At 34.0% G+C, this 144,179-nt stretch overlaps 3 protein-coding genes across 4 annotated transcripts; 1 reads left to right on the top strand and 2 right to left on the bottom strand.

The window, feature by feature from the left end:
- The first annotated feature begins 31,248 nt into the window (after nt 1-31,248).
- On the top strand, nt 31,249-31,870 carry LOC139854898 (uncharacterized). The gene is made up of 2 exons (XM_071844172.1): nt 31,249-31,260; nt 31,346-31,870. The coding sequence occupies exons 1-2, from the start codon at nt 31,249-31,251 to the stop codon at nt 31,868-31,870; spliced, it is 537 nt and encodes a 178-aa protein (XP_071700273.1).
- Nucleotides 31,871-34,505: 2,635 nt separating this feature from the next.
- Nucleotides 34,506-36,424, bottom strand: LOC139855399 (uncharacterized). Of its 2 annotated transcripts, none has more exons than XM_071844614.1 (2): nt 35,852-36,424; nt 34,506-35,473 (listed from the first exon to the last, which is right to left on the bottom strand). In XM_071844614.1, the coding sequence occupies exons 1-2, from the start codon at nt 35,961-35,963 to the stop codon at nt 34,644-34,646; spliced, it is 942 nt and encodes a 313-aa protein (XP_071700715.1). In that variant the 5' UTR covers nt 35,964-36,424; the 3' UTR covers nt 34,506-34,643. The 2 variants fall into 2 exon arrangements, with proteins under 2 accessions (XP_071700715.1, XP_071700716.1); XM_071844615.1 differs by having other exon boundaries at nt 34,506-35,461.
- An 11-nt stretch (nt 36,425-36,435) lies between these two features.
- Nucleotides 36,436-115,836, bottom strand: LOC139855400 (NAC domain-containing protein 2-like). Its single transcript, XM_071844616.1, has 4 exons — nt 115,713-115,836; nt 37,624-37,882; nt 37,243-37,526; nt 36,436-37,149 (listed from the first exon to the last, which is right to left on the bottom strand). The coding sequence occupies exons 2-4, from the start codon at nt 37,880-37,882 to the stop codon at nt 37,039-37,041; spliced, it is 654 nt and encodes a 217-aa protein (XP_071700717.1). The 5' UTR covers nt 115,713-115,836; the 3' UTR covers nt 36,436-37,038.
- Nucleotides 115,837-144,179: the final 28,343 nt, after the last annotated feature.

Below are 144,179 nucleotides of genomic sequence, written 5' to 3'. Positions count from 1 at the left end.
TTACGGTAAAAAAGTTACGATCAAAACAAGTTCAAAAACCGGGAAAAAATGTGCCAGGCACAAATTGCGGCTGCCAGGCGCAATTTGCGGCTGGCTGGGGGTCAAAAATCCGTTCAGGACCCAAATGGGCGCCTTTGGGCGGCCGTTTTTGCGGCCTGGGCGTAAATTACGGCCAGCAGGCGCAATTTGCAGCTAGGGACGGATTTTTGATGATTTTCTTGATATTTTGAGTTTTAAATCAAGGGTAATTCCGTCTTTTTGCGTATAGATCTGATTAGGACTCTAAATCTCAGCCACTTATCCATTTTTATTCATTTCTTTTCCATTTTCTTTCTCTATTTCCTCTCAAAACACAAAACCCATTTAGATTCAAGGTTAGATTTGAGAGTGAAGATTTGGGATTCGATCTTTGGAGCAAGAAGTAAAGTTTTTCCCCTCGTTCTTAGCTACGAGTGGATAGTGTTGGTAAGTCTTAACTCCATGTTTTGAGTTTTAGTTAATCTATGGCTAGGGTTTGGTCATTTGAGACTTGTAAGACCCATTTGGGGATTTAATGGGTGAATTTGGGTTAATTTGATGTAAGGAAACCCAAATGGTGTTAATCTAGGGTTTGGTCATGCAAATTGAGATTTGTAAGTGTTAATTGTGTTGTTTGTCACTTATACACTTGTGAAATGATGAAAGGGTGTTAATGGGTTAAGTTTGACCAAAACTTGTAAGTCTAAGTGTTGAAATGAGTCAAATGGGTGATTGTTGACCTAGTTGGGTGAGATGGGTATGAAATACCCATAAATTGTGTTAGTTGGTGTTAGTAGACTCTAATCACTAGCTTTTAGTAATTTATGATGAGTCATGGACATTAATGGGCGGTTTTGGTGGATGTGAGTCATTTAATGCTTTTAGGCCATTAAATGCTCAAGTGTTAGGTGTTAGTGGTTAATTCTACTAGATTGTATGTTAATTAAATGCATAATGTGATAGGTGCATTACATTGAAGGTTGCGAGCTTGATTCCTAGTTCACCAAAGGCGATAAGGTGAGTGGAATAATTATATGCGTGCATATATAATGTATTTATTTGTGTAGCATGAGTTGTGAAGTGTCGACGTGTTAAGACACCACATCTCACGTGGCAATTGAAGTGTCGACGTGTTAAGACACCACTCGGGCGTGAAGCATCGACGTGTTAAGATGCCACTCCAAGAGTTGTAATGGGTGAAGTGTCGACGTGTTAAGACACCGCCCGGGGTGAAGTATCGACGTGTTAAGATGCCATCCGTGGGGTTAGTGTACGACGTGTTAAGTACTCTAACGGTTGTTATGAACAACGATGGGAAATGCGAGTATCATCTCTTATATTATTGGTTAACCATAGTTGTGCGTTGTAATGTAGCATATTATATCGTTCGGGTTATATGCTTTTGTTATGCTAGCTTGTGTGTTCGAAGTTTTTGCATTATACTTGTGATAGTATGATTATTTATATTGCTAGCATGTATGAGGTAAATGCGTAAGTGATTGCAAGTAAGTAGGTTGTATATGTAATCGTATAATTGTTGCACTCACTAAGCATTAGCTTACCCCTCTCGTTGTTTATCTTTTTAGATGCAGGTGCGGAGAAAGGGAAAGGGGTTGTTGGGTACTAGTTCCCTTGTTGGATGCTTGATGAAGCTTTTTGGAAGTCGACCTAGAGTTTTGGGTAGTTTAGCCCCAAACCATGCTCGGGTGCTGTTTAGATTAAAACTATCATGTTAATGGGTCGAACTTACTTTTATTTGGTTAATGGCCTTCGTGCCACTTTGTAAACATTAAACTTGTCGTATTGTTTAAATGAAATATTTTGGAACGGTTCACGTTATGTAACCGTTGAATTTGGGCGTTAATGGTTTATTATTTTAAAAAAAAAAATTGTCGTGTAGAATGCGGGTTGGGTTGTTTCACTTTTTTGTAAAAGTGTCGGTCACTTAATATTGTCCCATATAACACAAAACAAACGTATCATATGTTTAATTACCAAATGGGTTTTGAGGTTTGTTTTGGTTTGATCGAAGCAGTCCGCACAGCAGCAAGGTATAGCATAACATGGTGGCATGGGGGTATTGTATGTTGGGTCACGAAAGAGCAGCAACAAAAACAATAATTTAGCAGCTGTAGATGGTGGTGTGATTGGTGATGGTAACGGTTTAAGATGAAGGTGATGGTCAACTTGTATTTAAAATAAAATGATGGTAAGTAGTAGCAGTGAGAAGGTGTAGGCGTTGGGAGGTTTATGTTTGCGATCACAACAAAAACAGGAGGTAAAACTCAAGGTGATAGTCGTGATTCTAAATGGGTTTCATGGTGAACGAAGTGGTGGTTCATGATGGAAGTGAGTTGGGGTGTTTGCTGGCGGTGATTCTTGGTAGGGTGACGGTTGTGATAACCAATTTGTATGGTGATAGCCGGTGGATAGTGGTGCTAGTTTAATGGGTTTGTTATGGTTCGATGGCGATTGTCCTCGACTAAAACAAATACAACAAAGGTGGCTCAATGGTAGTTTAATGATGTAAGTAGGGTGTTCATGATGTTGGTGGATTGAGGTGATGACGGATGATGGTTAAATGATGGTGGTGGTGATTGCTCTCGGTGTTAAGGGTTGTCGGATGTGGCTAAGAAGAAGGTTAGAGGTGAAGTGGTGTTCATCTAATCATAACTCGTGTATATAAATATATCTAAATTTGTTAAGTGGGGTTGTAAAGGGACAAACTTTAATCACACATAGTAACATAACCGATTCCTTCACACATTAGTCAAATATAAATAAAGAAAGAAAATGAAAGAGAATCAATTAGGCACAGTATATTTATATATAATTAAGATATAGATTAGCAAGGCAGTGGAGACATTAAGAATCAATCCAAGAAGTAACATACAAAACAATGGAAAGCAGATAAAGACTTGAAACTGAATCAATCAATTTGTGCAGTAATTATGATTATTATCTAGTGGTGATATTCGACATTTTAATCAATCAGATACAGGAGAGGAATTAAAACAGATAGCGAAATTAAAAAGACTTTGTAATCTTGTGTTTTTGCATTTTATGTTTATTAAATATTAATATTTAATAAATATATTAATTAATAATAATATTAATCATAATAATCATAATATCATTTATAAGATAATAATAATAATACAATTAATAATAATAAAACTACTAATATTAATAATGATAATATCAATAATTATATATATATATATATATATATATATATATATATATATATATATATATATATATATATATATATATATATATATATATATTTATTTATATATATTCATTTTAATAGTAACTTAATTATTTATCATTTTACATTCTTAATTCCAATTGATTAAAGTGTATTTGATTAATTCAAATTATTATATATACACTTTCATTTATATATATATATATATATATATATATATATATATATATATATATATATATATATATATATATATATATATATATATATATATATATATATACAAAATCATTTACACATAATTGTTCGTGAATCGTCGGGAGCAGTCGAAGGTTAATTAAATATATAAAAGTAGTTCAAAAATTTTGAGATTCAATATTACAGACTTTGCTTATCGTGTTGAAACTGTAATTAAGTTTAAATTTGATCGGAAATTTCTGGGTCGTCACATAATTTACAAAGATTTTTACATGTAAGTAGATTGAATCACTCATAAATATTGATGGAGAGTAAGAATGAACATCAAATAGTTTGAAAAACCTTAGATATTACCTTTATAATCAAATATATAGTTTCTCGTTCACATGTGCATATTTGTTTCTGAACATGTGAACAATGTTATATAATTAACAACTTAACGGTAATTTGTGGTAATGAACATATGTTTGTTAATGATATGAACACTTATTAACATTTACACGCAATTTGTTGCATTTAAATGCATAAAAACTATGAAATTAGAAAGTTCTCACAGTTCTCGCCTTTTTTGTGGTTCTCGTTTGAACCTGCCCCTATATATATATATAGGGCAGGATCAATGGGGAAGTAACCAATCGGGGGGAAGCAAAAAAAAAAAAATTTCTAGCTTTTTTTGGATTTTTTTTCAGGCATCAAGATCACAAAAAAATATGAACATTTAGAAAAGACACATCGTGATGAATGTTATTATTTAGGTGGGAAAACGATCCATAAAAATAACATTCAAGATAATATTGTTCGTGAAGAATGTTAACGTTTTTTTTTCTTCATGTTTTGTGAAGTAAAATTTTGCCCGATTTAGAGTTTAGGGTTTAGTGTTTTGGGTTTATTCCATAAACCCAAAACGCCAAACCCTAAACCCTAAACCCTAAACTCTAAACCGTTCGTGTTAAAAACTCAATCTAAATCCTAAATCTAAACCCTAAACCCTAAATTTCTAACCCCTAATATCTAAACCCTATAAACCCTAATATCTAAAACCTCAACATACGCTCGAAAAACACGATAATTGTTATATATTAGTTCTTCGAGCGTTTTTCCGCCAAAATAAAAATATTTATCACAAAGTATCTTTATTAAATGTTCATATTTTCATTCAATCTATAATGTTCGTGAACAAAATTTTTTCAAAAAACGAAAAAAAAAAAAAAAAAAGATTTTGCTTCCCACCGCTTCTCCCCGATTGGTTACTTCCCTCTTGATCCTACCACTATATATATATATATATATATATATATATATATATATATATATATATATATATATATAAAAGAAAAAGGTTTTTTTTGATTGTGGTTGAAAGTTATATATATATATATATATATATATATATATATATATATATATATATATATATATATATATATATATATATATATATATATATATATATATATATATATATTAATTTATTTATAGATACATACTACATACATGTACGTAATATGCATATGTATATTATTTAGATATAAATTATTGTTATTTTAAGATATTATTATGTTTAGATATAATTTTACGAACAAAACACAATAAATTGTATTCGAAACGGAGCTTCGATGCACTACCAACGAAGCATTTCTTTTTAGCAATAAATATGGAAGTGATTTAGATTTATAGTTTAAGTCCTTAAAATATTTATAAACACACAAATATAACTATTACAATATTAATTATACATGATGACTCTCTCAGTACCATTATTTTGCTGAAATGACTAACAACTTTTCTTAAATTAAAACTCACGGGTTTTACTTTTATTCAAAAAATTATTGTGTATAATAATTTTGAAATAATATAATTTATACTTTATTAATGTTATGTTCCATGACAATTTACAATGTACTCTAAATATTACGTAGTATATAATTTATATATTAAAAAGATATTAATGATGAGAAAAAAATTGTAGACATTAAGTTACTAACACCACTCAAAACCACATTTAAATTTGTCAACACCACGAGATCTTAAAGTCAAAAGAACCTTGAAATTCGTCAATACTACAGGCTCTTAAACTCAAAAGAATTTTTTTAAATTTATCAACACTACGTGATCTTAAACTCAAAAGACTTTTTAAAATTTGTCAACACTACATGCTCTTAAATAATTCTTATACTTTTCTTATCATTTTAGTGTGCTATTTACATACCAATATGAACTGCAAATTTCATTTTTTGCACAGTTTTTTACACACCCGTGCAACGCACGGGCTCAAAAACCTAGTGTATATATATATATATATATATATATATATATATATATATATATATATATATATATATATATATATATATATATATATATATATATATATATATATATAATAAACATATATAATAAATAATAAACAATAAGTTATAAACTTATCTAATAAATAATAATAAATATAACAGTATATATATATATTACCTAAAAAGCTATTTACAAGAGTGAATATTCAAATTTGATTGGCTGCTAATCTTAAATCTCTCACCTAATTCGGCATGACACTGTTCACTTTTCAGATTCACTCTTCCACGCGTACATCTACCTGGCTCAAAATTGCTTTCTGTGAGTTTTGCATGCCTTCCACGTGTTTGTGTATCCTCCATCTTCTGAATATGTATTCATCCATCAGGGACAGTAATTTTTTTTGGCAGAAAATATCTCAGCTGCTTCTATTGCTTTCTGATTTTCCGGAATCTTTCCATTTCTTTTACTTTCTTCCCCATCTCTTTCAGTTTCTTTTTCTATCTAATTTTGTTTCATCGCTGATCTAAGCTGCTACAAAATGGGTCGCGAAAATGATCATTAAATTCTTGCTCTCTCTAATATATGGTTTCATGTTTTGAATCGCCTTAAGATTAGGTAAAGTAATCGATTTTAATCATTCATCTTTTTTCTAGATTTCAGGTATGGAGATGAAGACGGTTAGCCGGTGATGAATTACGATGACCGATTTCAATCCGATCACGGTGGTAACAACAACAATGATCCACAGAAAGTAACATTCGAACTTTGAATACCATAAAAGCTACCGTATTTGTTCATCACCGTTTTATTTTCGAACTTATTCACTGTTTATATAGTTACATAGCTATTAAGTAACAATTATTTTTTTTAGTTCCTGAAAGAAGGTAGTAAGAAAGGGAGCAAAACAACCTAATAATTACTAACGTACTTTCTATTCTTATAGTTCTACGATTCAATAACTTCATTTATTGATCGTTTGTAAATTATTTACGTATTATTATTAGAGGAGTTAATTGTTGTTAGTTTCAGAATCATGCTTTTTTGACAAACATTAATTATCTCTGGCACACCAAGTGTTTGATGTAATACCTGAATGAAAAAAATAAATGCCAACAATTTTACAAAGACTTTCGTTAGTTGCTTTTTAAGATTGTATAAAGTTATCCATAAATCAACAGATGTGAAAGATGAATGTCATTTGTAAGTAACCTCCAAACTATAATCGTACATATTTTGTTAATTATCTGATTAAGTGCAGAATATATATTGTTTACATGTTTTGTTTACAGGGAATGAAGTGAGTTCTGCTGCTTCCAAATGAGTTGAAAAGTTGGAGGGTAAAATGTACTTGCAAAGTTTGTTTTGCTTTTGTATACTTTAATAAGTTTACTATTAACAACTTCAATTGCAATACAGAGGTTATAAGGTCGGATAACTGTTGGAGTATGGAGACATTTAAACAAAGTTGGAAATGTCGCCACAAAAGATGAGTTAAAGTGTTGCATGAATTTTGCAGATTTCGGGAAGCGTGAAACAGTTAAATGCGGCGCATCATGACATAGATGCGGCGCATTCATGCAGCAAAATTGTCCGAAGGTTTTGGATGCGGCGTTTCAAGCTGATATGGCGCATCAAAGGGCAGAGATGCGGCGCATCACTTCTAGATGCGGTGCATCTGGAGCTGGTACTTGAATCTGCAGTCGTGGAAGCAGGTGATGCGGCTCATCACTCATCAGATGCGGCGCATCTGGTGTCTGGCAGCAATTTGAAAAGTTGCAACCTTTACATCCGAGCATGCTTTGGCCTCCTTTCACTTTAGATGCAAAGTTGATCACTTTACACCTAAAATTTGGGTTGTGATCATGACAATACAAGGTAGAAAGCATGGCTAGTTGATTTATCTTTCATGATTGCTAGCACACTTGAAGATCAAGTTGAAGTTTCATGGTGTTCTTGTTTCTCCTATAAATGGAGCTCATTGTATCATATTGTAACACACCACATACAAATATTCAGTAAATAAACACTCTCTAGTTGGTCCGTGGACTAAAGCAATCATAACGATTGCATATAACCACGTTATATCTTGTGTCGTTCTTACATTTCTTGCATTTATATTCTTTCGTTCATTAAGTGGGTTAGTGATCTTGATAGTATCACTACTCGGCTAGTAGTCTTGTAGAATTACTAGCGTTGTTTGGGTCCTAATATCCTAACAACTGGTATCTAGAGCACAAGGTTTCGTTAAGGGAACGATGGCGGAAGATGGGAAGTTTAGAATCGACCGATTCGATGGGAGAGACTTTGGCTTTTGGAAGATGAAAATTGAAGATTACTTGTATCAAAAGAAGCTACACCAACCCTTGTTGGAGACCAAGCCCAAAAGCATGGACGATGCCGATTGGACGCTTTTGGATCGTCAAGCTTTGGGTGCTATTCGTCTTTCACTTGCTAAGAACGTTGCATACAACGTTGTGAATGAGAAGACGACGTTTGCTTGCTTGAAAGCACTCTCTAACATGTATGAGAAACCTACAGCTGCAAATAAGGTATTTCACATGCGTCAATTGTTCAATACTAAGATGAAGGAAGGTATGAGTGCAACGGATCATATCAATGAATTTAATAATATCGTTTCAAGGCTTGAATCGATAGAGATTAAGTTTGATGATGAACTAAAAGCACTTATCTTGCTTTCATCATTACCGGAAAGTTGGTCGGGTACGGTTACAGCGGTTAGTAGCTCTACGGGAACTACTAAGCTAGCGTTTGAAGCTATAAGGGATTTGATTCTTGGTGAAGATAGTCGTAGGAGAAACTCGGGAGAATCAACTTCCGGTTCTTTGTTAAGTACCGACAACTGGGGTAGGAAATTTGAACGCGGTGAGAAGAAGGGTAGGAAGAAGTCTAAGAAGAGGAATTCATCGAAAGATAGAAGTGAAGTTACTTGTTGGGGTTGCAATCAAAAAGGGAACTTTCAAAGGAATTGAAAAAATGGTTCCACGAAAGGTGTAAACTTGGCTGAAGGGGAAAGTGATGATGCACTTTTGTGTAGTGTTGAAAATTCTATGGAGTCTTGGATTTTGGATTCGGGAGCTTCGTTTCATGCTACTCATGTCAAAAGCATGATGAAGAATTTTCGTTCATATCAAGGCAAGGTGAGATTGGCAGACAACAAACAACTCAACATAGAGGGCATTGGAGATGTTGTTTTGAAGACTACTCTTGGTTCTAATTGGACTTTGAAGAACGTAAGGTACATTCCTAAATTGAAAAGAAAACTTATTTCGGTTGGTCAATTAGATGATGAAGGTAACGCAGTTACTTTTGAAAACCGCCAATGGAAGGTGGTTAAGGGTAGTTGTGTAGTGGCTCGTGGACATAAAAGGGGAACTCTTTATATGGTTGAAGTGTTAGATGAAGATACGGTGGTTGCTACGGTTAATGTTGAGTCCGAATCAACTCTATGGCACCGAAGACTCGGGCATATGAGTGAGAAGGGTATGAAGATGCTTGTTTCGAGTGGGAGAATTCCGGATTTGAAGAAGGTAGAACTTGGGTTTTTCGAACCATGTGTTTATGGGAAGCAAAAGAAGGTGACTTTTGGGAAATCAGGGAATACACCTAAGTTAGAGAAATTGGAGCTCGTTCATACGGATGTGTTTGATCCAACCAATGTACAATCACATGGAGGTTCTCACTATTATGTCACCTTCATTGATGACTCCACTCGAAAGGTATGGGTTTATTTTCTTAAAGCTAAATCCGATGTGTTTAATACTTTTGTGAAGTGGAAAGCTATGGTAGAAAATGAAACAAACTTGAAAGTCAAGTGCTTGAAGTCGGATAATGGAGGGGAATATGGTAGTCTTGAATTTAAAGACCATTGTGCAAAGCTCGGTATTAGAATGTTGAAAACGGTACCGGAAACACCGCAACACAATGGGGTCGCCGAACGTATGAATCGTACGTTAAATAAAAGGGCTAAGAGTATGAGACTACATGCCGGTTTGCCTAAGATGTTTTGGACGGATGCGGTTAATACGGCGGCTTATTTGATAAATAGGGGACCCTCAACACCGTTGGGTTTCCGAATTCTCGAGGAAGAATGGCAAGGTAAGAAGGTGAGTTATGGTCACCTTAGGATCTTTGTGTGTAATGCATATGTGAAGACCAAAGATGCGGATAAAGACAAGCTTGAAGCTAAGTCAAAGAAGTGTATTTTCATAGGCTACGGGTCGGATGAAATGGGTTATCGTTGTTGGGACAACGAAGCTAGAAAAGTAATTCGTTCGCGAGATGTTACTTTTGATGAAGATTCGGTCTATAGCAAACCGAAAACGGGGAGTCCTAAACCGAGTCAAGTTACTTTTGACGATGTTTCTATTGATGATCTTGCAGGTTCTAGTGGGAGTTTGAGAAACAATGAATTGCCGAATGACGGTGAGTCGTCGGAAAATGCTAATGATGGGGATGATTCGGAAAGTGGTGATGATTCCGAACATAGTGCGAGTTCTAGTGATGAGGAGGACACATATGAAACCGGTCCAACCATTTCGGTTACTCCTATACCAAGACGCTCGACTAGAGTGCCCAAACCTAATCCTAGGTATTCTCCATCAGCAAACTACTTGCTCTATACCGAGAATGGTGAACCCGAAAGTTACTTTGAGGCAAGAAAAACAAAAGAATCCATACAATGGGAGCTTGCCATGAAAGAAGAGATGGGATCACTTGAAAAGAACAATACTTGGTCACTAGTGAAGTTACCTCATGATAAAAGGGCATTGCAAAGCAAATGGGTGTATAGAATTAAGAATGAGTTAGATGGCAAGAGAAGGTACAAGGCTCGTTTGGTAGTCAAAGGCTTTCAACAAAAGGAAGGGGTTGACTACAAAGAGATATTTTCACCGGTAGTTAAAATGACTACTATCCGTTTGGTACTTTCTATGGTTGCATCTGAAGACTTACATCTTGAGCAACTAGATGTAAAAACTGCATTCTTACATGGTGATCTTGTTGAAGAGATCTACATGAGGCAACCCGAGGGCTTTGAGGTAAAGGGTAAAGAGAAGTGGGTTTGTAAGCTAAAGAAAAGTTTGTATGGATTGAAGCAAGCACCTCGGCAATGGTACTTGAAGTTTGACGAGTTTATGAAGAAGAATGGTTTCTTAAGATGTGAAGAGGATCACTGTTGCTACTTGAAGAAATTCAAGTCTTCTTACATAATCTTATTATTGTATGTTGATGACATGTTGCTTGCAGGTTCTAACATGTTCGAAATTAACAAGTTGAAGGGATTACTTTCCCGAGAATTCGAGATGAAAGATCTTAGTGGTGCTAAGCAAATACTTGGCATGAGTATTGTGCGTGATATTGTGAAGGGTACTCTATACTTGTCTCAATCTAAATATATTGAGAAAGTAGTAGAGAGGTTCAACATGGAAGATTCAAAGGCTCGTTCTATGCCTTTGGGAAGCACCTTAAAACTATCGAAAAGTCAATCACCAAAGACGGAAAGAGACAAGAAGGATATGGAAAAGGTTCCATATGCATCGACCGTGGGTAGTATTATGTATGCCATGGTTTGTACAAGACCCGATATTGCTCAAGCAGTGGGAGTTGTAAGTCGTTATATGTCTAATCCTGGGAAAGAGCATTGGGAAGCGGTCAAATGGTTGCTTCGTTATTTGAAAGGTACTTCTAATAAGGGATTGTGTTTCTCTAAAAACAATCTCATACTTAGAGGCTATGCGGATGCTAATTTGGGTGGATGTGATGATTCGGGGAAAAGCACTACGGGTTATGTTTTCACAATGGGGAAGACAGCGATTAGTTGGTTATCTCGATTGCAAAAGAGTGTTTATAACGACCCTGGAAATTCCAACGTTTATTTATTAATAATTACTATTATTAATACGTGTGATTTAAACGAATGTATATAATTACATTTACATGATTCCATGATTGCCCGTACTTGACTTTTAAGGGCCCGAAACGTCTTTGTGACACACGAAACTTCACGAATAATATTTTTAGAATATTATTTGCATTCATGATTATTTATTATTAATCATTTTAATTAACTAAGGTTTTTAGTTAATTACTTGGGCTTTAATTGGATTAACTAGTTATTACTTGGACTTGGGCCTTTAATTAAATAAACTTGGGCTAGTAAGCCCACCCTACACCTTATATGGACTTGTAAGCCCATGTTTTTAAGATAGTATTACATTAATAATAATCATGGTTAATTAGCTTAATTTAGAGACAAACCTTACAAGCATGCTACACCATTCTCCCATGTAATTTAACCCTATTACCCCTTTAAGCTTCCACCATCTTTCCAAGGCTTGAAAGCAAGTTTTGACCTCCCTAAATTGCTCCCAAAACCGTCCATTTCCAAGCAAGAAAGAGGAGTTCCATTTCCTTTATTTTTGTTACTTGTTACTTGCATTCTTTCACTTTTACTCACACATTCAAACACCACTTCAATTTTCTCTCATTCTCTCTAGAACTTAGTAAGTAATAAACTTTCTCTTCTCCATTTCTTGGTTCCAAAAACCGTAACCCACATGTATCATCATCATCTTGTTTCTTGCTTTGTTACTTGCTTGTTGTTTTTGTTGTAAAGATGAAGTTCTTTAGCTTGCATCTTCATGGATCTTGGTTACTTCTTTTGATAAAATACCAAGAACAAGAACTCAAACTCACTAGTTTGTAGTTCTACATTTAATTATTTTCAAGATCAAAGTTCATAAACTTTAAAATCTTTCTTTGTTTTCATGTTTGTAGACTTAAACACTAAGATTCAACTTTGTTTTTGAATCTTCCTAAGTATGATACAAACATGAACAAAATACTTATAGATCTAGTTACTTTCTTCATTTATGTTCACTTTAAATTCATGTTTTCAAGTTCACAAATTTTAAAATCTTCTTTATGTTTATATTGTAGACTTGAACTCTTAAGATCTAAACTTTGATTTGATCTTCTCAAGTAGGAAACAAATATAAACATAATACTTGTAGATCTATGTTATTACTTTCTTTTGTGCACTTTTGAATTCATGATTTATAATTATGGTCAAGTATTTACTAGTTAAAACTTGATTATTATTCTTGAAACTTTGTAAGTTCAAGACATAGAAGTGTAACTTGCTAGTTACAACTTCACATACTTGTGTTGATTTAACTTAAGTACTAGATCTATACTTTTGAAACAAGGATCTTCAAGATCTACTAAGAACTAAGCTCTACAACCTAAGATCTTGTGTACTTAAGTTTATTTTCAAGTTTGTAGCCTATTACTAGTTTTAAGGTTCATGTATGTGTTAGATCTAAGACTTTGATGAAACTTTGGTTCATCAAATTAATGTCTTAGACTTGCACTAGGGTTATGATGGTCAAGACTTGGTTAACATGATGTAGATACATCAATGAGTTGTACACTTGAAGCTATATGCATCAAGGATGAGAGCCATGATGAACATCAAGCACCAAGACCACCGGAACCCTTAAAAACTCACTGTTCTGTCCAAAACCTACTGACCTGATGATTCTGGAACAGACCAGTAGACCTGGGCTGTTCTAACCTTGATTTTTAGATAGAACTTTTCGAGTAGATAACTTTTCATATAAGACTCGTCTTAATCCGAGTTACGGTTTAGAGTCTACGGCCCTCCGAGCGTCACTATGTCCATTTACTTTTCTGTTTTCTGTGTACAGTTTCTGTTTTTCTGGTTTCTGTAACAGACCAGTACACCTGGGCTACTGTAACCTTGATTTTCAGATAGCTCAGTTCGTGTAGATAACTTTTCATATAGGACTCGTCTTAATCCGAATTACGGTTTAGGATTTATGGCCCTCCGATCGTCACTATGTCCTTTAACGTTGTGCAGAAATTTCTGACCTACTCGCACTTAGACCGTCGCCACGGTCAAACCAAGACGAGTTTGCTTCTGTAAATTTTATCACACTTAAGGGACTCATAGACGGAGCCATGGCCACTGGTCTCACCTTAATTCAATAAGGGTAGAGGCCGTGGTGACTGACTGAAGTCAGACTTTGTTGAAAACTACTTTCATAAACGAAACTTACTTTACGCCTTGTGTTTGATGATGAATGATGATGACCCTTAAGACCTTAAATACATACTTTTAAACCTATTAAGACGATTTACTGACTTAGTACTATTTGACTTAGGTTGAGGACTTCGGACCATTTACTTGCACACCTTTCCCGACTACTACTTTACCGCTACTACTATCATTGTGAGTTATAGCATTCCCTTTTTACTTTAACTTATTTTGGGAACTGAGAATGCATGCGGACTTTATGTTTTACATACTAGGCACGAGTACTTAAACTTTATATATGTGTGGGTTATATAACGGCATAAACATTCCCTTTAGCTCGGTAACGTTTAATCATTGGTTTTTGAACCGTGAACGCGAATCTTAGATATGGATCCATAGGGTTTGACATCCCCACTCGGGCTAGTAGCGCTAGCATTTAACGGGTGTTTAATACTTCGAGGTTATACGCACTTGCCAAGTGCACTTTAAGGGGGTACATTAAACGTTAAGTTAGTTACCGGGTGCCCACGGTTAAGCATATACTTTTACATACTTTTGAACGCTCGTTGTAGCACTGAAATCTCGTGGCCTACTTACATTACTGTTATACTTAAACTATAGCTCACCAACCTTTGTGTTGACCTTTTTAAGCGTGTATTTCTCAGGTGCTTGAAGTCGCTTCCGCTATCTTACTAGTCGTGCTGTAGAACCCGCTGTCTAGAGTTGTTATCGCATGACTACTTATCTTGCATTCAAACTTATTTACTTTTGAAACTATGTTATGTAATGACCATTGGGGTCACGTACACTTATGTAATGCTTCTACTTAGTGAAGTATACTTTTGAATTGTAAAACATTCGACGTATGTTATGACGTCACTTTTATTAATGAATGCAAACTCTGTTTTGAAAACGCATATAGTACTTAACCTTGTAATGATCCTGTTGATGATGGTCCGTACATGATGATTTAGTACGGGGCGTCACATTTGGTATCAGAGCATTGGTTGTAGGGAATTAGGTTGTATTAGTGAGTCTAAGACCGACCCGAGTAGGATTCACTAATAGGACTAATCTACAACTTGCTAGTTTACTTGTTTCCGCTGTGTTTACTGCATGCTGCTGCTTACTTTTACTGCTATATGCCGTATGCTACTATATGATATCACTACTGCATGATGCTACTTACTGTTATACATGATTTAAACTGTTGGCCTATTATTTGCGTGCTTACTGACAGGGAAAATTTACTTTTCCTTGTTCAGATGTCGGACGTTCCACCTGTTGACATTCCGGGCAGTACAGGCTCAGACCCGTTGTTCCACCTACTGCTGCACCTGCTGCTGCTGCTGCTGCTGCTGCTGCCGATATTCCGGCCCCGACACCCACTGGCGATCCCGGCGCTTCTACTTCTGGAGCTAGCTCTAGCGCACCTGCCCCAGCGTCTGCTTCCAGACCCCCGAGGCAACTGGCTCGCATTGGTGGTATGGAGATCCCCGCGGAGTTCGGGGAAGGTCCCTTCCGTAATCACTGGCGCACACCTTGCCGACGCACTCCCGACGGACGCCTAGCCGTGATTACGCCAGGCCGACACCGACAGATGTTGGCCGCTTTCGGACATTTCGGATTACCACCTCCGCCACCCGCGTCACCACCACATGATTCAGACGACTGGTCTTCCACCGATGCTCCTTCAGACGACACCTCATCTGACGACACCAGCGATGATGAGGATCCTGCCGATAGACCTATTCAGGCACCCTCCACCCCGCCGAAGAAGCGGTACCGTTTCGATGGCACCGTCATTCCAGGGGTGAATGGAGGTCGTGTTTTTACTGATGCTTTTGGACATCGACGTAGGGTTACTGCTCGTAAACGAGTTGTGCCATACCCTGCCGACCCACAGATACGTAAGGTTCCCCGTTACGTATTGACTATTCCTGGAACCGTACCACCTAGATTCAGATACGCACCACTTACATCTAGGGACGTACCGTCTACATCCGGAGCCGGACCATCTACATCAGCACCACCGGCACCACCCGCACCACCCGCCCCACCTGCACCGCCTGCCCCACCAGCTCCCTCTAATGAGGAACTGATGAGGGAGATTGAGACTCTCCGAGCTCGAGTCACTGAGCTCGAGGAGCAGTTGGCTCGAGGAGCAGTTCACCCGCCTTCACCGTAGGACCTTGTATTTAGATTTCATGATGTAATCTAGACATAGTTTCATGTATTTCATATGTATTGTACGAACTTATTCAGATGTATGAAACTTATTATTATTAACGAATGGAACTTTGCATTATTTAATTCTTGCACGATGTTCTATTTACATTGCTGTACGATGATTCTGTGGTATTTGTACCTAGATGCATTATTTAATAACACGTGATGTTTTGATTCCATGTTAGTCACTATATACTGTATTACTACTACTTGCATGCTGGATTTTGACTTGGGTCAAAATTTTTGTTTAGAATACCATGGCTAATGGAAGAACCACACCTACCGCCGCCCAGATTGAGGACATGATCAACGAACGGGTTGCTGCAGCCCTAGCAGAAAGAAACCTCGAAGCTCCACCGCCACCACCACCGGTTATTCCACCCGTTCGAAATGGGTGTACATACAAGGAATTCCAGAGCTGCAAACCGCATAACTTCAGCGGCACCGAGGGACCAGTTGGTCTCACCAGATGGTTCGAAAAGTTGGAATCGGTATTCAGGGTTAGCAATTGTTCGGAAGCTAACAAAATGAAATTTGCATCTTGCACGCTTTCTGATGGCGCGCTTACATGGTGGAATACCATGGCCCAAGCGCAAGGAATTGATGAGGCGTATGCTACGCCTTGGGAAGAATTTAAATGTGCTATGATCGAGGAATACTGTCCGAGAACCGAAATTCAGAAGATGGAAATCGAATTTATGCAGTTAAAGGCCGTAGGGAACGACCTTAACAGTTACAACCGTAGGTTTTTGGAGTTGGCTCTTATGTGTCCGACCATGGTCACCCCCGAATTTAAGCGCTTGGAAAAATACTTCTCGGGACTTCCTAAGTCCATCAAGGGTAATGTTACCTCATCCAAGCCACCAAGCGTTCCCGAAGCAATGCGCATGGCGCATACTCTCTTGAATCAAATCATCCTTGACGAGCCGGAGAAGGCTAAGTTTGAAACTGGTAGTGGCGAGAAGAGGAAATGGGACAACAACCACAACAACAACAGGGGTAAGAACTATGATCAAAACCCGGCGAAGCGACATGAAGGGTTCAGGCAAAACAACAACAACACCAACCCCAACAACAACAGCTCCAATCCGAACTACAAGGGAACTTTACCACAATGCAAGAGGTGTTATAAGCACCACACCGGGTATTGCAATGTTGTCTGTGAGAAATGCCAACGGACTGGGCATGTTGGTAAGGATTGTAAGGTTACTACTTTGAACGTGAAGCCAAACCACAACAACAATGGGCCTAGGAAATGTTATGAGTGTGGAAAGACGGGCCATTTCAGAAACGAGTGCCCAAACAAGCGTAAGGATGGCGGACCACCACGTGCTAGAGCCTTCAATGTTAATGCAAGGGACGCACGCGACAACCCCGACTTGGTGACAGGTATATTCAAAATCAACAATCTTTTAGCTTCTGTCCTATTTAATACTGGTGCCGATAGGAGCTATGTGTGTAGACATTTTTGTGATAAGTTAGATTGGTCGTTAGTTCCTTTAAAGGAAAGTATGCTTGTCGAGGTCGCCAATGGAAAACTTGAAAAGGTTGACCATATTAGTCGTGGAGCTATTATCAACATAGCTGGTGCAGATTTCGAAATTGATTTGATACCTATCAAACTGGGAAGTTTTGACGTGATCGCCGGTATGGATTGGTTGAGCAAGATAAAGGCCGATGTTATCTGTGGAGATAAAGCACTTCGCATACCACAAGGGGATGGCGAACCACTGGTTATCTATGGAGAGAGATGTACCTCGAAGTTGAACCTCATTAGTTGCGTGAAAGCGCAAAAGATTATGAAGAAGGGACGCTTTGCTGTCCTAGCACATGTGAAAGCGGTAGAAACTGAGGTGAAGAACGTGAACGGCGTTCGAATTGTGAACGAATTTTCTGATGTCTTCCCAGAGGAATTGCCTGGATTACCGCCGCAGAGAGCAGTAGAGTTTCAGATTGACTTAGTGCCAGGAGCTGCACCTGTAGCTCGCGCACCTTATAGACTCGCACCTTCCGAGATGCAAGAATTACAGAGTCAACTACAAGAGCTATTAGATCGAGGGTTTATCCAACCAAGCTTCTCGCCTTGGGGCGCACCTGTGTTGTTTGTAAAGAAGAAGGATGGATCCTTCCGTATGTGTATCGACTACCGTGAACTCAACAAATTGACTATCAAGAATCGGTATCCTCTTCCACGAATTGACGATCTTTTTGATCAACTACAAGGATCGAGCGTTTATTCAAAGATCGATTTGCGATCCGGATATCACCAGCTGAGGGTGAAGGAAAGTGACGTGATGAAAACTGCATTCAGGACCCGTTATGGTCATTATGAGTTCCTCGTGATGCCATTCGGTTTGACAAATGCACCTGCCGTGTTCATGGATCTCATGAATCGTGTCTGCAAGCCTTACTTGGATAAGTTTGTTATCGTCTTCATAGATAATATCCTCATCTACTCTAAGAGCGAAGAAGAACAAGAGCAACACCTTCGGCTAGTGCTTGAACTCTTAAGACAAGAGCAACTTTACGCCAAATTCTCCAAGTGCGAATTTTGGTTGAAGGAAGTACAGTTTTTGGGTCATGTTGTGAGCGACCAGGGTATTAAAGTTGATCCCGCCAAGATTGAAGCCATCAGCAAGTGGGAGACCCCCACTACTCCAACGCATATTCGCCAATTTCTAGGTCTCGCCGGTTATTATCGAAGGTTTATCGAAGGATTTTCTCTGATTGCGCGTCCTTTGACCGCACTGACTCACAAGGGCAAGAAGTTCATTTGGGAACCCGCACACGAATCAGCATTCCAAACTTTGAAGAAGAAGTTAACCTCCGCACCTATCCTATCACTTCCTGAAGGCAGTGACGACTTTGTTGTTTATTGCGATGCATCGAAGAGTGGTTTTGGTTGTGTACTGATGCAACGATCAAAGGTTATTGCCTATGCCTCCCGCCAACTGAAGATTCACGAGCGGAACTACACTACACATGATCTTGAACTTGGAGCCGTTGTCTTTGCACTCAAATTGTGGAGACATTATTTGTATGGAACTAAGAGCACTATCTTCACCGATCACAAGAGTCTCCAGCACATCTTCGATCAGAAGCAACTGAATATGAGACAGCGTCGATGGATCGAGACACTCAACGACTACGATTGTGAACTCCGTTATCACCCTGGCAAGGCCAATGTTGTAGCTGACGCTTTAAGCCGAAATGAGAGGATGGCACCTCTCCGTGTTAGGGCTCTGAACATCACCATCCATTCGAACCTCAACAACCAGATCAGAGTAGCCCAAGTCGAGGCTCTCAAGGAGGAGAACATATCTCACGAGCATTTGAACATACTTGTCTCTCGATTCGAGGTTAGAGAGTCTGGACTCCGATGTTATGCCGGAAGAATTTGGGTACCTTACTATGGAGATCTACGAAGCCTGATACTTGATGAAGCACACAAACTGAGATATTCGATTCACCCCGGTGCAGGTAAGATGTACCATGACCTTAAAGAACAGTATTGGTGGCCGAATCTTAAGAAGGACGTTGCGACTTATGTTGGTAAGTGTTTGACTTGCTCGAAGGTTAAAGCCGAGCATCAGAGACCTTCTGGGTTACTTCAACAGCCGGAAATCCCACAATGGAAGTGGGAAAGGATCACAATGGATTTCATTACTAAGCTGCCAAAGACGGTGGGCGGATGCGATACTATTTGGGTTATTGTTGACCGCCTCACCAAATCTGCACACTTCCTAGCGATGAAGGAAACTGATACAATGGAAAGACTTGCTCAGCTGTACATCAAAGAGGTTGTATCTCGTCATGGTGTACCTTTATCAATCATCTCCGATCGCGATCCCCGTTTTGCTTCCAGATTTTGGCGTTCTTTGCAAGAAGCCATGGGAACTCGTCTTGACATGAGTACTGCTTATCATCCTCAGACTGACGGGCAAAGTGAACGAACGATTCAGACCTTGGAGGACATGCTGCGTGCATGTGTCATTGATTTTGGAAAGGCCTGGGAAAGGCATTTGCCACTCGCCGAATTCTCGTACAATAACAGTTATCACTCAAGCATTAATGCTGCACCTTTTGAAGCATTGTATGGTCGTAAGTGCCGATCTCCTATTTGTTGGGCCGAAGTAGGCGAAAAGCAAATCACCGGACCCGAGGTAGTTCACGAAACCACGGAGAAGATTGCGCAGATCCAAGCTAGACTTAAGACTGCCCGTGATCGCCAAAAGAGCTATGCCGATCTTAAACGGAAAGACTTTGAATTTAATGTTGGTGATCGTGTAATGTTAAAGGTTGCACCTTGGAAAGGTGTGATCCGTTTTGGAAAACGTGGAAAGTTAAACCCGCGGTACATTGGTCCTTTTGAAATTTTGGAGCGTGTTGGACCCGTTGCTTATCGTCTTGATCTTCCAGAACAATTGAGTTCAGTTCATCCTACCTTCCACGTATCAAACTTGAAGAAGTGTCTTGCGCCACCTGAACTTATTATACCATTGGAGGAACTTACTATTGATGACAAACTCCACTTTGTGGAGGAACCTGTTGAGATTATGGATCGTGAGATCAAAACTTTGAAACGCAACAAGATTCCGATTGTACGAGTACGATGGAATGCCAAACGAGGACCTGAGTTTACTTGGGAACGAGAGGACCGCATGAGACAGAAGTATCCTCACCTTTTCCCACCTCCTCCATCACCTTCAGCTTCAGCTTAAAATTTCGGGACGAAATTTTCTTTAACAGGTGGGTAATATAACGACCCTGGAAATTCCAACGTTTATTTATTAATAATTACTATTATTAATACGTGTGATTTAAACGAATGTATATAATTACATTTACATGTTTCCATGATTGCCCGTACTTGACTTTTAAGGGCCCGAAACGTCTTTGTGACACACGAAACTTCATGAATAATATTTTTAGAATATTATTTGCATTCATGATTATTTATTATTAATCATTTTAATTAACTAAGGTTTTTAGTTAATTACTTGGGCTTTAATTGGATTAACTAGTTATTACTTGGACTTGGGCCTTTAATTAAATAAACTTGGGCTAGTAAGCCCACCCTACACCTTATATGGACTTGTAAGCCCATGTTTTTAAGATAGTATTACATTAATAATAATCATGGTTAATTAGCTTAATTTAGAGACAAACCTTACAAGCATGCTACACCATTCTCCCATGTAATTTAACCCTATTACCCCTTTAAGCTTCCACCATCTTTCCAAGGCTTGAAAGCAAGTTTTGACCTCCCTAAATTGCTCCCAAAACCGTCCATTTCCAAGCAAGAAAGAGGAGTTCCATTTCCTTTATTTTTGTTACTTGTTACTTGCATTCTTTCACTTTTACTCGCACATTCAAACACCACTTCAATTTTCTCTCATTCTCTCTAGAACTTAGTAAGTAATAAACTTTCTCTTCTCCATTTCTTGGTTCCAAAAACCGTAACCCACATGTATCATCATCATCTTGTTTCTTGCTTTGTTACTTGCTTGTTGTTTTTGTTGTAAAGATGAAGTTCTTTAGCTTGCATCTTCATGGATCTTGGTTACTTCTTTTGATAAAATACCAAGAACAAGAACTCAAACTCACTAGTTTGTAGTTCTACATTTAATTATTTTCAAGATCAAAGTTCATAAACTTTAAAATCTTTCTTTGTTTTCATGTTTGTAGACTTAAACACTAAGATTCAACTTTGTTTTTGAATCTTCCTAAGTATGATACAAACATGAACAAAATACTTATAGATCTAGTTACTTTCTTCATTTATGTTCACTTTAAATTCATGTTTTCAAGTTCACAAATTTTAAAATCTTCTTTATGTTTATATTGTAGACTTGAACTCTTAAGATCTAAACTTTGATTTGATCTTCTCAAGTAAGAAACAAATATAAACATAATACTTGTAGATCTATGTTATTACTTTCTTTTGTGCACTTTTGAATTCATGATTTATAATTATGGTCAAGTATTTACTAGTTAAAACTTGATTATTATTCTTGAAACTTTGTAAGTTCAAGACATAGAAGTGTAACTTGCTAGTTACAACTTCACATACTTGTGTTGATTTAACTTAAGTACTAGATCTATACTTTTGAAACAAGGATCTTCAAGATCTACTAAGAACTAAGCTCTACAACCTAAGATCTTGTGTACTTAAGTTTATTTTCAAGTTTGTAGCCTATTACTAGTTTTAAGGTTCATGTATGTGTACTTTGATGAAACTTTGGTTCATCAAATTAATGTCTTAGACTTGCACTAGGGTTATGATGGTCAAGACTTGGTTAACATGATGTAGATACATCAATGAGTTGTACACTTGAAGCTATATGCATCAAGGATGAGAGCCATGATGAACATCAAGCACCAAGACCACCGGAACCCTTAAAAACTCACTGTTCTGTCCAAAATCTACTGACCTGATGCTTCTGGAACAGACCAGTAGACCTGGGCTGTTCTAACCTTGATTTTTAGATAGAACTTTTCGAGTAGATAACTTTTCATATAAGACTCGTCTTAATCCGAGTTACGGTTTAGAGTCTACGGCCCTCCGAGCGTCACTATGTCCATTTACTTTTCTGTTTTCTGTGTACAGTTTCTGTTTTTCTGGTTTCTGTAACAGAACAGTACACCTGGGCTACTGTAACCTTGATTTTCAGATAGCTCAGTTCGTGTAGATAACTTTTCATATAGGACTCATCTTAATCCGAATTACGGTTTAGGATTTATGGCCCTCCGATCGTCACTATGTCCTTTAACGTTGTGCAGAAATTTCTGACCTACTCGCACTTAGACCGTCGCCACGGTCAAACCAAGATGAGTTTGCTTCTGTAAATTTTACCACACTTAAGGGACTCATAGACGGAGCCATGGCCACTGGTCTCACCTTAATTCAATAAGGGTAGAGGCCGTGGTGACTGACTGAAGTCAGACTTTGTTGAAAACTACTTTCATAAACGAAACTTACTTTACGCCTTGTATTTGATGATGAATGATGATGACCCTTAAGACCTTAAATACATACTTTTAAACCTATTAAGACGATTTACTGACTTAGTACTATTTGACTTAGGTTGAGGACTTCGGACCATTTACTTGCACACCTTTCCCGACTACTACTTTACCGCTACTACTATCATTGTGAGTTATAGCATTTCCTTTTTACTTTAACTTATTTTGGGAACTGAGAATGCATGCGGACTTTATGTTTTACATACTAGGCACGAGTACTTAAACTTTATATATGTGTGGGTTATATAACGGCATAAACATTCCCTTTAGCTCGGTAACATTTAATCATTGGTTTTTGAACCGTGAACGCGAATCTTAGATATGGATCCATAGGGTTTGACATCCCCACTCGGGCTAGTAGCGCTAGCATTTAATGGGTGTTTAATACTTCGAGGTTATACGCACTTGCCAAGTGCACTTTAAGGGGGTACATTAAACGTTAAGTTAGTTACCGGGTGCCCACGGTTAAGCATATACTTTTACATACTTTTGAACGCTCGTTGTAGCACTGAAATCTCGTGGCCTACTTACATTACTGTTATACTTAAACTATAGCTCACCAACCTTTGTGTTGACCTTTTTAAGCGTGTATTTCTCAGGTGCTTGAAGTCGCTTCCGCTATCTTACTAGTCGTGCTGTAGAACCCGCTGTCTAGAGTTGTTATCGCATGACTACTTATCTTGCATTCAAACTTATTTACTTTTGAAACTATGTTATGTAATGACCATTGGGGTCACGTACACTTATGTAATGCTTCTACTTAGTGAAGTATACTTTTGGATTGTAAAACATTCGACGTATGTTATGACGTCACTTTTATTAATGAATGCAAACTCTGTTTTGAAAACGCATATAGTACTTAACCTTGTAATGATCCTGTTGATGATGGTCCGTACATGATGATTTAGTACGGGGCGTCACAGTGTTGCTTTGTCAACCACCGAAGCCGAATACATGGCTATTGCGGAAGCTTCTAAAGAGCTAGTGTGGTTGAAGAACTTCTTAGGCGAGTTGGGTAAAAGACAAGACAATTGCGTCTTGTATTGTGATAATCAAAGTGCGGTTCATCTTGGAAAGAATTCGGTGTTTCATAGTCGTACGAAACACATCAAGATAAGGTATCATTTTATTCGACAACATATAAATGATGGCACTTTATTCTTGGAGAAAATCCTTGGTACGAAGAATCCTGCCGATATGTTTACTAAGGTGGTTACGACGGAGAAATTGAGGTTTTGCATTACCTCAATTGGTCTTCTCACGAATTGATGAGAGAAGACCCCAGCTAGAGATGTGAATAGTGTTACAAGTTTAACAAGTAGTATTGAAGACCTTTTATCGAAAGTCTACTCATCCGAAGAATGTGTTGAGCGTGCGTGTCCCAAATGGAATTTGGCGGTAATCGAAGGTGGTTTAATGTACTTGGTTAGATCATTGATATGAATGGAGTTTGTTCAAAGTCTCTAAGTGGGAGATTGTTGAGTATGGAGACATTTAAACAAAGTTGGAAATGTCGCCACAAAAGATGAGTTAAAGTGTTGCACGAATTTTGCAGATTTCGGGAAGCGTGAAACAGTCAAATGCGGCGCATCATGACATGGATGCGGCGCATTCATGCAGCAAAATTGTCCGAAGGTTTTGGATGCGGCGTTTCAAGCTGATATGGCGCATCAAAGGGCAGAGATGCGGCGCATCTGGAGCTGGTACTTGAATCTGCAGTCGTGGAAGCAGGTGATGCGGCGCATCACTCATCAGATGCGGCGCATCTGGTGTCTGGCAGCAATTTGGCAAGTTGCAACCTTTACATCCGAGCATGCTTTGGCCTCCTTTCACTTTAGGTGCAAAGTTGATCACTTTACACCTAAAATTTGGGCTGTGATCATGCCAATACAAGGTAGAAAGCATGGCTAGTTGATTTATCTTTCATGATTGCTAGCACACTTGAAGATCAAGTTGAAGTTTCATGGTGTTCTTGTTTCTCCTATAAATGGAGCTCATTGTATCATATTGTAACACACCACATACAAATATTCAGTAAATAAACACTTTCTAGTTGGTCCGTGGACTAAAGCAATCATAACGATTGCATATAACCACGTTATATCTTGTGTCGTTCTTACATTTCTTGCATTTATATTCTTTCGTTCATTAAGTGGGTTAGTGATCTTGATGGTATCACTACTCGGCTAGTAGTCTTGTAGAATTACTAGCGTTGTTTGGGTCCTAATATCCTAACAATAACAACATATACATGGACATATTTAGACATGTTTATCTAGGTTTAAAAGGCAGCATACATGTTGGCTTTTGAAGGGAATTTTTATTATATTATCATTTAATAGTTTTCCAACAAAGTTGTTGTGAACGTTTACTCCCTCACAGTTTCAGGCCCTGCAATTTGCTTGCATATTTTGGAATTTGTTTCACTGGGAAACAAAATCGGTAAGAGGCAGTTATAGTATCCAAATTGCATTTTCGCAATTTCTTTAGGTTCGCTCGCTTTTTCCATTTGGAGTGTGTTGATGTGCATTGTGTGGGAAGGAAATGTGTTGATATTGGAAGTGCCTATGTTAATTTTTGTTAGTGGTGGTATTTAGAAGTTGGTCGACATTTTTTGATCATAACATGGAAAGGTTATGTTGATATTGTATTGATTATGGTTTTCATATTTTTAGGTTGCTATGGGTATACAATAATAAATGTGTTCTAAATTCTAACTTTCTAAGTCTAGAAATGCTAGCGTATTAATTTGACTTTTGTAGTGAAACTTGAAAGTCAATTACTGTCAATTCTAAATGAGATTGGGTAGATAATGATGGTATCATCCTTTGGTTGTTGTGTAAATGCAATTGTGTGTTAAACGAAAATGTCTTGGGTACGCTCGTCAATACTCTGTACAAAGAAGTCGTATAACAAAGTCATTCCATTTTATGTTAGTATTGAAAGTAGATTTACTTGGATTTTTTTCCAACACATTTGCATACTAATGCCATCACAATTGTTGCGTTGTTTTTAGATTGGCCATGAAGTTTTTAGACTTTTTTGAGGTTTCTTATGTTTGACGCTAACTCTAGACTTTAGTATGTTTATTTAAGTCGATGCACTTTTTTTTTATGTGTTTTGTTTTGTGTAGTAACTGATTCTTGATTAATTGATCTACTCTTATAATGATACAACTTGGCCTCGCCTATATGAAGACCTTTGCAACAATGAATATTGGGTGTCATGTAGTTATATCACGCGACAAAACAACTAATCTGTTGCAAAGCTCGGATATCATCATAATGCCATGCCATCAATTATATAATAATAATAAAAGAATTTAGATGTAAAACTTATATGGTTTATTTTATATAAGATTTGCTTTCAGTTTTAAATAAAATTAAATTTAGAGTTTACCTATATATCACACTTAAAAGATAATTACGTACAAAGAAAACCATAACATATAAGCAGCGAAGCGCGGCTCCACCACATCTTGTTTATAATAAAGATATAAAATAAATAATAAACTTTTTTCCTTTTTTTCGTGTTTGCGAGTAGCGTGAGGTTGTTCCAATTTTTGCGATTCTTGCGATTGGGTTTGAGAAGTTGTTTGGTGGGTTTGAAACTTTTGTTGTTGTTGTTGTTGGTTTTGGAACATTTATTGTTGGTTTTGCATCATTGAAAAAATGCCCATTGTTGTTGTTGTTCATGACTCATGAGTTAACGGCGGCAATTGTTGTGGTTGGTTAAACCCGAATAAATTTCTTGTGACGTTAGCATATTGTTGTGTACTTGGTGTTGGAAGAGGTTGGTTTAACCCGAGACTATTAGCACTTCCGAACACCGATAGATTTGATATCGGACGGGTACTTGATAGTGGTGTATCGTAATCATCAACATTTTCATTGTGTGGATTGTTTGGAGTGTTAGACATTTTTTTTTGTTGTTGAAAAAAAGATGAAATTGAGAGTGTTTGAGGTAAAGAGTTGAATATTGTGTGTTTTTGGTGAGTAAAATGGGGATATAAATAATAATAAGTAAAAGTTATTATTATTATTATTTTTTTTATCAAACGGCTCTTTTCCAACGGATCATTTTTTTGGACCAACAGCAACCAGACACGTGGCCTCAACGGTCGTTGGATTGTACGTTGGATTCACCCTAACACCGGAAAAACGCGGTGGCCCAACGCCGGGATACAGCTGTCGGGTGGCGTTTCCGGCCTGCCACCTAGGCAACAACGGGGTTGTACCCCTTGCGATACAACTCGTCTTATCAAATCAGATTACAACGTATTAAGCAGCTAACATGTATTATAATTAATGACCGGCAGCATCTAAAGTCACTGTAACGCTAAAAAATTAAAATTGAAATCTTGGCCGTGAAAACACTACCGAGTTGTATTTTCCCATACAAAATAGCCTAGATACTCACAATAAAGATGTATTAGTTATTAATTGAGTTAATTACACTGATGGTCCCTATGGTCTTGATTAAATTACGTCGCTAGTCCTTAACTCTTAAAATTTATATGCTTCGTCCCTGTGGTTTTAAGTCCAAACGGCGGTGGTCCCTGTGATCTTGGTTAAATTATGTCGCTAGTCCCTAACTCTTGAAAATTAAATGCTTCGTCCCTGTGGTTTTAAGTCCAAACGACGATGGTCCCTGTGATATTGGTTAAATTACGTCGCTAGTCCATAACTCTTAAATATTAAATGTTCGTCCCCTGTAATTAACTCATTTATTTATTAATAAAAACTAATACTCCGTAGTAAATGTGACGGCTCTCAATCCGTGTTGTACTAATACTCCGTAGTAAAAGAGTACATATTGATAAATATATACAGTATAATTCAATTTTTAACTATTTTGTTTATATAATTATTGAACAAGTATCAAAAGATTGTATACTATATTTTGTTGAAATATATGAAGGTTATTGAGTCAACGATCATCATCATCTAGTTATATGCTGATGTTGTTACCTGACTCAACGATCATCATCATCTAGTTAAAGACGATATACCGCGAGGTTGCAGGTTGTCGGCAGGAAGAGTCCGACACCATATACGGCGACCTCTTCAAATTCATTTTCATAAACAAATTTGATACCCTAAAAAAAAAAAGGAGGCTTTGAACTGATTTTCTCTTTTCAGTCCCAGCTTTTATAATTTCAATATCTGTGTTTTAATCTGTGTTTGAGGTAAAATTGAAATATTTTATTAAACATGGAGGATTAGGAATCTGAGTTGAAATTATAAGCTTATGGTTTACGATGGTTAAACATGAAAAATAAAATAGAAATTTGTGTGTGATTACGTGGATGTTGATAAAAGAATCAAACATGCTAAATATTATTTTTTGTTATCTAATACTGTATAATACTCGTAATAGTAATAGATGTAACTAGTGTTCGAACCCTCGCTTCGCGCCGGGGGTTCGGTTTTCAATGTATTTTTTGCGTTTAGTTTGTAAATTTTTTTTGTGGCTAACGATGATGTCGTTGAAGCGCAACTCGAGTCGAACTAAAAGAACCCGTGAAAGATTTAAATGTTATTTAAAATTAACAATATATATGTGTATCTCCGCGTTTCGCTATAGAGTTGTCGACTTTTAAAAATTTAACGGAGAGTTAACGTGTATGAAAAGTACCTCAAATATTTAGCGTTTTTTTTAAAAAGCGCCCGTTTTGCTTATAGCTAATGACATTGTGTTCCTAAAATTATTTAGAGTTTAACGATGGTGGCGGAAAAATTTAACTCGTTGCGAGTGCGAAGATATGACCCACTGAATATTTGGAGGGAGTTTGTTTAAGATTTTTTATGAGAATGCGTAATTGACACTTTACCCCCCTGCTTGGGGGGTGGATGTGATGATTTGGATAAAGTGTGGGGTTGTTTGTGGGTGAATTTATATTTAAAAAAAAAAGGTAAAAAGTCGGGAATACCCCTGGTTACTATTCACTTTGCCTATGCCATTTAGAATATAGATATAATTATAAAGTAATGAATAAGTTTTTGGTAATAATAAAGTAGAGTTAAAACCACAGGGACGAAGCATTTAATATTTAAGAGTTATGGACTAGCGACGTAATTTAACCAAGACCACAGGAACCACCGCCGTTTGGACTTAAAACTACATGGACGAAGCATATAATTTTCAAGAGTTAGGGACTAGCGACGTAATTTAACCAAGACCACAGGGACCACCGCCGTTTGGACTTAAAACCACAGGGACGAAGTGTATAATTTTTAAGAGTTAGGGACTAGCGATGTAATTTAACCAAGACCACGGGGACCATCAGTGTAATTAACTCTTATTAATTCAAGAATATATATACTTGTCTCTCTTTTGTTATTAACCACTATGTTAGATAAAGAAGTCAGTTATCATAAGAATGAGGCCTCCATGAGTATGAATTAACTTCACAATTATTTAGCTCGAAAAGATAATTAGAAATAAAGACTCGCCAATATTGACACCAACATGTTAATTCTCCATTTCCAGCTCCATGTTTTTCAATGGGTTTTATCACTTAGAAGCTAGGTTGCATATTCAAGAAGCAGCCTGCATTCAAAACCGAACATGATGCCAAAAGATGAAACTCGAACACTCCATCTTCACAACATCAAATACCATATATCCTCACAATAATATAACTCGAAAAAAAAAAAAATGCAAACTGAAAGTTGATGAACCAAATTGACTCGCATCAAATTTGTTGCGATGAGCTCCCGGTGCATATCAAAATCTCCTTTCAGAAAAATATTATTTAAAAAGAATAGCTAAGGCGATATAATAATCTTTAAAATTTAATAAAGAGGAATCAAGGCTCAGATTTGTGTACAAAATCAATCAAGAGAACATGGATCGCATTGACTGCAATCGATAGGTTGCCATGCTAAGATATGAACCCATTTCTATCTCACTGCTCGACCTAGCTCACACACATTTATCATCACAACCTCCTTTTTTAGAACCTTTATTACTAAGCTGTAAATAAGACATAGTCACAGATACAAACACATTTGCATACAATTACATCTGGATCAAATTCAGTCATATACATATTTCCATTCAATCATTTAGCAGATCCGTTTCAAACGGCCAAATTCTGATCAATGTGGTCCCACATCAGTTAACTGGTTCGCCAAATTAGTGGTGAAAGCTTGTCACGAATGCGGGTAACGATTTTGTGCCTATAGCACCATCAAGGTAACAAAGGCCACGTAGGCCGAAGGCGAGCACTGACGAAACCATAGGGACCGGTTTAAGTTGAAAAGAAACAAAACATAACACCACTATTTCAAGTACTATAAGCAGCTCAACATTACAATTAAAATTCGATTAATAAAAATTAAATACAACCAAAATGTACTCTTTAAAGAAGTGAGATCACCTACTAACTCCATACAAAACCTACAAATATCTTTTGAGGGCTTGAAGTTGACTGGGTGAGTTTAGGAAGTAGCATTTTGGTCTTCTTTCCACATTTTGATAGTTTTGTCTGCTTAACATGTAACCAACCTCCAGCCTGTACATATACATAGCACATATCTACAATTCTATTAAAATGCTAAACATATGATGTAAGCATTAGGCTAATCCACCCTTGATTATACTTAAGAAATACAAGTGGAAGAATCATACATCTTACCATGACATCAGCCTAATTAACAAATTTAAAATTAAAAAAAAAATTAAATTACACAAAACAATTAAGATAATGCAAAATTAGTGCTCAATACATAAATACGTTTCCCTATTAAAAAGGAAGCCTGGGGTATTTAAATAAGATCAAGCCATAGCCATATTTTCATACGTCAGTTTTAACATAATTCTCTCAAGAAAAAGGGGGGAAAAAAACATATCACAGGTATCAAAAATTGTGATGTTATTTTCCGATTTATTTGTATTAAAACAACAATCTTATTCACTTTTGTATGTTATTTGATCATGCAGTTTAACAATTTTTGATTGAAACAGATATAAACAAACAACACAATATGGAACCAATGACAGTATTCAAACAAAATGGATCTACAACTTTCTTCATAACCGTCAAATGCAACCCAAAGTGTCATGTTGTTGTTTCTTTGTTAAATAACAGCAAACTAAAAAGTGTTGACATAAAACAAATTCTATTCCACGTATTTGAATTGAAGGTTTATTGTATGGTTCAAGGTTTAACAAAAAAAAGATGTAGGCGATGTTGAATCAGGTATGATAGAAAATCCATGTTTGAATAATAAGTAAATACATATACGCATATTTTAAACGTACTTATTCTAAATTTTTTCTTGCAGTTATTTACTTACTTGAGTTGTGATGGTGTCGATGCTTCTGACAACTCTATGGCAGGTGATCGTGGGATGCAATCTCCAGAATTCCTAAACACCCTTAAGTTTTCAGGTATTCCGAAACACAAGTTGGTTCTAAAAGTTGGTGTTCCGATCATGTTACTAAGAAACATTGACCAACCCAATGGCTTCTGTAATGGTACTAGACTAAGGGTTATTAAGCTTGAAAAATCATTGATAACAGCTAGAGTTATAACTGGTACGAATATTGGCTTTGAAACCCTGATTCTGCGCATGAAATTGAGTCCGTCTGATAGCACATTACCGTTTAAGATAACTAGAAAGCAGTTTCCAGTATCCATGTGCTTTGCAATGACTATTAACAAAAGTCAAGGTCAATCGCTATCACGAGTAAACTTATTTTTACCCCAGCCAGTCTTTACTCATGGGCAGTTATACGTTGCTAAAACATATCATTCAACTGTATTGTTTACGCATACCCGTGGTTTCATGGGTCATTTTGCTAGTTAGACTCAATTATCCTAAATTTTCAATTAATTTGAAACAATTATGTTAAATTAAAAGTTAACAGAAAAAAAGCGTTGTGTAACCGTTTCAGGTGCTAGTCAAGCTAACAACAAACGGCGCTCAGTTCTTTCACCGACGATGATTCCCCGTCACATGTACTAGTTACCACCAACTGGCACAAAGCAACTAACATTGCCAGCATCGGTTATTCCAAACCTTCAATCGATTTAACAGATGACACAAAAGGTTAACAAATATAAACCTAATAATTGTAATCATCAACAACAACAAACTAAAAGATAAGAATCAATTGAAGGAACCTGTGTAGGGAGTCGGTGAAAAAGACACTAACTTCCACTTTAAAATATACATAGTTGAGAAAAAGATGAAAGAGTCGCCGGCACCGAAAACACCGATTATATTATTATATAGGCGGGCGAGTGTAGAGGAAGATGCCGTTTTTGATATTTTTTGTGAAGCAAACTACCAAAATTCTGGTGGCTATCAGGATAATAATTCGTGATTCGAAACAAATAGGGAAATATTATTACCTTTAAATCATCAGCTCGAACTCTCTGTTATGATGTTTTATTCTTCTGATTCTTTTATTCGTACTCGACTCTAGCTAGGGTTTCAAAACAGGAGAACTAAATTTCAATTCAATTTTATACGAAACGGTAGATGCGATATGAACACGGATCCGATTATTTTAATTGTTTTTGTTTATCTCCATCTTTACCTTTTTTGATATTATGTTGCCATAAAAAGCTTATTATGTTGCCATAAAAAGCTTATGAAATTTAATAAGCATCACTTTAACATGATGATGTTGTGGAGTGTTGTAAAAAACCGGATTACTCGCCCATTAATCGCATTTTCAAAAGTAATCCGTTCCAATTTTCTAAAATCCGTTTAATTAGTAAGTCAACGTCAATTCATGGGTCAAAATCGAATTTAGTAATCAAAGACGGTGAAAGTCAAAATTGGTCAACATTTTAACATGAATTTAAGCTAGAACTTTATAGTTTTTGAATAAAATTAACAATTTTAAACAATTATGTAAAGTGGTATGTTTATGTTTATGGTTTTCTTCTATATTTACCTATATAATTTTTTAAATTTAATATTTAAATATATAAAGTACAATCTGATTAATCCTCAAATTTTCGATTAATCCTTCTAAACTCCCGACCGATTAATCCCCGAATAGCGAATTTTGCGACCTTGATCTTGTGTATGTACAAGTCTTTTATCTTTTATACATATTAAAAAATATATTAATTAATTTGTTTGCTTAAATATTTTGTACATTTGAATTTGAATAAAGAAGAGATTCTCACACAACACTTTTTGATCCATGTACACCGAATTACCTACTTTACTCTTAATTATAGTTATAATAATAATATAAGTTCAACTTTTTAGATACATAACTATGATTTTATGGCACAAAAGTATAAATGGATCAAAAAGTAGTGTGTCAATATTGACTGTCATATACAATACATTTATCCATTTTAACGAACAAATCTAATTCTAATTAATAATTAATACGGAGTATTGATTTAATTTACTATTTATAATAACTAAAATAATTTTAACAGGAGATTAAGTTATGGGGGTGATAAAAGCTTTTGCACTAAAGCTTCCTGATTGATTTTATGACGTCATGTTCGGGAGAGGAGTCACCCGAACGGGTCATGACACTCATACCAAGTTTTTATAACCGATTTAACACTTATACGATAACGGTGGAGTATGGGGATCCATTAATCTAGTCATGATGAAACTCATGATGATCAAACCATCCCACGTTCACTTATGACAATCAACATTGAATGTCACTTAAATGTCAATTTCTGATCTGACTCATTGCTCGAAGGTAATCAACATCTTGCTGATCTTATGTTAGTATGTTACCCCTTGAGAATGTTTGTCGTCAATGGCAATATCGATGTTTAGAAATGAAATATTGGCCATCACGGTTCATTTACTTTAGCTTTATTCGTAATTTGATTAAACACCACTTTCGGCAATCACTCTACTAGATGGTGCACTTAGTCCCTATAAAGAAAAATATTATTGTTTGGCGCCTCTTCATGAAAACATAAATCACTTGTTTATTCGAAGTGAGGTAGCGTCCCAGGCTTGGAATAAATTGCTCAATCGACAAACACAACTATTCCGCAACGGACCGATTTGGTCATTTGGATTATCTCTGGATGTGGATTGGTGAATCACATCAATACGTGAAGCAATAACAAATCTTAGAATTCGTCACCTTATCAACATTATGGACTATATGGCGATAACGTAATATTATATTTCAAGATTCCATGCTTCGGAACAATCAAGTCGTTGATTGTATTATTGGTAATGCGTTTAATTAATTTGCTAGTAGATACAGAAAAATGGACTATGTGGTTACAAATCCATTGTCATGTTTGTAATATTCTAGCTCCTTAATTGATAGCTTTTGATTACATTTTATGCTGTCAAAAAAATAATACATATTTAGAATACTTGAAAGAACTACTAATATAATTGAAAGGTAAAATACTAGCACTAATGATTAATGAAATGCTTTTGCCTTTCGTTCTAATGATACCTCGTTTTTTTTTTTTTTTTTTAAAGCCAAACAAATTCTATTAATCACAATAAGAGTACATGAAGTGGAAAGCAGTATGCGAGAGCATACTTACAACAAAAACAGAAAATTTAGAGGGGGATTAGACCCTAGAGCTTTTGTACATGACAGTGAGCGAAAATTATACAATCAACCGTGATCATCATAAAACGATGGGTTTAGAAGCCATTGATGCCATGCAAAATTTGGTATCTTCGAACGTTTTGAGAGCCATTCAAAAGATTTGACTTGGATTTCATTTAGCGTCATAGGACCATTTCCATTCTTCTTTTGAAAAATGGCATTGTTTCTATTTTGCCAAATGATATAACCACATACCCACTCGATGGCTTGCCAAACTTTTGAGGATCTATTTGAAGTCGGATCTCTTTTTCCTTTGAAGCACTCTTCTAAGCTGGAGTATGAGTGGTTAGTCAAATTCCACCATCTAAAAACTCTATCCCATAAGTCTTTTGCAAAGGAGCACTTCAACATCAAGTGTTCGACAGTTTCGATGTCGTCATCACAAATAGGACATCGTATAGAGTCGAGATCAATACCTCTCTTATCTAATTCAACTCGGACCGGTAATCTTTGCATAAGAGCTCGCCAGATGAAGATATTTATTTTTTTCGGTAGCAGCTTGTTGATCATGGTTTCATTTGCTGACAAAGGAGAAGGCAGAAGCTTTTGATCTAGTAACTTGGTAAGCATATTTGTAGAAAACACCCCATTTGCATGTAAAGTACACTTCCATGTATCACTAGAGTTCCAACTGAAGTTGAAATTGTTGACAAGCTTTTTAAGATCTTCAAATTCATCCTTAGTCCTCCCTGTTGGTTCACGAAGCCATTGGCAACTAAAATTCCATGAATTTCCATCTTGCACAATTCTATCCATGATTAACACATCTTCATTCTCCTCTAGCATGAACAATCTTTCGAATTTATTGCAAAAAGCTTGGCCACCTATCCATTTGTCTTTCCAAAAAAGAGAACAATCGCCTTTGTTTACCACTTTCTCAAAAGAATTAGTAAAAGACACGCCCAAATTATTTATCTCTTGACCGATCAAACGAATGTTGTTCCATGAAGAGTTCTTGATCAAATTTTCATTTGAGTTAACAAGACCCAAACCCCCATCCCTCCCATATATGCTTTTTATGATTTTTACCCAAAGAGCGTTTTTTTCCAAGTGAAATCGCCACCACCATTTTCCCATCAAAGCCAAATTTTTAGCTTTGAGGGATCCGATGTTTAGCCCCCCGCCCTTATATGGTAAAAGAACATTATCCCATTTTACCCATGAAATCTTAGAATTTTCATTTGATCCGCCCCAAAAAGATTTTCGCCTCATACCTTCAAGCAAGTTTATGACATTCATTGGAGCACGGAATAGGGAGAAAGCATACAAGGGAAGGCTACTAAGCACCGATTTGATTAGAGTAAGTCGACCACCAAAAGACATCATTTTCGCTTTCCAATCCGCTAACCTTTATTCGAATTTATCAACCACAAACTTCCACTCCTTGGCTCTATTCATGTTATGACCGATTGGGAGACCGAGGTAGGTAAAAGGGAGAACACCTATCTGGCATCCAATGTGGTTTGCAACTTCTTCGATGGAGGACTTTTGGATTCCAATTCCACGAATACAACTTTTTGCCATGTTTGCTCTTAGACCCGAAAAGATCTCAAAACATTTTAGAAGTTTGAATAAATTACCGGCGTTTCTTTTGTCCCATTCACCAAAAAATATCGTGTCGTCCGCGTATTGAAGGTGAGAAACAATGATCTTGTCATTTCCAACTTCAAGTCCACGAAAAATTTTTGTCTCAAGAGCACGCTTTACAAAAGCATTTAAACGATCAACCGCAATTATGAACAAATATGGAGAAAGTGGATCCCCTTGACGAACCCCACGTTGCAATGAAAACTGTGGGAGAGCCATTAACCAATATTGAAATAGAAGCTGAATTCAAACAAGAGAATATCCATGTGATCCATTTCTCACCGAAACCCATCCTTTTCATAATGTTGAGCAGAAAATCCCAATGAATACTGTCCCAATGATACCTCGTTTTAATCTTCATCAAAGTAAACTTCATGATTCTTATGTTGATCCTACAATGAAAAATAGCAAAAATTCTTATAGAAATTGTATCCATCTTTCCTAATTGTGATTACATGCCTGAGACTTCTCATTACTCTCATAACAAACAGATATCACGCAACACACTTATGATTTATGTAATCAGGTTTAACCACTAATTAACAATTTTCTTTAGAGAATGTGATTCGAGTCAACCTAAGCTGATTCCACTCATTTCGTCTATACATGACGTACACATTTGGACCTGTAACCCGTTGCCTACTTACCCAATTTTCCATCTCTAAAGCAAAGTTAGGGTTCATTTGATATAACACAATGATTAAGCACACTCGTACGGAAAGATGAAACTATTTCAAATTACTCAAAAAGCGAATATGGTTCCTAAACTAATAAGAATAAGAAGTATAATTTATTTAGGAAAGAAAAGCCCATGCTAACTAGTTCTTGTCTCGTCGTCTTCATCATCTTCGGTAACCCCCATTTGCAGCCTCATTGACATCGGATCGCTCTTTTTGTTATAGATCTTACATAAAACATAATCAAGCTGCATAAAGTAAAAAAAAAAAAAAAAATAAGTCACATTAACTAACATTACAACACAAACTCTTTCAAACAAAGTGGATATAAAATTCAAAACCTTCAATGCATCATCATAACGCATTCGTAGTGGATTGAACACAGATACATATTCTTCCATAATCCAATCTGTTTTAGTCCCGTTTCTTGGATTCCCTTCATAATAAACCAGACATTCTTTCGTACCAATCTTAGTACCATTATCGTCATAAATATCTTTCTTATTACCTATGGTGTTCCAATATCCACAAGTGGCTATTCGATTTGGTATCACACTATTGACAGAAACCTTATTTCTTGGCGTGAAAACGTACCAATATCCTTCTTTATTTTGCGGGTAGTTCTCTGTATACATGAAAAACTTACATCGACCAATTACATCTCAATTAAACGACAACAACAATAAAAATACACAAAGTGAAAATTAATCATAATTACATACCTAGAATATGCTCGAGGTGATATCTATATATATTAACATTTCCAATCAGATGTGCGTTATCATTGGCATTCTGGATCTTTACTAATAGATAAAACTGGATAAGTTGTTCATCCGTTGGATGAAAATGGTAGCCAGAAGAATAATAAGCCTCTGTTGTTGCTTTTAGCTCTGATGACATTGTCTTTGTGACCTTACGACGTCCACAATGAGAGCAAAGGGAACCGCCAATACTATTATTGCCAGTGTCTTCTAAGGTCATCTACATGGTTGTAGGGGCGGAATATTTAAGGGACGGGTAGGGGCAGTTAGGGGCACCCGTCCTATTTGGATTTTAAAAAAAAATAAAAAATAAGATAAGTACACTAAATCTTTTTTTACTAAAAATTAAGGTTTTTACTATTTTTTTTTCTTTTAAAAGCCCAGGGACTACACCACTCACGCAATCATTTCCTGCAATAACTCACCCCTAACTGATGCCCTTAGGCCACATGTAATGGGTAGTGAAAGAGGTCCGCCACCGCCGCCACCTGGCTCACCCCCACCACCACCGTTTAGCTGAAATGTCTCGTTCATATTGATTATAAACGTTCCATATTAATTGATTTCGTCGCGAGGTTTTGACCTCTATATGAGACGTTTTTCAAAGACTGCATTCATTTTTTAAAACAAGCATAACCTTTATTTTATCGATAAAGGTTTAAAAAGCATTACGTAGATTATCAAATAATGATAATCTAAAATATACTGTTTACACACGACCATTACATAATGGTTTACAATAAGAATATATTACATCAAAAATAAGTTTCTTGAATGCAGTTTTTACACAATATCATACAAGCATGGACTCCAAATCTTGTCCTTATTTTAGTATGCAATAGCAGAAGCTCTTAATAATCACCTGAGAATAAACATGCTTAAAACGTCAACAAAAATGTTGGTGAGTTATAGGTTTAACCTATATATTATCAAATCATAATAATAGACCACAAGATTTCATATTTCAATACATCCCATACATAGAGATAAAAATCATTCATATGGTGAACACCTGGTAACCGACATTAACAAGATGCATATAGAATATCCCCATCATTCCGGGACACCCATCGGACATGATAATTTCGAAGTACTAAAGCATTCCAAATTCCAGAATGGGGCTTGTTAGGCCCGATAGATCTATCTTTAGGATTCGCGTCAATTTGGGGGTCTGTTCCCAAATTCTTAGGCTACCAAGCTAAAATGGGCATATTCGGCTTCGATCATTCACCCATATAATGTAGTTTCATTACTTGTGTCTATTTCGTAAAATATTTATAAAGTTGCATGTATTCTCATCCCAAAATATTAGATTTTAAAAGTGGGACTATAACTCACTTTCACAGATTTTTACTTCGTTTGGAAGTAAGACTTGGCCACTGGTCGATTCACGAACCTATAACAAATATGTACATATATATCAAAGTATGTTCAAAGTATGTTCACAATATTTTTTAATACGTTTTAATATTTTAAGCTTATTAAGTCAGCTGTCCTCGTTAATAACCTACAACTAGTTGTCCATAGTTAGATGTACAGAAATAAATCGATATATATTATCTTGAATCAATCCACGACCCAGTGTATACACGTCTCAGGCTAGATCACAACTCAAAGCATATATATTTTTGGAATCAACCTCAACCCTGTATAGCTAACTCCGACATTACTGCATATAGAGTGTCTATGGTTGTTCCAAATAATATATATACATGGGTCGATATGATATGTCAAAACATTTGCATACGTGTCTATGGTATCCCAAGATTACATAATATATTAGAATACATGTATAATACAATATAAGTTAGCTAGGATATGATTTGTATAGAATTGTTACAATATTTCCCGTAGCTACAACAATCAAAAAAATATCCAATCTTGTTTTACCCATAACTTCTTCGTTTTAAATCCGTTTTGAGTGAATCAAATTGCTATTGTTTCATATTGAACTCTATTTTATGAATCTAAACAGAAAAAGTATAGGTTTATAGTTGTAAATATAAGTTACAAGTCATTTTTGTAAGAGGTAGTCATTTCAGTCGAAAGAACGACGTCTTGATGACCATTTTGAAAAACATACTTCCACTTTGAGTTTAACCATGATTTTTGGATATAGTTTCATGTTCATAATAAAAATCATTTTCCCAGAAGAACAAATTTTAAATCAAAGTTTATGATAGTTTTTAATTATCAAACCCAAAACAGCCCGCGGTGTTACTATGACGGCGTATGTCCGGTTTTACGGTGTTTTTCGTGTTTTCCGGTTTTAAATCATTAAGTTAGCATATCATATAGATATAGAACATGTGTTTAGTTAATTTTAAAAGTCAAGTTAGAAGGATTAACTTGGTTTGCGAACAAGTTTAGAATTAACTAAACTATGTTCTAGTGATTACGTTTTCAAATCTTCGAATAAGATAGTTATTTATATATGAATCGAATGATGTTACGAACATTATTACTACCTCAAGTATAGTAGGTAAACCTACTGGAAATGACAAAAATAATCTTGAGCTTGAATGGATCTTTGATGGCTTGGAAGTTCTTGAAGCAGAATCATGACACGAAAACCATTTCAAGTAAGATTATTACTCGAATCAAGATAGTTTATAGTTATAGAAATCGAATCAAAGTTTGGATATGAGTATTACCTTGAATAAAAAAGATAACCTACTGTAATTAACAAAGGTTTCTTGATCTTAGATGATTACTTGGAATGGATTTGCAAGATTAAAAGTAAACTAGTGATATTGCTTTAAACATACATATTATTCGACGCAATATCATTTATATTTCATAAGTTTTTACCGTCTACAAAGACATTCAATGCGTATTTCACGAGAAAAACGACAAAAGTAAATACGAGCTTGCTGTTTGAAGAAACGACGATAAACGATGGGTTTTTACCAAATTTATATCAAGAAACGTTTATCCGAATGAAAGTACAAGATGATCGAAGAAAAAGAGTTCAAATGGAAAGTTCCAAGTCAATATACGTCAAACACGGGATCAACAAAGAACAAACAAAAAGAAAAATAAAGAAAACTGTCGATTACTCCTACGCAAAACGTGTAAAGCTACGCGAAACGCGTAGTATTTTACTCCTACGCGATACGTGTACTCCTACGCGAAACGCGTAATGTTAGGCCAACTTTAATCATGAATCAGAAATGGGACGGTGGCTTTTGTGATTAAAAATGACTTCTTTTTCAAGTGCTACAGCAAGGAAAGCCATTAAATAGATTAAAGCTTACCTACTACTGGATCAACATGTTAAATACGGAGGACTAGTACACATATCAAAAAGACAAGAATTACTATACACATACAAAATTTATTACTCTAGTTACTTTGTATTTTGAAGTACTCTGTATAATTTAGTTCTGTACCAATTTAATTCTCAAGTCAAGATTAGGATAGTTTCAAATATTAAGGGTGTATTGTTCGTGATTAAGGGTGTTATTGTACGCGTGAAAGGGTGTTGTTATTGTAATTTTCTACCGTTTGAAGTTAATGAAAGTGAAGAATTTTTAGTAAGTATATCCTGTTAAAATTATCGTTATTATTATGTTTGCATATTTATGTTTTTATGTTTACCCTAGTATAATGAGTAGCTAAATACCCTTAGTGTTTGCTTAGATGTAGAGCCCCTAGTGAAATGGATTGTTATCATTTGTAAAAGTTAAAATATAACTTAAGTATTTTTAACATTGAGCCTAGTTAAAAGAACCATTATTATATAATTAGGTATTTAACCCTTGTCACTTAATTTATTAGATTTAAATAACGAAAGTTATTTTTAGCTATATAAATTAAGCTTCAACACTAAAAAGTGATCTACACGAATTTACGAATAAGTTATTAACACTAAGTTATAAATAAACTTCGGTGGTTTGGGTAATATCAATAATTATATGATAGTGAAATTGTAAAAAGGGAAACCGTTAAGATTTGGGTATTGGCGAAAGTCAAAACTAGATTAGGTCTCAATTTAAATACTTGGGGAATAGTAGCTATCTAAATAGAATCCAATAAAAATTAGATTTAATTTAGTTAGTCGTAACCTTATATTTATTCGAGAGAAAAATATAAAGTTTATTACTAAAACATTTTAAATAGGGCTTAAACTTAAAAACAATCCATGGATCTAGAGGTGACACATTTAAGTAAACACTCCCATATATATATATTGTAAAATTATTATTACTATTATTATTTACGAACTACTACTATACATTAAAATATAAAAATTACCCTAAAATTTACTCGACTTTGTACCAGAACTGTTTGTCACATTTTTTATAACATACGCGGAACGCGTATGTATACGCGAAACGCGTAAGTATAATTATATTACTGTTACGAATTAGTTTACATGATACGCGTACGTTTAAATATATACGCGATACCCGTATAATTACGCGAAACGCGTAAGTAGAAATACGGCTACAGTAACATTTAGGTTAAAATTTAGGGTTTTAATTATTTTATTATTATACTTAAGTAATTAATATATAATTTGTATTAGTTATTATAAATTATTTAATACATGTTTTAATCCTACTAATCAGTGTTAAAAATAATACTTTATAATTAGTAATTAGTTTATAATTAGTTAATTATTATAATTCCTATTAAATTGTATTAATTTCATTAAAACATGCCATTTAGTTAATTTAAATAAATTTATATTATAATTGCTCAAAACAAAATTCTAATCATATAGTTTTATTAAAAGTTATTATTTTACTAATTACCATTTAGTAATAAAATTGTTACATCATAATTAGTATAATTTCATTTAATTCACTTTTTAGTTAATAATTGTAATCTTGTAATCTTGTAATTTTATTTATGAAGTAAATTAGTTAAGTTATTTTCCATTATTGTTATATTATAAATTCCTAATCCAAAACCCACTTTAAATAAGTTTGACTTCAAAGATTATTAAAAACCATTAAACACTCCATCTCCCTGTGGAACGAACCGGATTTACCGACAAACTAAACTACGCGGATAGGACTAGTTGCCTATATGTGTGAAATCAAGCTAAAATCATTAAAATACCACATATACAATAAATCAATTCGTGTAACAAAATAACTCAAATCCGTTCAATAAATAAAGGTTGCGTTTCGAACCATCAACTTTTTGGCGCCGCTGCCGGGGAGTTGGCAGTTAAATAAATAGATAATTTTTCTGATTCGTAGTAGTAGTTGGATTTGTACGTGGACCGGGTTGTTGGATCACCAATTTTATTGGTCAATAGAAGGATCCTGCCCCCCTGCTGCATCTTTTGGCTATTCGAAACGTGGGCAAAATTAGAAGGAAAATCTGTTTGTTTAAGGGTTTTTATCATTGTTTTTATGTTATTCGATCCTCTCGAGGAAATTCACTTCCAAGAAAGTTCAAAGTTTATGAATAAATCCTTTAGTTCTTTGTACAATTTCCCAATTGTATGATCCGTTCAGAAAATCCTAAACTCGTTAAACTTAATCCGAAACCGCAAAGAATTAATAAAGGACAAAAACAACAAAAAGAAGCAGGAAGTGCTAGTAATTTTAAAACACAGAAAAACACTAAAAAAAAAAAAAACAAGTAAGTAACACTAGAAAAGCTTTTGGTGTTATGATCTCATAATAGAAATTAATGCATGAACTTACGTTCCTCCAACACTGAATTAACTCCTTCATATCCTGAACCCGAAAGGGAATTCCACGAACGCTTAAGAGCTCAAGAAGTAGAATCTCTTGCTGAGAATTTACAATCACTTTCCTTAGAATCTGACTCTGAACCAGTTATCCAACCAATCATAGAGCCATTTATTAAAGAAGAAGAAGAGATGGCGGCTACAAATCAAACGATGGAAGCATTAATGAAGGCAACAAGAACAGGTCAAGGCCACGCAATTATTCAACCCACTATGACTGACGGTTTTGAAATAAAGGGTCAATTTCTCCACATGGTGACTAATACATGTTAATTCGGTGGAGCCCCAAATGAGGATGCTAACGAGCATCTTCGTAAGTTTGTAAGCATTTGCAAGCTTTTCAAAATCAAAGATGTCACCGATGAAGTTGCATGTTTAAAAATCTTTCCATGGTCCTTAAAGGATGATGCAAGAGATTGGCTAGACTCATTACCAGAAGGTTATATTGAAGACTGGAATGATATGATGGATAAGTTTTTGTCAGAATTCTTTCCTGCTTCAAAAGCAGCAAAATTGCAAAGTGATATAAACCACTTTATGCAAAAGCCTAATGAAACTCTTTATGAAGCTTGGACCCGATTCAACAAAATGCTTAGGGTATGTCCTCAACAAAGGTTGAATACATTCCAAAAGGTCCAAATATTCTATAAAGGAGTCAATGTGGCAACTAGAAAAGATATAGATGTTGCAGCCGGAGGTTCGATCATGAAGAAAACACCTGAAGACGCTCACACAATCATTGCCGATATAGCAGCCCATTCCCATAATTGGCATCAAGAGATGGAATTCTCTAGATCATCAAAGGTTGCTAGTATCGAAAGTAATGATGAAATTGCTTCTTTAAAAGTCCAAATAGCAAATCAAGCAAGGCAAATTGAGAAGGTAACCAAAGAAATGCACGCTATCAGAGTAGGGTGTGAACTGTGCCAAGGTCCCCATCTTACTAGAGATTGTGATCAAAGTACAATGGAAGAGCAAGCAAATTTCTTAGGTTACTTGTGAAAAGGTGAAATGAATTTCAATGATTTTCCAGCAATAGAAGCAAACAACCGAAAATATCCTCCTATAAACAGCTATCAAATAGGAGGACCTTCAGGTTCAAATAATAATAACTATCAAGGAGGAAATCCAGGTTACCAAAATAACCGGAATTTCCCAAATCAAAATAAAAGAAATGCACCACCAGGTTACAATCACTTAAATAACCGAAATCAACCTCAACGAATTTATCAAAATAATTTCCAACACAATCAACCACAACCACAAGCACTCATACAACCACAACCCGAGAAGAAATCTGGTTTAGAAGATCTCTTGAGAGATTTTATGGTTAAGCACGAGCAAAATGCAGAGCTCCAAACTCAGCAAATTCGAAATCAACAAGCCACAATTCAGAATTTAGAAAGAGATGTTGGAAGGATTTCACAGTTACTATCCGAGAGACCACCAGGTACTCTCCCCTCAAATACTCAAGTGAATCCCAACAACAACCAAACAAGAAATGAGCATGTAAATGCTATAACTACTAGAAGTGGTTTAACTATTAACCCGGAGACTCTAAAGTCCCCGGAAGTTCCTTTATCTCCTTCTATTTTACAAGTACCGGTTGATAAAAATGAGCAAGTTGACAACGAACAAGAAAAAGATGATCCACCAGAGGTCATATCGAAGAAAAGTGAAGAACCACCAGTAAAGGTGTATAAGGAACCTATTCCATACCCAAAAGCATTGAAGAAAGATAGACTCGCGAGTCGATATCAGAAATTTGCTGACATGATCAAGCAAATTAGCATTAACATGCCACTCGCGGAGGTTCTTAGGGATATGCCCAATTACGGGAAGTTTTTGAAAGATCTCATATCTTCGAAGGGTAAATACCACGACGTTTCTGCCACATTCCTCCATGAGGAGTGTTCGGCCATCTTGAAGAAACAAAATGTACCTCCAAAATTGGGAGACCCGGGTAGTTTTATCATTCCATGTATGATGGGTGATTCGGTAGTGTACGATGCACTAGCCGACCTAGGTGCAAGTGTTAACCTAATGCCTTACTCGTTATATTTAAAACTTGACTTAGGAGACTTAAAACCAACCCGGATGGGTATTCGATTAGCAAACCGATCATTTGATACTCCCATAGGTATAGCCGAGGATATTCTTGTAAAAGTTGGCTCACTTATCTTTCCCGTCGACTTTGTTATTCTAGAAATGCAAGAGGACACAAAAGTTCCTATCATTTTAGGACGTCCTTTCCTTAACACTGCAGATGCTATCATTAATGTCCAAAAAGAACAATTGAGTCTAGGTGTGGGAAACGAGAGAATAATTTGTCACATTGACAAAGCCATGAAAAGACCCACTTCCACCGATGACTCTTGTTTTCAAATAGATGTTATAGATCTTTGTGTCGAGAATGAATTGCAGGAGCTACTGGAAATTGATATCCTGGGGTTAGCCCCGGTAAGTGAGAATGAATACTTCAATATTGATAAAGATTTTGATGAGTTAATGAAGGTGGTCACGGATGACGAGACCATCAAAGAAGAAATTCCCAAGGAAGAGGAATCGTTTGAGGAAATCAAGAATGAAGATAGATTCCGTATAAAGAATTCTTTGGAAGAACCACCCGTACTAGAGCTTAAAGAGCTACCCAAACACTTGGAGTATGCTTATCTCGAAGGTACATCTCAATTACCGGTAATTATTGCTTCACATCTTTCCGGTAACGAGAAGGATAGGTTAATCTCTATTTTAAAAACCCATAAAAAGGCTATAGCCTGGAAAACAACCGACATTCCAGGGATAAACCCGTCTTATTGTACACATAAAATTCTCCTTGAGAATGACTTCAAACCAGTAGTACAAAGACAACGCAGGCTAAATCCCAACATGAAAGAGGTTGTTAAAAAGGAGGTAGTCAATCTTCTTGATGCCGGGTTAATCTATCCCATCTCCGATAGTCCTTGGGTTAGTCCAGTACAAGTAGTACCCAAAAAGGGGGGTACAACCGTTATTCTAAATGAAAAGGATGAACTCGTTCCAACTAGAACGGTTACCGGCTGGAGAGTCTGTATTGATTACAGACGTCTCAATGATGCCACAAGAAAGGATCATTTTTCGTTACCTTTTATTGATCAAATGATTGAATGATTAGCGGGGAAAGAATATTATTGCTTTCTAGATGGTTTCTCCGGTTACTTCCAAATTCCAATTGATCCCAACGACCAAGAAAAGACCACATTCACTTGTCCTTTTGGTACCTTTGCCTATCGCCGCATGCCGTTTGGTTTATGCAATGCACCCGGAACCTTTCAAAGGTGCATGATGGCAATTTTCGATGATATGGTAGAGGATTGTATGGTAGTCTTCATGGATGACTTTTCCGTGTTTGGAAATTCCTTTGAATCGTGTCTTTTTAACCTTGAACGTATGCTTATCCGATGTGAGAAAGCAAATTTGGTCCTAAATTGGGAAAAATGCCACTTCATGGTAAAGGAGGGCATTGTACTTGGTCACAAAATATCTCGTGCGGGAATAGAGGTAGATAAAGCTAAAATTGAAGTTATATCTAAGCTACCTAAACCGTCGAATGTTAAGGCCATTAGAAGTTTTCTTGGTCACGCGGGATTCTATAGGCGATTTATCAAAGATTTTTCTAAAATCGCCCGCCCATTGACCAAGCTTCTTGAAAAGGATGCTCCATTTGACTTTGATTCTAATTGCGAAAATGCATTCTCGATTCTAAAGTCAAAACTCACACAAGCTCCCATTATCGTATCTCCGGATTGGAGTATGCCATTTGAGCTAATGTGTGACGCAAGCGACTATGCCTTAGGTGCTGTCTTAGGACAACGACCCGATAATCATTTTCTTCCAATTTATTATGCAAGCAAAACGCTAACGGGGGCTCAAATTAATTATACCACCACGGAAAAGGAGCTCCTAGCGGTTGTTTATGCGTTTGATAAATTTCAGTCATATTTGGTGTTGTCCAAGACCATTGTTTACACAGACCATTCGGCACTTAGGTACTTATTCTCGAAACTAGATGCAAAGCATCGTCTCATACGTTGGGTTCTTTTACTTCAAGAATTTGACATTGAGATACGTGACAAGAAAGGAGCCGAGAATCTAGCTGCCGACCATTTATCCCGACTTGAAAACCCTGAATTAGATAAACTCGATGATACAATCATCAAGGACACATTTCCGGACGAATCTCTAATGAGGGTTGACAAGGAATCTGAAATCCCATGGTTTGCTCATTTTGCAAACTATCTTGCTTCAGGCATTCTTCAAAAAGGACTTTCTTACCAACAAAAGAAGAAATTCTTTGCGGATTTGAAATCCTATTTCTGGGAACACCCCGACCTATTTTGTGTTGGTGCAGATCAAATAAATCGCCGTTGTGTGTACAGACAAGAGGCTCAACAAATTCTTGAGCATTGCCATCAAGGGCCCACCGGCGGTCATTTCGGACCAAACCACACTGCAAGAAAAATCCTTGACTCGGGCTTTTATTGGCCCACGATCTTTAAAGATGCCCATAATTTCGTTCGGACTTGTAATGCATGCCAACGAACGGGTAACATCACAAAAAAGGATGAGATGCCTCAAACCGGCATCCAAGTTTGTGAAATCTTTGATATTTGGGGAATCGATTTCATGGGACCATTTTCAAGTTCCCATAAGTGCAAGTACATCCTAGTAGCCGTTGACTATGTATCCAAGTGGGCTGAAGCAAAAGCTTTGCCTATAAATGATGCTAGGGTGGTGGTGAACTTCTTGAAAAATCTCTTCTCACGCTTTGGAATCCCAAAGGCGCTCATATCCGACCGAGGAACACATTTTGCCAACAACCTTCTTGAAAAGGTGTTGAAGAAGTATGGCGTAACTCATCGTTTATCTACTCCGTACCACCCGCAAACAAGTGGTCAAGTGGAGAACACGAATCGTGCCTTGAAACGCATACTTGAGAAAACGGTTAATAACAACCCTAAGATTTGGCAACGCAAGTTAGACGACGCGTTGTGGGCTTTTAGGACTGCGTATAAAACACCAATTGGTACCACACCCTTTAGACTTGTATATGGTAAAGCATGTCATCTACCTGTCGAAGTTGAACACAAGGCATATTGGGCTCTGAGAGTGTGTAATACTGACCTTGTGCAAGCCGGAGAAAATCGTTTCTTACAACTTCACGAACTAGATGAATTAAGATTACAAGCATATGAAAATTCTAAAACATACAAAGATAAAACTAAAAAATGGCACGATGCACGATTAAAAAAGAAAGAATTTGAACAAGGGTATAAAGTATTAGTATTCCAATCACGTTTCAAGTTTTCACCTGGTAAACTTAGATCCCGATGAACTGGGCCATATATAATAAAACAGGTTTTTCCATCTGGATATGCAGAATTATATAGCAAAGACGGTGGAACTTTCAAAGTGAACGGTCATCGACTCAAATTATACTTTGAAGGAATCAATACTACGGAAAGAGACAAGATCACATTCTACCCTAAGGACAAGTAAATTCAGGGTAACTTTAAGGTTTTAAACTCCATTCTCGATTTTTATTTTTATCTTTAAGAGTGGGGTTAGATTGGTCTTTCCCTAGCAGACCCTAAAGAACTAGTCTTCTCCCTCCATTCTACCTTTTTATTTTCTTCTTTTCGTTTTTATTTATTGTTTATTTTCAAGATGCGCAATCAATATGTCTACAACCACTTCTTTTTAATGTGCGATAAAATTTTACCGAGAGATGTGGTGTTAGATATAAAGAGAAGATGCGATCAGGCGAGTAAAGAAATAAGGCAAGAACTTAACGAGAAAAATTATGCCAAAGGAAAATCAAAATCAGCTAAGAAACGTCGAGCGCGTCATTTGGGCAAATGTGTAAAATGTGGAAAACCAGCTCATTATGGAAATTGTTCAAAGAACCAGACAGACTCTAATTTCGAGTACGTAACCTTATGCCGAGAAGGACCTTTTAAATGTTCAAAGTAAAACCTCTTAAACCAACGAGGTTACGCCTACGAAGCCATGGGGGGCGAAATGATGCGACTACACTACGAGGCGAGTCAACGCGGTTTCACAATCTAAGTCTTTTTCTCGCCAATTGTGTTTTTGTGCATTTTTGTATTTTTGTGCATTTTTGTATTTTTGAATTTTTGTGTGTTTATGTTTTGGTGTGTTTTAGTTTGTATTTGTTTGCTGTGATGTTATTAAAAAGGGTCTACCGTTTAAAATTGATAAACCTTGAGTTTAACCTGTTTTCATTGAAAACGATAATGCTAAGTGTAATAACTGAATTGTCGTTTTTCAAATTGCACGAAATTTATTATTGGATTCATAATATATCTTTTATATGGTAAACCACCAAAAACAGAAGAAAAATCAAAACTTCTAAAATTATACTTTTTTTTTATCAATAACTGTAAAAATATATAACTTATAAACCTTTGTCGTGGGTAATGATAGGTGTAACAACCGAGATTGTCTCTACCTAGTTGATAGGAAACAAAGTTTTAAGTTTGAAAATTAGTTGGTTTAAAAGTATATAAAAAAAAATATAGTGTGTATTTTTAATTCATTTAATTTTTATTTTTCATGTACTTGTTTTTAATTCTAAATATTAATTTTCTTTTATAAATTTTTTTTTTAAAAAAATAAAATAAAAAAATTGGAGTGTTTTATTTTCAAGTTGTTTTTGAAAAATATTAAAACGTTAACTTTTGAAGTATTAAATTATAAATTAAAATTGAAAATTTATAAACGGATAAAGACTAGGTGTACCAACCGAAATTTCCGTTACATCAATTATAAATTTAAAATTGATATTTTGAAATTTAAGTACTTATAAAGTTGAAAAAAGGGGCTAATACTTAAGCGAACCGTGTGGTATACCACACGAAACGCGTACAATCGAAAACTACGCGAAACGCGTAACCCCACGCGAAACGCGTAGGTTAAAATACAAAAAACCATATCTGTCGAATTCTGCTTCTCCTTCCCATTATTATTATTGTTTTTGCTGCTGTGAAGACGAGAAGAACACCCGAATTCTACCAAAATCACACCTAAAACTCAATTAAACACTCTCAATCTCATCCAATTCATCTACCTTTCAACATGCCGAGATTGGTAAGGGTCCTCAACCCATTTTACCACTTGTTCTTCAAATTTTTCATTAATTATTTATATAGCTTTAATCCGAATTTTATGCTTGTTATTGATAAATTTAGCTTAATTATTGATATGGCTATGTTGTAAGCATGAATATAAACCCGATTAGCATAAAAATTTGATGTTGAATTGACTATTGAAAAATTAGGGTTTATACAAATTGGGGAAAATTGAGGAGCTGCTATAAATTGTGTTATTTTGGTTACAATTAGATGTTTTTAGTTGTGTTGATAGTAGTTAGAACCCTTGAACATAAGTTTGATTGTTTGATTTTGTGATTTTATTTTTAGTGTAAATTTGATACTTTTTTTGTAATTGTCATGAATCAAGTGTGTATTGTGATGATGATTAGAAGCTGGTTTATACACAATGTGATTGAATTGGATTATATATACTTAGCTCATTGCGTATTTCTATTTGTGATTCACATTTTTGTTTTTGAAACTTGATTTTTGATTAGGAATTTTTGATTTATTTTTGTTTGTTTTTATTTGTTGTTAAGATATTGATTCATGTGGTGTTGAAACAAGCTTGTATGTCAAGAATAAATTCATTGCTAACATTAACATACCCAATTGGGACGGTTCTCCTGTTTTAAAATGTTATGCAGGGATTATTCAGAATGAGAGCTGTTAACCAACAGCAAGGGGAAGAACAAGTAACCCCAGAAATGGAACAACAACTACAGAATCTACACCCAAATCTGAGATTTCCTGATGATGTACCTAACCGATTACAAAAGGTTAAGGACTTACTTTCTCTGGTCACTAGAAACATCTCTCCAGTATACGTTGTGGACTGGGCTCCTTTAGGACCACCAGTCAATTTAGATTTGCAAATAAAGGGAATTTTAAACCAAAGTTTTACAAATGAATTTGGAATGACTTTGGTTTTTAATGATTTTAAGAGATTGTTTAGTTTAAATAGCCCTGTATACAGAGAATGGTGTTTAGAATTCTACTCTACCGTTAGAATAAGTTTACACCCAGAAAATATCGATGATATTAATTTTCTACAATTTAGGCTGGGTGGGGTAGATAGAGCAATGTCCCTAAGTGACGTGACTACCACATTAGGGATTTACACCGTAGACGAGATGATAGCACTCGGTTTTAGGGAATATATTTTTACAGGGGCTAGATATACAGGTAACTATGATTCTGGTTTAGTCTGGCGATCTTTCACTAATAGAAATACATATGAGCCAGGCCAGGAATCTTATCTAAAGATCACTGATGTTCGCTTCAGAATAATTCATAAGTTTATAGCGAACACAATAAGTCAAAGGTCATTTACTAATACAGATAAAATTAATTATATTGACCTTTGGTACTTGGATGCGATCAGAGATAGGGATACATTTATTAGTATACCCTATGGAGTTGCTTACTTTTTGGCCCATGTTGGTAAGGGTGCTCGAGGGACGAGTGACATGTCTGGGGGGTCACTATATCACGTGTCTAGGAAGCTGGTTCGGACTCGACCCGAGTGAAACAGAACCTCCAATCCAACCGGTAAATCAAGCTGTTAGAACTTTAGGATTGGACGTGTATAGGACGGCTAAGGCCATACAAGTAAGGGGTGGGGTAATTAGTTTGAGACGGCAAGAAGTAGTCGCTCACGCTCCTATGAAGGAGGATGAGGAACCCGCTAGGGAAACTAGGAGGAGACGAAGACAGCCAGATGAGGCTAGTACGTCTAACGTAGGTGTTTCTGATTTTGATATGCTACAAAATTCGTTTAATTCATTGAGTTTAGATTTAAGGAACTCGTATGATAATTGGGGACGGCGATCAGAAGAACAGTACACTAGTTTGTCTAGGCAAATAGGGGATATTAGGCATACCCAACTGGCCCAGGATACTATGTTAGAAAACATCCGCTACGATCAGAGGGGCCAGGGAGCACAGTTAGAGTGGGCGCATCATCAGGCTTATTTATATGCAGCTAACCCACAACAATACGCTCCCTCAGCTTTTCCATCATACCCCCAGTGGCAAGAACATGGTAACCCTCTACCTCCACCTTATGATCCCAACGCTGCCCTTGCCTCGAGTCAGGAAGCCTATAGGCATTTTTACGAGGAACAACGCCTAAACGAACAACGACAGCAACAGGAGCGAGAACAAGAAGATCAGGGAGGCCCTGCGTGGTCATTTTTCTAGTTTTTCTTTTTATTTTTAGAATTATTTATTTTGTATTTGTTTGTATAAAATGATTTTTATGGTGTGTTAATTTATTCTTATCTTTAATTATCTTTACAAAAACTCTAGTGTGGGGTAAAATTTTTGTACTACTAAAGTACAACCCCATCTCGTTTGTGATTGACATATTTGTTGACAGGTACTTATGATGATGAGATTCGACATAGCGAAACACGAAAGTATTATTGTGATAAAACGGATTGGATATGTTCATACGATAAGCATTTTACAATATCCAATTACTTAACAAAGGAAGTTCTATATACTGTACACTTTTTATCCTCTCAAATTTATACATTTTAATCTGATTTTATGTAATGAGGGCATTACATAATCTTAAGTGTGGGGTAGGGAATATATAAATTCTCGAGAACTTATAACTTGGTGGTTTTTATGAAAAATTTTACATTTTTTAAACAAATATAACTAATCAATTTTTAAGGTAATTACGAGCAATTAAAGATTAGGTGTCAAAAACCGAAATTATTGTCTCAATACATTAAAAATACATAAGTTTATCTGATTGAAATATATAAAAGAAAACCAAGTATAACAGAATTTATAAACTCTATATGTTTAGAACTATTTATCACATGTTTCTATGAAGTATTGCAGATATCATCGCTTTGGAATATATAAACCTGAATATCTCGTTAAGGAAGTAAAGTCTTCCAAAATGACACACTTGCTAACTTATGTTAGAAGATGTCGTCCAGAACAGCTGTAGGTTGACGAAAAATCTTGAAAAGCCATCTCTATCATCGGCTGGAAATCCACCTCACCTCAGCATCAAACAGGGTTTTTGGTGGTCAGACTTATCCTAACCATGAGATGGATCTGTCTCGTACAATGGGGGGCACATTGCAAATTAGTTTTTAAGACTAATGAATCTAATCCCCAGATGGATGATCTCCGTAAAGATCAACCGCATCTATGTTTGACCGCGGTCAACATACATATGCCATAACAAATTGAGGTGTGCAAACTCATGGTTCACCGATGATATTTGGACACGATATAATTTTACTCTAAAACTTGTGCTATTTTATGAATTATATTGTGTAAAACCATTTTTAGGACATTCGGTTTCAAGTTCCATGATACTTCAATTATGGGGGCGGATAGCTTGCTAATCGCCGACTGAGACTTTGGTTTTCAGTTACCCTCAACCGGAATTTGAGGTTAAAACCGAAAAACGTCTCTAGTGTAAAAACTAGCATGACATTTTATAAAATCATAAAACATTTTCACAAGGTCCAATTTTCCCTAAGGATCCAAATTTTTAAACCTTAATCACGAGTTTCAACTTTGTTTCTGTTGTCAGAATTTCGTTTCGTGTGGTGTGCGTGTGATTCAATAAAAATTGTGTAGTGTTTCCAACTTATTCCATATAACGTGTGTTTCATTTCGTGTAGCGTGTGTTGTGTGATTTAATGATCGATAAGGAAAAATATGTAATGTTCCGATTCTGTTAAAAGATGCAATTGCTTGAGGACAAGCAACGTTCCAGTGTGGGGTATTTTGATATTGCTTTAAACATACATATTATTCGACGCAATATCATTTATATTTCATAAGTTTTTACCGTCTACAAAGACATTCAATGCGTATTTCACGAGAAAAACGACAAAAGTAAATACGAGCTTGCTGTTTGAAGAAACGATGATAAACGATGGGCTTTTACCAAATTTATATCAAGAAACGTTTATCCGAATGAAAGTACAAGATGATCGAAGAAAAAGAGTTCAAATGGAAAGTTCCAAGTCAATATACGTCAAACACGGGATCAACAAAGAACAAACAAAAAGAAAAATAAAGAAAACTGTCGATTACTCCTACGCGAAACGTGTAAAGCTACGCGAAACGCGTAGTATTTTACTCCTACGCGATACGTGTACTCCTACGCGAAACGCGTAATGTTAGGCCAACTTTAATCATGAATCAGAAATGGGACGGTGGCTTTTGTGATTAAAAATGACTTCTTTTTCAAGTGCTACAGTAACGAAAGCCATTAAATAGTTTAAAGCTTACCTACTACTGGATCAACATGTTAAATACGGAGGACTAGTACACATATCAAAAAGACAAGAATTACTATACACATACAAAATTTATTACTCTAGTTACTTTGTATTTTGAAGTACTCTGTATAATTTATTTCTGTACCAATTTAATTCTCAAGTCAAGATTAGGATAGTTTCAAATATTAAGGGTGTATTGTTCGTGATTAAGGGTGTTATTGTACGCGTGAAAGGGTGTTGTTATTGTAATTTTCTACCGTTTGAAGTTAACGAAAGTGAATAATTTTTAGTAAGTATATCCTGTTAAAATTATCGTTATTATTATGTTTGCATATTTATGTTTTTATGTTTACCCTAGTATAATGAGTAGCTAAATACCCTTAGTGTTTGCTTAGATGTAGAGCCCCTAGTGAAATGGATTGTTATCATTTGTAAAAGTTAAAATATAACTTAAGTATTTTTAACATTGAGCCTAGTTAAAAGAACCATTATTATATAATTAGGTATTTAACCCTTGTCACTTAATTTATTAGATTTAAATAACGAAAGTTATTTTTAGCTATATAAATTAAGCTTCAACACTAAAAAGTGATCTAGACGAATTTATGAATAAGTTATTAACACTAAGTTATAAATAAACTTTGGTGGTTTGGGTAATATCAATAATTATATGATAGTGAAATTGTAAAAGGGAAAACCGTTAAGATTTGGGTATTGGCAAAAGTCAAAACTAGATTAGGTCTCAATTTAAATACTTGGGGAATAGTAGCTATCTAAATAGAATCCAATAAAAATTAGATTTAATATAGTTAGTCGTAACCTTATATTTATTCGAGAGAAAAATATAAAGTTTATTACTAAAACATTTTAAATAGGGCTTAAACTTAAAAACAATCCATGGATCTAGAGGTGACACATTTAAGTAAACCCTCCCATATATATATATTGTAAAATTACTATTACTATTATTATTTACGAACTACTACTATACATTAAAATATAAAAATTACCCTAAAATTTACTCGACTTTGTACCAGAACTGTTTGTCACATTTTTTATAACATACGCGGAACGCGTATGTATACACGAAACGCGTAAGTATAATTATATTAATGTTACGAATTAGTTTACATGATACGCGTACGTTTAAATATATACGCGATACGCGTATAATTACGCGAAACGCGTAAGTAGAAATACGGCTACAGTAACATTTAGGTTAAAATTTAGGGTTTTAATTATTTTATTATTATACTTAAGTAATTAATATATAATTTGTATTAGTTATTATGAATTATTTAATACATGTTTTAATCCTACTAATCAGTGTTAAAAATAATACTTTATAATTAGTAATTAGTTTATAATTAGTTAATTATTATAATTCCTATTAAATTGTATTAATTTCATTAAAACATGCCATTTAGTTAATTTAAATAAATTTATATTATAATTTCTCAAAACAAAATTCTAATCATATAGTTTTATTAAAAGTTATTATTTTACTAATTACCATTTAGTAATAAAATTGTTACATCATAATTAGTATAATTTCATTTAATTCACTTTTTAGTTAATAATTGTAATCTTGTAATCTTGTAATTTTATTTATGAAGTAAATTAGTTAAGTTATTTTCCATTATTGTTATATTATAAATTCCTAATCCAAAACCCCCTTTAAATAAGTTTGACTTCAAAGATTATTAAAAACCATTAAACACTCCATCTCCCTGTGGAACGAACCGGATTTACCGACAAACTAAACTACGCGGATAGGACTAGTTGCCTATATGTGTGAAATCAACCTAAAATCATTAAAATACCACATATACAATAAATCAATTCGTGTAACAAAATAACTCAAATCCGTTCAATAAATAAAGGTTGCGTTTCGAACCATCAACTAGCAAACTTGAAAGGATTTTCGAAGTGTTCTTGAAGTGTTCTTCCTATGATGATTATAGCTTGATTCTTGAAGTAATTTTTTTTTGATGAAGGTGATGATTAGTTTAATAGAAATTTCGTTCCTAAGTGTGTGTGTGTGTTTAGAGAGAATTAGAAAGAGAATTGGAAGTGAAATGGATTGATTGGTGAGTGGTGAATGATGAGTGGTGAGTGGGGTTAAAAGGAGCTCTAGTTAGTTGAGTAGTTCATGGTAGAAGTTAAATTTGATTAGTCATGCATGACATAATCCAGAGTGGAATTCCATGCTAGTTCCTATTGGTATATACTCATAGTAAGTACGTCTAGCAGCTGTGTATAATACGGGCACGAATACTGAATGACTACGAGTAGAATTGTTGATGAAAAATGAATAGAAATGTAATTGTAAGCATTTTTGCTAAGTAGAAGTACTTTGATATATCTTGATATGATATATATACTTTAAAATGTCGTTACAACGATAATCGTTACATATATGTCCATATTTATATATCAACATATAGTTTTTACAAGTTTTAACGTTCGTGAATCGCCGGTCAACTTGGGTGGTCAATTGTCTACATGAAACTCATTTCAAATAATCAAGTCTTAACAAGTTTGATTGCTTAACATGTTGGAAACATTTAATCATGCAAATATAGTTTTCATTTAATATATAATCATGGAATAATCATGGAAAAGTTCGGGTCGCTACAGTACCTACCCGTTAAATAAATTTCGTCCCGAAATTTCAAGCTGTTAGAAGTGTTGACGCATCTTCTGGAAATAAGTGCGGGTATTTCTTCTTCATCTGATATTCTCATTCCCAGGTGAACTCAGGTCCTCTACGGGCATTCCATCGAACCTTAACAATTGGTATCTTGTTTTGCTTAAGTCTTTTAACCTCACGATCCATTATTTCGACGGGTTCTTTGATAAATTGAAGTTTTTCGTTGATTTGGATTTCGTCTAACGGAATAGTGAGATCCTCTTTAGTAAAATATTTCTTCAAATTCGAGACGTGGAAAGTGTTATGTACAGCCGCGAGTTGTTGAGGTAACTCAAGTCGGTAAGCTACTGGTCTGACGCGATCAATAACCTTGAATGGTCCAATATACCTTGGGTTTAATTTCCCTCGTTTATCAAATCGAACAACGCCTTTCCAAGGTGCAACTTTAAGCATGACCATCTCTCCAATTTCAAATTCTATATCTTTTCTTTTAATGTCAGCATAGCTCTTTTGTCTACTTTGGGCGGTTTTCAACCGTTGTTGAATTTAGATGATCTTCTCGGTAGTTTCTTGTATTATCTCCGGACCCGTAATCTGTCTATCCCCCACTTCACTCCAACAAATTGGAGACCTGCACTTTCTACCATAAAGTGCTTCAAACGGCGCCATCTCAATGCTTGGATGGTAGCTGTTGTTGTAGGAAAATTCTGCTAACGGTAAGTGTCGATCCCAACTGTTTCCGAAATCAATAACACATGCTCGTAGCATGTCTTCAAGCGTTTGTATCATCCTTTCGCTCTGCCCATCAGTTTGTGGATGATAGGCAGTACTCATGTCTAGACGAGTTCCTAATGATTGCTGTAATGTCTGCCAGAATCTTGAAATAAATCTGCCATCCCTATCAGAGATAATAGAGATTGGTATTCCATGTATGGAGACGACTTCCTTCAAATACAATCGTGCTAACTTCTCCATCTTGTCATCTTCTCTATTGGCAGGAAGTGTGTTGATTTGGTGAGACGATCAACTATTACCCAAATAATATCAAAACCACTTGCAGTCCTTGGCAATTTAGGGATGAAATCCATGGTAATATTTTCCCATTTCCATTCTGGGATTTCGGGTTGTTGAAGTAGACCTGATGGTTTCTGATGCTCCGCTTTGACCTTAGAACATGTCAAACACTCTCCTACGTATTTAGCAACATCGGATTTCATACCCGGCCACCAAAAATGTTTCTTGAGATCCTTGTACATCTTCCCCGTTCCAGGATGTATTGAGTATCTGGTTTTATGAGCTTCTCTAAGTACCATTTCTCTCATATCTCCAAATTTTGGTACCCAAATCCTTTCAGCCCTATACCGGGTTCCGTCTTCCCGAATATTAAGATGCTTCTCCGATCCTTTGGGTATTTCATCCTTTAAATTTCCCTCTTTTAAAACTCCTTGTTGCGCCTCCTTTATTTGAGTAGTAAGGTTATTGTGAATCATTATATTCATAGCTTTTACTCGAATGGGTTCTCTGTCCTTTCTGCACAAGGCGTCGGCTACCACATTTGCCTTCCCCGGGTGGTAACGAATCTCAAAGTCGTAATCATTTAATAATTCAATCAACCTGCGCTGCCTCATGTTTAGTTATTTCTGTTTAAATATGTGTTGAAGACTTTTGTGGTCGGTATATATAATACTTTTGACCCCATATAAGTAGTGCCTCCAAGTCTTTAATGCAAAAACAACCGCGCCTAATTTCAAATCATGCGTCGTATAATTCTGTTCGTGAATCTTCAATTGTCTAGACACATAAGCAATTACTTTCGTTCGTTGCATTAATACACAACCGAGACCTTGCTTTGAGGCGTCACAATATCGCAAAATCACCATTCCCTTCAGGTAATGACAAGATAGGTGTCGTAGTTAACTTTTTCTTTAACAATTGAAACGCTTTCTCTTGTTCATCTTTCCATTCAAATTTCTTCCCTTTATGCGTTAATGCAGTCAAGGGTTTTGCTATTTTGGAAAAATCTTGGATGAATCTTCTGTAGTAACCAGCTAGTCCTAAAAATTGGCGTATATGCTTCGGAGTTTTCGGGGTTTCCCACTTTTCAACGGTTTCAATCTTTGCCGGATCCACTTGAATACCTTCTTTGTTCACTATGTGACCGAGGAATTGAACTTCTTCCAACTAAAATGCACACTTTGAAAACTTAGCGTACAGTTTTTTTTTCCTCAACAACTCTAGTACTTTTCTCAAATGTTCTTCGTGCTCTTGATCATTCTTTGAGTAAATAAGTATGTCATCGATGAAAACAATGGCAAACTTGTCAAGGTATGGTCCACACACTCGGTTCATGAGGTCCATGAACACAGCTGATGCGTTAGTCAACCCAAATGGCATAACCATAAACTCGTAATGACCGTAACGAGTCCTAAAAGCAGTATTTGGAATATCATCCTCCTTCACCCGCATTTGATGATACCCAGAACGTAAATCAATCTTTGAATAAACCGATGAGCCTTGTAGTTGATCAAATAAGTCATCGATTCTCGGTAGTGGGTAGCGGTTCTTGATGGTAAGTTTGTTCAACTCTCGGTAGTCGATACACAACCTAAATGTACCATCCTTCTTCTTGACAAACAAAACAGGAGCTCCCCACGTTGATCTGGTTGGTCGAATGAAACCACGCTCTAAAAGTTCTTGTAATTGGCTCTGAAGTTCCTTCATTTCGCTGGGTGCAAGTCTGTATGGAGCACGAGCTATTGGTGCAGCTCCTGGTACAAGGTCTATTTGAAATTCAACAGATCGATGTGGGGGTAATCCCGGTAATTCTTTCGAAAATACATCGGGAAATTCTTTTGCGACGGGAACATCATTGATGTTCTTTTCTTCAGGTTTAACTTCCTTGATGTGTGCTAGAATGACGTAACAACCTTTTCCTATTAGTTTTTGCGCCTTCAAACTACTAATAAGATTTAATTTCGCATTGTTCTTTTCTCCGTACACCATTAAAGGTTTTCCCTTTTCACGCATAATGCGAATCGCATTTTTGTAACAAACAACCTCTGCTCTCAACTTCTTCAACCAGTCCATGCCAATTATTACATCAAAACTCTCTAACTCGACTGGTATTAAATCAATCTTAAACGTTTCATCACCCAGTTTAATTTCTCTATCCCGACATATATTATCTGCTGAAATTAATTTACCGTTTGCTAATTCGAGTAAAAATTTATTATCCAAAGGCGTCAATGGGCAACTTAACTTAGCACAAAAATCTCTACTCATATAGCTTCTATCCGCACCCGAATCAAATAAAACATAAGCAGATTTATTATCAATAAGAAACGTACCCGTAACAAGCTCTGGGTCTTCCTGCGCTTCTGCCGTATTAATATTGAAAACTCTTTCACAGCCCTGCCCATTAGTATTCCCCTGATTCGGGCAATTACTTCTAATGTGGCCCGGTTTTCCACATCCATAACAAACAAAGGCGGCATTACTTGTTTTGCCACTATTTGTTCCTTTAGTTCTGTTAGACTTTGGTCCGTAGACCTCACACTTTTTCGCACCATGGCCAGTTCTTTTACACTTGGTGCAAAATGTCATGCAGAACTCATTCTGGTGGTACTCTTCACACCTTTGGCATTTTTGGTTTTTGTTGCTGTTGTTGTTATTGAGGTTGTTGTTGGGATTGTTATTGTTGTTGGAACGGTTGTTGTAGTTGTTATTATTGTTGGGACGTTTGTTGTAGTTATTGTTAGGATTGCGGTTATTGTTGCAATTGTTGCTGCGGTTGTGGTTGTAATTGTTGTTGTTGTTGTATTGGTGACCCTTGTCACTGGTTTCTTCCCACTTTCTCTTGAGTTGTTTCGTGTTGGCTTCTTCGGCCGCCTGCTCTTTAATTCTTCCCTCAATCTGATTTATGAGTTTATGAGCCATTCTACTTGCCTTTTGTATGGAAGCGGGCTCGTGTGAACTCACATCTTCTTGAATCCTTACTGGTAACTCTTTTACAAATGTGTCGATCTTCTCTTCTTCATCTTCGAACGCTCACGGACACAATAGGTACACCGGTGTTATTCACCACCGTTCAACTTACTATCGGTGTCACACCGGTGTTCCTTACTATCTACCATATCGTGTTACTACCATCACTACTCCAGGTGAGTATCGTCGTCAATACTTAACACTTCGGTTGTGTACTATTCGTTATCATGATTCGTTACACTTCTCGCACCGAAATACATTATCGTTTGACTTAAACCGCATTGACGTGAACAATCATTTATACACTTCCCTCGGGAAATGCACCTTCAGAGTTGCACTAATTCTTTCGATTAAATACGAGTCACGTTGGTGATGTCGCTAAGCTTTGTTCATTTTAAAACTTCACTATTACACGAACCTGAATCTATGGAGTGATGTGGGGATGGAGGTATGAGTTAGCGTAATATAACGACACTCGATCAGCGTAGTTATATTACGGTAAGTCATACCAAAGTTCTAATGACACGTGATAGTGATTGGACTCGATCAACCTAATCACCACCATGTGCCATGTACATGACTTCATTTTTCTTGTTGGATATTCGAAAACTCCGAGAATACTGATAACAACTATACCAGGGACACACCTTCGATTATTGTCGAACCATATTTATGCTTCCGAATGAATGACAAATTCTTTCAACTTCAAACGTATGTTACACGTGTATACTATCTCGTTTTCGCACAGTTTTATTGACGAACTACAATATACTTGTTATGCTCACATCGAGGCGGAAATTTCTCTCGCATCACACTCATACTTCCGATTCAGGAAATATTTTATCTAAATTCTCAATGGAGAGAGAGACTCTTCACGTTATACTAGTATTCACCTCGAGGATGAATAGTCCTAACGAACGTTTTCGGAAATCGATAAATCTTCCGCGGCTCGAGATTCTTGAGAAACAAAAACTTGTTCAAAATATATCTTGAGGAGATATACTTCGTTTCGGATCGAGATCCTCGTTTCACTTCTAGATTTAGGGGTGCCTTACAAAAAGCCTCGGGACCACGTTTAAACATGAGTACAACACATCAACCACAACCCGACGGACCGAGCAAACATACGATTCAAACCTTGGAAACCGTAATACGAATTTGCGTTATCAACTTCAAATTTACTTGAGAAAAGTAGTTGCCTTTAGCCAAATTCTCTTACTATAATAATTTTCATTCGAGTATTAACGTCACACTTTTCGAGGACCCGTATAGCCGCAATTGTCGTTTTCTTAAATTGTTGAACCGAAGTAGGTGACAAGCGAACCCCCGGACCCGAACTCATTCATGAAACAACCGAAAAATTATTCAATTCCAAGAAAGGCTCAAGACGGCCCGTAGTCGCCAAAGGAGCTGCATCGATGTTAGACGTAAACATTTCAAATTCCAAGTGGGAAACCACATAACGTTAAAAGTCGCACCTTGAGGAGGTGTAATTAGTTTTGGGAAACGTAGAAAGCTAAATCCGCGATATTTTTAGTCCTTTTAAAATCTTGGGGCGTGTTGTGCCCGTTGCTTACCGCTTCAAACTGCCGACTCAAACAAATACCGTTCATCCTACATTATGTGTATCAAACTTAAAGGTGTGATGACCCGGGAATTTCCGACCAAATTTAAACTTAATCTTTATATGATTTCGATACGATAAGCAAAGTCTGTAATGTCGGGTCTCAAAAATTTTAAACTGTTTCTCATACAATCATTTAACTTCGACCATTTTCGGCGATTCACGAACAGTAGTTGTAAAAAAAATAGTATATGTATATAAATAGACATAAGTTATATGATAAATTGAAATGATAAAACACAATTTAATTATCAGAGTTAAAAATGTAAAACTAATATATAAAAATAAGTTGTAGTTAAAATGAATAAGCTATATGATTTCACTGTACAATTATTAATATACTGTAATGTATGAATAATAAATATTCAATATATGTTATTATATATTACATAGTTAACAAGGAGTAATATTAATAAAATCAGTTTGATTACAGGTTAAAAATATAATTATTATAGCTACTTTCATTTTTTTTTCTATTACTATTAACATCAATGTTAGTGTTAGTAATGTTAGTATTTTAAATATATAACAAAGGAATATAAAATTTGAGATGTATAATTTGTTATTAATTTCATTATCAAATATAAATATTAACACCAATAATAATATCAGTAATATGAATAATAGTATTTTAATATTATAAACACATATATATATATATATATATATATATATATATATATATATATATATATATATATATATATATATATATATATATATATATATATATATATATATATATATATATATATAAATTTATAATATTCCATAATTAGATGATAATATAAATTGTTATTAATATTTTTATTAAGATTTTTATATTTATATTAGCTGTATTATTTATGAATATATAGCATAGGATCGTACACTATCTATCTGATATCTTATTATTATTATTATTTTGGTTTCTTCCTCCTGGATGGAATCATCTGTCGACACACTTGCACCATAAAATAGACCTCGTGATTTTCTGCTACATCAATTATTTTGAACAGCGTTTATATCTATCTTTTTTTTTTTTGCGAATTTCTCAAAGATAGAGATGCTATTTTTTTTTCTTCAGCGGCATTTTCTGTTTTTTTTTATTTTTTCCAAATCACGAATTCAATATAATTGTTAAAATCTAAAATCACAGAGTTATTAGGAATCGTATATTGAAACTCTCTGTAAATCTTCAAGTCCTAAATCATCATATTGATTGTTAATTTACGAGTCAAAGCTTTCAAATAAAAAGTCAACAATTTGTGTTCATCAAGAAATTCGAAATCATATTAATGTTTATGTATCAATTGATGATTTTAATGTATTCTAGGTTTGATTTGGAAGAGATTTCATGTTGTAATCAAGGTCTCAAAACGTGCTAATCTCGAAATCAATATTTTTTTTTCTTTACATCGACTACAGCAGGTCACGGTTTTATTTTTTTTTTATTTTTTTTCTTCGCGTTTGTAATTCAGTTTATCACATATGAAATGTTTAGGAATTAGTTTCTTATCTTAAAACAACCAACTTAAATCTTTCTTCATTAAAAGTGGAGCTTTGGTCGATCTTAGCAATGAAGAGGAAGAAGAAAAAGAGACAGATTATTAATTGGGTTAAATAAATATCAGAATAATAATTAAACAGAAATCAAGTGTTGGAGCCATGGTCTAAGGTGTTGAGGGGTGAGCGAGAGGTCTCGGGTTCGAGTCCCGTACACGGCAGTTTTATTTTTAAGGCGTCTTTTTGAGGTAGTTATCTTATTTTTTTTTTGTATTAATACTTCCTTATTATTATTATTATTATTATTATTATTATTATTATTATTATTATTATTATTATTATTATTATTATTATTATTATTATTATTATTATTATTATTATTATTTTTATTATTATTATTTTTATTATTATTATTATTAGTTATGTTTATCATGTTGATTATTATTTTGGATATTATGATTTATATTAATATAGTTTACATTATTATCAATTATATAGGTAGTATAATTATTATTATTATTATCATTAATCTGATTAATAATATTATCATTATTGTGGTTACTTATATTATCATTAAGTATTGTGGTTACTATTATTTTTACTATAAAAGATATTAGTTATCAATTATTATCTTTATCATGTGTTATGACTATTATTTTTATTATTGTTATTGCTAATATTATTATCAAAACTACACCAGCAGTAATATTATTATTTTCGTTATTATTATTATCAGTAGTATTATTATTAGTGTTATCATTAATGTTAATATTTATAGCACCAATATGAATAAAACCATTGTTTAGGTATTATTGTTATTATCAAAGTTAGCATTTTTTTTTAAAACTATTGTTATTATTATCATTATTAGTAATATTACAAATAAATATTTTTACATAAAAAAATACATTACAAAAATATTAATATTACATGTCATCATATTGTTAAAGTTAAAATGATATTAACTAAGCTATATATCAAATATAACAACTAATATAAAGATATATCTTATCATATATAAACTTTAATATAAATTATTATTATTAATATGTATAATGAATGATAAATATTAGTTATATAAATATATATAAATCAAAATATATTAAATTTTATCTTTATATATATATATATATATATATATATATAACATATAAAATAACAAGCATACTACTAATAATAATATATATAAACTTGTTCGATTACAACTATACGTTTTAATACAAATACAAATGATATAGGTTCGTGAATCCGAGGCCAACCCTGCATTGTTTAAATGTCGTCATATGTATTTTTACTACAAAATACATTACTGTGAGTTTCATTTGCTCCCTTTTACTCATTACATTTTTGGGCTGAGAATACATGCACTGTTTTAAGAACTGTTTTACAATATTTATATGCGTGAGTTTCATTACTCCCTTTTTAAATGATTTTGCAATATATATTTTTGGGACTGAGAATACATGCGCTGCTTTTATAACTGTTTTACGAAATAGACACAAGTAATTGAAACTACATTATATGGTTGAATGATCGAAATCGAATATGCTCCTTTTTATTAAGTCTGGTAATCTAAGAATTAGGGAACAGACACCCTAATTGACGCGAACTCTAAAGATAGATCAATCGGGCCCAACAAGCCCCATCCAAAGTACCGAATGCTTTAGTACTTCGAAATTTATATCATGTCCGAAGGAGGATCCCGGAATGATGGGGATATTCTTATATGCATATTGTGAATGTCGGTTACCAGGTGTTCAATCCATATGAATGATATTTTTGTCTCTATGCATGGGACGTATGTTTATGAGAAATGGAAATATGAAATCTTGTGGTCTATTAAAATTATGAAATGATTATTTATGTTAAACTAATGAGCTCACCAACCTTTTGGTTGATACTTTAAAGCATGTTTATTCTCAGGTACGAAAGAAACATTTCACTGTGCATTTGCTCATTTGTAAAGACATTATTTGGAGTCGATCATCGCAATGGAACCAGATGTTGGTGACTTCGTCCAGATGGATTAGGACGGGTCCTTTCAAAAGGCGTGTCTTGTGAAACAAGAACTTGTTATCCTCTTCGATGAACTTACTATCAACGTTAAACTTCACTTCCTAGGAGGACCGGTTGAAACTATAAATCGTGAAACCAAACTTTAAACTAACGTAAAATCCCGACTGTCAAAGTTCGTTGAAATGCCCAAGGAAGTACCTTCACATATCCGTAGAATTTGCAACGCAAGGTTTCGAAGAAGAAACAACAACTACTACTTCCAACTAAATTTCGAGACGAAATTTCTTTTAAGGTGTAGGTAATGTAACATCCCGCGTTTTTCCGTTAAATTTATTTTTAACACTCTCTTTTTTTTTTAAATAATATCTTTCGTTATTTATATTCATTGATTCCGTTGACAAACGTTCATAATATTCTCGTTATTTAATTATAACATCACTCGTTTACTTGAGCGTTTTTAAAATATTCGTTTGGTTAATTCCCGCACCCGCTTTGAAACTTGAGGGACCAGGGTTGCCAAGTGGGCAAACTAGTTGACTAGGTCAACTAGTCAACCCACCTCATCCACCCATTCACTTCCACTCACCTCCTCATCTCTTTCTCTCCTTTCTCATCTTCCATTTTTGAACTTAAACACCCAACTCACAAAAATCATCATCTAAATCCGGATCAAGAGGCAAACATCAAAACAAATTACATATTCGTGATCCTCTCTTCATCCTCTACATTTTGGTACCAATTTCATCTCGTTTGGGTAACTTTCTAAAAACTCTAGATTTCTCTAAATTCGTGTTTTTGACTTGAAATGGTGTTAGTTAGTGTCTATGGCTCGTGTATAACATGAATATATGTTTTGTTTGCTCGATTCGTTGTTTTGGGTAACTAGTTTGAACAGTTGAAATGGGTGTGCTTAATCTTTGTTTTTGGATGAGTTAATGTTGTTAAATTGTTAAAGTTCATGTTTTAATTGTGTTAGTAGTATCACTAGCTTCATTTTGATGCGTAGGTTGAGTAAGAAAACTTCAAGAACATGATTAATGAGTTTGTGAAGTCTGGTTAGGGTTTGATAGCTTTAAAACGAACTTTTGATGCATTGAATGCTTGTTAATGTTATTGATAAGTGTTTAGTTGTAATATATGTTTCATTACCTTCAAAACGGCGTATCATATGCGTGAATTGGATTCCCGAATCTTAAAATGCGTTTTGTGAACTTGAACTTTGAAAATAAACCTTTAATGATCATTTGACGAGATTTCGGTTATTGCAATTGATGTTTTTGCTTAATGAAAAGTGGTTAGTTGTGTTCCTCGTCAAAATACCTTTCCAACGATATAAAATACGTGTTCTAAGTGTTTACGGTTTGTGATTTGTGCTAAATTGAAGTTTGGTTGAGACTTGAACTTTTGAAACAGACCAGGCACCAGGCCACGCCTATTGGAGCGGCACGACACCCGGGGCCGCGGCGCGGCATTTGCTGTGTTTGGCTTCTGACCTACTTTGTCAAATTTTGAAAAATGTTTGCTATGCTACGCACCTCCGATTCACATGTAACTTGTTCTAACAAGCTTATATATGATTAAAAACCTCAGAAAAATAGTTCGGGACCTGACTCGAACGTGTTGACTTTTTCATTGACTTTGACTTGACCGAGTTTGACTTTTAGTCAAACTTAACCAAACACTTATGCAATCGTTCAAATCTTATTTTATACTTGATTCTTGCATGAAACTTGACAACGTGATTCACATGCTATATTTAATCGAGTCGTAACGAGCCATAGGACTAATTGAGCACATTTCGCCCGACCTTGTGACGTAATCGGTTAATTGATATAACTTACTTGTTTAGGTCAAGGCTAAGCAACTTTCATGCACACGTTTACTTTGTGAAGTACATTTATACTCGTGCACTCGAGGTGAGATCATAGTCCCACCTTTTCAACAACTTTTATACTTTTAAATTGTGGGCTGAGAAACATATACTTTGTTACATCATGTACTACTTACTTTTATGTTTTGAACACAAGTCCGATGAAACAAACATTCTACAGTGAGTTTAGAACAAAATCCTCAATTCGATTATCATTAGTTACACTTGCCGGGTGTAAGCGAGAACTTATGTTGTATGGATCCATATGGTTTTGACAAACCCTCATTCAAACGGTTCGCTACCGTTTACGAATGAAACATATTTTCAAGAAACAGTGTATGTTTTAACACTATTGTGATGGGGTTCTTTGGAAGGAATGTTAAGCATTGATAATTGGGTGCTCGCGAACAAACTTTTGAAATGCAACTTTTGGATGATCAATTTTATGGAAATACTAAATCTTGTGATTCAAAAAATAACGTTTATTACTACATCTATGATTTCACCAACGTTTTTCGTTGACAGTTTTCTATATGTTTCTCAGGTTCATACATGGCTATTTGATACATGCTTCCGCGTACACTTTGATTACTTGCTTGGGGTCAAGCATACATGCATACACTAGTGATAGCATCTTTGGATTCAAACTTAAAGCATACATACTTACGCTATTTATAGCAACCGTGACTTTCAACTTATATTATGTCGCAAGTTTATTTCATTTATACTTTACTACCTTTTGTAAACTTAAACTTGTTGTCGATCCGTTTGGTGAACTAAACTTTGCAAGTCATGCACGTTTCAAAAGAATGCGACATAATTTTGGTCAAACGTGTCTCATATAGGGACTATGACCACGTAACGGGACCTAAGTTAACGGCACCGTCAATGACGATTTTTCCGGGTCATTACAGATGGTATCAGAGCTGGTTTAACCTTAGCCGTAAAGGTAGTCACGCGCACCGGCTGTCAGGCCGGGCACCCATACGAACTATGCTTTTTGGCGGGTTAATCGTAGAGGGGGTTCTCACAGTGTTACCTGTGACGAAGCATTGGCTCTTACCCCTTGTGATCCCTTTGTAGGAGGGTTGGCAGTTTGGCAGAAATGCGGGCCGTAAAATCAGTGTCTGAGGTACACTCAGTGGTCACCAAGCGGTTAGCTGGAAAGGAACTGGGTGGGTTTCTACCCCATCTGTAGCTACCTGTCGGGTCGTTACAGATGGTATCAGAGTGTTGGTTGTAGGGAACTAGGATATGCATTAGTGTGTCTGACAGAGTCGTTAGGACGCATTAGTGAATCTAGACTACAACCGGATAGTTAGCCATTGCATTATGACATATATTTGCTATAGATAGCACTTACTTGACTGCTTGTGCATTATACTTAAATCATTCTTAGGCAAAATTTTTAATGGTACCAAGTTTTCATCATACGAATCTGTATTCTGCCACTTTCTGGTAACACACGTAAATTCAAGATTCATACGCGTAAGGATGACGACGACTTCATTAGTCACACTTGTTCGGGAACTCTGTCTCCCAGATTGTTATTCGCCACCGTTTCAACTTACTATCGGTGTCACACTGGTGTTCCTTACTATCTACCATATCGTGTTACTACCATCACTACTCCAGGTGAGTATCGTCGTCAATACTTAACACTACGGTTGTGTACTATTCGTTATCATGATTCATTACACTTCTCGCACCGAAATACATTATCGTTTGACTTAAACCGCATTGACGTGAACAATCATTTATACACTTCCCTCGGGAAATGCACCTTCAGCGTTGCACTAATTCTTTCGATTAAATACGAGTCACGTTGGTGATGTCGCTAAGCTTTGTTCATTTTAAAACTTCACGATTACACGAACCTGAATCTATGGAGTGATGTGGGGATGGAGGTATGAGTTAGCGTAATATAACGACACTTGATCAACGTAGTTATATTACGGTAAGCCATACCAAATTTCTAATGACACGTGATGGTGATTGGACTCGATCAACCTAATCACCACCATGTGCCATGTACATGACTTCATTTTTCTTGTTGGATATCAGAAAACTCCGAGAATACTGATAACAACTATACCAGGGACACACCTTCGATTATTGTCGAACCATATTTATGATTCCGAATGAATGACAAATTCTTTCAACTTCAAACGTATGTTACACGTGTATACTATCTCGTTTTCGCACAGTTTTATCTGCGAACTACAATATACTTGTTATGCTCACATCGAGGCAGAAATTTCTCTCGCATCACACTCATACTTCCGATTCAGGAAATATTTTATCTAAATTCTCAATGGAGAGAGATACTCTTCATGTTATAATAGTATTCGCCTCGAGGGTGAATAGTCCTAACGAACGTTTTCGGAAATCGATAAATCTTCCGCGGTGCGAGATTCTTGAAAAACAAAAACTTGTTCAAAATATATCTTGAGGAGATATACTTCGTTTCGGATCGAGATCCTTGTTTCACTTCTAGATTTCGGGGTGTCTTACAAAAAGCCTCGGGACCACGTTTAAACATGAGTACAACACATCAACCACAACCCGACGAACCGAGCAAACATACGATTCAAACCTTGGAAACCGTAATACGAATTTGAGTTATCAACTTCAAATTTACTTGAGAAAAGTAGTTGCCTTTAGCCAAATTCTCTTACTACAATAATTTTCATTCGAGTATTAACGTCACACTTTTCGAGGACCCGTATAGCCGCAATTGTCGTTTTCTTAAATTGTTCAACCGAAGTAGGTGACAAGCGAACCCCCGGACCCGAACTCATTCACGAAACAACCGAAAAATTATTCAATTCCAAGAAAGGCTCAAGACGGCCCGTAGTCGCCAAAGGAGCTACACCGATGTTAGACGTAAACATTTCAAATTCCAAGTGGGAAACCGCGTAACATTAAAAGTCGCACCTTGAGGAGGTGTAATCAGTTTCGGGAAACGTAGAAAGCTAAATCCGCGATATTTTTAGTCCTTTTGAAATCTTGGGGCGTGTTGTGCCCGTTGCTTACCGCTTCAAACTTCCGACTCAAACAAATACTGTTCATCCTACATTCTGTATATCAAACTTAAAGGCGTGTCTTGCGAAATAAGAACTTGTTATCCTCTTCGATGAACTTACTATCAACGATAAACTTCACTTCCTAGGAGGACCGATTGAAACTATAAATCGTGAAACCAAACTTTAAACTAACGTAAAATCCCGACTGTCAAAGTTCGTTGAAATGCCCAAGGAAGTACCTTCACATATCCGTAGAATTTGCAACGCAAAGTTTCGAAGAAGAAACAAAAACTACTACTTCCAACTAAATTTCGGGATGAAATTTCTTTTAAGGTGTAGGTAATGTAACATCCCGCGTTTTTCCGTTAAATTTATTTTTAACACTATCTTTTTTTTTTAAATAATATCTTTCGTCATTTATATTCGTAGATTCCGTTGACAAACGTTCATAATATTCTCGTTATTTAATTATAACATCACCTATTTACTTGAGCGTTTTTAAAATATTCGTTTGGTTAATTCCCGCACCCGCTTTAAAACTTGAGGGACCGAGGTTGCCAAGTGGGCAAACTAGTTGACTAGGTCAACTAGTCAACCCACCTCATCCACTCATTCACTTCCACTCACCTCCTCATCTCTTTCTCTCCTTTCTCATCTTCCATTTTTGAACTTAAACACCCAACTCACAAAAATCATCATCTAAATCCGGATCAAGAGGCAAACATCAAAACAAATTACATATTCATGATCCTCTCTTCATCCTCTACATTTTGGTACCAATTTCATCTCGTTTGGGTAACTTTCTAAAAACTCTAGATTTCTCTAAATTCGTGTTTTTAACTTGAAATGGTGTTAGTTAGTGTCTATGGCTCGTGTATAACATGAATATATGTTTTGTTTGCTCGATTCGTTGTTTTGGGTAACTAGTTTGAACATTTGAAATGGGTGTGCTTAATCTTTGTTTTTGGATGAGTTAATGTTGTTAAATTGTTAAAGTTCATGTTTTAATTGTGTTAGTAGTATCACTAGCTTCATTTTGATGCGTAGGTTGAGTAAGAAAACTTCAAGAACATGATTAATGAGTTTGTGAAGTTTGGTTAGGGTTTGATAGCTTTAAAACGAACTTTTGATGCATTGAATGCTTGTTAATGTTATTGATAAGTGTTTAGTTGTAATATATGTTTCATTACCTTCAAAACGGCGTATCATATGCGTGAATTGGATTCCCGAATCTTAAAATGCGTTTTGTGAACTTGAACTTTGAAAATAAACCTTTAATGATCATTTGACGAGATTTCGGTTATTGCAATTGATGTTTTTGCTTGATGAAAAGTGGTTAGTTGTGTTCCTCGTCAAAATACCTTTCCAACGATATAAAATACGTGTTCTAAGTGTTTACGGTGTGTGATTTGTGCTAAATTGAAGTTTGGTTGAGACTTGAACTTTTGAAACAGACCAGGCACCAGGCCACGCCTATTGGCGCGACGCGACACCCGGGGCCGCGGTGCGGCTTTTACTGTGTTTGGCTTCTGACCTACTTTGTCAAATTTTGAAAAATGTTTGCTATGCTACGCACCTCCGATTCACATGTAACTTGTTCTAACATGCTTATATATGATTAAAAACCTCAGAAAAATAGTTCGGGACCCGACCCGAACGTGTTGACTTTTTCGTTGACTTTGACTTGATCGAGTTTGACTTTTAGTCAAACTTAACCAAACACTTATGCAATCGTTCAAATCTTATTTTATACTTGATTCTGGCATGAAACTTGACAACGTGATTCACATGCTATATTTAATCGAGTCGTAACGAGCCATAGGACTAATTGAGCACATTTCGCCCGACCTTGTGACGTAACCGGTTAATTGATACAACTTACTTGTTTAGATCAAGGCTAAGCAACTTTCATGCACACGTTTACTTTGTGAAGTACATTTATACTCGTGCACTCAAGGTGAGATCATAGTCCCACCTTTTCAACAACTTTTATACTTTTTAAATTGTGGGCTGAGAAACATATACTTTGTTACATCTTGTACTACTTACTTTTATGTTTTGAACACAAGTCTGATGAAACAAACATTCTACAGCGAGTTTAGAACAAAATCCTCAATTCGATTATCATTAGTTACACTTTCCGGGTGTAAGCGAGAACTTATGTTGTATGGATCCATATGGGTTTGACAAACCCTCATTCAAACGGTTCGCTACCGTTTGCGAATGAAATATATTTTCGAGAAACAGTGTATGTTCTAACACTATTGTGATGGGGTTCTATGGAAGGAATGTTAAGCATTGATAATTGGGTGCTCGCGAACAAACTTTTGGAATGCAACTTTTGGATGATCAATTTTATGGAAATACTAAATCTTGTGATTCAAAAAATAACGTTTATTACTACATCTATGATTTCACCAACGTTTTTCGTTGACAGTTTTCTATATGTTTCTCAAGTTCATATATGGCTATTTGATACATGCTTCCGCGTACACTTTGATTACTTGCTTGAGGTCAAGCATACATGCATACACTAGTGATAGCATCTTTGGATTCAAACTTAAAGCATACATACTTACGCTATTTATAGCAACCGTGACTTTCAACTTATATTATGTCACAAGTTTATTTCATTTATACTTTACTACCTTTTATAAACTTAAACTTGTTGTCGATCCATTTGGTGAACTAAACTTTGCAAGTCATGCACGTTTCAAAAGAATGCGACATAATTTTGATCAAACGTGTCTCATATAGGGACTATGACCATGCAACGAGACCTAAGTTAACGGCGTCATCAATGACGATTTTGCCAGGTCGTTACAACACTGATTCGACTTTCTCGGTCCACCGTTTCAATCCAATTGGTCCTTCGGTTCCATCAAATTCCAAAGGTTTGCAGGCAGTGAATTCTTTATAGGTGCATCCTACACGATTTCTTGTGGAATTAGTTTCACTGCTAGATCCAGAGTTATTGTTATTTTGCATCGCAGCCTGTACTGCGGCTATGTTTTCTTTAAGGAAAACACGGAAGTCTTCCTCGCTCATGTTCAAATTCTGACGAGTCGCCGGTGCCATTTCCTTCAAAAAATAGCCAAAAGAATTGAGTTAATCATATAGAATTTAAGAGTAGTCAACAGTATCTCGTAGCATTATATGAACTTATTTATAAAAGCTTTTTCTTCATATTAGGGTTTTATAAGTTTAAATTCGGGTACTACCTACCCGTTAAGTTCATACTTAGTAGTTAATATACAATTCAACTACTACAATTCCATATGAAAAACTGATTTTAATAATATATCACATACAAATATACTTCAAACTTACAACTTCGCTATATTACATATAACATAAAATATAGTACACTTTGATACAGAACAGTTTTGAAGATAAAACTAGTTAATACGCAAGTTGTTCAGCAAAGGAAATAAAGACACGTAATTCATAAGTCCAGAAACAAGTCATGCATTCAGGTTTTACTAAGACGACTTCCCATCCTTGGTCTTGTGGAAAGTAACCGTTATGACCATTGGCTAGGCAGCATGTTGTAATGTCGTCAAAAGGACGAGGGTTTCGTAATGTCCAACAGCCTCGTAATAATCTAAAAACCTTGTTTCTTACCCCAACTACTGAATCCGTCACTTGTGGGAAGGTTTTATTTAAAAGTTGTAACCCGATATTCTTTTTCTCACTTTGGTAAGAAGCGAACATCACTAACCCGTAAGTATAAAATGCTTCTTTATGTTGCATGTTAGAAGCTCTTTCTAACTCACGAAATCCTATGTTGGGATATGTTGAGTCAAAATAGGTTCTTAACCCGTAGCGTAAAATTGCATTTGAGTTCCCTGCATTTAACTCTTTAAAGAAAACACGGCGTAACTTACGGTCTCCCCAATGTGATATACCCCACCTATCAAAGGAAAGCCTTTTATAAACTAAGGCATTTCTGGAAAGTCTTTCAAATGTTTGACAAGTTAATTTCGCCGTAACTAAATGTGCTGATGAATTCAGACCGACTCTATACAAGATTTCCTCAATCATATCCTCTGGTAGGTCTTCTAAAATATTCGGTTGTCTACCCTTAACGTCCATTTTGTTTTTATACTGTAAAATAGACAAGGATTAGATTCGTAAAAGATAATTAACAAACAATACAAGCAATTTTTACATAGAACATAAAAGTACAAGCGCACTACAATACATATAATACACAACATGATTACAACCCTCTAATCTGAATTACTGGTTTCTTCTTCTTCGGACTTGGTTCGTTTTCCTAATTTTCTAGGGATATATGGTGTTCCTCTAATACGAGCCGTCGTTTTCCACAATGGTTTAGAAAAATCTGGTGGTTTAGAGGTTCCCGGGTTATTGTTACACTTTAGGAAATATGAATGTTGCCGATACATATAAAGCTCATCGGGGTTAGAATCAGGTTTCTCTATTTTTATACCTTTTCCCTTATTATTTTATTTTGCTATATTAAATTAGGTCGAGTTAATTTCTATAACATCATCGGAATCCTCATCGGGATCCGATTCATCGGAAAATTGGTAATCTTCCCAATATTTTTCTTCCTCGGCGGAAACACCATTGACCATTTTTAACTTTGGTCCGTTGGTTGAGGATTTTCTTTTATTTAAACGATTTACTGTAGGTATCAATATTTCTTCCTCCGGAACCTCTTCTTCTTCTTCCGGTTCCTCCTCTTCCGGTTCCTCTTCTTCCGGTTCCTCCTCTTCCGGTTCCTCTTCGGGAATTTGTGAATCTTCCCAAATTATATTCGACTCTTCATTATTACTAGGTGAGTCGATGGGATTTGTACTAGTGGTAGACATCTATCACACAATATCAAACACGTTAAGAGATTAATATATCACATAATATTTACATGTTAATAATATATAGTTTCCAACAAAAAGTGTTAAGCAATCATTTTTAAAGAAAACACGGTCGAAGTCCAGACTCACTAATGCATCCTAACAAACTCGGTAAGACACACTAATGCAATTTTCTGGTTCTCTAAGACCAACGCTCTGATACCAACTGAAATATCCCGTTCATATTGATTATAAACGTTCCATATTAATTGATTTTGTGGCGAGGTTTTGACCTCTATATGAGACATTTTTCAAAGACTGCATTCATTTTTTAAAACAAGCATAACCTTTATTTTATCGATAAAGGTTTAAAAAGCATTACGTAGATTATCAAATAATGATAATCTAAAATATACTGTTTACACACGACCATTACATAATGGTTTACAATAAGAATATATTACATCAAAAATAAGTTTCTTGAATGCAGTTTTTACACAATATCATACAAGCATGGACTCCAAATCTTGTCCTTATTTTAGTATGCAACAGCGGAAGCTCTTAATAATCACCTGAGAATAAACATGCTTAAAACGTCAACAAAAATGTTGGTGAGTTATAGGTTTAACCTATATATTATCAAATCATAATAATAGACCACAAGATTTCATATTTCAATACATCCCATACATAGAGATAAAAATCATTCATATGGTGAACACCTGGTAACCGACATTAACAAGATGCATATAGAATATCCCCATCATTCCGGGACACCCATCGGACATGATAATTTTGAAGTACTAAAGCATTCCAAATTCCAGAATGGGGCTTGTTAGGCCCGATAGATCTATCTTTAGGATTCGCGTCAATTTGGTGGTCTGTTCCCAAATTCTTAGGCTACCAAGCTAAAATGGGCATATTCGGCTTCGATCATTCACCCATATAATGTAGTTTCATTTACTTGTGTCTATTTCGTAAAACATTTATAAAGTTGCATGTATTCTCATCCCAAAATATTATATTTTAAAAGTGGGACTATAACTCACTTTCACAGATTTTTACCTCGTCGGGAAGTAAGACTTGGCCACTGGTCGATTCACGAACCTATAACAAATATGTACATATATATCAAAGTATGTTCAAAATATATTTACAACATTTTTAATACATTTTAATGTTTTAAGCTTATTAAGTCAGCTGTCCTCGTTAATAACCTACAACTAGTTGTCCATAGTTAGATGTACAGAAATAAATCGATATATTATCTTGAATCAATCCATGACCCAGTGTATACACGTCTCAGGCAAGATCACAACTCAAAGCATATATATTTTTGGAATCAACCTCAACCCTGTATAGCTAACTCCAACATTACTGCATATAGAGTGTCTATGGTTGTTCCAAATAATATATATACATGGGTCGATATGATATGTCAAAACATTTGCATACGTGTCTATGGTATCCCAAGATTACATAATATATTAGAATACATATATAATACAATATAAGTTAGCTAGGATATTATTTGTATAGAATTGTTACAATATTTCCCGTAGCTACAACAATCAAAAAAATATCCAATCTTGTTTTACCCATAACTTCTTCGTTTCAAATTCGTTTTGAGTGAATCAAATTGCTATGGTTTCATATTGAACTATATTTTATGAATATAAAGAGAAAATGTATAGGTTTATAGTCGGAAATATAAGTTACAAGTCGTTTTTGTAAGAGGTAGTCATTTCAGTCGAAAGAACGACGTCTTGATGACCATTTTGAAAAACATACTTCCACTTTGAGTTTAACCATGATTTTTGGATATAGTTTCATGTTCATAAGAAAAATCATTTTCCCAGAAGAACAACTTTTAAATCAAAGTTTATCATAGTTTTTAATTATCAAACCCAAAACAGCCCGCGGTATTACTACGACGGCGTATGTCCGGTTTTACGGTGTTTTTCGTGTTTTCCGGTTTTAAATCATTAAGTTAGCATATCATATAGATATAGAACATGTGTTTAGTTGATTTTAAAAGTCAAGTTAGAAGGATTAACTTTGTTTGCGAACAAGTTTAGAATTAACTAAACTATGTTCCAGTGATTACGTTTTCAAATATTCGAATAAGATAGTTATTTATATATGAATCGAATGATGTTACGAACATCATTACTACCTCAAGTATAGTAGGTAAACCTACTGGAAATGACAAAAATAATCTTGAGCTTGAATGGATCTTTGATGGCTTGGAAGTTCTTGAAGCAGAATCATGACACGAAAACAATTTCAAGTAAGATTATTACTCGAATCAAGATAGTTTATAGTTATAGAAATCGAATCAAAGTTTGGATATGAGTATTACCTTGAATAAGAAAGATAACCTACTGTAATTAACAAAGGTTTCTTGATCTTGGATGATTACTTGGAATGGATTTGCAAGATTAAAAGTAAACTAGCAAACTTGAAAGGATTTTCGAAGTGTTCTTGAAGTGTTCTTCCTATGATGATTATAGCTTGATTCTTGAAGTAATTTTTTTTGATGAAGATGATGATTAGTTTACTGGAAATTTCGTTCCTAAGTGTGTGTGTGTGTGTGTGTGTATGTTTAGAGAGAATTAGAAAGAGAATTGGAAGTGAAATGGATTAATTGGTGAGTGGTGAATGATGAGTGGTGAGTGGGGTTAAAAGGAGCTCTAGTTAGTTGACTAGTTCATGGTAGAAGTTAAATTTGATTAGTCATGAATGACATAATCAAGAGTGGAATACCATGCTAGTTCCTATTGGTATATACTCATAGTAAGTACGTCTAGCAGCTGTGTATAATACGGGTACGAATACTGAATGACTACGAGTAGAATTGTTGATGAAAAATGAATGGAAATGTAATTGTAAGCATTTTTGCTAAGTAGAAGTACTTTGATATATCTTGATATGATATATATACTTTAAAATGTCGTTACAATGATAATCGTTACATATATGTCCATATATATATCAACATAAAGTTTTTACAAGTTTTAACGTTCGTGAATCGCCGGTCAACTTGGGTGGTCAATTGTCTACATGAAACTCATTTCAAATAATCAAGTCTTAACAAGTTTGATTGCTTAACATGTTGGAAACATTTAATCATGAAAATATAGTTTTCATTTAATATATAATCATGGAATAATCATGGAAAAGTTCGGGTCACTACATCAGCCACCACCTCTGCCAGCCATATCCCTCACCTTTCTAACGGGTTGATTTGTGGGGCCCATCCGATTTATTTTTTTTTCTTTTTTTTCTTTTTCTCCTCCAATGGCTACATGTTTCTTTTTCTTTTTTTTAAACCAATAATACACTACATTTTCTCTATATATACATACACTCCCATTCCATTTTTCACCCAACACTACTATCAATTCATATTTCACAAACACAAAAAAAAATTTCAAACGGAAGTGGAAGATTTATTGAATTCTCAGAGTGAAAGCGAGGAGATCGTGACGGATAGTGATAGCGCAGAGTCCGATTCCGATGAAGATTTAATTCAAGACGGTCACAACGCGCTTAACTATCTCGATTTGCTTGATGCAATGGACCAAGAAGATGAAGCTCAAAATTCTCGTACAATTTTTAGAAGACGTCGGTTACAAAGAGATCGGATTGATACCGGTAATCGTTTGTACAGAGACTATTTCACGGTTTTCAAGATGGTCACAACGCGCTTAACTAATCGTTTGTATCGTACAAACATTTGGAGATGCACGGTTTTCCGGGGATGTTAGGTAGTCTTGATTGCATGCATTGGGCTTGGAAAAATTGTCCAGTTGCGTGGCAAGGGCATTACCACAGGGGTGATAATGAAGGACCAACAATAATGCTCGAGGTGTTTGCGTCCTACTGTGATGACCCGGAAATTTCTAACCAAATTTAAACTTTATCTTTAAATGATTTAATGTTTTCAACACGATACGCAAAGTCTGTAATGTTGAATCTCAAAGTTTTGGAACTATATTCATGTAATCAATTATTCTTTGACTATTCTCAAAGATTCACGAACAATATATATATAACTTAATGTGCAAATATATATATATATATATATATATATATATATATATATATATATATATATATATATATATATATATGATTCCATGTTATTTAGTAAACGATAGTAACATTCGATTATTGATTCGATTGATATTTAGATAAGTTAACTAAAACGTTTAAGATGAACCAGTAAAACACTAATTTGCTACGGTATTTTCGAATTGCTACAGTACCCGAAAAGCTACAGTGTTTTCGAAAATCACTATTTGCTACAGTAAAAAACTTTGCTACAGTAACTTTGCTACAGTAAACACTATTTCAAAATGAAAATGTGTATATATATTTTACAAGGTGATAAAATAAAATATTAACTTGGTCATAAAACGTTTTGATTTAAAACAATATTATTAAATATACTTTGTTGGATAATGAGACATTGATTTATAGAAGTAAATGACCAAAACATTCAAATGTATAAGTTATATTTCGAGTGATATAGTTTATGGATAATTTAAGGCTATATTTTGACAAAGGTACGTGTCACGAAATGTAAAATGCAAGTTTTCTAAATGTACGAAAGGACATTCGAAAAACCGGAACTGGGACATAAGTTGAGTGATGACGTACGACTTATCGGAACAAAAATTACAAGTCACCTATACACGAGAATATAATATAATATATAATTAATTAATTTAAATTATATATATTATATATATTATTAATAAACATGTCGACAAACAAAAATACAAAAGATTGTGAGCTGGAAATGGGAGCCATGTGATCGCATGGTATCCCCTCACATAATCCATGCGATCGCATGGATAAGGATTTCATGCCACATCTATAAATCGAGCTGGTTCCTGCACTTATAACACACACACATATCCGAATACATATTACTCCCTCTGTTAGTTATATTTATTTATATTATTATTATTATTATTATTATTATTATTATTATTATTATTATTATTATTATTATTATTATTATTATTATTATTATTATTATTATTATTATTATTATTATTATTATTATTATTAATAGTATTATACAAAAAATACTACGACGAGGTCATGAGCGTGTCACTTTCAAAATGAGTTTTCGAGCGGGATAGAGCTAAGGAAATTATGGGTTATTACAAAGGAGGTTATGGGTATTGTTCGAGGGTTTTACTCACAAGTCAAACCTAGTGTTTATCATCTCTGTTGCGTTTACGTACTTTCCTACAATATTGAATCTCAATATTGATACGTAAGCACTCATATTTTATCTTTTATATATTAATTATGTATACATGTCTAGTGATCGAGTATATATATTTATACATGCTTGTATGCTAAATTCGTCGCTAAACAGTTTATAATGAATCACGAATTAAATACACATATTACTGGTAAAAGGTATATGATATACATGTTTTTGGAAAGCTGGTTAAAAATCAATAACTTTTCATTTAGATATCGAATAGTTTCGATGAACGGATTAAAAGATATGGTCAACTGAATTATGATTGATGTTAATTGGAATTGCTTTTGAATCTACAATTAATATTTAAAACAACTTGTTTGTAAGATTGATAAATTGAATTTTTGAATATTACCAGCCGAGTAAATGAATTCTTATATAAGGTACATCTCGTTTTGTAGAACTATTATCAAAATTGACTTTTTGAAATAACTTTGGATAACTTTTGTATGTCGATCTAGAGCATTAGGATTGTGATACACTATGATCCAACCTAGCTTATTAGACATGTATTGACCAACATATGTTCTCTAGGTTGAGATCTACGGTTAATTTTGTATTTCGAGTTTCGGTCACATTTCGGTGAACGACTTTATGTGCTGCTAAGGTGAGTTTCATTTGCTCCCTTTTTAAATGATTTTGCAATATATATTTTTGGGCTGAGAATACATGCACTTTATTTTAAAAACAATGGACACAAGTACATACTAAATTCTATACTGAGTTTGAACAGAAAATCTCTTAGCTTTGGTAACTAGTAACTGCCGGTTATAAGAACTGGTGGGCACGAGTAGTAGTATATGGATCCATAGGGCTTGACATCCCCGTCTGTTCCAGGTATAGAAACCCTAGCCTGAACTATAAAACAGACGTATGCTATTTGAGTTTAGTACACGTTGGTTTGCGTGTGATGACCCGGAAATTTCCGATCAAATTTAAACTTTAATCTTTATATGTTTCCGACACGATAAGCAAAATCTGTAATGTTGAGTCTCGAAAGTTTTGAAATCTATATTCATGTAATCAATTACCCTTTGACTATGCTCAACGATTCACGAACATTTATGTGTATATTGATATGTATAAATAATATATACTTATTAGTTGAAAACGTTAACAAAGTATTAGACATATAATACTTTACATGAACGTATTTTGTTTCAATATAAGTTAATATAGTTAATGACGAAATTAAAAGATAATATCATATGATTGAATTATCAGATACATTGAATTATGATTACGAGTCTCTGTTATGAGGTCCACGTTGATTTGAGATATCGTTTGTTTTTAACGGTATTCGGAATAAATGATAAAGTGATTTTCAAATGAAAACAAAGTATCACTTATCTAGTGTCAGACAAATGTTAGTGGAGAATTGAATTTCATATTACTTGATTGATCTATTTATAAACGTGCGAAAACGTTTTCCAATGTAATATAACTTGGTTATTAAAATGTCTTTGTTAAATAACGTAAGTTGAATATTAATTGTTAAGATATATTTAAATAACTTGCAACGTGTATTTAAAACGTGTTTATGTATATTAAATACATATCTGATTACAAATTATTTATGTAAACGATAGCAACACTTGTTATTTGATTTGATCGATATTAAGATATATTATTTAGAAAGTTTAAGGAAATTAAACTAAACGTTGGCACATAAATGAATTATATCAAATTAAGTTTAAAGTATAAATGTTACGTGTTATAAGATTTTCTAAACGAATTTAAAATAAACTTTTGAACTATTATTAGTTTGGAAAAACTAAATATTATATTATTACATTAATATTTCCATTATATACGGTATGTACAAGTTTATATTTTAAATGAAATATATTTTTATTTTACAAAGTGATGAATAATAATATCAAATTAGTCATAAAACGTTTTGATTTAATATTATTAAATATGCTTTGATAAATAACGAGACTATGATTTATAGAAGTAAATGACCAAAAAACTCAAAAGATTAAGTTACACTTTGAGTGGGTTAGTTTTCCATTAATTTAAGACTAATTATTAATAAAGGTACAATTCGCGAAATGAAAGGTATCAGTTTTCTAAGCATACGAAAATGCGTTCGAGAAACCGGAACCGGGACGTAAGACGGGTGACAACGTACAAATTATTAGAAACTAATACAATTTATTATTATTAACACTAATAGTATTATTATTATCATTTTTATGAATTTTGTATCATTAGTACTTATATAATAATAATTATTATTAATATATTATCAATTATTAATATTAATTTAATTATAAAAAAAAAGAATCAAGAACTAGTACCATTCAATTTCACATCCACATCCCTACTGTATATGATTTTTGTATCTGTCAGAGTTTGTTATGAGTCTGCTTCAATCACAATTCAAAACAGAAATCCTTTGCTATATATTGTCTATTGCATTCAGTGATTGAATAAAACTGAAAAACCCAGAAAATAAGCTCCACACTCTGTACATTTATCTTTTTCATCATATTTTGATTTTGAATGAATTTTCAAAATGTAATAATACAGTCTTGTTAGGAATCATCTATCTAAACTATCTGTAAGTTTTCAATCCTCAATTCTTTCTATTAATCTCAAATTTTGGAGTCAAAGTTTTGGTTTTAAAAGTCAACTAAGTGTTCTTGAATCAAATTCGAGTTTGTTTTGATATCTCCAGTTAATTTGATGATCCATAAAGATTATAGGAATGATTTAAAACACAATCCATGTTGTAATCATAACCTATAACACTCTTAATCTAAAAATTAATTTTTGAGTTCTTGAGTTCTTCACAGTAATATACACTAACGTAAATTCGAAACAAATTTCAAAAACTAAAAATGCAGAGTTGTTAGGAATCAATTACATAAACTTCCTGCAAAATCTCAAGTTCCAATTCTTAATAACGAATTCGAATTTGCGAGTCAAAGTTAAATTGTCAAAAGTCAACTGTTTTGTTCTTGGAGAAATTAGAGCTTGTTTTGATGTTTTAAGTTAAATTGATGATTTTGATAGATTTTAGGAATGATTTGAAACATGTTTCATGTTGTAAAGATTGTCCAAAACGAACTCAAAATTGAAAACAAAAATTTTTTTTTTCTAGCTACAAGCAAGCAGTAGGATTTTTTGTGTTTTTTTTTTTCTCATTTTTTTTATATCATGAACACATTTTTTTTTTTGTTTCATGTTGTTTACAAGTCATAAATGAAAACCCGTTCGATTGTTGTTGAGTTTTTGCCCCCGTTTGATTTTAAACTTGGTGAAGAAGATGATGAACTAAGATGAAAGAAATACTAGATATATATGTTTGGGTTGCCTTATAAGTCAGAAAAACATGGATGGCAGAATGGTTAAGGGTTTTTGCGGGTGGGTGAGAGGTCTCGAGTTCGAGCCCTGTTTGGGGCAGTTTTTTTTAGAAAAGCTCTTTGAAGGTAGTTCTCATTTCTAAAATTAATATTATTATTATTATTGTTATTATTAGTAGTAATATAATTATTACTATTATTATTACTAAAATAAGAATTTATGATCATTTAATAGTATTGTTATTATGATTGTTATTATTAGTATTATAAATATTATTATCACCATATAAGTATGATAATCATTATTATCATTATTATTACTAGTATCATACTATTAGTATTATTATTATTACCCTTAGTCAGGTATTTCTATGATTATTAATTTTGCAAAACAAAAGATATATATGTAAATATATTATAACATAAAATATACTAATATTACATAAAAATTATGTTTCAACTAATATTATTGATATAACATTAATTAAATATCAAATAAGTATCATAATATATTATAAGAATAATTAATACATAACAAATATATAAACTTAATTGATTTATACTATAATGTGTTAATACTTGATATAGGTTCGTGAATCCGAGGCCAACCCTGCATTGTTCAATGTCGTCATATGTATTTTTACTACAAAATACATTATAGTGAGTTTCATCACTCCCTTTTTAAATGCTTTTGCAATATATATTTTTGGGACTGAAAATGCATGCGCTTTTATAAATGTTTTACGAAATAGACACAAGTAATCGAAACTACATTATATGGTTGAATGATCGAAATCGAATATGCCCCTTTTTATTAAGTCTGGTAATCTAAGAATTAGGGAACAGACACCCTAATTGACGCGAACTCTAAAGATAGATCTATCGGGCCCAACAAGCCCCATCCAAAGTACCGGATGCTTTAGTACTTCGAAATTTATATCATGTCCGAAGGAGGATCCCGGAATGATGGGGATATTCTTATATACATATTGTGAATGTCGGTTACCAGGTGTTCAATCCATATGAATGATATTTTTATCTCTATGCATGAGACGTATGATTATGAGAAATGGAAGTATGAAATCTTGTGGTCTATTAAAATTAGGAAAGGATTATTTATGTTAAACTAATGAACTCACCAACCTTTTGGTTGACACTTTAAAGCATGTTTATTCTCAGGTATGAAAGAAATCTTCCGCTGTGCACTTGCTCATTTTAGAGACATTACTTGGAGTCATTCAGGACATATTTCAAAAGACGTTGCATTCGAGTCGTTGAGTTCATCAAGATTATTATTAAGTCAATTATAGTTAGATATATTATAAAATGGTATGCATGCCGTCAACTTTCGATGTAATGAAAGATTGTCTTTTCAAAAACGAATGCAATGTTTGTAAAATGTATCATATGGAGGTCTAGTACCTCGCAATGTAACCAAATGTAATGTATTCGTCCTTGTGGATTAGGACGGGTCGTTAGAGTGCTATCAGAGCGGTGGTCTTAGCGAACTAGGTCTTGCATTAGTGAGTCTAACTGATAGTCGTTAGGATGCAATAGTGAGTCTGGACTTCGACCGTGTCTGCATGTGAAAAGTTTTGCTTATCATTTTTTGTCGAAAATCATCTATTTATCATCCTTAGGAAATTACCTGCTTATCATTCTTAGTCTAGACGCATCTTATTGCAATGATTGCATGAATAGTGTATAGACAAAATTCGTATCTTAGCGTATCTGCTAATTCATATCTTAGCATATCTTGTACTGTAGACTTTGTCTGACAACTTTCGTAGATTCCTCCGTAACATATGGGATTTTAGTATTGTATACGCATATGTGAATTATGTATTGCAGGGTACTAATCTACATCCTATAATCTGTTTCTTATCGAAAATACTTCATCTGATCGTACGAGATGAATCCCTCAACCAGTTCGAGTCCCTCAGACTTCGATAGCTAATCCGATAGTTATTCCGACAGCTATTCCGACACGGATGTTCACCTAAGCTCCGGAGGCAACGTCACCAGAATGAATCAACCAATCAATCATCTCCAATTCATCTGATGGGTTCGTAGTCGACTTAACTGATGGAGACGAGAGGAAGGCGATCCTTTCCACCCACCAACCGAATTTACCTCTTGGCAATGAAACTGAAGCACTTACCGGCGAACCAGTCTGAAACACCATTTTCACCCCCATTTCCAAAATATCTCACCACGATTGTATTCTATCTAAAATTCTAAACCTTATTCATCCGCTCGTACCGACCGACAATCATCCTGGAATAATAGAAGAAGTCAATGAACTTCGCGCTCGAGTAATCAATCTGGAGAATATGGTGCAAAAATTACCAGCTTCAACAACATCACCAGCACCAACAGTACCATCAATAACAACACCAGTGCCATCAACAACCCATGCCTCGACGTCTCATTCTATACCTTGAGTATAATTATCGTTCTACGTATCGTTCTACATCATTTATCTTCGTTCGACATGGCGATTATGTAATCTCTAATGTTTTAGAGATTATATATTCTTGTTCCAACGGTAAATCAAATGAGTTTAATATCATATTGACTCATTAAATCTATGATTACATCTGAAGAAGATATATATGTATTTATATTTTCATAAAGATTGTAATTAAAAAAAAAAAATTCTTGTGTACAAACTGTTAATGGTGAAAATATTTTAACGGGTAGGTAATACCCGAGGAATATTTAGATTTCACATTAATAAGTTACACTGTACATTCTTCGAATCTAATTCAACAGTCGTTTACTATCCTACTTACGTCCACCGATAAACAAATCCGTTCACCACAGAATAACCACATTCATCCAATTTCATATTTGGATTTTGATTTATCATAATCCAACAAGTGGCATAATGAAGAAAACATTGGACAAAATAAAATTTGTTAGAAACAAACAAATTAACTATGAGAAATTTTGTTAAGAATCCACGCTAACTGTTCCTAACTAATTGTTCCCAGCTAACTGATTACACTTTATTTATCGCAATTTACATTCTCGCAATTTTATTTATCGTCATTTAATTTCTGTTATTTACTTTACGCACTTTATTTATCATCATTTAATTTCTGTTATTTACTTTACGCACTTTATTTATCGTCATTTAATTTCTGTTATTTATTTTACGCACTTTAAATATCGGGACACGTATACAAGGTTTTGACATATCATATCGACGCATCTATATATATTATTTGGAGTAACCATAGACACTCTATATGCAGTAATGCGGGAGTTAGCTATACAGGGTCAAGGTTGATTCTATAATAATATATATAGTTTGAGTTGTGATCGAGTCTGAGACGTATACGGGTCACGATACATATTAATTAATTCGAATATTATATATTAAACTATATATAAATCAGTGGATTGTTAACTGTGGACTATCGACTGTGGACTAAAAACATTGGACAATTATAATGAATTAAAATATTGATTATAACCTATGAAACTAAACAATTCTTCAAGTTGCCACTTGATTTCATCTTAAACCTCATTTGTATCTTGACGATTCCAATCTGCGTTCAAACATTTCATATTTCTTGAAAACACCTCAATTGAGAGGATGAACCAACCGCACTTCGTCTACGGAAGAAAAGATTGATGCGTATAGTTATGCACCTGAAAACTCTCGAAAACTGAGTAAACATTTAACACGTAGCTGTGCTAATTCCTTTAACGTTATTACTGCCAAAAATAACTTTGCAATCTCTTTCCCAATTAGCAAATTTTGTCACAGCTCCAGCAAGTCAACTTCGACTTTCATTCGGATTAGCCTTATTATAGCCTTGATATATAAATATGCCTTTTGCCATCGTTGTTGGGGAACCTTTTATATTCCGCCACATTAGCAGTAAACTTACCAGCAACTTCATTACACATTGTCTTAAGTCCCTTCGAAGAACCATTATATCTGTTCATTAAAACCTTATCATATATTCGTCTGCATCTTGTAACGAGTATTGTCATACCAATTACCGGGAATCAGCAATCAGTATTTTGAATCCCGCAACAATTCTACAACAACAGTTATAGGTATACATATAACCTTTATCTCTTAGAATTATGACCTTCCATTCTGAAATTATGAAAAGCACCCAGTCTACGAATCAATACTCGAAATGTTGAAAAAGCTGAATGAAGCAGTAAAAACTGTAAACGATCTTAACAGCCAGAAGTTTGATAATAAAGAATAGCATGTTGGAAAAACTCAGAAAAGTTGGAACTTGAAAACGGATTGAGCTAACCATGAAGGAGGCCAAGGACAAATACAAGGACCAAACCCTATATTCAAAGAATCCAGATAATTCTGTATCCAATGAAATCTTTAGAGAAAACCTTGCTCTATACTCATATTAAATCTTGTGGAAAATATTTCTTCATCAACCTTCGATCTTAGAAATTCTGAAAATATCATCATAAATATCTTTGATATTTATGAGGATATTTTCAAAACTCTTCTTATTCGAAATTGGTTATCTCTTCGTGTTATCTGTGTTACATCATAAAAGAAACTATTTTAGTTTCTAAATTCTAAAACCTTCGAGTAGAAAATATAAATGATTTTGAAGTAGTGTTGGGAACTGAAGCATGAGTTAGTATAATATAATGACATTTGATCAACTTGATTATATTACAGTAATTCATGCTGAGTTTCTAATGGAACGTGATAATTCACAGAACATATCGTCATCATGTGCCATTTACACGACTCTTACATTCTACCCAATCTCTAAACATATTAAGAACATATCTTCTTGATAGTTCTATCTTTCCGGATATTCTGGTAATTTATCAAATTAAGATCGTACCATTACGATTTTCTTCTTAGAACATTAACAATGTTCATTCCGAAATTCATATCTGCAAATTCTGGACCATTACAAGCGGTGCTTAATCACAAGAAGAAGAAACGAAAGGACAAAACTCTGAAATAAAAATTGGGGTATAAATCGCAGCAAATAGGAGAGAGCATTAACAATGGATGACAATGATTAGGGGAGACAGAAGTAGGGACATCAAAATATAAGAAAAGATATAAAACCCAACAACCACCCAGAATTTATAAACCGTATATATCGATGCATATAGCAATATAAAGACACGGGAGAACTAAGAACACTATAAAACCCAGAGTATATTATAAGTGAATAGATTCTTCCGGCGATAGATGGAAAAGAAGAATGATAGATATGAAAGTTAAGAGTATATCAAGAATCAAAACGGGATGGAGCATATTGACGAATGTTTTAAAGTATGAATTGAGGAGAAAAATAAAAGTTGTGAGTTGTGAAAATAAGGAAACAAAGGGGATGGATTTATAGTAAAATATCCGACAGAGCGATCGCAACAAATTATTGCATTTAATCAAAGAAGATCCAAATTTCCTTAATCGCCGAAGAACCAAATCTTATCGCAAAGATTTTCTTTAAATTCCATGAAATCCGGAAACAAATCATAACTACGTCATCGGTTAAAACGAATATACAGTTACTCATTTCACTCTCCTGCGATAGCTTCCCTTATACTCTTCACGTAATCAAATTGTTTTATCTATATTACTCAATGATGATAAAACTCTATTCATCGACTCATATTCGTCATGAAGACATTTTTATAGTTAGCATGACGACCTCGATCAAATTTCGGGACGAAATTTCTTTAACGGGTAGGTACTGTGATGACCCAGAAATTTCCGATCAAATTTAAACTTTAATCTTTATATGTTTCCGACACGATAAGCAAAATCTGTAATGTTGAGTCTCGAAAGTTTTGAAATCTATATTCATGTAATCAATTACCCTTGGACTATGCTCAACGATTCACGAACATTTATGTGTATATTGATATGTATATATAATATATACTTATTAGTTGAAAACGTTAACAAAGTATTAGACATATAATACTTTACAAGAACGTATTTTGTTTCAATATAAGTTAATATAGTTATTGACGAAATTAAAAGATAATATCATATGATTGAATTATCAGATACATTGAATTATGATTACGAGTCTCTGTTATGAGGTCCACGTTGATTTGAGAAATCGTTTATTTTTAACGGTATTCGGAATAAATGATAAAGTGATTTTCAAATGAAAACAAAGTATCACTTATCTAGTGTCAGACAAATGTTAGTGGAGAATTGAATTTCATATTACTTGATTGATCTATTTACAAACAGGCGAAAACGTTTTCCAATGTAATATAACTTGGTTATTAAAATGTCTTTGTTAAATAACGTAAGTTGAATATTAATTGTTAAGATATATTTAAATAACTTGCAACGTGTATTTAAAACGTGTTTATGTATATTAAATACATATCTGATTATAAATTATTTATGTAAACGATAGCAACACTTGTTATTTGATTTGATCAATATTAAGATATATTATTTAGAAAGTTTAAGGAAATTAAACTAAACGTTGGCGCATAAATGAATTATATCAAATTAAGTTTAAAGTATAAACGTTACGTGTTATAAGATTTTCTAAACGAATTTAAAATAAACTTTTGAACTATTATTAGTTTGGAAAAACTAAATATTATATTATTACATTAATATTTCCATTATATACGGTATGTACAAGTTTATATTTTAAATGAAAATATATTTTTATTTTACAAAGTGATGAATAATAATATCAAATTAGTCATAAAACGTTTTGATTTAATATTATTAAATATACTTTGATAAATAACGAGACTATGATTTATAGAAGTAAATGACCAAAACACTCAAAAGATTAAGTTACACTTTGAGTGGGTTAGTTTTCCATTAATTTAAGTCTAATTATTAATAAAGGTACAATTCGCGAAATGAAAGGTATCAGTTTTCTAAGCATACGAAAATGCGTTCGAGAAACCGGAACCGGAACGTAAGACGGGTGACAACGTACAAATTATTAGAAACTAATACAATTTATTATTATTAACACTAATAGTATTATTATTATCATTTTATGAATTTTGTATCATTAGTACTTATATAATAATAATTATTATTAATATATTATCAATTATTAATATTAATTTAATTATAAAAAAAAAGAATCAAGAACTAGTACCATTCAGTTTCACATCCACATCCCTATTGTATATGATTTTTGTATCTGTCGGAGTTTGTTATGAGTCTACTTCAATCACAATTCAAAACAGAAATCCTTTGCTATATATTGTCTATTGCATTAAGTGATTGAATAAAACTGAAAAACCCAGAAAATAAGCTCCACACTCTGTACATTTATCTTTTTCATCATATTTTGATTTTGAATGAATTTTCAAAATGTAATAATACAGTCTTGTTAGGAATCATCTATCTAAACTATCTGTAAGTTTTCAATCCTCAATTCTTTCTATTAATCTCTAATTTTGGAGTCAAAGTTTTGGTTTTAAAAGTCAACTAAGTGTTCTTGAATCAAATTCGAGTTTGTTTTGATATCTCCAGTTAATTTGATGATCCATAAAGATTATAGGAATGATTTGCAACACAATTCATGTTGTAATCATAACCTATAACACTCTTAATCTAAAAATCAATTTTTGAGTTCTTGAGTTCTTCACGGTAATATACACTAACGTAAATTCGAAACAAATTTCAAAAACTAAAAATGCAGAGTTGTTAGGAATCAATTACTTAAACTTCCTGCAAAATCTCAAGTTCCAATTCTTAATAACGAATTCGAATTTGCGAGTCAAAGTTAAATTGTCAAAAGTCAACTCTTTTGTTCTTGGAGAAATTAGAGCTTGTTTTGATGTTTTAAGTTAAATTGATGATTTTGATAGATTTTAGGAATGATTTGAAACATGTTTCATGTTGTAAAGATTGTCCAAAACGAACTCAAAATTGAAAACAAAAATTTTTTTTTTCTAGCTACAAGCAAGCAGTAGGATTTTTTGTGTTTTTTTTTCTCATTTTTTTATATCATGAACACATTTTTTTTTTGTTTCATGTTGTTTACAAGTCATAAATGAAAACCCGTTCGATTGTTGTTGAGTTTTTGCCCCCGTTTGATTTTAAACTTGGTGAAGAAGATGATGAACTAAGATGAAAAAAATACTAGATATATATGTTTGGGTTGCCTTATAAGTCAGAAAAACATGGATGACAGAATGGTTAAGGGTTTTTGCGGGTGGGTGAGAGGTCTCGAGTTCGAGCCTTGTTTGGGGCAGTTTTTTTTAGAAAAGCTCTTTGAAGGTAGTTCTCATTTCTAAAATTAATAATATTATTATTATTATTGTTATTATTAGTAGTAATATAATTATTACTATTATTATTACTAAAATAAGAATTTATGATCATTTAATAGTATTGTTATTATGATTGTTATTATTAGTATTATAAATATTATTATCACCATATAAGTATGATAATCATTATTATCATTATTATTACTAGTATCATACTATTAGTATTATTATTATTACCCTTAGTCAGGTATTTCTACGATTATTAATTTTGCAAAACAAAAGATATATATGTAAATATATTATAACATAAAATATACTAATATTACATAAAAATTATGTTTCAACTAATATTATTGATATAACATTAATTAAATATCAAATAAGTATCATAATATATTATAAGAATAATTAATACATAACAAATATATAAACTTAATTGATTTATACTATAATGTGTTAATACTTGATATAGGTTCGTGAATCCGAGGCCAACCCTGCATTGTTCAATGTCGTCATATGTATTTTTACTACAAAATACATTATAGTGAGTTTCATCACTCCCTTTTTAAATGCTTTTGCAATATATATTTTTGGGACTGAAAATGCATGCGCTTTTATAAATGTTTTACGAAATAGACACAAGTAATCGAAACTACATTATATGGTTGAATGATCGAAATCGAATATGCCCTTTTTTATTAAGTCTGGTAATCTAAGAATTAGGGAACAGACACCCTAATTGATGCGAACTCTAAAGATAGATCTATCGGGCCCAACAAGCCCAATCCAAAGTACCGGATGCTTTAATACTTCGAAATTTATATCGTGTCCGAAGGAGGATCCCGGAATGATGGGGATATTCTTATATACATATTGTGAATGTCGGTTACCAGGTGTTCAATCCATATGAATGATATTTTTGTCTCTATGCATGGGACGTATGATTATGAGAAATGGAAGTATGAAATCTTGTGGTCTATTAAAATTAGGAAAGGATTATTTATGTTAAACTAATGAACTCACCAACCTTTTGGTTGACACTTTAAAGCATGTTTATTCTCAGGTATGAAAGAAATCTTCCGCTGTGCACTTGCTCATTTTAGAGACATTACTTGGAGTCATTCAGGACATATTTCAAAAGACGTTGCATTCGAGTCGTTGAGTTTATCAAGATTATTATTAAGTCAATTATAGTTAGATATATTATAAAATGGTATGCATGCCGTCAACTTTCGATGTAATGAAAGATTGTCTTTTCAAAAACGAATGCAATGTTTGTAAAATGTATCATATAGAGGTCTAGTACCTCGCAATGTAACCAAATGTAATGTATTCGTCCTTGTGGATTAGGATGGGTCGTTAGATTGCGTGTATTGTACATGTTGGTTGCATGTATGTTAAAACAGGGGTACTTATTATAACGTTAAAGCTTAGTTACCAGGGTGCTCAATCTTGTAGAATATTTTGATAAACGTTTCTGGATGAAACAACTGAAATCTTGTGATCCACCTTTATATACAGATTATGCGAAACACTAAAACAATGAACTCACCAACCGCTGTTTGCTTATATGTTAGACAAGCTATGTGCATGGAGTCTTACATGGCATATTTATCAAGAAAACGTTGCATTCACCAAATCATCACCATGTATCTTATTTTGACTGCATTGTCAACGGAATTACTATTGTAAACTATTATTTACGGTGATTGTCTATATGTAGAAATCATCAGATGTCGAAACCTTTGATTTAAATATTCATTTATGGTGTGCTTTTTCAAAAGAATGCAATGTTTACAAAACATATCATATAGAGGTCAAATACCTCACAATGAAATTGATGAATGACGTGTTCGTCCATATGGATTTGGAGCGATCGTCACACCTACGATATGTGGATTTGGCATGCTTTCTTTGGTCCAGCGGGTTCGAACAATGATATTAATGTTCATAATGAATCGGATTTGTTCGAAGATTTATTGGATGGTCGAGCTCCGGAGGTTCATTACACTATCAACGGGCACGAATTCTCAAAAGGGTATGAACTGGTAGATGGCATATACCCAGAATGGGCAACACTTGTCAAGTCGTTTAAATATCCACTTGAGCCAAAAAATATAAAGTTTAAACGTTTTCAAGAAGCCGCGAGAAAAGACGTGGAACGAGCTTTCGGTGTTCTTCAAGGTCGTTGGGCAATACTAAAACACCCAACAAGACCTTATAATATCAATAAAATACGTCGAATCATGTACACTTGTGTTATACTTCACAACATGATTACCGAAGACAACGAGCGCAACATATGTGGCCTTGAAGAGGATTATCTCCGACATCAAGAAAACATGCCGCAACGTACTTGCAGGAAAGAGTTGAGCTCCAATATCGGGTGGATCGAGAGATGCGAGATCGAAGAGCGCATCATAACCTTCGCAACAATGTGATCGAACACATTTGGACACTCCCGAATGATTATATTGTTCGAAACAATTAGCGTTATTTATTGTATTTTATTTATTTATTTAATTATGTAATGTTTTAAATTTTTAATAATATAATGTTTTAATTTTATTTAATAAAATGTTATTTGTATTTATTTATTGTATTTAAGTAATAATTTAAAATTGGTTAAAGTTGGAAATGGAGTGTATGATTGTGAGTGTTTAGTGAAAGGAATGTGAAAGGGTTTGTGCTGATATGGCGCTGATGTGGCGGAGAGAAGTTCAGTGAAAGAAATGAACGATTGCATGTGGCCTTATAAATGTTTACCCCTTTGTCAATAAAATATTTTTTAGCTTTGGACAACTGGCTCATCTAGGTCGAGTTCAAGTTCAGCCGTTTGTTTCCTGTCACTAAATCACAAAATCATCACCCAAAGTTAATCCCACTTTTACTTTTTCGCTACATGTATATTTAATCTATGGTATTATATTTGTTCAATGCCGATGTGTTTCGTTATCAAGAATAGCCGTATTTACAGATCGAACGTGCATCTACAGGCTTTGAAAATGAATAATAATTATAGTATTATTTCGTTATTTAATACATAAACACAAGTATCTGTCCTCTACGGCTAACATGAAACTGATATATTAAAGTTAAAAAAAAAAGTGTTATAAAATATCTAGATTGGATGTTAATTTTATTATTATTATATTTCTTGCATAGTAATATTTTATACTATAAATAGACATGTATGGTAGCCATTTAAGGTGCACCATTTCTCTTGAAATATCAATATCAATATTTCTTCTCTCTTTCTTCTCTCTTTTTCTCTCTTTGTTCTTATAACCATTAAAGGTAGTTATAAGCCTACTGAATTATAACACGTTATCAGCACGAAGAGCTTAGTGTAATCAAAGGATATCTCAAACGATCACGAGTCACTAATCAAGGTATGATATTATTAATAATTTTTAGACTCGAATATATCAAATTTTGGACTACTAACATTTTGAACTACTAATTTTTATTAAGTTCTTAGTGCATTTGTATTGTTCTTATTATATGGTTGGCTCTGCCACCTAAATTATATATTGTCGACACTGTCGCCTAACTATCATTTATGTTTACTAACTTTTATTAACTTCACTAACATTTATATTTATGTTATTTAAGTTATATATGGTCGGTTATACCACCTGAATTATATTTATGTAATCTAACTTTTATTAACTTCACTAACATTTATATTTATGTTATTTAAGTTATATATGGTCAGTTATACCACCTGAATTATATTTATGTAATCTAACTTTTATTAACTTCACTAACATTTATATTTATGTTATTAAAGTTATATATGGTCGGTTATACCGCCTGAATTATATTTATGTAATCTAACTTTTATTAACTTCACTAACATTTATATTTATGTTATTTAAGTTATATATGGTCGGTTATACCACCTGAATTATATTTATGTAATCTAACTTTCATTAACTTCACTAACATTTATATTTATGTTATTTAAGTTATATATGGTCGGTTCTACCGCCTGAATTATAATACACCAAACAAATCACCACAAAGTCCCTACTGCTACTGATGCTTATGAGGAAAAGGTGTTGAATAATAACATTTAGTATAAATGAGTGGAGATGAGGTCGAATAAATTAAAGTATTCATATGGGTCGATTATATATATATACAGTTTAAAGAGTTGGTAAAAAGGGATACAACTATTATTACTTTACAGCACATTGCAATTTGATTGCATATGGAACAAATGGAAAAGTTATGGCCAACCAAGATTGGGCCACCAAAAATAACGGTTCTTTATTTTTTTAAGATGATATAGTTGTATTGTTAAATTAAATTAGACACTTTTATATATATCCTTATCACATCCATATTACTTAAAAGTAAAAACACTTTAGAAAATTGTCAAGAAAGATGACATATAAACTTTGAATGTAAAGTGTCATTATCTTCTGTATCAAAAATGTAGAACTTTTTTGGTAAATGCTAGAACCAAATATGGTTCTCTTTTGAAAAAAAAATAATGAAACTTTCAATTAACATATTTATTATTTAAGATTGAAACTTTCACTTAACATTCACTTGTTAATTTTTTTTTTACCTTTTTACCCATTTTGATGAAAAATAAATTACTTTTACTAACCCTGTCAATATTTTGACTTAATCATAGTAGCATGCACCAAATTTTTTTTTAGCTCTTAAAATTTCTCTCTCATGTCTAGACATCATACCATATTTTTATTTACACGTTATAACCTTAAAAATAAACAAATAAAAATTCACATTTTATATTTATATTTCGCAATCTCATGCTCTCATGACATACATTAAACTGCATTTAATAAATTTGTAATCTTTTAAATATCATATGCTGCAGTTAAGCGTGCTCGGGCGAGAGCACTACCAGGACGGGTGACCTCCTGGGAAAGTACTTCTCGTGTGTGGTCGTCAAAAAAAAGCCGTGCGCCTACGGGCAAAGCGGACAATATTGTGGTCATGTTAAGCTGGGGTGTTACAAAATGGTATCCATAATGATATAGTTGTAATTTATTCTATATATATAAACATATATGCAAATAAAATTGAAGATGTTAGTAGACGCGCTTATAAGAATCCCATAGATTCTTATTAATGATATGGTAACATGGATCATCAGTCTAGTATTTCTTGAATACATGAACATCTTGTTTAGCTCTACAAATAAGTCCCAAAAGAAAAGAAAACGAGAGTGAATCTGTTGAAAAATCTTAATTAAATAAACCCTGAGCAACCTTGAGACTTGAATGTTTTGATTTTCTAAGATGTCTAACTTGTTATGTGAAATGTCCCTTTCTTATTGAATAAAAACGTTCCATATTAATTGATTTCGTTGCGAGGTTTTGACCTCTATATGAGACGTTTTTCAAAGACTGCATTCATTTTTAAAACAAACCATAACCTTTATTTCATAAATAAAGGTTTAAAAAGCTTTAAGTAGATTATCAAATAATGATAATCTAAAATATCCTGTTTACACACGACCATTACATAATGGTTTACAATACAAATATGTTACATCGAAATCAGTTTCTTGAATGCAGTTTTTACACAATATCATACAAACATGGACTCCAAATCTTGTCCTTATTTTAGTATGCAACAGCGGAAGCTCTTAATATTCACCTGAGAATAAACATGCTTTAAACGTCAACAAAAATGTTGGTGAGTTATAGGTTTAACCTATATATATCAAATCGTAACAATAGACCACAAGATTTCATATTTCAATACACATCCCATACATAGAGATAAAAATCATTCATATGGTGAACACCTGGTAACCGACAATAACAAGATGCATATATAAGAATATCCCCATCATTCCGGGACACCCTTCGGATATGATATAAATTTCGAAGTACTAAAGCATCCGGTACTTTGGATGGGGTTTGTTAGGCCCAATAGATCTATCTTTAGGATTCGCGTCAATTAGGGTGTATGTTCCCTAATTCTTAGATTACCAGACTTAATAAAAAGGGGCATATTCGATTTCGATAATTCAACCATATAATGTAGTTTCACGTACTTGTGTCTATTTTGTAAATCATTTATAAAACCTGCATGTATTCTCATCCCAAAAATATTAGATTTTAAAAGTGGGACTATAACTCACTTTCACAGATTTTTACTTCGTCGGGAAGTAAGACTTGGCCACTGGTTGATTCACGAACCTATAACAATATATACATATATATCAAAGTATGTTCAAAATATATTTACAACACTTTTAATATATTTTGATGTTTTAAGTTTATTAAGTCAGCTGTCCTCGTTAGTAACCTACAACTAGTTGTCCACAGTTAGATGTATAGAAATAAATCGATAAATATTATCTTGAATCAATCCACGACCCAGTGTATACGTATCTCAGTATTGATCACAACTCAAACTATATATATTTTGGAATCAACCTCAACCCTGTATAGCTAACTCCAACATTCACATATAGAGTGTCTATGGTTGTTCCGAAATATATATAGATGTGTCGACATGATAGGTCGAAACATTGTATACGTGTCTATGGTATCTCAAGATTACATAATATACAATACAAGTTGATTAAGTTATGGTTGGAATAGATTTGTTACCAATTTTCACGTAGCTAAAATGAGAAAAATTATCCAATCTTGTTTTACCCATAACTTCTTCATTTTAAATCCGTTTTGAGTGAATCAAATTGCTATGGTTTCATATTGAACTCTATTTTATGAATCTAAACAGAAAAGTATAGGTTTATAGTCGGAAAAATAAGTTACAAGTCGTTTTTGTAAAGGTAGTCATTTCAGTCGAAAGAACGACGTCTAGATGACCATTTTAGAAAACGTACTTCCACTTTGAGTTTAACCATAATTTTTGGATATAGTTTCATGTTCATAATAAAAATCATTTTCTCAGAATAAAAACTTTAAAATCAAAGTTTATCATAGTTTTTAATTAACTAACCCAAAACAGCCCGCGGTGTTACTACGACGGCGTAAATCCGGTTTTACGGTGTTTTTCGTGTTTCCAGGTTTTAAATCATTAAGTTAGCATATCATATAGATATAGAAAATGTGTTTAGTTGATTTTAAAAGTCAAGTTAGAAGGATTAACTTTTGTTTGCGAACAAGTTTAGAATTAACTAAACTATGTTCTAGTGATTACAAGTTTAAACCTTCGAATAAGATAGCTTTATATGTATGAATAGAATGATGTTATGAACATCATTACTACCTTAAGTTCCTTGGATAAACCTACTGGAAAAGAGAAAAATGGATCTAGCTTCAATGGATCCTTGGATGGCTCGAAGTTCTTGAAGCAGTATCATGACACGAAAACAAGTTCAAGTAAGATCATCACTTGAAATAAGATTGTTATAGTTATAGAAATTGAACCAAAGTTTGAATATGATTATTACCTTGTATTAGAATGATAACCTACTGTAAGAAGCAAAGATTTCTTGAGGTTGGATGATCACCTTACAAGATTGGAAGTGAGCTAGCAAACTTGAAAGTATTCTTGATTTTATGAAACTAGAACTTTTGGAATTTATGAAGAACACTTAGAACTTGAAGATAGAACTTGAGAGAGATCAATTAGATGAAGAAAATTGAAGAATGAAAGTGTTTGTAGGTGTTTTTGGTCGTTGGTGTATGGATTAGATATAAAGGATATGTAATTTTGTTTTCATGTAAATAAGTCATGAATGATTACTCATATTTTTGTAATTTTATGAGATATTTCATGCTAGTTGCCAAATGATGGTTCCCACATGTGTTTGGTGACTCACATGGGCTGCTAAGAGCTGATCATTGGAGTGTATATACCAATAGTACATACATCTAAAAGCTGTGTATTGTACGAGTACGAATACGGGTGCATACGAGTAGAATTGTTGATGAAACTGAACGAGGATGTAATTGTAAGCATTTTTGTTAAGTAGAAGTATTTTGATAAGTGTATTGAAGTCTTTCAAAAGTGTATAAATACATATTAAAACACTACATGTATATACATTTTAACTGAGTCGTTAAGTCATCGTTAGTCGTTACATGTAAGTGTTGTTTTGAAACCTTTAGGTTAACGATCTTGTTAAATGTTGTTAACCCAATGTTTATAATATCAAATGAGATTTTAAATTATTATATTATCATGATATTATCATGTATGAATATCTCTTAATATGATATATATACATTAAATATCTTTACAACGATAATCGTTACATATATGTCTCGTTTAAAAATCATTAAGTTAGTAGTCTTGTTTTTACATATGTAGTTCATTGTTAATATACTTAATGATATGTTTACTTATCATAGTATCATGTTAACTATATATATATCCATATATATGTCATCATATAGTTTCAAGTTTTAACGTTCGTGAATCACCGGTCAACTTGGGTGGTCAATTGTCTATATGAAACATATTTCAATTAATCAAGTCTTAACAAGTTTGATTGCTTAACATGTTGGAAACATTTAATCATGTAAATATCAATCTCAATTAATATATATAAACATGGAAAAGTTCGGGTCACTACAGTACCTACCCGTTAAATAAATTTCGTCCCGAAATTTTAAGCTGTTGAAGGTGTTGACGAATCTTCTGGAAATAGATGCGGGTATTTCTTCTTCATCTGATCTTCACGCTCCCAGGTGAACTCGGGTCCTCTACGAGCATTCCATCGAACCTTAACAATTGGTATCTTGTTTTGCTTAAGTCTTTTAACCTCACGATCCATTATTTCGACGGGTTCTTCGGTGAATTGAAGTTTTTCGTTGATTTGGATTTCATCTAACGGAATAGTGAGATCTTCTTTAGCAAAACATTTCTTTAAATTCGAGACGTGGAAAGTGTTATGTACAGCCGCGAGTTGTTGAGGTAACTCTAGTCGGTAAGCTACTGGTCCGACACGATCAATAATCTTGAATGGTCCAATATACCTTGGATTTAATTTCCCTCGTTTACCAAATCGAACAACGCCTTTCCAAGGTGCAACTTTAAGCATGACCATCTCTCCAATTTCAAATTCTATATCTTTTCTTTTAATGTCAGCGTAGCACTTTTGTCGACTTTGGGCGGTTTTCAACCGTTGTTGAATTTGGATGATCTTCTCGGTAGTTTCTTGTATAATCTCCGGACCCGTAATCTGTCTATCCCCCACTTCACTCCAACAAATCGGAGACCTGCACTTTCTACCATAAAGTGCTTCAAACGGCGCCATCTCAATGCTTGAATGGTAGCTGTTGTTGTAGGAAAATTCTGCTAACGGTAGATGTCGATCCCAACTGTTTCCGAAATCAATAACACATGCTCGTAGCATGTCTTCAAGCGTTTGTATCGTCCTTTCGCTCTGCCCATCAGTTTGTGGATGATAGGCAGTACTCATGTCTAGACGAGTTCCTAATACTTGCTGTAATGTCTGCCAGAATCTTGAAATAAATCTGCCATCCCTATCAGAGATAATAGAGATTGGTATTCCATGTCTGGAGATGACTTCCTTCAAATACAGTCGTGCTAACTTCTCCATCTTGTCATCTTCTCTTATTGGTAGGAAGTGTGCTGATTTGGTGAGACGATCAACTATTACCCAAATAGTATCAAAACCACTTGCAGTCCTTGGCAATTTAGTGATGAAATCCATGGTAATGTTTTCCCATTTCCATTCCGGGATTTCGGGTTGTTGAAGTAGACCTGATGGTTTCTGATGCTCAGCTTTGACCTTAGAACACGTCAAACATTCTCCTACGTATTTAGCAACATCGGCTTTCATACCCGGCCACCAAAAATGTTTCTTGAGATCCTTGTACATCTTCCCCGTTCCAGGATGTATTGAGTATCTGGTTTTATGAGCTTCTCTAAGTACCATTTCTCTCATATCTCCAAATTTTGGTACCCAAATCCTTTCAGCCCTATACCGGGTTCCGTCTTCCCGAATATTAAGATGGTTCTCCGATCCTTTGGGTATTTCATCCTTTAAATTTCCCTCTTTTAAAACTCCTTGTTGCACCTCCTTTATTTGAGTAGTAATGTTATTATGAATCATTATATTCATAGATTTTACTCGAATGGGTTCTCTGTCCTTCCTGCTCAAGGCATCGGCTACCACATTTGCCTTCCCCGGGTGGTAACGAATCTCAAAGTCGTAATCATTCAATAATTCAATCCACCTACGCTGCCTCATATTCAGTTGTTTCTAATTAAATATGTGTTGAAGACTTTTGTGGTCGGTATATATAATACTTTTGACCCCATATAAGTAGTGCCTCCAAGTCTTTAATGCAAAAACAACCGCGCCTAATTCCAAATCATGCGTCGTATAATTTTGTTCGTGAATCTTCAATTGTCTAGACGCATAAGCAATCACCTTCGTTCGTTGCATTAATACACAACCGAGACCTTGCTTTGATGCATCACAATAAATCACAAAATCATCATTCCCTTCAGGCAATGACAATATAGGTGCCGTAGTTAGCTTTTTCTTCAATAACTGAAACGCTTTCTCTTGTTCATCATTCCATTCAAATTTCTTCCCTTTATGCGTTAATGCAGTCAAGGGTTTTACTATTCTGGAAAAGTCTTGGATGAACCTTCTGTAGTAACCAGCTAGTCCTAAAAACTGGCGTATGTGTTTCGGAGTTTTCGGGGTTTCCCACTTTTCAACAGTTTCTATCTTTGCCGGATCCACCTTAATACCTTCTTTGTTCACTATGTGACCGAGGAATTGAACTTCTTCCAACCAAAATGCACACTTTGAAAACTTAGCGTACAATTCTTCCTTCCTCAATACTTCTAACACCTTTCTCAAATGTTCACCATGTTCTTGGTCATTCTTTGAGTAAATAAGTATGTCATCAATAAAAACAATGACAAACTTGTCAAGGTATGGTCCACACACTCGGTTCATAAGGTCCATGAACACAGCTGGTGCATTAGTTAAACCAAACGGCATGACCATAAACTCGTAATGACCGTAACGTGTTCTGAAAGCAGTCTTTGGAATATCATCTTCTTTCACCCGCATTTGATGATACCCGGAACGTAAGTCAATCTTTGAATAAACAGACGAGCCTTGTAGTTGATCAAATAAGTCGTCGATTCTCGGTAGTGGGTAGCGGTTCTTGATGGTAAGTTTGTTCAACTCTCGGTAGTCGATACATAACCTGAATGTACCATCTTTCTTCTTGACAAACAAAACAGGAGCTCCCCACGGTGATGTGCTTGGTCGAATGAAACCACGCTCTAAAAGTTCTTGTAATTGGCTTTGCAGTTCTTTCATCTCGCTGGGTGCGAGTCTGTAAGGAGCACGAGCTATTGGTGCAGCTCCTGGTACAAGATCTATTTGAAATTCAACGGATCGATGTGGGGGTAATCCCGGTAATTCTTTCGGAAATACATCGGGAAATTCTTTTGCAATGGGAACATCATTGATGCTCTTTTCTTCAGTTTGTACTTTCTCGACATGTGCTAGAACAGCATAGCAACCTTTTCTTATTAGTTTTTGTGCCTTCAAATTACTAATAAGATGTAGCTTCGTGTTGCCCTTTTCTCCGTACACCATTAAGGGTTTTCCTTTTTCTCGTATAATGCGAATTGCATTTTTGTAACAAACGATCTCCGCTTTCACTTCTTTCAACCAGTCCATACCGATTATCACATCAAAACTCCCTAACTCTACTGGTATCAAATCAATCTTAAATGTTTCGCTAACCAGTTTAATTTCTCGATTCCGACATATATTATCTGCTGAAATTAATTTACCATTTGCTAATTCGAGTAAAAATTTACTATCCAAAGGCGTCAATGGACAACTTAATTTAGCACAAAAATCTCTACTCATATAGCTTCTATCCGCACCCGAATCAAATAAAACGTAAGCAGATTTATTGTCAATAAGAAACGTACCCGTAACAAGCTCCGGGTCTTCTTGTGCCTCTACCGCATTAATATTGAAAACTCTTCCACGGCCTTGTCCATTCGTGTTCTCCTGGTTCGGGCAATTTCTAATAATGTGGCCTGGTTTTCCACATTTATAACAAACTACATTGGCATAACTTGCTCTGACACTACTTGCTCCGCCATTACTCGTTCCGACACCATTTGTTCCTTTCGTTCTATTAACCCCTGGTCCGTAGACCTCACACTTCGCCGCGCTATGACCATTTCTTTTACACTTGTTGCAAAATTTGGTGCAGAACCCCGAGTGATTCTTTTCACACCTTTGGCATAGCTGCTTCTGATTGTTGTTGTTGTTGTTGTTGTTGCGGTTATTATTGTTGTTGGGATGATTGTTGTAGTTGCTGTTGTTGTTGTTGTTGTTGTTGGGCCGTTTGTTGTAGTTGCGATTGATGTTGCGATTGTTGGGATAATTGTTGCGATTATTGTTGTAATTGCTGTTGTTGTTGTATTGGTGATTCTTATCACCGTTTTCCTCCCACTTTCTTTTGACTTGCTTCACATTGGCCTCTTCAGCAGTCTGTTCTTTAATTCTTTCTTCAATCTGGTTCACTAGTTTGTGAGCCATTCTACATGCCTGTTGTATGGAGGCGGGCTCGTGTGAACTTATATCTTCTTGGATTCTTTCCGGTAATCCTTTCACAAACGCGTCGATCTTCTCTTCCTCATCTTCGAATGCTCCCGGACACAATAGGCACAATTCTGTGAATCGTCTTTCGTACGTGGTAATATCAAATCCTTGGGTTCGTAACCCTCTAAGTTCTGTCTTGAGCTTATTGACCTCGGTTCTGGGACGGTACTTCTCGTTCATCAAGTGCTTGAATGCTGACCACGGTAGTGCGTACGCATCATCTTGTCCCACTTGCTCTAGATAGGTATTCCACCATGTTAACGCAGAACCTGTGAAGGTATGCGTAGCGTACTTCACTTTGTCCTCTTCAGTACACTTACTTATGGCAAACACCGATTCAACCTTCTCGGTCCACCGTTTCAATCCGATCGGTCCTTCGGTTCCATCAAATTCCAAAGGTTTGCAGGCAGTGAATTCTTTGTAGGTGCATCCTACACGATTTCCTGTACTGCTAGATCCAAGGTTATTGTTGGTATGTAGCGCAGCCTGTACTGCAGCTATGTTTGAAGCTAGAAAAGTACGGAATTCCTCTTCATTCATATTCACGGTGTGTCGAGTATTCGGTGCCATTTCCTTCAAAATAGTTAAATGGAACAAGTTAATCATACAGAATATTAAGAGTAGTTAATAGTATTTCGTAGCATAATATGAACTCATTTATAAAAGCTTTTTCTTCATATTAGCGTTTTATAAGTTTAAATTCGGGTAGTACCTACCTGTTAAGTTCATACTTAGTAGCTAATATACAATTCAACTACTACAATTCTATATGAAAAACTGATTATAATAATATTTCGCGTTCAAACTTTTATACAATATTTTACAAACTTACAATACCGCTTATTTTACATAAAGCATGAAATATAGCACACAATAACTTTGATACAAGATAGTTGTGAAGATAATTCTAGCTAGTACACAAGTCGTTCAGCAAAGGCAATAAAGACACGTAATTCATACGTCTAGAAACAAGTCATGCATTCTGGTTTTACTAGGACTACTTCCCATCCTTGGTCTTGTGCAACATAACCGTTATGGCCGTTGATAAGACAGCGTGTTGTAACGTCATCAAAGGGACGAGGGTTACGTAATGTCCAACAGTCCCGTAATAATCTAAAAACCTCATTTCTCACCCCAATTACCGACTCCGTCACTTGTGGAAACGTTTTGTTTAATAGTTGTAGCCCGATGTTCTTGTTCTCACTTTGGTGAGAAGCGAACATTACTAATCCGTAAGCATAACATGCATCTTTATGTTGCATGTTAGCCGCTTTTTCTAAATCACGAAGTCCAATATTCGGATATATTGAGTCAAAATAATTTCTTAACCCGTTGCGTAAAATAGCATTTGGGTTCCCCGCAATATATGCGTCAAAGTAAACACATCGTAACTTATGGGTTTCCCAATGTGATATCCCCCATCTTTCAAACGAAAGTCTCTTATAAACCAAGACATTCTTGGAACGTTCTTCGAATGTCTTACAAACTGATCTCGCCTTAAATAGTTGTGCCGAGGAATTCTGGCCGACTCTAGACAAGATTTCATCAATCATGTCTCCGGGTAGGTCTCTTAAAATATTGGGTTGTCTATCCATTTTGTGTTTTTAAACTGTAAAATAGACAAGAGTTAGATTCATAAAAAAAATACTTATTAATACAAGCAATTTTTACAAATATCATAAAGCATAAGAACACTATATTACATATATTACACCACACGAATACAACTATCTTATTCCGACTCGCTCGTTTCTTCTTCTTCGGTTTTGGTTCGTTTTGCCAAGTTTCTAGGGATATATGATGTTCCCCTAATACGAGCCGTCGTTGTCCACATTGGTTTAGAAAAACCTGGTGGTTTAGAGGTTCCCGGGTCATTGTTACAACTTAAGGACTTCGGGGGTTGATGATACATATAAAGTTCATCGGGGTTGGAATTAGATTTCTCTATTTTTATGCCCTTTCCCTTATTATTTTCTTTTGCCTTTTTAAATTCAGTTGGGGTAATTTCTATAACATCATCGGAATTCTTGTCGGAATCCGATTCATCGGAGAATTGGTAATCCTCCCAATATTTTGCTTCCTTGGCGGAAACACCATTGACCATAATTAACTTTGGTCGGTTGGTTGAGGATTTTCTTTTACTTAACCGTTTTATTATTTCCCCCACCGGTTCTATTTCTTCATCCGGTTCCGATTCTTCTTCCGGTTCCGATTCTTCTTCTGGTTCCGACTCTTCTTCCGGTTCCTCTTCGGGAACTTGTGAATCAGTCCACAAATCATTCCAATTTACATTTGACTCTTCATTATTATTAGGTGAGTCAATGGGACTTGTTCTAGAGGTAGACATCTATCACATAATATCAAACACGTTAAGAGATTAATATATCACATAATATTCATATGTTAAAAATATATAGGTTCCAACAAAAATGTTAAGCAATCATTTTTAAAGAAAACACGGTCGAAGTCCAGACTCACTAATGCATCCTAACAAACTCGATAAGACACACTAATGCAAATTTTCTGGTTCTCTAAGACCAATGCTCGGATACCAACTGAAATGTCCCTTTCTTATTGAATAAAAACGTTCCATATTAATTGATTTCGTTGCGAGGTTTTGACCTCTATATGAGACGTTTTTCAAAGACTGCATTCATTTTTAAAACAAACCATAACCTTTATTTCATAAATAAAGGTTTAAAAGCTTTACGTAGATTATCAAATAATGATAATCTAAAATATCCTGTTTACACACGACCATTACATAATGGTTTACAATACAAATATGTTACATCGAAATCAGTTTCTTGAATGCAGTTTTTACACAATATCATACAAACATGGACTCCAAATCTTGTCCTTATTTTAGTATGCAACAGCGGAAGCTCTTAATATTCACCTGAGAATAAACATGCTTTAAACGTCAACAAAAATGTTGGTGAGTTATAGGTTTAACCTATATATATCAAATCGTAACAATAGACCACAAGATTTCATATTTCAATACACATCCCATACATAGAGATAAAAATCATTCATATGGTGAACACCTGGTAACCGACAATAACAAGATGCATATATAAGAATATCCCCATCATTCCGGGACACCCTTCGGATATGATATAAATTTCGAAGTACTAAAGCATCCGGTACTTTGGATGGGGTTTGTTAGGCCCAATAGATCTATCTTTAGGATTCGCGTCAATTAGGGTGTATGTTCCCTAATTCTTAGATTACCAGACTTAATAAAAAGGGGCATATTCGAATTCGATAATTCAACCATATAATGTAGTTTCACGTACTTGTGTCTATTTTGTAAATCATTTATAAAACCTGCATGTATTCTCATCCCAAAAATATTAGATTTTAAAAGTGGGACTATAACTCACTTTCACAGATTTTTACTTCGTCGGGAAGTAAGACTTGGCCACTGGTTGATTCACGAACCTATAACAATATATACATATATATCAAAGTATGTTCAAAATATATTTACAACACTTTTAATATATTTTGATGTTTTAAGTTTATTAAGTCAGCTGTCCTCGTTAGTAACCTACAACTAGTTGTCCACAGTTAGATGTATAGAAATAAATCGATAAATATTATCTTGAATCAATCCACGACCCAGTGTATACGTATCTCAGTATTGATCACAACTCAAACTATATATATTTTGGAATCAACCTCAACCCTGTATAGCTAACTCCAACATTCACATATAGAGTGTCTATGGTTGTTCCGAAATATATATAGATGTGTCGACATGATAGGTCGAAACATTGTATACGTGTCTATGGTATCTCAAGATTACATAATATACAATACAAGTTGATTAAGTTATGGTTGGAATAGATTTGTTACCAATTTTCACGTAGCTAAAATGAGAAAAATTATCCAATCTTGTTTTACCCATAACTTCTTCATTTTAAATCCGTTTTGAGTGAATCAAATTGCTATGGTTTCATATTGAACTCTATTTTATGAATCTAAACAGAAAAGTATAGGTTTATAGTCGGAAAAATAAGTTACAAGTCGTTTTTGTAAAGGTAGTCATTTCAGTCGAAAGAACGACGTCTAGATGACCATTTTAGAAAACATACTTCCACTTTGAGTTTAACCATAATTTTTGGATATAGTTTCATGTTCATAATAAAAATCATTTTCTCAGAATAAAAACTTTAAAATCAAAGTTTATCATAGTTTTTAATTAACTAACCCAAAACAGCCCGCGGTGTTACTACGACGGCGTAAATCCGGTTTTACGGTGTTTTTCGTGTTTCCAGGTTTTAAATCATTAAGTTAGCATATCATATAGATATAGAAAATGTGTTTAGTTGATTTTAAAAGTCAAGTTAGAAGGATTAACTTTTGTTTGCGAACAAGTTTAGAATTAACTAAACTATGTTCTAGTGATTACAAGTTTAAACCTTCGAATAAGATAGCTTTATATGTATGAATAGAATGATGTTATGAACATCATTACTATCTTAAGTTCCTTGGATAAACCTACTGGAAAAGAGAAAAATGGATCTAGCTTCAATGGATCCTTGGATGGCTCGAAGTTCTTGAAGCAGTATCATGACACGAAAACAAGTTCAAGTAAGATCATCACTTGAAATAAGATTGTTATAGTTATAGAAATTGAACCAAAGTTTGAATATGATTATTACCTTGTATTAGAATGATAACCTACTGTAAGAAACAAAGATTTCTTGAGGTTGGATGATCACCTTACAAGATTGGAAGTGAGCTAGCAAACTTGAAAGTATTCTTGATTTTATGAAACTAGAACTTTTGGAATTTATGAAGAACACTTAGAACTTGAAGATAGAACTTGAGAGAGATCAATTAGATGAAGAAAATTGAAGAATGAAAGTGTTTGTAGGTGTTTTTGGTCGTTGGTGTATGGATTAGATATAAAGGATATGTAATTTTGTTTTCATGTAAATAAGTCATGAATGATTACTCATATTTTTGTAATTTTATGAGATATTTCATGCTAGTTGCCAAATGATGATTCCCACATGTGTTTGGTGACTCACATGGGCTGCTAAGAGCTGATCATTGGAGTGTATATACCAATAGTACATACATCTAAAAGCTGTGTATTGTACGAGTACGAATACGGGTGCATACGAGTAGAATTGTTGATGAAACTGAACGAGGATGTAATTGTAAGCATTTTTGTTAAGTAGAAGTATTTTGATAAGTGTAGTGAAGTCTTTCAAAAGTGTATAAATACATATTAAAACACTACATGTATATACATTTTAACTGAGTCGTTAAGTCATCGTTAGTCGTTACATGTAAGTGTTGTTTTGAAACCTTTAGGTTAACGATCTTGTTAAATGTTGTTAACCCAATGTTTATAATATCAAATGAGATTTTAAATTATTATATTATCATGATATTATCATGTATGAATATCTCTTAATATGATATATATACATTAAATATCTTTACAACGATAATCGTTACATATATGTCTCGTTTAAAAATCATTAAGTTAGTAGTCTTGTTTTTACATATGTAGTTCATTGTTAATATACTTAATGATATGTTTACTTATCATAGTATCATGTTAACTATATATATATCCATATATATGTCATCATATAGTTTCAAGTTTTAACGTTCGTGAATCACCGGTCAACTTGGGTGGTCAATTGTCTATATGAAACATATTTCAATTAATCAAGTCTTAACAAGTTTGATTGCTTAACATGTTGGAAACATTTAATCATGTAAATATCAATCTCAATTAATATATATAAACATGGAAAAGTTCGGGTCACTACATTATGTGTCACTCCTAAATAAATAATTTTAGACCATAACACATATGTTTATTAGGTGTTATCTTTTATGTACTGCGGATTGTAACTTGTTTGCAGGTAAAAGATTTTTGATTATCTTGTTGAAATTTTAATATGAATACTGCTAAAGTACAAAATCAATCACATGGTGGGAATATTTGTATTGCATATATTGGTACCACACACACACTATACTCAAATCTAAGAAATATTTCATTAATTTGAAATCAACTGAAGGAATTATAAATACTATATCAGGTATTGCAAACTTGATAAAATGAACGAGAAAGGTAAAATTCATGTTACCAAATGGTACGTATTTTCTGATAGATAAAGTCTTGTTTTTCTCTCAAATAAATTTGTTAAGTTTCTCTTATATATATATCATAATGGATATGATTACAGAAAATGAAAAATATCTAAGCATCACCGACAAGGAATCATGTTATTAAAAAAAAAAAAAAAAACCTACCAAGACTTAGTCCCGATTTACATATGATGATTAATGAAAATCACATATGATGATAATGAAAAACACATATGATAAAAAGTGCATATGATGAAAAGTGCATATGATAAAAAGCGCAGCGCATATGATTAAAAACGCACATGATGAAAAGCGCATACAATGAAAAGCGCAGAGCATCTGATTAAAAGCGCACATGTTGAAAAGCGCATATAATGAAAAGCGCAGCGCATATGATTAAAAGTGCATATGATAAAAGGCGCATATGATGAAAATCGCAGCGCATATGATTAAAAGCGCATATGGTGTAAAGGATATATGATGAAAAGTACATATGAAAAGCACATATGGTGATTAATGAAAAATCACATATATATGGACCAATTCATCCATCATGTGGACCATTTTGATATTTCATGGTTCTAATAGACGCATCTAGCGGATGGTCTCATATTTGTATGTTATCAAGCCGTAATATGGCATTTGCAAAGTTTCTTGCACAAATTATTAAATTGAGAACATATTATTCTGATTACACCATTAAAAGGATGAGACTTGATAATGCTGGTGAGTTAACATCTCAAGCATTTAATGATCATTATATATCTACAGGGATTGTTGTTGAACATCCAGTTGCTCATGTGCATACACAAAATTGGTTTAGCTGAATCAATAGATAAACGCTTACAGCTAATAACTAGACAATTGATAATGAGTACAAATCTCTCAATATTTATATGTGGACATGTAAATTTACATGCTGCGACATTAATTCGCATTATACCATGTGGAAGTCGTAAATATTTTCACTTAATACTTGATTTTGGCCAAGAGCCAAATATTTTCTACCTTAAAACATTGATTGTGCAGTGTATGTTCCAATTGTATCACCACAACACAATAAAATGGTTCTTCAAAGAAAGATGATAATATATTTTGGATATAAAACATCTTCAATCATAAGATATATTGAACCCATGATGGGTGATGTTTTTACAGCACGTTTTGCTGATTGTCATTTTAATAAAACATTGTTCCCTAGATTAGGGGGAGAAATAAAAATAAAAAATAAAATGATGCTTCATGATGTGAACATCAATTAAGGTATATTGAACTCGCACAAAAGAATGTGAAACGAAAGTTCAAAAATAATGCATATGCAAGAACTTGCAAATTAATTACTTTATGCATTTACAGATATAAAAAAGTGACTAAATCATATATACCAGCGATAAATGCTCCAGCTCGAACTGAAATTCCAAAAGCTGGCAATAATGACACTGTTGAGTCTTTGCCACGCATCAAACGTGGAAGATCAATTGGTTCCGAAGATAAAAATCCTCGAAAAAGAAAATCAGCTGATAATGAGGTAAGAGAAAGTGTTCAAGAAGAACCACAAATCAATATTCCTTCTGCAGAGGATATTGATAAATGTAAATACTAAAATTGCGATAAATTATGCAATATTATGGAATCGAAATGAAACTAAAATCTCTATGAGATATTTTCATATAATGTTACAATGACATCATGAATAAAGATGATGATCTGGAACTAAAATCTGTCATTGAATATACAAAATGGACATGATTGAGCTCAATGGAAAGGAGCAATAAGAGCTGAATTAGAATCGCTCGATAAAAGAAAAGTTTTCGGATCAATCGTTATCACTTTTAAAGATGTGAAACGTATGGGATACAAATGAATTTTTATCCGAAAAGAAATGTGCAAATGAAGTTACAAGGAAAAACTAGACTTGTAACTCAATATTTCCCACAAAGACCAGAAATGAATTAGGAGGAAAAATTATCCTCCTGTAATGGATACAATTACTTATTAGATACTTAATCAACCTGGTAGTTATTTAAATGCATCTCATGAATGTTGTTACTACTTATCTGTATGGATCACTTAATAGTGATATATATGAATATACCTAAAGGGTTAAGGTATCATAAGCATCTAATGTAAAACCCAAGGGAATATATTCCATTAAATCACAAAGATTTCTAAGTGGGTTTATACAAACGGGACGTATGTGGTATAACCGATTAAATGACTACTTGATAAAAAAAAGGGTATAAATATAAACTTATTTTTGCACGTATGTTTTATAAAAACAATGTTCGGATATGAGATCGTAGTTGTTTATGTCAATGTTCTTAACATCATATGAACAAATAAAGAGATCTATGAAATCATTCAACTTCTAAAGAATTATTTTGAAATGAAAGATCTTGAAAAAACCAAGTATTACCTTGGATTGCAAATTGAGCATATGCCTAATGGTTTACTTGTACATCAAACAACTTATACCGAAAAGATTTTAAAACATTTTTTTTAAAGACAAACTCATTGTTGTTAGATCACTCAATATTGACACTGATCTATTTCATCCCTGCGAAGATCATGAAAATTTTAACAGATCGAAAGTTCTATATTTTAGTGCAATTGAGGTTCTTATGTATCTTATAGATTATACAAGATCTGACATTTCTTTTGCAGTTAATTTGTTGACAAGGTTCAGCTCAGCCCCTACCAAAAGACATTGGAATGGGATCAAACAAATAGTTTGATACCTTCGGGGAACTACTGATTTATAATTATTTTATTTTAACAACTTGAAACAAGATTTGTTTGGTTATACAGATGCAGATTATTTATCCGATCTACATAAAGCTAAATCTCAAACTGGATATGTATTCCTAAATGGAGGCACCGCAATATCATGACGTTCTCAAAACAAACACTTGTTGCAACATCATCAAATCATGCCGAAGTGATTGCATTACATGAAGCTACTCGGGAATGATTTTAGTTAAGATCAATGATACAAATCATTATTGATTCTTGTGGACTAGAACGCTATAAAAGCGTAACAACTATCTATGAAGATAATACAGCTTACATAATACAAATGAAAGAAGAGTATCAAAAATGACAGAACAAAACATAAATGCTGACGAGGCGCTAAAGCTATAAACGGTCTTAACGGTCATAAGTTTGATGGAAAAGAATAGTATATTGGTAAGGCTCAGAAAAGACTACAAGGGAATATGAATTGAAACAAGGGTTTGAGCAAACCATGAAGGAGATTGTAGACAAATCACAGGGGCTAAACTTCTACATAAAAGATTTAGATGATACAGTTTCAGATGAAAACCTCAGATTCTTCTCATATACTCAAGATCTCGTAAAAGACAACCAGATTAAAATGAGATACGTTCAATCAACAACTCTGCTGATCTTTATACCAAAGCACTGCCAACTGCTATTTTCAGAACACACGTTCATAATATTGGCATGAGGCATGTTCAGAAGATGTAACAACTCAGGCGTTGCCTACTTGAGGGGGAGTCAACTCTATACTGCACTCTTTTTCCCTTAGCTAAAGTTTTATCCCAATGAGTTTTCTTTAGCAAGGTTTTTAACGAGGCAGTACTAGTTATTCTCTAATAAAATTGTCATCCAAGGGGGAGTGTTATAAAATATCTAGATTGGATGTTAATTTTATTATTATTATATTTCTTGCATAGTAATATTTTATACTATAAATAGACATGTATGGTAGCCATTTAAGGTGTACCATTTCTCTTGAAATATCAATATCAATATTTCTTCTCTCTTTCTTCTCTCTTTTTCTCTCTTTGTTCTTATAACCATTAAAGGTAGTTATAAGCCTACTGAATTATAACAAAAAATAATTAATTCGAAACAAATAGGAAAATATTACCTTTGAATCATGAGCTCGAACTCTGTTATAATGTTTTATTTATCCGATTCTTTTATTTGTACTCGACTCTAGGGTCTCATAATAGGGGAATTCAATTTCAACTCAATTTTATATGAAACTGTTGATGCGAAATTTCCGCAAGTATGAATACGGATCCAATTATTATAATTATTTTTTATTATTATAATTATCTTTTTTTTTTGAAAAAAGTAAGTAACAACTTTATTAAACAAAATATACAAACAAACAAAATTTTGCTAATGGCAGTAATAAAGGTTGTCGTTAACGTGTTTTATATGATTACAACGTTTTTATCGTCAGTTAAAAAATCATTGATAACCGAGACGTACTATTATACAAAGCACGTTAACGACAATCTTAAATATTAAAGATTGTTGTTAACAAAATTCTTTCTTTATTACTATTATTTAAAAGAATAATTTATTATATTTCTTTATCTTTTTTTATTATCCTTCGTCTTTATAATGACCTAATAAAACATAATGATAATAATAACAAAAAGAAAAACTTTTTAACTAAATGTTTTATATGAGTATAAGTTTTACTTTGTTGAAAACAAACCTTTATTGAGAATAAAGTTATTCGAGGTTTGAGTCTCTTTCACCCCTTTTTTGCACTCAAGCTGAATCTTGGCTTGATCATTTGGCATCATCCGTGGATCAAATCAAGTGACTGGTCCTACACCAATCCCAATCACTTCGAAAGAATAGTACGACCCATTACGCCCCAATGTCGAGAGTGACTTCGTCACTTTGGAGGGGACACGTTCATAGGGGGCGTTTTTCGGAACGAATCGAGCCAGATAGGCTCCATTTCGGTAGCATCTCTACTCCCCGGGTCACAACCGGAACGTCCGGTTCCTTTCAATGAAGGAGAGAACCATTTCAAATGGGGAGGCTACAAGGTTTTTGAGAGAAGCGGGTTACGTGCTACCTTCATTGCACACTGGTTGCGCAGAAACACAGACCAGAGCATCCAACGCCCCGCCAAGGGATTCAACACGCATCACGTCTGAGACGCTTGGGCTAATCAAGACGAAAAACAAGAGACGAAGCTCGCCAAGAATTGATTCAAACTCTAATCTTGGTGGGGGGCTGAATCTATGAGCGCAGAGATTGAACAGCTAGGGGTGGCGGATGGCATGCTCAATAATTGGTACGCTATGATGGGTGGCGACAAAGTAAGAAGGCCTTTTGAACCTTCTGTGACGTCCTTGAAGTTCATAAGAGAAATCACTATCCATCTGCTACCCGCCATACTAACAACACCTTTAACTTTAAGCATGTACGAAGGCAACACTAATCTGGAGACTTCATGCCGCAGTTTGAGCATGCCGTCAAGACCCAACATTTGGATGATGCAGCGGCATGCCACATGTTTCCGGGACAGCTTTAAGCCGTTGCGCGGAAATGGTTCGCAAAGTTTTCGGCTTTGGGCATTACTAGCTTTATCGACTTGAGGACAAAGCTCCTACATCGATTCCAGAACTTTAAGCGTACCAAGTTGACACACTTGGATGCACATGGTATCAGAATGGGACCACGCGAGTCGCTGTCAAACTTTACGACAAGGTTCACATCAGAATGCCAGAAGATCCCCAATCTCCCGGAATTGCAACATATATAAACATATATTATGGGGATTTTTCAAATCCGCCACTTGTCGTTGGTTAAGGCCATGAGGAGAAAGCTACCCAGGACGTTCTCTGACGACGTATGATACGTGATAGAACCGGGTCGGGTCATGTTGTGTCAGGTTCACTGTAATACATGCTAGTTCAGACTAGGATTATCTATATAGTCATGTAAAGCTCTAAAATGATGATGTCATCATTAAGCTAATTACCCTTTAATTTTCATAATGATGATGTCATAATTATATATTAATTTAATTAAAAAAATAATACGAAATCTTTTATAAAAGGAAATACCAATCTGTGACAACCCAGAAATTTTTGACCAAATTTAAACTTAATCTTATATGATTCCGACACGATAAGCAAAGTCTGTTAAGTTGAATCTCAAAAATTTTGAACTATGTTCATGTATTCTTTTAACCTCTACCAAATTTCGACGATTCACGAACGAATATATAAATGGATATGAATATATATATGTATACATATTATAACTTGAAAACGTTAACAAAGTATTAAATGTATAATATTTTACATTAAACATATTTGTCTCAATATATGCTTAATATATTCATCCACGGAATTAGAAGATAATATCAATGATTGGATTAGTAGATATTTCAACAATTATAAAGCCCGTAAGTATTGTGATAAGTCTTTGTTGAGAGGTCCACCATGATTTAAGAAATTTTTCCTTTTTGACTGTATTTGAATTAAGTATTTAAATAACTTGCAACGTGTATATAAAAAGTGTTTATATATATATATATATATATATATATATATATATATATATATATATATATATATTAAGGTACAAAATTATTTTTGTAAACGATAGTAACACCCGTTTATTGTTCCGTTTGATAAATAAATATTATATACAAATTTATATTTTTTCTAAATGAAAATATATATTTTACAATGTGATAATGTATAGAATTGAATTAGATATAAAACGTTTCGATATTATTAATTATATTTTAATAAATAACGAGGAGTTGATTTATAGAAGCAATTGACCAAATTACTCAAATGTATATGTTATACTTCGAGTAATATAGTCTATCGATGATTAAGTCTAATTATTAATAAAGGTACACCTCGCGAAACGTAAAGTGCTAGTTTTCTTAGCGTACGAAACTTCGTTTGAAAAACCGAAACTGGGACATTAGTCGAGCGACGACGTACGAGTCATTGGAACAAAAATTACAAGTCAACTATGCACGAGAATTAAATATAATATTTAATTAATTATAAAGATTAAATATATTATATAATTAAAAACATGTGTCGGCAGAATAAGTTAACCGAATGTGTGATGTTAAACCATCCCATGCGATCGCATGGGATATGGCTAGGAAAGCCATGCGATCGCATGGCACCTCTGGGCTGGCCACATCTATAAAACGCGATCGAATTCATTCAGTTTGTGCACACCTTCTTCTTCTATATTATTTCCTCCGTATAAATATAAATATATATCATTATCATTATTATTATTATTATTATTATTATTATTATTATTATTATTATTATTATTATTATTATTATTATTATTATTATTATTATTATTATTATTATTATTATTATTATAATTATTAAGATTAATATTATTATTAATCTTATTATTATTAGTAGTATTATTATTAGTTATACATAAAATACTACGATGAGATTCTGCTCGCATGTTTTCAAAACGGGTTTTGCGAGCGGGATAGAGATAAGGAAACTATGGGTTATAGCTATGGAGGTTATGAGTATAGTTCGAGGGTGTTGCTCGTGAGTTAAACTAGTGTTTTTCATCTCCGTTGCGTCTACGTACTTTTCTGCAATATTGAATCACAATATTGATACGTGAGCATTCATATCTTATCTTTTATATATTAATAGTGTATCCATGTCTAGTGCTCGAGTATATATATTTATGCATGCTAGTATGCTTTAATTTTGTCGATAGATAGTTTATGATGAATCACGAATTTGATACATATGTTATTGATAAAAGGTATATGATATACATGTCGTTGGAAAGCTGTCGAAAAATTAATAACTTTTCATTTAAAAATCGTGTGTTTTCGAAGAACGGATTAAAAGTTATAGTCAACTGAATTATAATTAACATTAATTGAAATTGCATTTGAATCTGCAATTGATATTTAAATAACTTGTTTATAAGATTGATAAATTGGATTTTCAAATATTACTAATCGAGTAAATGAATTTCTATATAAGGCACGTCTCGTCTTGTTGAACAATTGTCAAAGTTGACTGTCTTATCATATTTTAAAGCTTTATAAACACTATAATCTGATTTTTCAAGTATTGGAAAACTATATGAAAATCATGTTCGATTGCCATGATAATTCAAATATAATATAGCTCCTGAAATAAATAATATTTTGAGTTTGATAAACTATAAATTCGTTCAATTATAAAGACTTATACTATGTTAATAAACATGTATAGATTTAAAGATCATATTGGGTCAGGTTGACTTTTGAGATGACTTTTGTTAACTTTTGCATGATAATCTCGAGCATTAGGATTGTAATACACTATGACCCGACCTAGCTTGTTAGATCTGTATTGACCAACATATGTTCTCTAGGTTGAGATCTACGGTTATTTTGCATTCCGAGTTTCGGTCACATTTCGGTGAATGACCTTATGTGCTGCTAAGGTGAGTTTATAGATCCCTTTTTAATTACTTTTGCAATCTATATTTTTGGGCTGAGAATACATGCACTTTATTTTAAACGCAATGGATACAAGTACATACTAAATTCTACACTGAGTTTGAACTGAAAATCCCTTAGCTTTGGTAACTAGTAACTGCCAGTTGTATATGGATCCATAGGGCTTGACATCCCCGTCTGTTCCAGGTATAGAAACCCTAGCCTGAACTATAAAACAGACGTATGCTATTTGAGGTTAGTACACGTTGGTTTGTGTGTATTGTACATGTTGGTTGCATGTATGTTAAAACAGGGGTACTTATTATAAAGATGTTAAAGTTTAGTTACCAGGGTGCTCAATCTTGTAGAATATTTTGATAAACGTTTCTGGATGAAACAACTGAAATCTTGTGATCCACCTTTATATACAAATTATGCGCAACATTAAAACTATGAACTCACCAACCTTTGTGTTGACACTTTTAAGCATGTTTATTCTCAGGTTCCTAGAAGTCTTCTGCTGTTTGCTTATATGTGATACAAGCTATGTGCATGGAGTCATATATGCTTTATTCGAGAAAACGTTGCATTCACAAAATCATCACCATGTATCTTATTTTGACTATATTATCAACGGATGTAGTATTGAAAACTATTATTTACGGTGATTGTCTATATGTAGAAATCATCAAAAGTCAAAAACCTTGGAATTTGATATTCAATTATGGTAACGTATCATGTAGAGGTCAGTACCTCACTGTGAAATCAATGAATGATGTATTCATCCAAAGGGATTTAGAAGGATCATCACAGTTGGTATCAGCGCTTGAGGTCATAGGGAATCAGAATTTGCATTAGTGTGTTTAACTGGTAATTGTTAGGATGCATTAGTGAGTCTGGACTATGACCGTATCTGTTTTTACCGAGTTTTGCTTATCATTTCTTGTCGAAAATAACATGCTTATCATTCTTAAGTCTAGACACGTTTACCTGCAGTTATTGCATGAATAGTGTATAGACAAAATTTATATCTTAGCGTATCTGCTAATTCATATCTTAGCGTATCTGTTACTGTAAACTTTGTGTGACATCTTCCGAAGATTCCTCCGTGATTTATGGTATTTTGGTACTATATATACATATGTAAATTATGTATCGAAGAATACCAATCTAAATCCTATAATCTATTTCATATCAAGAATCATTTCCCTGATTATACAACATGGATCCCGTATCTAGTTCAAATTCCTTAGATTCCAACAACTATTCCGATATGGATTTCCACTCGAGCTCCGAAAGCAGTGTGACCGGAATAGATCAACCAATTAACCATCATCTATTCTGGATGAATTGGGGAAGGGTTCGTAGTCTACTTAATCATTGGAGACAAGAAGAAGGCGATCCCTTCCATCCACCACATTCCCCTCTTGGCGAGGAACCTGAAGCACTTACCGGCGAACCTGTTCGTAATACCATTTTCTCTCTCATTTCCAGAGTATCTCGTCATGATTATATACTATCTCAAATTCTAGATCTTATTTGTCCGCTCGTCCGAACCGACAATCATCCAGGTGTAATAGAAGAAGTCAACGAGCTTCACGCTCGGGTAGTGGCTTTGGAGAATATGGTGTAAAGATTACAAGCACCAGCAGCATCACCGGCATCAACAGTACCACCATCATCAACACCAAAAGTACCATTACCACCACCAACAACAACCTCCACATCCCACACCTCAACATCACAATTTGTTCCACCGGCATCAACGTCATTCGCACCATAGATACCAAGGAGTACCAACAACAGTAACCGATGAAGTATTGATTCATAACTTCATTGGAGGAACATTCTACAGCGATTATGTAATCTCTAGAGTCCTAGAGATTATCTATTCCAACAGTAAATGTAAATCAGATAAGTTGACCGAAATGATAGAAGGAATAGTAGAAACCCTGACCAGAATGGTGCACGATTTACAAGCTAGACTTGTTTTACCAGCAGCATCAACAGTACCGTCAGTATCACCAACACCGGCAAAACTTGTAGCACTACAAGTTCTGCCAATTCCATAATCACCAACATCATCACAAATCAACAATGCGTATATTGTATCAACAAGTTATGAAGTATTAACTCATTTCCCCTGAAGAAATTATATGTATATTTAATATATATGAATTTTGAAATCAAAATAAATCTTTTCGTACTAAGCTATTACGTGTGAATCTTAACTGGTAGGTACTACTCGGTTAGTTCATATTACTAATATGCAATGATGTACATCCTTCATTAACGACATAACCATCGTTAACTACAGTCTTTGTTTCAAATTCAATGAATTCATGTTCATAATAAACTAAGTGTATTATTCAATTACACGTTTGATTTTACACTTTCATTTTCGATGTACTCGAAACTTTCTAGAAAACATATTCGTACCTTGCGAAGTTAGCAAGAGTTCCATGAGCACCAACATGTTTCACTGAGGAAATATCAATAAAACTGAATAATAAAGTATTGATTACATTAGTGAAATACTCCGTGAAGATTATGAAATCTTTAATGTTTTAGAGATTATTCATTTCTAATCCAGCCGAAAATCTAATGAGCTTAATAAGATATTAACTCATTAAATCTGTATTATATCTGAAGAAAATATACATACATATATTTTCATAAAGACTGTAATAAAATTCTCCGGTACAAAATATTACTTTCAAAACTTTTAACGGGTAGGTAATACCCGAGAGATATATAAATTCACAATTAATATGTTACATTCTTCGATTCTGATTCAGCAAATCAACTTCGACTTTTCATCCGAATAAGCCTTATTATAACTGTGATATATACGTTTCCTCTTTTGTCATCGTTACCGAGGAACCATTTATATTCCACCACATTAGCAGTAAACTTACCAGCAATATCATTGATCTTTAACTTTTCGAAAAATCATTATATTCATTGAAACCCTATCATGTACTCATCTGCATCTTGTAACAGTAATTTTCATACCAAAAAGCTTCAATCATTATTCTCGAATTTCCCAGAAATTCTACGCCAACAGGTATATATGTACATATAACATCTATCTTCTAGACTTACACACTTCGAATGTGAAGTTTTTGAAAAACACCCTAAACTGCGAACTAGTTCTCCAAATTTTGAAAAAATGCTGATGAAGCAGCAAAAACTGTAAACGACCTTAACAGTCAAAAGTTTGATGATAAAGAATAGTGTGTTGTCAAAGCTCAGAAAAAGAGAAGGTTTGAAACTGAAAAGCGGATTGAGCAAACCATGAAGGAGGCTGTGGACAAATCACAAAGACTAAACCTGCCTTCAAAGAATCCAAATGATTCGGTGTCTGCTGAAGTCTTTAGCGAATACATTACTCCTGACTCTAAACCTTTAAGGACAAATCTTATTCATCATCCATCAATATTAGAAATTCTAAGATATCATCGTATCTTTCATTATAAATATCATCGATATTTCTGGAGATATTTTCATAACTATTCTTATCTGAAATCAATTAACTCTTCGCGCTATCTGTATTACATCAGAAAGGAAATCATGTTAAGTTTCTAGATTCTGAAAAATTCTAACTTAAAATATGAATGTTATTGAAGTAGTGTTATGAACTGAAGCATGAGTTAGTATAATATAATGACACTTGATCAACGTGATTATATTACAGTAAGTCATGCTGAGTTTCTAATGGAATGTGATAAAGGTTCACAGATCATACCATCATCATGAACCATGTTACATAACTCTTTCATTCTATTGAACCTCTAAACTATCAAGAAAATATTTTTCTTGACGATTCGGTCTTTTTAGGATATTCTGGTAATTTGACAAATCAAATCGTGCTATTACCTTTCCATTCTACTTTGTATATTATGATTATTCGAAACTCCATACCTACGAATTCTGGACCATTACTCGCTTAACTTGAAGTTGAGAAGAAGAAACAAAAGCATAGAGCTCCCAAATATAAGGGAAAATATAAAGCTTGACAACAACACATAAATTACAGACCGTGTATATCAATATGTATTGCAACTTAAAGACACGGGAGAATTAAAAACATTATAACCCCAAGGTAATAGTAGAAGAAAATAACTTCCTCTGGTGGCCAATGAAAAAGAAGAATGAAGGATACTATAGCCAGAAAAATGTCAAGAATCAGGATAGGATTTAGCATTTTTACAATCTATCAGGATGGACGAAATAAAGAAGAAGATTATAGGAGTGGTGAAAATAAATGAAATGGAAAAGGTCAATTTATAGCAAATATCAGACATAGCAATCAAGGCAGATTACCGCATTTAATCAAAGAGGATCATAATTTCCTTGATTACCGGAGAATCAAATCTTTTATAGATTTCAAGGATTATCTTTAAATTTCTTGAAATTCGGAAATCCACCATGACTACGTCAAAAGTTAAATCTCTATCTCTGAAATGTCCCGTTCATATTGATTATAAACATTCCATATTAATTGATTTCGTCACGAGATTTTGACCTCTATATGAGACGCTTTTCAAAGGCTGCATTCATTTTTAAAACAACCATAACCTTTATTTTATCTATAAAGGTTTAAAAAACATTACGTAGATTATCAAATAATGATAATCTAAAATATACCGTTACATACAACCATTACATAATGGTTTACAATAAGAATATATTACATCAAAAAATAAGTTTCTCGAATGCAGTTTTTACATAATATCATAAATGCATGGACTCCAAATCTTGTCCTTATTTTAGTATGCAACAACGGAAGCTCTTAATAATCACCTGAGAATAAACATGCTTAAAACGTCAACAAAAATGTTGGTGAGTTATAGGTTTAACCTATATATTATCAAATCATAATAATAGGTCACAAGATTTCATATTTCAATATACATCCCATACATAGAGATAAAAATCATTCATATGGTGAACAGCTGGTAACCGACATTAACAAGATGCATATAAGAATATCCCCTATCATTCCAGGAAATCCTTCGGACATGATAAAAACGAATTCGAAGTACTAAAGCATCCGGTACTTTGGATGGGGTTCATTAAGCCCAATAGATCTATCTTTAGGATTCGTGTCAATTAGTAGATCGGTTTACTAATTCTTAGGCTACCAAGCAAAAGGGGCATATTCGGCTTCGATCATTCACCCATATAATGTAGTTTCATTTACTTGTGTCTATTTCGTAAAACATTTATAAAACTGCATGTATTCTCATCCCAAAATATTAGATTTTAAAAGTGGGACTATAACTCACTTTCACAGATTTTTACTTCGTCGGGAGTAAGACTTGGCCACTGTTCGATTCACGAACCTATAACAAATATATACATATATATATCAAAGTATGTTCAAAATATATTTACAACATTTTTAATACATTTTGATGTTTTAAGTTTATTAAGTCACCTGTCCTCGTTAGTAACCTACAACTAGTTGTCCATAGTTAGATGTACAGAAATAAATTGATATATATTATCTTGAATCAATCCACGACTCAGTGTGTACACGTCTCAGGCTAGATCACAACTCAAAGTACATATATTTTTGAAATCAACCTCAACCCTGTATAGCTAACTCAAACATTACTGCATATAGAGTGTCTATGGTTGTTCCAAATAATATATATACATGGGTCGATATGATATGTCAATACATTTGCATACGTGTCTATGGTATTCCAAGATTACATAATATATTAGAATACATGTATAATACAATATAAGTTAGCTAGGATATGATTTGTATAGAATTGTTACAATAATTCCCGTAGCTACGACAATCAAAAAATATCCAATCTTGTTTTACCCATAACTTCTTCGTTTTAAACCAGTTTTGAGTGAATCAAATTGCTATGGTTTCATATTGAACTCTATTTTATGAATATAAACAGAAAAATTATAGCTTTATAGTCGGAAATATAAGTTACAAGTCATTTTTGTAAGAGGTAGTCATTTCAGTCGAAAGAACGACGTCTTGATGACCATTTTGAAAAACATACTTCCACTTTGAGTTTAACCATGATTTTTGGATATAGTTTCATGTTCATAAGAAAAATCATTTTCCCAGAAGAACAACTTTTAAATCAAGGTTTATCATAGTTTTTAATTATCAAACCCAAAACAGCCTGCGGTGTTACTACGACGGCGTATGTCTGGTTTTACGATGTTTTTCGTGTTTACAGGTTTTAAATTATTAAGTTAGCATATTGTATAGATATAGAACATGTGTTTAGTTGATTTTAAAAGTCAAGTTAGAAGGATTAACTTTTGTTTGCGAACAAGTTTAGAATTAACTAAACTATGTTCTAGTAATTTCAACTTTAAACCTTCGAATAAGGTAGTTTTATATATATGAATCGAATGATGTTATGAACATCATTACTACCTCAGGTTTTGTGGATAAACCTACTGGAAATGAGAAAAATAGATCTAGCTTTAAAGGATCCTTGGATGGCTTGAAAGTTCTTGAAGCAGAATCATGACACGAAAACAAGTTCAAGTAAGATTTCCACTCGAAATAAGATTGTTATAGTTATAGAAATTGAATCAAAGTTTGAATATGAGTATTACCTTGTATTAGAAAGATATCTTACTATAAATAAGAAAGATTTCTTGAGGTTGGATGATCACTTTACAAGATTGGAAGTAAGCTAGCAAACTTGGAAGTATTCTTGATTTATGAAACTAGAACTTATAGAATTTATGAAGAACACTTAGAACTTGAAGATAGAACTTGAGAGAGATCAATTTGATGAAGAAAATTGAAGAATGAAAGTGTTTGTAGGTGTTTTTAGTCGTTGGTATATGGATTAGATATAAAGGATGTGTAATTTTGTTTACATGTAAATAAGTCATGAATGATTACTAATATTTTTGTAATTTTATGAGATATTTCATGCTAGTTGCCAAATGATGGTTCCTACATGTGTTAGGTGACTCACATGGGCTGATAAGAGCTGATCATTAGAGTGTATATAGTAATAGTACATACATCTAAAAGCTGTGTATTGTACGAGTACGAATACGGGTGCATACGAGTAGAATTGTTGATGAAACTGAACGAGGATGTAATTGTAAGAATTTTTGTTAAGTAGAAGTATTTTGATAAGTATCTTGAAGTCTTTCAAAAGTTTATGAATACATATTAAAACACTACATGTATATACATTTTAACTGAGTCGTTAAGTCATCGTTAATCGTTACATGTAAATGTTGTTTTGAAACCTTTAGGTTAACGATCTTGTTAAATGTTGTTAACCCATTGTTTATTATATCTAAAGAGATGTTAAATTATTACATTATCATGATATTATGATATATTAATATATCTTAGTATGATATATATACAGTTAAATGTTATTACAACGATAATCGTTACACATATGTCTCGTTTCAAAATCATTAAGTTAGTAGTCTTGTTATTACATATGTAGTTCATTGTTAATACACTTAATGACATGTTTAATTATCATTTATCATGATTAAACATAGTGTAACAATATCTTAATATGATTCATATGTATTTAGTAAGACGTTGTTATAACAATAATCGTTATATATATCGTTTCGAGTTTCTTAATTCAATAAAATCAATTTTATGTATATAACTCATTGTTAAAATACCTAATGAGATACTTACTTATCATAATATCATGTTAACTATATATATAATCATATATATGTCATCATATAGTTTTTACAAGTTTTAACGTTCGTGAATCACCGGTCAACTTGGGTGGTCAATTGTATATATGAAACCTATTTCAATTAATCAAGTCTTAACAAGTTTGATTGCTTAAAATGTTGGAAACACTTAATCATGTAGATAACAATTTCATTTAATATATATAAACATGGAAAAGTTCGGGTCACTATAGTACCTACCTGTTAAATAAATTTCGTCCCGAAATTTTAAGCAGTTGGAGGTGTTGACGTATCTTCTGGAAATAAGTGCGGGTATTTCTTCTTCATCTAATCTTCTCGTTCCCAGGTGAACTCGAGTCCTCTACGAGCATTCCATCGAACTTTAACAATTGGTATCTTGTTTTGCTTAAGTCTTTTAACCTCACTATCCATTATTTCGACGAGTTCTTCGAAGAATTGAAGTTTTTCGTTGATTTGGATTTCGTCTAACGGAATAGTGAGATCTTCTCTGCTTTGACCTTAGAACACGTCAAACATTCTCCTACGTATTTAGCAACATCGGTTTTCATACCCGGCCACCAAAAATGTTTCTTGAGATCCTTGTACATCTTCCCTGTTCTAGGATGTTTTGAGTATCTGGTTTTATGAGCTTCTCTAAGTACCATTTCTCTCATATCTCCAAATTTTGGTACCCAAATCCTTTCGGCCCTATACCGGGTTCCGTCTTCCCGAATATTAAGATACTTCTCCGATCCTTTGGGTATTTCATCCTTTAAATTTCCCTTTTTTAAAACTCCTTGTTGCGCCTCCTTTATTTGAGCAGTAAGGTTAGTGTGAATCATTATATTCATAGCTTTTACTCGAATGGGTTCTCTGTCCTTTCTGCTCAAGGCGTCGGCTACCACATTTGCCTTCCCCGGGTGATAACGAATCTCAAAGTCATAATCATTCAACAATTCAATCCATCTGCACTGCCTCATGTTCAGTTGTTTCTGATTAAATATGTGTTGAAGACTTTTGTGGTCGGTATATATAATACTTTTGACCCCATATAAGTAGTGCCTCCAAGTCTTTAATGCAAAAACAACCGAGCCTAATTCCAAATCATGCGTCGTATAATTCTGCTCGTGAATCTTTAATTATCTAGACGCATAAACAATTACTTTCATTCGTTGCATTAATACACAACCGAGACCTTGCTTTGAGGCGTCACAATATATCACAAAATCATCATTCCCTTCAGGTAATGACAATATAGGTGTCGTAGTTAACTTTTTCTTCAATAATTGAAACGCTTTTTCTTGTTCATCCTTCTATTCAAATTTCCTCCCTTTATGCGTTAATGCAGTCAAGGGTTTTGCTATTTTGGAAAAATCTTGAATGAATCTCCTGTAATAACCAGCTAGCCCTAAAAATTGGCGTATGTGTTTCGGAGTTTTCGAGGTTTCCCACTTTTCAACGGTTTCAATCTTTGCTGGATCCACCTGAATACCTTCTTTGTTCACTATATGACCGAGGAATTGAACTTCTTCCAACCAAAATGCACACTTTGAAAACTTAGAGTACAGTTTTTCTTTTCTCAGCAACTCTAGCACTTTTCTCAAATGTTCTTCGTGCTCTTGATCATTCTTCGAGTAAATAAGTATGTCATCGATGAAAACAATGACAAACTTGTCAAGATATGGCCCACACACTCGGTTCATGAGGTCCATGAACACAGCTGGTGCATTAGTCAATCCAAACGGCATAACCATAAACTCGTAATGACCGTAACGCGTCCAAAAAGTAGTCTTCGGAATGTCATCCTCTTTCACCCACATTTGGTGATATCCATAACGTAAATCGATCTTCGAATAAACCGACGAGCCTTGTAGTTGATCAAATAAGTCGTCGATTCTCGGTAATGGGTAATGGTTCCTGATGGTAACTTTGTTCAACTCTCGGTAGTCGATACACAACCTGAATGTACCATCTTTCTTCTTGACAAACAGAACAGGAGCTCCCCATGGTGATGTACTTGGTCGAATGAAACCACGCTCTAAAAGTTCCTGTAACTGACTTTGTAATTCTTTCTTTTCGCTGGGTGCGAGTCTTTATGGAGCACGAGCTATTGGTGCAGCTCCTGGTACAAGGTCTATTTGAAATTCAACGGATCGATGTGGGGGTAATCCCGGTAATTCTTTCGGAAATACATCGGAAAATTCTTTTGCGACGGGAACATCACTGATGTTCTTTTCTTCAGGTTTAACTTCCTCGATGTGTGCTAGAATGACATAACAACCTTTTCTTATTAGTTTTTGCGCCTTCAAACTACTAATAAGATTTAACTTCGCGTTGTTCTTTTCTCCGTACACCATTAAAGGTTTTCCTTTTTCACGCATAATGCGAATCGCATTTTTGTAACAAATGACCTCTGCACTTTCCGTCTTCAACCAGTCCATGCCTATTATTACATCAAAACTTCCTAACTCGACTGGTATTAAATCAATCTTAAACGTTTCATCACCCAGTTTAATTTCTCTATCCCGACATATATTATCTGCTGAAATTAATTTACCATTTGCTAATTTGAGTAAAAATTTATTATCCAAAGGCGTCAATGGGCAACTTAATTTAGCACAAAATTCTCTACTCATATAGCTTCTATCCGCACCCGAATCAAATAAAACATAAGCAGATTTATCGTCAATAAGAAACGTACCCGTAACAAGCTCCGGGTCTTTCTGTGCTTCTGCCGCATTAATATTGAAAACTCTTCCACGGCCCTGCCCATTAGTATTCCCCTGATTCGGGCAATTTCTAATAATGTGGCCTGGTTTTCCACATTTATAACAAACAGCGTTGGTATTACTTGCTCTGACACTATTCGTTCCGGCATTACATGTTCCTACACTATTTGTTCCTTTAGTTCTGTTAAACTTTGGTCCGTAGACCTCACACTTTGTCGCGCTATGACCATTTCTTTTACACCTGTTGTAAAATATCGTGCAAAACCCCTGATGATTTTTTTCGCACCTATGACATGGCTGTTTTTAGTTTTTGTTGCCGTTGTTGTTATTGAGGTTGTTGTTGGGATTGTTATTGTTGTTGAAACAGTCGTTGTAGTATTAGTTGTTGTTGTTGTTGGGATGTTTGTTGTAGTTATTGTTAGGATTGCGGTTATTGTTGCGATTGTTGTTGCGGTTGTTGGGATAGTTGTTGCGATTGTGGTTGTAATTGTTATTGTTGTTGTACTGGTGACTCTTGTCTCCGTTTTCCTCCCACTTCCTCTTGAGTTGTTTTGTGTTGGCTTCTTCGGCTGCCTGCTCTTTAATTCTTCCCTCAATCTGATTTATGAGTTTATGAGCCATTCGACTTGCCTTTTGTATGGAAGCAGGCTCGTGTGAACTCACATCTTCTTGAATCCTTACTGGTAACCCTTTTACAAATGCATCGATCTTCTCTTCTTCATCTTCGAACGCTCCCGGACACAATAGGCACAACTCTGTGAATCGTCGTTCATACGTGGTAATGTCGAACCCGTGTGTTCATAACTCTCTAAGCTCTTCCTTGAGCTTATTGACTTCGTTTCTAGGACGGTACTGCTCGTTTATCAATTTCTTGAATGCCGACCACGATAGTGCGTAAGTAGCATTTTGTCCTACCTATTCAAGATAGGTGTTCCACCACGTTAACGCAGTACCTGTGAAGGTATGCGTAGCGTACTTAACTTTGTCCTCTTCAGTACACTTACTTATGGCAAACACCGATTCGACTTTCTCAGTCTACCGTTTCAATCCAATTGGTCCTTCGGTTCCATCAAATTCCAAAGGTTTGCAGGCAGTGAATTCTTTGTAGGAGCATCCTGCATGATTTCTTGCGCCGTTAGCTGCATTGCTAGATTCAGAGTTATTGTTGGTATGTAGCGTAGCCTGTACTGCGGCTATGTTTGCAGCAAGAAAGGTACGAAATTCCTCTTCGCTCATATTCATGGTGTGTCGAGTAGTCGGTGCCATTTCCTTCAAAATAACTAACTGAATTGAGTTAATCATACAGAATATTAAGAGTAGTCAATAGTATTTCGTAGCATAATATGAACTCATTTATAAAAGCTTTTTCTTCATATTAGCGTTTTATAAGTTTAAATTCGGGTACTACCTACCCGTTAAGTTCATACTTAGTAGCTAATATACAATTCAACTACTACAATTCCATATGAAAAACTGATTATAATAATATATCACATATAAATATTCTTCAAACTTACAACATCGCTATATTACATATAACATGAAATATAGTACACTTTGATACAGGACAGTTTTGAAGATAAATCTAGTTAATACGCAAGTTGTTCAGCAAAGGAAATAAAGACACGTAATTCATAAGTCCAGAAACAAGTCATGCATTCTGGTTTTACTAAGACGACTTCCCATCCTTGGTCTTGTGGAAAATAACCGTTATGACCATTGGCTAGGCAGTATGTTGTAATGTCGTCAAAAGGACGAGGGTTTTGTAATGTCAAACAGCCCTGTAATAATCTAAAAACCTTGTTTCTCACCCCAAATACTGAATCCGTCACTTGTGGGAAGGTTTTATTTAAAAGCTACAATCCGATGTTCTTTTTCTCACTTTGGTAAGAAGTGAACATCACTAACCCGTAAGCATAACATGCTTCTTTATGTTGCATGTTAGAAGCTCTTTCTAATTCACGAAATCCTATGTTGGGATATGTTGAGTCAAAATAGGTTCTTAACCCGTAGCGTAAAATTGCATTTGGGTTCCCCGCATTTAACGCTTTAAAGAAACCACGGCGTAACTTACGGTCTCCCCAATGTGATATACCCCACCTATCAAAGGAAAGCCTTTTATAAACTAAGGCATTTCTGGAAAGTCTTTCAAATATTTGACAAGTTAATTTTGCCATAATTAATTGTGCTGATGAATTCTGATCGACTCTAGACAAGATTTTCTCAATCATATCCTCTGGTAGATCTTCTAAAATATTCGGTTGTCTACCCTTAACGTCCATTTTGTTTTTATACTGTAAAATAGACAAGGATTAGATTCATAAAAGATAATTAACAAATAATACAAGCAATTTTTACATAGAACATAAAAGTACAAGCACACTACAATACACATAATACACAACATGATTACAACCCTCTAATCTGAATCACTGGTTTCTTCTTCTTTGGACTTGGTTCGTTTTCCTAATTTTCTAGGAATATATGGTTTTCCTCTAATACGAGCCATCATTTTCCACAAATGATTTAGAAAAAACTGGTGGTTTAGAGGTTCCCGGGTCATTGTTACATTTTAGGAAATACAGATGTTGCCGATACATATAAAGTTCATCGGGGTTGGAATCGGGTTTCTCTATTTTTATACCTTTTCCCTTATTATTTTCTTTCGCTTTATTAAATTGGGTCGAGGTAATTTCTATAACATCATCGGAATCCTCATCGGGATCCGATTCATCGAAACACCATTGACCATTATTAACTTTGGTCCGTTGGTTGAGGATTTTATTTTATTTAATTGATTTACTATAGGTATCAATATTTCTTCCTCTGAAACCTCTTCTTCTTCCGGTTCCTCCTCTTCCGGTTCCTCTTCTTCCGGTTCCTCCTCTTCCGGTTCCTCCTCTTCCAGTTCCTCTTCTTCCGGTTCCTCTTCGGGAATTTGTGAATCTTCCCAAAATATATTCAACTCTTCATTATTATTAGGTGAATCGATGAGATTTGTACTAGTGGTAGACATCTATCACACAATATCAAACACATTAAGAGGTTAATATATCACATAATATTTACATGTTAATAAAATATAGTTTCCAACAAAAGTGTTAAGCAATCGTTTTTAAAGAAAACACGGTCGAAGTCCAGACTCACTAATGTATCCTAACAAACTCGATAAGACACACTAATGCAAATTTCTGGTTCTCTAAGACCAATGCTCGGATACCAACTGAAATGTTCCGTTCATATTGATTATAAATGTTCCATATTAATTGAATTCGTCGAGAGGTTTTGACCTCTATATGAGACGTTTTTCAAAGACTGCATTCATTTTTAAAACAACCATAACCTTTATTTTATCTATATAGGTTTAAAAAGCATTACGTAGATTATCAAATAATGATAATCTAAAATATACCGTTTACATACAACCATTACATAATGGTTTACAATAAGAATATATTACATCAAAAAATAAGTTTCTTGAATGCAGTTTTTACATAATATCATACAAGCATGGACTCCTAATCTTGTCCTTATTTTAGTATGCAACAGCGGAAGCTCTTAATAATCACCCAAGAATAAACATGCTTAAAACGTCAACAAAAATGTTGGCGAGTTATAGGTTTAACCTATATATTATCAAATCATAATAATAGACCACAAGATTTTATATTTCAATATACATCCCATACATAGAGATAAAAATCATTCATATGGTGAACACCTGGTAACCGACATTAACAAGATGCATATAAGAATATCCCCTGTCATTCCGGAAAATCCTTCGGACATGATAAAAACGAATTCGAAGTACTAAGGCATCCGGTACTTTGGATGGGGTTCGTTAGGCCCAAAAGATCTATCTTTATGATTTGCGTCAATTAGTAGATCGGTTTACTAATTCTTAGGCTACCAAGCAAAAGGGGAATATTCGGCTTCGATCATTCACCCATATAATGTAGTTTCATTTACTTGTGTATATTTCGTAAAACATTTATAAAACTGCATGTATTCTCATGCCAAAATATTAGATTTTAAAAGTGAGACTATAACTCACTTTCACATATTTTTACTTCGTCGGGAGTAAGACTTGGTCACTGTTCGATTCATGAACCTATAATAAATATATACATATATATACATACATACATATATATACATACATACATATATATATATATATATATATATATATATATATATATATATATATATATATATATATATATATATATATATATATCAAAGTATGTTCAAAATATATTTACAACATTTTTAATACATTTTGATGTTTTAAGTTTTTTAAGTCAGCTGTCCTCGTTAGTAACCTACAACTAGTTGTCTATAGTTAGATGTACATAAATAAATTGATATATATTATCTTGAATCAATCCACGACCCAGTGTATACACGTCTCAGGCTAGATCACAACTCAAAGTATATATTTTTTTTTGGAATCAATCTCAACCCTGTATAGCTAACTCAAACATTAATGCATATAGAGTGTCTATGGTTGTTCCAAATAATATATATACATGGGTCGATATGATATGTCAAAACATGTGCATACGTGTCTATGGTATCCCAAGATTGCATAATATATTAGAATATATGTATAACACAATATAAGTTAGCTAGGATATGGTTTGTATAGAATTGTTACAATAATTCCCGTAGCTACATCAATCAAAAAATATCCAATCTTGTTTTACCCATAACTTCTTCGTTTTAAATCCGTTTTGAGTGAATCAAATTGCTATGGTATCATATTGAACTCTATTTTATGAATATAAACAGAAAATGTATAGGTTTATAGTCGGAAATATAGGTTACAAGTTGTTTTTGTAAGAGGTAGTCATTTCAGTCGAAAGAACGACGTCTTGATGACCATTTTGAAAAACATACTTGCACTTTGAGTTTAACCATGATTTTTGGATATAGTTTCATGTTCATAAGAAAAATCATTTTCCCAGAAGAAAAACTTTTAAATCAAAGTTTATCACAGTTTTTAATTATCAAACCCAAAACAGCCCGCGGTGTTACTACGACGGCGTATGTCTGGTTTTACGGTGTTTTTCGTGTTTCCAGGTTTTAAATCATTAAGTTAGCATATCGTATAGATATAGAACATGTGTTTAGTTGATTTTAAAAGTCAAGTTAGAAGGATTAACTTTTGTTTGCGAACATGTTTAGAATTAACTAAACTATGTTCTAGTGATTTCAAGTTTAAACCTTCGAATAAGGTAGTTTTATATATATGAATCGAATGATGTTATGAACATCATTACTACCTCAGGTTTTATGGATAAACCTACTGGAAATGAAAAAAATAGATCTAGCTTCAAAGGATCCTTGGATGGCTTGAAAGTTCTGGAAGCAGAATCATGACACGAAAACAAGTTCAAGTAAGATTTCCACTCGAAATAAGATTGTTATAGTTATAGAAATTGAATCAAAGTTTGAATATGAGTATTACCTTATATTATAAAGATATCTTACTATAAATAAGAAAGATTTCTTGAGGTTGGATGATCACTTTACAAGATTGGAAGTAAGCTAGCAAACTTGGAAGTATTCTTGATTTTATGAAACTAGAACTTATAGAATTTATGAAGAACACTTAGAACTTGAAGATAGAACTTGAGAGAGATCAATTTTATGAAGAAAATTGAAGAATGAAAGTGTTTGTAGGTGTTTTTGGTCGTTGCTATATGGATTAGATATAAAGGATGTGTAATTTTGTTTACATGTAAATAAGTCATGAATGATTACTAATATTTTTGTAATTTTATGAGATATTTCATGCTAGTTGCCAAATGATGGTTTCCACATGTGTTAGGTGACTCACATGGGCTGCTAAGAGCTAATCATTGGAGTGTATATACCAATAGTACATACATCTAAAAGCTGTGTATTGTACGAGTACGAATACGGGTGCATACGAGTAGAATTGTTGATGAAACTGAACGAGGATGTAATTGTAAGCATTTTTGTTAAGTAGAAGTATTTTGATTAGTGTCTTGAAGTCTTTCAAAAGTGTATGAATACATATTAAAACACTACATGTATATACATTTTAACTGAGTCGTTAAGTCATCGTTAATCGTTACATGTAAACGTTGTTTTGAAACCTTTAAGTTAACGATCTTGTTAAATGTTGTTAACCCATTGTTTATTATATCTTGTTAGGACCCCGAAGTTGTATAGTGTTAATGTAAATTAAGCTTTAAATGAAGGTTCCTTTGAAGAGGGCTATATAAGGAACCTAAGTAGTCCTAATTAGATAGCCATTGCATTGTAACCGAGTTCTAGAAGCTGTGGAATGTAATTTTATCGATTCTCTCTCATACCGAGTCTTCTTCCTATATACCGAATCTCACTCTATCTTATATTTTCTTTCAATCTCAATATGATCTGACCTATCATTTGGTATCAGAGCTTCCAGGAAGTGATTCTACATCACTATATCGATCCAGAGATTGTAGATTACAGAATCTGAATACTCTCGGTAAAATGAATCAGATTCGGTATTATCGAATTTGATAATCTGACATTCAGATTCTTGTGATAAGTTCAGCGAAGGTGTATTAGGTCTATTAGAAAGAGTTTCGATCATCATTACAGCGTTTTAACTTCAATTATGGAGAATCAAGCTGATTTTTAGAGTTTGTGGCTAAAACTCTTGGTATTGCTTAATTCAAGCTTGATTATGGTGTTTTGTGAAGATTTAAAGATTCAGTTGTGTTCGTGAGGTGTTAAATCACATTTCTGTCGGTTCAATTTCTTCAATTCTTCAAGTTTTGAAGATTTGATCAACACTTGGTATCGTAACTGTCATACCGAATCTGCTTCATTACTGGAATTTCATCTTAAGTGTTGCAGATTGTGGTGTGTTTGTGATTCTATCACATTCGGTTTGTTCATACGCAGCTAATTGGTGTGGTTTGTGAAAGGATTCTATTATATTTCTAAATTTTAGACTTAGACTCGGTATTGTCAACTGCTATAGTTGACATTCGGTATCCTGAATCTTCGGTATCATTGATATTCTATTTGTTACTAACTTGTTTTCTTGTGCAGCAAGGTTACCGAATCTAATTCAAGGAAATTGGATTGAGTTTACACATATTATTTTATAGAATTTGACTACCGAGTCAATTATTGTATCAGAATCTCGATTTCACTTAATTCTTTGGTTTTAAGTGTACTGAAGCTTCAAGTTGTGTGGTTACCGGATCCATACCGAATTTGGGTGTGTTACTTGTGATTCTTATCAGTTTCTGATACAGAATCTGGTTTACCGAATTGTTACCGAATCTGCTACAGTACCGAACCACTTACCGAATCTGCTACTGTACCGAATCTTTTACCGAATCTGACATTCTTGTTAGATTTTCATACTGAACCCTGATCATAGATTGTGTTTAATACCGAATCTATACCGAATCTACCTCAATTTAAGATGTCTACTCAAGATACTCTTATCATTGGATCAGATTCCCGTCCTCCAGTGTTGTTTGATGGAAAGTACACTCAGTGGCTTCATCGTATTACTCAGTACGTAGACTATAAGGGTAAGAAAGCTAAACATATTTGGACTTCTCTGAGAGATGGTCCAGTTGTTGATTTTTATTCGGATACTGGTATGCCAATTCCAGTCTATGAACTTTCTGGTGATAAATGTAAAAGAGCTCAGGGTGACATAGAGGCTAAGAATATTGTCATGCAAGCTATCCCATATGAGCTATTTGAAAATGTTGATAGCAACACTACTGCAAAAGATATATGGGATGAGATCAAACAACAACAAGAAGGTTATGACATGTCAGACGTTACTAAATTGAATAAGGCTCTGGGATTGTATGAAGATTTCAAGCAGGAACCAGAAGAACAACTCAAGGATACCTACCGTCGTTTCAATGGTGTTCTCAATGAGTTAAAAAGGTGTAAAAGTACATGCTGAAGTCAACATGAAATTCCTCAAAAAGCTCAATGCTGATTGGCTTCCTTATGGAACCATTGTTCGATCTACCAAAGAGATCGACAAGTTGAGTATTCATGAGCTTGTTGGAGTTCTTATGCATTACCAACCTGAAGTGTCTAAACTTCAAGAAGGATGGAAAGAGTCTTCTCCAAGTGATCCTCTTGCTCTAATTGCCAAAAAGAAGAGCAAATCATTTTCCAAAAGCTTGTCCAAGAAAGTGCTTGTTGAAGAATCAACTGATTCTGAAGAGTTGAATCTTTCTGATGTTGATGATTCACACCTTGAATTAGTCAAGATGGCAGCCATGTTCACAAACGCCTTGAACAAACACAAGTTTAAAGGCAAATCAAGCAATCAACGTAAACACTCATCATCTTCCTCGTACTACAAGAAAGCTGATCAATCTAAACAACAACGTGCTGATGATTCCAAGAAGGAAGATTCAATCTGTTTCAATTGTGGCAAAGCTGGTCATTACTCTCGTGAGTGCAAGATGTAGTGACCCGAACTTTTCCATGTTTATATATATATTAAATGAAATTGTTATTTTACATGATTAAGTGTTTCCAACATGTTAAGCAATGAAACTTGTTAAGACTTGATTAATTGAAATAAGTTTCATATAGACAATTGACCACCCAAGTTGACCGGTGATTCACGAACGTTAAAACTTGTAAAAACTATATGATGACATATATATGGTTATATATATAGTTAACATGATATTATGATAAGTAAACATATCATTAAGTATATTAACAATGAACTACATATGTAAAAACAAGACTACTAACTTAATGATTTTGAAACGAGACATATATGTAACGATTATCGTTGTAACGACATTTAATGTATATATATCATATTAAGAGATATTCATACATCATAATATCATGATAATATAATAATTTAAAATCTCATTTGATATTATAAACATTGGGTTAACAACATTTAACAAGATCATTAACCTAAAGGTTTCAAAACAACACTTACATGTAACGACTAACGATGACTTAACGACTCAGTTAAAATGTATATACATGTAGTGTTTTAATATGTATTCATACACATTTGAAAGACTTCAAGACACTTATCAAAATACTTCTACTTAACAAAAATGCTTACAATTACATCCTCGTTCAGTTTCATCAACAATTCTACTCGTATGCACCCGTATTCGTACTCGTACAATACACAGCTTTTAGATGTATGTACTATTGGTATATACACTCCAATGATCAGCTCTTAGCAGCCTATGTGAGTCACCTAACACATGTGGGAACCATCATTTGGCAACTAGCATGAAATATCTCATAAAATTACAAAAATATGAGTAATCATTCATGACTTATTTACATGAAAACAAAATTACATATCCTTTATATCTAATCCATACACCAACGACCAAAAACACCTACAAACACTTTTATTCTTCAATTTTCTTCATCTAATTGATCCCTCTCAAGTTCTATCTTCAAGTTCTAAGTGTTCTTCATAAATTTTACAAGTTCTAGTTTCATAAAATCAAGAATACTTCCAAGTTTGCTAGCTTACTTCCAATCTTGTAGAGTGATCATCCAACCTCAAGAAATCTTTCTTATTTACAGTAAGATATCTTTCTAATACAAGTTAATACTCATATTCAAAATTTGATTCAATTTCTATAACTATAACAAATCTTATTTCGAGTGAAAATCTTACTTGAACTGTTTTCGTGTCATGATTCTACTTCAAGAACTTTCAAGCCATCAAAGGATCCTTTGAAGCTAGATCCAATTTTCTCATTTCTAGTAGCTTTATCCAGAAAACTTGAGGTATTAATGATGTTCATAACATCATTCGATTCATACATATAAAGCTATCTTATTTTAAGGTTTAAACTTGTAATCACTAGAACATAGTATAGTTAATTCTAAACTTGTTCGCAAACAAAAGTTAATCCTTCTAACTTTACTTTTAAAATCAACTAAACACATGTTCTATATCTATATGATATGCTAACTTAATGATTTAAAACCTGGAAACACGAAAAACACCGTAAAACTGGACATACGCCGTCGTAGTAACACCGCGGGCTGTTTTGGGTTTGATAATTAAAAACTATGATAAACTTTGATTTAAAAGTTGTTCTTCTGGGAAAATGATTTTTCTTATGAACATGAAACTATATCCAAAAATCATGGTTAAACTTAAAGTGGAATTATGTTTTTCAAAATGGTCATCAAGACGTCGTTCTTTTGACTAAAATGACTACCTCTTACAAAAATGACTTGTAACTTATATTTCCGACTATAAACCTATACTTTTTTGTATTTAGATTCATAAAATAGAGTTCAATATGAAACATAGCAATTTGATTCACTCAAAATGGATTTAAAATGAAGAAGTTATGGGTGAAACAAGATTGGATATTTTTTATTTTTGTAGCTACGGGAAATATTAACAATTCTATACAAATCATATCCTAGCTAACTTATATCGTATTATACATGTATTCTAATATATTATGTAATCTTGGGATACCATAGACACGTATGCAAATGTTTTGACATATCATATCGACCCATGTATATATATTATTTGGAACAACCATAGACACTCTATATGTAGTAATGTTGGAGTTAGCTATACAGGGTTGAGGTTGATTCCAAAAATATATATACTTTGAGTTGTGATCTAGCCTGAGACGTGTATACACTGGGTCGTGGATTGATTCAAGATAATATATATCGATTTCTTTCTGTACATCTAACTGTGGACAACTAGTTGTAGGTTACTAACGAGGACAGCTGACTTAATAAACTTAAAACATCAAAATGTATTAAAAGTGTTGTAAATATATTTTGAACATACTTTGATATATATGTACATATTTGTTATAGGTTCGTGAATCGACCAGTGGCCAAGTCTTACTTCCCGACGAAGTAAAAATCTGTGAAAGTGAGTTATAGTCCCACTTTTAAAATCTAATATTTTTGGGATGAGAATACATGCAGGTTTTATAAATGATTTACAAAATAGACACAAGTACGTGAAACTACATTCTATGGTTGAATTATCGAAATCGAATATGCCCCTTTTTATTAAGTCTGGTAATCTAAGAATTAGGGAACAGACACCCTAATTGACGAGAATCTTAAAGATAGATCTATTGGGCCTAACAAACCCCATCCAAAGTACCGGATGCTTTAGTACTTCTAAATTTATATCATATCCGAAGGGTGTCCTAGAATGATGGGGATATTCTTATATATGCATCTTGTTAATGTCGGTTACCAGGTGTTCACCATATGAATGATTTTTATCTCTATGTATGAGATGTATATTGAAACATGAAATCTTGTGGTCTATTGTTACGATTTGATATATATAGGTTAAACCTATAACTCACCAACATTTTTGTTGACGTTTTAAGCATTTTTATTCTCAGGTGATTATTAAGAGCTTCCGCTGTCGCATACTTAAATAAGGACAAGATTTGGAGTCCATGCTTGTATGATATTGTGTAAAAACTGCATTCAAGAAACTTATTTCGTTGTAACATATTTGTATTGTAAACCATTATGTAATAGTCGTGTGTAAACAGGATATTTTAGATTATCATTATTTGATAATCTACGTAAAGCTTTTTAAACCTTTATTGATGGAATAAAGGTTATGGTTTGTTTTAAAATGAACACAGTCTTTGAAAAATGTCTCATATAGAGGTCAAAACCTCGCAACGAAATCAATTAATATGGAACGTTTTTAATCAATAAGAACGGGACATTTCAGTTGGTATCCGAGCGTTGGTCTTAGAGAACCAGAAAATTTGCATTAGTGTGTCTTATCGAGTTTGTTAGGATGCATTAGTGAGTCTGGACTTCGACCGTGTTTTCTTTAAAAATGATTTCTTAACATTTTTGTTGGAAACTATATATTATTAACATGTATATATTATGTGATATATTAATCTCTTAACATGTTTGATATTGTTTGAATCGGAAGAAGAATCAGAACCGGAAGAGGAGGAACCGGAGGAGGAAATAGAACCGGTGGGGGAAATAATAAAACGGTTAAGTAAAAGAAAATCCTCAACCAACCGACCAAGGTTAATTATGGTCAATGGTGTTTCTGCCAAGGAAGCAAAATATTGGGAGGATTACCAATTCTCTGATGAATCGGATTCCGACGAGAATTCCGATGATGTTATAGAAATTACCCCAACTGAATTTAAAAAGGCAAAAGAAAATAATAAGGGAAAGGGCATAAAAATAGAGAAATCTAATTCCAACCCCGATGAACTTTATATGTATCGTCAACCCCCGAAGGCCTTAAGTTGTAACAATGACCCGGGAACCTCTAAACCACCAGGTTTTTCTAAACCGTTGTGGAAAACGACAGCTCGTATTAGGGGAACATCATATATCCCTAGAAACTTGGCAAAACGAACCAAAACCGAAGAAGAAGAAACGAGCGAGTCGGAATAAGATAGTTGTATTCGTGTGGTGTAATATATGTAATATAGTGTGCTTATGCTTTATGATATATGTAAAAATTGCTTGTATTAATAAGTATTTTTTTTTATGAATCTAACTCTTGTCTATTTTACAGTATAAAAACACAAAATGGATAGACAACAAGAGACCTACCCGGAGACATGATTGATGAAATCTTGTCTAGAGTCGGTCAGAATTCTTTGGCACAACTATTTACGGCAAAATCAGTTTGTAAGACATTCGAAGAACGTTCCAAGAATGTCTTGGTTTATAAGAGACTTTCGTTTGAAAGATGGGGGATATCACATTGGGAAACCCATAAGTTACGATGTGTTTACTTTGACGCATATATTGCGGGGAACCCAAATGCTATTTTACGCAACGGATTAAGAAATTATTTTGACTCAATGTATCCGAATATAGGACTTCATGATTTAGAAAAGCAGCTAACATGCAACATAAAGAAGCATGCTATGCTTACGGGTTAGTAATGTTCGCTTCTCACCAAAGTGAGAAAAAGAACATCGGGCTACAACTATTAAACAAAACGTTCCCACAAGTGACGGAGTCGGTAATTGGGGTAAGAAATGAGGTTTTTATGTTATTACGAGACTATTGGTCATTACGTAACCCTTGTCCCTTTGACGACGTTACAACACGCTGTCTTATCAACGTCCATAACGGTTATGTTCCACAAGACCAAGGATAGGAAGTAGTCCTAGTAAAACCAGAATGCATGACTTGTTTCTGGACGTATGAATTACGTGTCTTTATTGCCTTTGCTGAACGACTTGTGTACTAGCTAGAATTATCTTCACAACTATCTTGTATCAAAGTTATTGTGTGCTATATTTCATGCTTTATGTAAAATAAGCGGTATTGTAAGTTTGTAAAATATTGTATAAAAGTTTGAACGCGAAATATTATTATAATCAGTTTTTCATATAGAATTGTAGTAGTTGAATTGTATATTAGCTACTAAGTATGAACTTAACGGGTAGGTACTACCCGAATTTAAACTTATAAAACGCTAATATGAAGAAAAAGCTTTTATAAATGAGTTCATATTATGCTACGAAATACTATTAACTACTCTTAATATTCTGTATGATTAACTTGTTCCATTTGACTATTTTGAAGGAAATGGCACCGACTACTCGACACACCGTGAATATGAATGAAGAGGAATTCCGTACTTTTCTAGCTTCAAACATAGCCGCAGTACAGGCTCGCTACATACCAACAATAACCTTGGATCTAGCAG

This window comes from Rutidosis leptorrhynchoides, chromosome 6 (genome assembly GCF_046630445.1).
Source record: "Rutidosis leptorrhynchoides isolate AG116_Rl617_1_P2 chromosome 6, CSIRO_AGI_Rlap_v1, whole genome shotgun sequence".
Classification (NCBI taxonomy): Eukaryota; Viridiplantae; Streptophyta; class Magnoliopsida; order Asterales; family Asteraceae; genus Rutidosis; species Rutidosis leptorrhynchoides.
The sequence above is the reverse complement of the archived record's forward strand: the minus strand, read 5'-3'. Positions and strand labels throughout refer to the sequence as shown.

Excerpts from the sequence above, each read along its gene's own strand:
- LOC139855400 (XM_071844616.1), bottom strand. The coding sequence starts at position 37,882 with ATGACCTTAGAAGACACTGGCAATAATAGTATTGGCGGTTCCCTTTGC. Across the intron at positions 37,527-37,623 it reads TCACCTCGAGCATATTCTAG|AGAACTACCCGCAAAATAAA; the intron begins GTATGTAATTAT and ends TCATGTATACAG. Across the intron at positions 37,150-37,242 it reads GTTATGATGATGCATTGAAG|CTTGATTATGTTTTATGTAA; the intron begins GTTTTGAATTTT and ends TACTTTATGCAG.
- LOC139855399 (XM_071844614.1), bottom strand. The coding sequence starts at position 35,963 with ATGATGTCTTTTGGTGGTCGACTTACTCTAATCAAATCGGTGCTTAGT. Across the intron at positions 35,474-35,851 it reads TGTCATAAACTTGCTTGAAG|ACAAATGGATAGGTGGCCAA; the intron begins GTATGAGGCGAA and ends TTTTTTGGAAAG.